This window comes from Ahaetulla prasina, chromosome 1 (genome assembly GCF_028640845.1).
Source record: "Ahaetulla prasina isolate Xishuangbanna chromosome 1, ASM2864084v1, whole genome shotgun sequence".
Lineage (NCBI taxonomy): Eukaryota > Metazoa > Chordata > Lepidosauria > Squamata > Colubridae > Ahaetulla > Ahaetulla prasina.
In genome coordinates this window covers 221015134-221159312 of record NC_080539.1, presented here as the reverse complement: position 1 = coordinate 221159312, position 144179 = coordinate 221015134, and the positions used below count along the sequence as shown (strand labels likewise).

The following is a 144179-nucleotide window of genomic DNA, read 5'->3' as shown; positions in this document are numbered from 1 at the left end:
CAATCCACTCTGACACTTAAAGAGTTGAAAGGAATGGGGGAGGCCTATAGATCTATCTCGTCCTCAGGGGACCCCCTGCACCAGACAAAGGCTGGATCATGTCCTAATTGGTTGCAAGAGATGTCAGTAGGAATTTCAGCCACACCACATAACTGTTCTAATTTCTTTGGGCTGAAGATAATATTGCCCGCTGACAGATACTCAGCCAAAAGAGACAGATTTCTATTTTCAACTTCAAATGAAATAGAATTTATTTTAATGGCATATTCAGTTTACTTCATCACTGCAAGAAAGCTGAAGGCGCCATTTTTATTGTTGATAGACATCCTTCTACCTCTCCATCATTTAACAACCCGCCTGGTTTCCATACTGAGTCATTTTGGTGTAGTGGTTAAGCAGCTAATCGAAGACTGGGAAATCTCTCTCGGGCATGATAAATCAACAGGCGACTTGAATCAGCCCATCTACAAGAGTTCTTGTTGTGGGAATAAAACCATGGCAAGTGTGCATGGGATCCTAGAGAGTAAATGGGATACAAACCTAAAGATTAATGAAATGAGTCAATGGAAGGGTATCTTTAATTAAGACCTGGGAAGCCAGGGAATCTATAGGCAGCTTGGAACAGGGGTGGGTTCTATTTACCTTTACTACTGGTTCGCAATGGGAGCATGCATGCACGCTTGCTTTGCTCATATGTGCGCACACACTTCTGCACATTCACAGATTGTCCATTATGATGCCCAGGCGGGTGGGCGGAACCTCCCACCGCTTTTACTTTCGGTTCGCAAGAACCGTACAGAACCAGGAGCAACCCACCGTTGGCTTGGAAGATTATTATTGTCAGGTCTGGAACCCTAAAGTCTAGTATGGTTTCTCTAGAAGAGGTTTTTCTGGAACCTTGACAATTATATTATGAACGAGAAGGTTTTCCCAACAACCATCTTGCCATGGAAACATTTACCCCCAAAGATCTGTAAAGCTCCCTCCCTCAAGATTTTTAGAAAATTTTAAAGACAATTTATTTTACCAAGCCTTCAACCTTAGCTAAGTTTTATTGGCATTCATCTTGTGAAAGGATTAACTCATTACTACCCTTGGTTTGTTTGTTTTTTACAATTTTGATTTTCATGAATTTTATAATTGCTTTTATAGTTTTAATATGGAACTCACCAGAGACTTTTGAGAGGGGTGGGCTATAAAAACTGTAAAATAATTAAATACATCATAAAACTTCCTCACTTCCCTCCCCCAGATAATTAAATGCAGCGTTATAAGGATGCACTGTATAGGTAATCTTCGAGTTACGACACTTCACTTAATGACCATTTGAAGTTATACAATAGCCCCCCTAAGTATAGTCATAGCCCCCCTAAGACAGTCCCAAAATTATGAATTTTGCAGCACCATGGCAGTTATTCACCCTTATGAATGACCGCAGAGGCACTGCAACATTCACCCTGCCCGTGCTCCCCACAATTGTTTTCCCCCACCGATACTGCCATGCCAGACTCACTTACCATGTGAAGATCTGTCGACTCTCTGCCACGGTTTCTTTGAAAAATCACACTGCCTCAAAGCGTCTCATCGGAAGGTTCTGGGCACTGTGATCTCGCGGGACTTGAGGCCACGAGAACATGGCCCCCAGAAGTTTTCAGTCTCCATGCAAAATGTTTGCAAGCCGACAGGATATTTTGAGGTGGCACAATTTCACTGCCTCAAAGCATCCTGTCGGCTTGCAAATGTTTTGTACGGAGACTAGAAGTTTCTGGGAGCTGTAATCTTGTGTGGCAGAGAAGCTGGAGAGGAGACAGCTTGCTAGATCTTCGCAAGGTAAGTGACCCAATGCCACAGGAATGGGGGGGGGGGCTGGAAGCAATTGTATTTCACTGGGTCAGGAGAGTCCTTGGGTGGTCTGTAGCAGGTGGCCTGTTTCATCACTAAGCCACCCCATGGCCTTCCCCACCCTGAGATATCTCATGTGCACTTAATGACCTGTGCATTTGATTAGCGAATGCGTGAACGAAACAGGAATGATCACATTCATTTGACATGATTCACTCCAATGAATCCTCAAGTTATGAATGTAATTGGCATGCTCCATTACATTTGCAACTCGAGGACTACCTGTCGAACAGAACAATAAGGATGAAAAGAAATTCAAAGGTACTTGCATTGAGAATGATATTCACTCCATATTTGCTAAAAAAAAACAACCTTGATTTTCAAAACTCTCTGCAACAGGTACAGAGAGTAAGGTAATCCTCAACTTACAACAGTTCATTTAGTGACCGTTCAAAGTTATAACAACACTGAAAAATGTGACCTATAACCATTTTTTATACTTACAACTGTTGGTGCAGCCTCATGATTACATGATCAAAACACAAATGCTTTGCAAATGATTCATATTTATGACAGTGTCCCCAGGATTATGTGATTGCCTTTTGCGACTTTCTGACAAGGAAAGTTAATGGGGAAGCCAGCTTCACGTAACAACTATTTTATTAACTTAACAACCACAGTGATTATCTTAACAAGTGTGGCAAGAAAGGTCGTAAAATGGGGCAAAATTGACCAAATACCTGTCTCACTTAGCATCATAAAGGTTGGGCTCAATTATGGTCATACGTTGAGGACTACCTGTACTGATTTTTAAGAGAGGAAAATGCCACCTGTTGATATGAAATTCGGGCAGCCACTCTCTGTGAAATGCTGCAGACTCCCAAAGCCATTTCTATTTGGTTTCTAAGCTACCAATTCCTGCGTTCGTCATTTCTGCCTCCAGCTTACTATACTGATATTTTTATATATCTAGTATGTGTATTTACCCCACCTCTTCAAATTTCTATTGTTTTCCTTTAGCTCTATTTTAATGCTGGGAAATTAATACAATAATTTGGCTACTGCAAACATTGCATCCTGTACAACAATAGCAGATGTTGTATTTTAGCTGCTTATCTCTTTCCCATTTATCATGTATGGGCTACATCTGTGGTTCAGTTCATTCTCTCTTTCTATGGTAAATTGTAGCTGAGGAATGAAACATGATGCTTCAAAGAGTGTCCCACTTCCACTTCACCTGATGCAGGACGACAGTGGCCTAAGAAACTCTTTGCTTCTCTCTCTCTCTCTCCCTCCCCCCTCCCTCCCCACCTCACACACACACACACACCTGAGGATTATTTGTCACACTGTCTGTTTTATCCAGAGGTGGTATTCAGTAGGTTCTGACCAGTTCTGGAGAACCGGTAGTGGAAATTTTCAGTAGTTCAGAGAACCGGTAAATAGCACCTCTGACTGGCCCCGCCCCCATTTATTCTCTGCCTCCCGAGTCCCAGCTGATCAGGAGGGAATGGAGATTTTACAGTATCCTTCCCCTGGTACGGCCACCAAACTATAGTGGTAGTAAAAATTTTGAATCCCACCACTGGTTTCATCCTTTAAAGTTCTTGCTTGAAAACAGAATCTACCTGCTTTGTTGCTGCATATGTCTCAAACAGCCAATATTATTGACTGAGAATATTACTTTTTTAGAATGCAAATGTGTAATTCTTTGTATTCAAGAATAAATCTTCCATCATATTTAAAGAAAGATGGATACGTTGCACTCTTTAAATGAGAAAAAAAACCATTTTATTCTCTGTATCAGACCCATACCATGCTATCATTCTGAAAGTGCCTAAGATAATTTTGTTTCAGTCAAACTTTGGCCCTTCATAGGACTGTGGGCAACCATTCAGCTTTTCATGAATTGTTATATTACATTCAAGTTTCTTTTGAATTTTGTGGTGCACTGCTCAGGATCTACATTATGGTTTGCTAGGCCAATTTTTATTTAATTCCCATCATAAACAAAATAATGGCTTAATAAAATATGAATCCAGCTAATTGACTGCTAAACAAAATTCATACCTATCTCCAATATTAGGACTCCAATATTTAAGGAGGGAAAAGCAAGCATTGACAAATCTTATTAATCCTAGAATAGCATTTTGTCTCAAGTTAACATGTAGTTAACACAATGGCATTTTGTCTCAAGTTAACAAGTTCATTATGGTGAAACATCACTTTCAATTGGGACCTGAAGAGCTAGAAAATATGTTAATTTGTATTTTAATCTTTGATTTTGAAATTGAATAAAAATATTGGAAGGTAGAAAAAAAGAAAAATAGAATCATGTTGGCAAGCATTCGGAAATTAATTTCCTATACTTAAGAATTTGTCTAAGCCAATTTCAATAATCATTAGCCAGGGTAACTTAAGAAAAAGAGAACTTAACAAATGCTACATGATCATGGCCTGTGTTATATAAAGAGGCTAATTACTGCTCTTCATTCGTTTCAGAAAAACAGGTCAAAGAGAATAGGAGATCTGTTTTCCTTTTTATTTTTATAGCATCACATGGCTCGCTTTGTCATTGCTGTCTTCTCCTTTTCGGCTCTTTTATCTGATCTACATGATTTTAGACTTTCAGATCTTCAGAGTGAATTTACTGAAACGGTTTGCTTGTTTTAACTTGTTTTCAATTTTGCATTCCTGGTTTCACCCTACTTATTGATATTTCAAACAACAAATGCCCACCTCATAGTAGGATTGTACTAATATGGTAAACTCGAAGTGCCCCAAACCTAAGTTGAAATGCCCCAAAGTATTCAGATGTAGCCTCTTGCTACATCTGAAAAACAACATTCAAGGCCAGCGCCATTGCCAAAGTACACAGCCCAGAAATAGGCCTATTGTCAAAGTCTGCAGCTCTGCTGTATTGCTACTCAATTACTACTCTATCTTATTTGAGCATGGAGAAATCAAGCAGATTTTAGACATTCTTTCTTCCAAGGATTCTTCCTTTCAACTACTTCTGTGAAAGGAGAAAGAGAAAGGTGCTCTCTATTTTCTTTACCCATGCCCAGAAACGCAAACCTAATCGCGTAAAACCCATAAGAATTCCGAGAAAACAGTGCACTTGTACCGTCCACTTAAGTGGGGAAATTGCAGTGACAAATTCCATTTCAAATGCCACGCAGAGATAAACAGAAAATGCAACAGTCATACATGCAAAAAAAGCAAGAGAAGAATCAGAAGAGTCAGTCCACGTTAGCTGCATATTATTGGCTTAAACTGAATTGGGAGTTTCAAAGAAAAGGCACCAGTCATACCAGAACAGGAAGTCTGAAGAAGAGACCAATGTGCTTTCTTGATGTTAGAATGATTACGTTAAATTCTCAGCTGTTTAAATGGAAGTGTTATCAGTGAAAGCCTGCCTCTCTGTGAAGGTTGTTGCTGTGTTTAAACTCTTCCCTTTTTAAAATGACAGTCCATTAAGACAATTCCCAGAATTCCTCACAAGTCTTAAAGTGGCCAAGGTTGGGGACCCCTGCATTAGGAAATGGCAGAGTAATTAAACCCATTTTCCCAATAGTCCTGTTCTTGTATGATGGAAACCATTTCCAGTTCTAACTGGACAGATCATTGAGCAAAAGGACTTTGGTTGAGCTTTTCTGGCACATCACCTAGTCTCTACTGTATTTAGGGGGCATTTTTAGCTTAATAAGATGGTCTTTCCATCCAGTCATCCCTGAGCCGGCCCAAAACATTCCCTCTAGTGCAGAGGTGTCAAACTCAATATCATTGAGGGCCGCATCAGGGTTGTGTTTGACCTTGGGGGTGGAGGTGGGTGTGGCCAGGGTGGGCATGGCCAGCTTAATGTAACTCATGTCGGGGGCACTTGTGGTGGCCTGAGCGCTCTGCCAGCGAAAATGGGCTCCCAAGCTCCATTTCTGGTGGCAGCGGCAGTGGTGGGTTTCAAAATTTTTTACTACTGGTTCTGTGGGTGTGGCATGGCTTGGTGGGCATGACAGGGGATGGATACTGTAAAATCTCCATTCCTACCCCACTCCAGGGGAAGGTTACTGCAAAATCCCCATTTCCTCCCGATCAGCTAGGACTCGGGAGGCAGAGAATAGATGGGGGCGGGGCCAGTCAGAGGTGGTATTTACCGGTTCTCCAAACTATTCAAAATTTCCGCTACTGGTTCTCCAGAATTGGTCAGAACCTGCTGAAACCCATCTCTGCGCAGCGGCCTCCTGCAACGTTCTGGCAGCAAAAAACGGAGTTCAGGAGGGTCGCATGCTGCCCTTCCAAGCTCCATTTTTGCTGCCCGAGGCACCACAGGTCAGTCCGCTGTTGTCAGGGCAGCCCTGCAGGCCAGATCCGAACACCCCACAGGCCGGGCCTTGAGTTTGACACCTCTGTTGTAGGGCATTTGTTGCCTTCACTGCCAATCCCTATTCAGTCTTTATTGCATATATTATGAGACATTGTCAAATGACGTTAACAAGTGGCATAACAGGTAGTGATGGGTTTTCTTCACCTTTACTTCTACCTTCTTTCCACACATCACCAACCAATGGGAGAAACTTCCACCACAGCAGGAATGTGGTAAATCTCAGCTGAAGATTTTATTTATCTTCCTGAACTCCTTTTCCTTTTCCATGCCCATTTGGGTACTTCCAAAATTAAAATGAAATGAAATAAAGAAACAAAGGAAGACGCTGGGGAAGACACAGCCCAGATGGGAGGGAATTGTGTACAATTGGGGACATGTTTTTTGAGCACCAGGATGTACAAGCAAACCCGTTTCCCCTTTCAGTAACCAGCCTCTCTCTGGCAGCCAGATGAGTCACAGTTACAGATACTGTGGGACTGAATAACATTGGCAATCAGTGATACAGGAAAAATGAAGTGAAATAATTATATGATTATCTTTTCCTATATTCCGTGGCCATAGGGTGGAACAGTGGACACCAGCCTTATAGTGGTCCTTATCAAATTTGGTGCAAATAAAGAGAATTGGGGGCACTTGCATACAGTGATCTTCCATTAGAAGCAGATGAACCCACCATGTACAACAGTCAATTTATCCCCAAAAACCTAGTTTAGCCTCTAAGTCTGTAGGGATTCTCAGTCATCCAGGTCATGGTTATCTTAAAGGTGCTTTTTTTCAGGAGGCAACTTTTTTTCTTTTGAAGATGTTTCGCTTCTCATCCAAGAAGCTTCTTCAACTCTGATAGGACAGTGGGGAATGGAAGGATTTATATTCCTTGCAGACAGCTGGTCATTTGTATCATTTCAGAGGGTCGTTGAAGCACTTGGACGTTGAAGCACCTCCTAGTGCTGAAGAAGCTTCTTGGATGAGAAGTGAAATGCCTTCCAAAAGAAAAAAAGTCCAGTTACCTCCTGAAAAAGGGACGGACTAATTTAGTCTCACATAATGAATTATGAAAGATTAACCTTCTGTACAAATTGGCTATAAGTCTCAGTGCTTGTATTTTCTAGAACAGAAAAAGTCTGGTTGCAATTTACCCTCCAAGTTGGCTGAACTTTGCAAACCTGAACCTTTGGCCAACTCATCACTAGCAACTTGTATCTTAGAGTTTATGGCACAGTACTTGAATGTCATTCAGGTGCTTGAAATTTGCATACCGAGCAAATAGATCAATAGATGATGCTGTTAATATGGCTCTGCACTACATCCTACAACATCTTGAATCTCCAAAGACCTATGTAAGGGTCCTTTTTGTAGACTTTAGTTCAGCATTCAATACCATCATTCCAGACACTCTTCTAACTAAGCTAAACCAGCTACAGGTACCTGAACAGACTTGTAAGTGGATCACAAGCTTCCTAACAAACAGGAAGCAGCAGGTGAAGCTAAAAAGGATCACATCAGATACCTGCACAATTAGCACGGGGCCCCCCCAAGGCTGTGTGCTCTCCCCACTTCTCTTTTCTCTGTATACCAATGACTGCATCTCCAACGATCCATCTGTTAAACTACTGAAGTTCGCAGATGACACAACAGTGATCGGTCTCATTTGAGACAATGAAGAATCTGCATATAGACGAGAGGTTGAATGACTAACCTCGTGGTGCGACCGAAACAATCTGGAACTAAACACACTCAAAACAGTAGAAATGGTGGTAGATTTTAGGAAAAACCCTTCCATGCTTCCACCTCTCACAATACTAGACAGAAGGTATTCAAATTTCTAGGTTCTATCGTATCACAAGATTTAAAATGGACAGCTAACATCAAAAACATCATCAAAAAAGAGCAACAAAGAATGTTCTTTCTGCACCAACTCAGAAAGCTCAAACTGCCCAAGGAGCTGCTGATCCAGTTCTACAGAGGAATTATTGAGTCTGTCATTTGCACCTCTATAACTGTCTGGTTTGGTTCTGCAACCCAACAAGAAAGACACAGACTTCAGAGGATAATTAGAACTGCAGAAAAAATAATTGCTACCAACCTGCCTTCCATTGAGCACGAATCAAGAAGAGGGCCGTGAAAGAATTTACAGATCCCTCACATCCTGGACATAAACTGTTTCAACTCCTACCCTCAAAACGATGCTATAGAGCACTGCACACCAGAACAACTAGACACAAGAGCAGTTTTCCCCCGAATGCCATTATTCTGCTAAACAAATAATTCCCTCAACACTGTCAAACTATTTACTAAATCTGCACTACTACTAATCTTCTCATTGTTCCCATCACCAATCTCTTTCCACTTATGATTGTATGACTGTAACTTTGTTGCTGGTAATCCTTATGATTTATATTGATATGGTTTGTTCCTGATTGCTTATTTGTACCTATGATTATCATTAAGTGTTGTATTATTAAGTGTTAAATTGTACCCTATGACCATCATTTGTGTTGTAAATGTTGTATCTTGATGAAGGTATCTTTTCCTTTATGTACATCGAGAGCATATGCACCAAGACAAATTCCTCGTGTGCCCAATCACACTTGGCCAATAAAAAATTCTCTTCTCTTCTCTTCTCTTCTCTTCTCTTCTCTTCTCTTCTCTTCTCTTCTCTTCTCTTCTCTTCTCATCTCTTCTTTTCTCTTCTATTCTATTCGAGAAGCATTTTGAAGGAGAACTGAACCTTTTCTTTTCTTTCTTTTCATTTTTTATATCCAGTAGAGGGCAATATAGGCCTTTTTCCCCCACATCCATTAAGCGCTTGACAGACTTAAAGTACACAGAGCATTTGAAGCAAAACATAATATTTAAGAAATCATTGGGAATTGCTTTAGAATACATGTCTCAGTACCATAAAGCCTTTGAGACTTGTGGATTAGGGAAACATAGAAATATTGTAACAAATAAAATTATCCCAGAGATGCTTTTTCTAAAAGGCAACTGGACTTTTTTTTTCTTTCAAAATGTTTCTCTTCTCATCCAAGAAGCCTCTTCACAGATAATGTGTTATTTCTTCTTCTGTTGTTGTTCTATTATCTTAAGGTTCAGTTATTTCACCTATGAAAAGAATAAATATTTACTAAAAGCAGAGAGCAAAGGGATTGTTCTGGAATATTTGTGAAGAGTGATCCCAACACAAATTCCCTATCTAATCTACCTGGTCTTCAACATATTCCAGTCATAATTATTATAAAACTGTTTTGAAAAAAAATATATTCAAAGACAAAACTTTAAGCTTGGTATTGGGGGCTCCAAATGCTACTGAAGTGTAACTCCTAGTAGCTCCAGATATTATGGCAATGATGAGTGCAGAGTGCAGAGAAGAGCAACAGCGAAGAGTGCAGAGAAGAGCAACAAAGATGATTAGGGGACTGGAGGCTAAAACATATGATGAACGGTTGCAGGAACTCGATATGTCTAGTTTAATAAAAAGAAGGACTAGGGGAGACATGATAGCAGTGTTCCAATATCTTAGGGGTTGCCACAAAGAAGAGGGAGTCAAACTATTCTCCAAAGCACCTGAGGGTAGAACAAGAAGCAATGGGTGGAAACTGATCAAAGAAAGAAGCAACTTAGAACTAAGGAGAAATTTCCTGACAGTTAGAACAATTAATAAGTGGAACGACTTGCCTGCAGAAGTTGTGAATGCTCCAACACTGGAAATTTTTAAGAAAATGTTGGATAACCATCTGTCTGAGATGATGTAGGGTTTCCTGCCTGGGCAGGAGGTTGGACTAGAAGGCCTCCAAGGTCCCTTCCAACTCTGTTGTTATGTTATGTTATGAAAGCTGCCAGTTGCAAATCAGGAACAGCTGGAAGCTTAACCCCAGCATGCTGGATTGTGCATGATTGATTTCTACCCCAACTGCGAACAGACTTTTTGCTCTTCTTTACCTGTGCAGACCGCCTGCTTATCTGGCCCGATCTGCTCTTAGAATCATGGAAAGTTGTTGCCAATGGATAAGAAGAACTGGTGTGGCTGATAGATTTCAAAGAGATGACACTGTAAAAATTTCTCCTGGGGTTTATAAACTTGGAACTGAAACTTGTTTTTTCTAGTCTCATCACCCAATTTATTGAGATGCAAAACTAATAAGAGAGCAATAGATAAGTTGGTTTTCCCTAACCTGATGGCCCTTCAGAGCTTTGGGATCAAGAATTCCTCTTGTGCTGGACTAGTTGGGATTTGGGGAGTTACGGTTGTAATTAAATTGAACTTGCGTGGTTGAATGTCTAATTAATCATTATTCTGTGAACAAATAATCCCGTTTTGTCTTTTTTTGGATAAGGACCGTGAAGATTAGGTATGGAATTTTATAAGCATTTTATAAAAATAATTTTCAAATATTAGGACAAGATATAATAATGATGAAGGAAATTCCTCCTAAAATGTTAAGAAAGAGAAAAGAATTTGCTTTTTTAGTGGTTGAGCTTAAGAAACATCAGATATATTTTAGATGGGAGGTTTCAGCTGGCTTAACAGTGAATTATAAAGTATTTTCTTAATACAGTTTTTAAAGGTAGAGATTTCTATACCAATGTATTAAAGATTGGAAATCCTTTATTGCTAGATGTTAAGTTGATTGGTGAGCTGATGGTGGAAAATGTGTAAGATAGAAGATAAGGGGAGGGAGAATGTTTAATTCTAATAAATTTGATTATGGTTAATCTTTACAAATGATTTATTTTGGATATAAATGTGTAATTTTAGGGGTATTATTTGATATATGTGTGGTATAAACAAATGGGAAGATGGAATATTGTTTAATTTTGGAGGATATACAGTAAAATTTATGAATTTGGATTAAATATTATATTTGAGAGATTGTTTATGGATGTAATGTTATTTGGTTAAACAGAACTTAATTGTTATAATTGATATATTTTGGATATAAGTTGTAGGTGTAATTTCAATAATGTTATTTAACATATGTAAGCTAAATTGAAGATTCTAATTATTACAATTGACATATTGTGGATACAATATAGGTTTAATATTAATATTAACAATGCTATTTGATGTATGTAAGTGATACCAAAGATATGAGAAGATAGAATATTGTTTATTTTTGGAGATTGGACAGTAAAATTTAAGAATTTAAGTTGGAAACATGAATTATTTTTGAGAGACTATTTAAGGAAGAAAGATATTATAGAAGAACTTTTGATGAATATTGGAAGAGGGAACGTTGTTTTGGCATTGATCGATGAAGATTGGATATTCAAAACAATGTACTTTATCGAAGAACTGGAAATATCAATTTAATCGGAAGATTCTGAAGACTTTAGGAGGGGAATGTACTGAAATATAATGGACTGGAAGAAGAATGTACTTTCTTGTTTCAGGAAGGGGAGTTAAGGTTTTAGAGAAAGGAGTGACTATGGATTATGACTTATGTTGTATTTTAATTTATGGTTGTTAATTTTATACCCTGTATTCGGTTCTGGGAAGTCTCGGGGGGGAGGGGAGGGAGGGGAAGGGGGGGATATGGGGGGGGGAAATTTCTTGTAAAACTTTTTAATAATAATAAAAAAAAAGAGTTCTCCACTCCTCTGATTACAACAAAATACCTTATGTCACCAGACTTGAAATCTTGGGTTTAGAAAATTTAGAACTCTGCCGCCTTCAACATGACCTGAGTTTAACTCATAGAATCATCTGTTACAATGTTCTTCCTGTTGAAGACTACTTCGGCTTCAATCGCAACACTACACGAGCACACAATAGATTTAAGCTTAATGTTAACCGCTCCAATCTTGATTGCAGAAAATATGACTTCAGTAACAGAGTTGTTAATGCCTGGAATGCACTACCTGACTCTGTGGTCTCTTCCCCAAATCCCCAAAGCTTTAACCCAAAACTATCTACTATTGACCTCACCCCATTCCTAAGAGGTCTGTAAGGGGCATGCATAAGAGCACCAACGTGCCTACTGTTCCTATCCTAATGTTCCCTTTGATTGTATACAATTTCGTATAGTTATTACATACTTATGGTTATATATATGCTTATATATCGTATAGTTATTTCATGCTTATGCTTATATATAATGTTGTGACAAATAAAATAAATAAATAAAAATAAATAGCAGCCTTCTTTCTTTGTGATATCCAGGCCCCACATTCACAAGTTCTAACAGCTACTCAGATTATTACCCACACAAGGTTTTCTTCAAATGGATCAGGATTAAAATGGAACTGAACGTGCTATTAAAAATCTATTGCACAATCCCATGATGAAAATCATTAAAAAGCATTAAAAAGAAAAGAAAAAAGAAATGGTTCCCAAGTGGATTGCCACAATAAAAGTTATGTGTTGTGCCCACAGCAAAGATCTTCTTAGCCAGTATACATCTCCATTTATTAAAATGAGTCCCACTTAAGTGTTTAATTTTGGCTAAATAGTCAATATCGATCAATAGTCATTAAAAGGCAACAAACGGCAAGGCAATTAAGACAATGGTTTCGAAAATGTGTTGGCAGAACAAGAAACCAAATGTTTCATTCTGTCTTTCTTTCAGGTGTTGATAGAATGCAGTGATAGGGAGAAGGGTGTTATCTAAAAATAGACAGCCATTAAAAAAACTGGCATGGGGTCACTAATACCAACCAGCTTTGTCTCTCTTTTTGTCAACAGAAAGGAAATATTTCCAGATCCCAGGGTCCCTACCAACTCTGTGATTCTGTTCTCAATAAGGATCAATAAACTGAGCTTTAATTCAGAGAATAGAGAAGCTATCTGGTGTACTGGTTAAGGCATCAGGCTACAAACTGGGAGACCATGAGTTCTAGTTCTGCCTTGAGCATAAAGCTAGCTTGGTGATCTTGGGTCAATCACTTTCTGTCAGCTCTAGGAAGGAGGCAATGGCAAAGCACTTTTGAAAACCTTCCCAAGAAAATTGAAGTGAGATGTCCAGGCAGTTTCCAAGAATTGAGTACAATTGAATGGAAGAAGAAAAAAAATCCAGACAATATGAGTTTTGGACGGTACTCTACTGTTCTAGAAGTGATGCACTCCTCCCAGAATCATTGATCCATCGTTGCATGGAGGTACACCAGTGGCCTCATTATTTAGAAATGCTTTTACTCAGCTTGTTGGTAAACCTCTTTGTACAGGCAGATAGCTGAGCTCATGTTATGTACAAGCTGGTAGCCTCCTGTTTGGATCACTGCTGATTCTTGCATTACAGAAGCTGCCTCTGATAGCTGGCATTAAAGAAGCAAACAAACAAATAAATGCCATACGACATCCTTTTAAAACTGAGATTTTATTTTGCTTTATTTTTATTTTTTTTGGCCTAGTGGCAAGTATTATAATACGACTTTTTTCTGCAACAGTAGCCAGACATTTTCTGGCCTTGTGATCAGAAGCCAGTGGTGGAGCCACTGGCAATAGATAATGGTTTCAGCATTTGCATCAGTAAGCACATTTCACGATCCCTTTGAACTATTCTACCATTCATTCAGTCTAGGAAATTGCTGCAGCTGTTTCAGTGAATTTATTTCAGTGAACACTGAATTTATTTGCAAAACTTTTTATAATACATCAAAAGGCACCTATGGCCTCTTATATTCAGCGCATCCTTTTTTTCTTTCTTTTTTTTTGGCAAAAGTCTTCATGAAAACAGATTTCTCCCCTCTCCAATTTTCCTCTATAAACACGATATCTCTTTTTATTTTAAGCTGCAAAATAAATGCTTTGAAGAACTTGTTATATGACAAGTTTCAGCCTCAGGTCAATTTAGCACAAAGCTTTCAGCCTCTGAAAGAAAAAAAGAACAGAATAGAAATGGTTCCCAAGTGGATTGCCACAATAAAAGTTATGTGTTGTGCCCACAGCAAAGATCTTCTTAGCCAGTATATATCTCCATTTATTAAAATGAGTCCACTTAAGTGTTTAATTTTGGCTAAATAGTCAATATCAATCAATAGTCATTAAAAGGCAAGCAAACGGCAAGGCAATTAAGACAATGGTTTCGAAAATGTGTTGGCAGAACAAGAAACCAAATGTTTCATTCTGTCTTTCTTTCAGGTGTTGATATAATGCAGAGATAGGGAGAAGGGTGTTATCTAAAAATAGACAACCATTAAAAAAACTGACATGGGGTCACTAATACCAACCAGCTTTGTCTCTCTTTTTGTCAACGACAGGAAATGTTTCCAGATCCCAGGGTCCCTACCAACTCTGTGATTCTGTTCTCAATAAGGATCAATAAACTGAGCTTTAATTCAGAGAATAGAGAAGCTATCTGGTGTACTGGTTAAGGCATCAGGCTACAGACTGGGAGACCATGAGTTCTAGTTCTGCCTTGAGCATAAAGCCAGCTTGGTGATCTTGGGTCAATCACTTTCTGTCAGCTCTAGGAAGGAGGCAATGGCAAAGCACTTTTGAAAACCTTCCCAAGAAAACTGAAGGGAGATGTCCAGGCAGTTTCCAAGAATTGAGTACAATTGAATGGAAGAAGAAAAAAAATCCAGACAATATGAGTTTTGGACAGTACTCTACTGTTCTAGAAGTGATGCACTCCTCCCAGAATCATTGATCCACCGTTGCATGGAGGTACACCAGTGGCCTCATTATTTAGAAATGCTTTTATTCAGCTTGTTGGTAAACCTCTTTGTACAGGCAGATAGCTGAGCTCATGTTATGTACAAGCTGGTAGCCTCCTGTTTGGATCACTGCTGATTCTTGCATTACAGAAGCTGCCTCTGATAGCTGGCATTAAAGAAGCAAACAAACAAATAAATGCCATACGACATCCTTTTAAAACTGAGATTTTATTTTGCTTTATTTTTATTTTTTTTGGCCTAGTGGCAAGTATTATAATACGACTTTTTTCTGCAACAGTAGCCAGACATTTTCTGGCCTTGTGATCAGAAGCCAGTGGTGGAGCCACTGGCAATAGATAATGGTTTCAGCATTTGCATCAGTAAGCACATTTCACGATCCCTTTGAACTATTCTACCATTCATTCAGTCTAGGAAATTGCTGCAGCTGTTTCAGTGAATTTATTTCAGTGAACACTGAATTTATTTGCAAAACTTTTTATAATACATCAAAAGGCACCTATGGCCTCTTATATTCAGCGCATCCTTTTTTTCTTTCTTTTTTTTTGGCAAAAGTCTTCATGAAAACAGATTTCTCCCCTCTCCAATTTTCCTCTATAAACACGATATCTCTTTTTTTATTTTAAGCTGCAAAATAAATGCTTTGAAGAACTTGTTATATGACAAGTTTCAGCCTCAGGTCAATTTAGCACAAAGCTTTCAGCCTCTGAAAGAAAAAAAGAACAGAATATTCTCGGTGAAAATGGGAATTAAATCTCATCACCCAATCGACTGAGTCATAGTGCTAATAAGACATAGATAAAGGCAGCCTTCCTTAACCTGGTGTCCTTCACAGCTTTCGGGCTTCATTTTAGCTGCCATTTTTAGCTAAGGATATTATTGATCAGTTGTATAACCATTAAATGGGAACAAAAGAGCCACAGTGTCTATGGAGATTCTCAGTCATACAAGTCATGGTTGTCCCAAAGGTGCTTTTTCAAGAGGCAACTGGACTTTCTGGTTTTTCTGTAAAGTCGTTTTGCTTCTCACCCAAGAAGCTTCTTCAGAGCTGGAGAAGCTTTTTGGATGAGAAGCGAAACGTCTTCAGAGAAAAACCAGAAAATCAAGTTGCCTCTTGAAAAAGCACCTTTGGGCCAAAAGGGCCACAGTTTTCTGTGCCTCTTTGTTGCTATCTAGTGATAATTTGGATTTCCGCAGCCTACCTAGCTTTAGTGCTTTCCCACTCTTCGTTGACCAACTCATAGAGATGAATCTAAGGGGCTCCCTCACAGCTGGGCAGATATGCTGCTTACAACTGAGCAGGGAGAAGAAACCAGCAGCTGGGTGGGAGGTATATTACTCTACAGCCAAGTGAGACACACAGTTGTTAATAAAGCAATCCTAACCTCAGAACATGCCTGATTGGATGGTGGACTACAGAGACAGCCTTGAAACAAAAAAAAACAGGTGACACCATTATAAAAACATCATCTCTGAAAAGGAGAAAGGAGTGAAAAAGAAGGTGAAAGTTAACCCACCTTCATTCTTTTAGTATAGAGTGGAAGGTGCTGGCTTGGAAGGACCAGGAGATGATGAATTCTAGTCTGCTCTGAAGTATGAAAGGCACTGGGCGACTCTGGGCCTCTCTCTCTCTCTCTCTCTCTCTCTCTCAGCCTAACCTACCTCACAGGGTTGTTGCAGGGAAATTTGGAGGAAGAAGGGATATTAGGTATGTTGTCCATTATGAGTTACTACTATAAGTAGTAAAGATGGGATTTTCAAAATCTAAACAATAAATAAAATAAATAAAAGGGAAACTGTCAGATTTCAAGGTTCTATTATTAACCTTATCCCCCCAGAAATTAGACTGCCCCCCCACTCTCTTTCATAAAGCCCTGAAGACATGATATTGTCAGTGGCCCTGGGGAACTCAGAGTGGGATGGATCCCATTAAATGATTGATTTGAGTGTGCGTTGTCACCGAGGGAGGTTGTGTGGTTATTATTTTATTATTATTTTATTACTTTTTATTATTTTTATTTTTTCTACATTGTGTTTTTATTATCTATAAGCCGCCTAGAGTTTCTGTGAGCGAGTAGGCAGCTATATAAATTATCTAAAATAAAATAAATAAGATTTATAAAGTGAATCTGTTGGATAAAGATTAAAATATTTTTCCGGTAGCTGTTAATGAGATTTCTTTTAGACCAGGATTGTATGATGAGATCGTAAAGATTTGTTTATAAGTGGGGAGAGATTTCTTCTGCTTTATTTCTTAGAGAAAGTGAGGATTATAACATTAAATTTTTTAATTTTTTTAAAAAAAATTAAATTTAAACATTAAATTTTTTATTAAGATTAACTTTTATCTATTAATACCGTATTTCTGGTAGCTCTTAATAAATGTTTGCTAATTAGGATCAAAGGATATGTTTTTCACAGTTTAATTATTGATAAGGGATGAGAATTATTGATATGGGAAGAAGAGGGTTGTTGTTTTAGTTGACTAGGAAACACTAGGAAAGGAAAAGGATCCCTATGGATTTTGCTCCACTTAGTCGTAGCCAACTCTAGGAGCCAATGCTCATCTCTGTTTCAAGGGCCATTGAGCCAGAGTTTTTCAAAGACATTTCCATGGTCATGTGGCCACCATTTTTTTTTCTTTACATTTATACCCCGCCCTTCTCCGAAGACTCAGGGCGGCTTACAGTGTATAAGGCAATAGTCTCATTCTATTTGTATATTTTTTACAAAGTCAACTTATTGCCCCCCCAACAATCTGGGTCCTCATTTTACCTACCTTATAAAGGATGGAATTTTGTCACAGAAAGCTGAAGTACTTGACAAGGTATTAAATTATCGAGATTGTTTGTACTTTTCTGGCGGGAAGGGGAAATCATCTTTCTGTTCTTTTATTTTTTCCTTACTTTTTATAATTTTATTACTTTTTATTATTTTATTATTATTTTTAAAAAATTAAATTTAAACATTAAATTTTTATTATTTTTAAAAAAGAATTAGCTGAGCCTGAGGAGGGAAAGATGGAAAAATAAGTATTTTGAAGGCCTCTAATAGCACCTTGTTGAAAAAATACCTCAAAAAGGGCCTCTTAATAAAAACATTTCAAGAAATCTATTGATTTCTTTTCCCCATTGGGGTGCTTTTCTGTCTCAACCAAGTTCATGCCTCTCAGAGGAAAGCAGGCTTTTAATACAATTCTTGACAGTGTTCTGGAACTGCATCGCTGTCTCACTTCACAGTGAAAATTAACTTGTGCCACAAAACTGTGGGATACATTTTTTAAAACAATAGGTTAGAAATATTGTACATGTTCCTAATAATTCAACCTAGCCAGTATCTATGTGGTCAGCCTTTGGTGCTACGTTTCTGGAGGCAACACCCAGCAGTATCCTAATTTGGAAGTTACCAATGCGTGGATAACTCTGCTGAAATCATCTCTGTTATGAAACCTCAAGATATCCTTCTTCACATGGAAAATGTTACATCAATCAATAAAATAAAGCATGCTGAGTTTTGAACGCTAATAGACTCTTGATTCCATTCCAATTCTTGATTTGCCAGATTTCTTCCCCCTCCGGGCAAATAATACTTCTAGCTTCTATTCTAAACTAACTCAGAAGCATTTGGGGAATAGTGGGGAGATATCAAAGGGAGAAAAAAAACCCGGTGGATGAAAGCAATGTCACACCACATGACACACATTTTGCCTTTGTTATACATGTGTTGTGATTTTGCATGCTGTACAAAAGGGATGTAGCCTGCAGCACAACAATGCAATGCTGTTCTTGCCATTTTGACCAAGTGCTGGGTCTTCTGGGTACTTGCTTCAAGCTCTTACTCTGTTCTTCTAGGACCAGGTTCTGCCTAAGTCCAATATAACCCTGACTTGTTAAATGGTTAGTTATAGTTCCAAAGTGCTTCCTACTGGTGCTTAGAAACCAATACAGAGCAAAGTAAATGTTGTAGGAGAATATTGTACTGTAAGATATCTATAAGGATGGCAACTCTAAGAGAAGCATTGATGATGAGATGATACTCACAAAGAAGACTACGACATCAAGCATCTTTAAAATACATTCTTCCCAAAAATACCCAGTAGACGTAGTCCTCGACTTACGACCACAACTGAGCCCAAAAATTAAGTTGCTAAGTGAGAAATTGATAATGTGAGTTTTGCCCCATTTTTACGACTTTTCTTGCCACATTTGTTACGGTGCATCGCTGCAGTTGTTAAGTTTGTAATATGGTTGTTAAGTGAATCTGGCTTCCCCATTGACTTCGCTTGTTGGAAGGTCACAAAAGAGGATTCCGTGACCTAGGGACACTGCAACCGTCATAAATGTGAGTCAGTTGTCAAGCATCCAAACGTAAACCACGCAACCGTGGAGATGCTGCAACGGTTGTAAGTGTGAAAAATGATCATAAGTCACTTTTTTCAGTGCTGTTGTAACTTCCAATGGTAACTAAATGAACTGTTGTAAGTTGAGGACTACCTGTACCATCTTCACAGACAAATATATCTGAGTGAATATTCTGTCTGGATATATTCACACATTATGCTTTTCTCTCTCCCTTCCACTCAGGTCAGTCATTGTATATGGCAGCTGAGGAATTCCATCACTCATGTTAAACCTGATGTTCTAAGCATGAGATAATTGTGAGTTCAAAAATGTATAGGCAACCATTCCTAATTAAGGTGATGTTAGAAAATGAGTTATGATTGCACATGTTCCTGACATTACAATCAGATAAATTATTGCTAACTGAAATTCATCATGCTACCTCTCAGCTTTGCTAAAAATATTCTCTTTATTACTTCTATTGTGAACAGTTTTAAATTGCTGTCTGATGAGAAGGAAACTAAGAGATAAAGAGACAGCTTAACAGGAAGTTCGAGTTTTTATCAAGCGTGTATCAATATCTGCAAAGGCTTGCCATAATCTTGTTTTTACCACCCGCCCACCTAGCTTCAATACTCCAAACTAAACAGTGGCATGTCTTCAGATAAACTCTGATATGGATATCTATCAAGTGACACCGAAACATCATACAGAAAAGTCATTTCAGCCCATGATAGATGGGTGAATGAATCATCTTGCCCAGGCCCCTCCGTGTTGTGCCTTGAGGAAACTCTTCAATTCTGCAAATGAGTCTTCTTCCCAGGCATCACAAGCAACAGACAATTCATGAACTTGACTAGCAGTACTCAGAAATTTGAAATCCTGTGTCAGCCAATTGTCTAGTTGCTCAGATGGAGGCCTTTGCCTGAGGCCAAGAGTTTAGCTTGATTGATTCCGTAAAGCTGATGCCATTTCAACAGACTGCTTTTTTGATCACTTCCTAAAGCACTTGCTGAGACTTGCTGGTAACCCACACACAATTTTTTTCATCTCAGATTACAGCAAGCACATTGCCTACACCAGTGATGTCAAACTCAAGGCCCAGGGGCTGGATCCGGCCCAGGGAGTGCTTAGATCTGGCCCACAGGGTCGCCCTGGAAACAGCAAAGGACCAGCCCGTGGTGCCTCTGCCAGCTTAAATAGGCTGCTGAGCTCTGTTTTCGGCTGTCATGGCTTCCTGAAACCCTCTGCTAGAGAAAATGGAGCTTGGGAACTTATTTAAGCTGGCAGAGCACTCGGGCCACCACAAGTGCCCCTGACATGAGTGACGTCATGCTGGCCACGCCCACCCTGGCCACACCCACTCTGCCTCCCAAAGGTCAAACACAACTGTGATGTGGCCCTCAATGAAATTGAATTTGAATTTGACACCCCTGGCCTACACTAACAATGCAAAACCATGACCAACAATCAAGAAAGAATTGCAGTATCCTATCATTGTCAGATGGAAGCAGACTGTCAAGGGACTTGTTGTGAACTAAAAGCTGTTGTGGTTCAACATCCAAATAAGGAAGGGAAGACATGATGCTTAAAACTTTCTAATCAGCAGCCACAGATTTTGCCCAGGAACTTTTAAAATGCTCAAAAAGACTTGAGGGTAGAAAAATGGAACTTTGATGTTATATATGTTGATGGCAACATGATTACTTTATGCACAAAAATGGAAGGGCACTTTGATTCCCACAATAGAGGAATGGTTGTAATAGTTGATGGAGTTAGCCGAGATGGCTAAATTGACTGCTTTGATTAAAGAAACAAAAAAAACACAATTACTTTTTTTTCTACTTGGAAACCACTTCTGGACTTTATGCTTGTGGTGGGAAAAAAATGAAACTTTGGTTTTGGATTTTAGAGATAGGTTTGTTGTTATAGAAATGGCTAGTTTATATTATTATGTAAAAGTAAAAAGGGTGTCAGAAGTCAACGTCTTTTTTTTTCCTTATTTCCTTTTCCCTACACTTTTCTCTTCCCTTCTCCCTCCCCTCTTTTCCTACTATTTTCTTTTGTATTTTTGTATTTTATATTACAAACTAATAAAAAATAAAACAAAATGCTCTAGCACAGATCTTCTTGCATTTTTAGCAATCTTTATGCATCTGTCTGCTTCTTTGTGACATCCACCAGTGGAAATTCTGAGTTTCTCTTTTGCACTGTTTCCCACCCACATCTTTGTTTCTATCCTAGAATGATCCTCTCTTTTTTTTTCTTAGCACACAGATTCTCTGCTTGTCTCTCGTTGTTTCTAGGATCATCACACTTCAAAAGACTACAAAGGGCTTCAGACTCATATGATTCAGGTCTCCACTTCTAAGAACATCTCCATTTCAACTGGGGCATTGATGAGATAATCAAAGCTGTACTAAACTGAAGCATGCCTTCGAAGTACTGTACATCTCCACTGAACAGGTTTTAATTTTTGGTCATACGTTGCCTCTACATTCATCTGATCTCTACATCTCTACATCACCAAGACAAATTCCTTGTGTGTCCAATCACACTTGGCCAAGAAGTCTATTTTTTTTTAAAATTTGCATTTATATCCCGCCCTTCTCCGAAGACTCAGGGCGGCTTACACTATGTTAGCAATAGTCTTCATCCTATTTGTATATTTATATACAAAGTCAACTTATTGCCCCCCTACAATCTGGGTCCTCATTTTACCTACCTTATAAAGGATGGAAGGCTGAATCAACCTTGGGCCTGGTGGGACTTGAACCTGCAGTAATTGCAAGCAGCTGTGTTAATAACAGACTGTCTTAGCAGTCTGAGCCACAGAGGCCCCTATTCTATTCTATTTCTTCTCCCTGTTCCACCCCCCAAAAAATCTTAAACAGAGAGAAAATATTATGTTAAATGTGAAAGCACTAATCCTGTTCCTGGATCAACAAGGGTGGAATGGCCAGAGTAATATAACTAGTCCACTCCAGTTCAATCCAGTTGTTCTAAGACAGGGGTGTCAAACTCAAGGCTTGGGGGCCTGATCTGGCCCATGGTATGCTTAGATCTGGCATGTGAGGCCGCCTGGAAACAACGAAGGACTGGCCCGTGGTGCCTCTGCCAGTGAAAATGGAGCTTGGGAGGGCTGCATGCGGCCCTCGCAAGCTCCGTTTCACTGGCGGAGGATTGCAGGATGCCATCCCAGCTGAAAATGGAGGTTGCGATGGCCACGTGTGGTTCCCCTGAGCTCCGTTTTCACTGGCAAGGGGTTGTGAGAGGCCACTGCAGCAGAAAATGGAGCTCAGGAGCCCATTTTCTCTGGCAGAGTGCTCGGGCCACCATAGGCGCTCCCCGACACGAGTAATGTCATGCTGGCCGTGCCCACCTTGGCCACGCCCACCCCAGCCTCCCAAGGTCAAACGCAGCCCTGATGTGGCCCTCAGTGAAATTGAGTTTGACACCTCTGTTCTAAGAAACCAAATCAAAAGAGTATGTCATATTTTATTTGCTAAAAGAGACAATGCATACATTTTATACAGTTGGCATGACAATGGAAATCTCAGCTGGTAGACAGGTGCCTAGCTACTTGCAGACTTATATCCATTATATTCTCTATAATGAGTAAAATCTATGACACTTGCCTCAGTAAGTTACATGTTTCTCTTAACCTTCTCTTATCACAGAAAAGACGGCATAATCCAACCATTTAGCAATATCCCAATAAAGAACAATACAAAGGGATGGTGGAAATGTTTTCAGAAATCTAAGGAGTCCCGAATGGAGGAGTCCACAAGGTATTTGTGAGCATGGTTAGGTTGACAGGCAAAAGTTGTATTTTAATTACTGTACCACTCAGCTGGCATTTCATTTTAAGTAATACAATCAGCTTGAAGATTCAGATTGGTAGAATATCTGTGCTGGATCTGCCTTGCCAAGCTCTGGACAGATGCCAGGTTTATGAAATGCTCCTTGGGGAAATACATATGTCAATTAATCTCAGGGATTTTAACATTGGCTGCCTACTGCCATAACCATCACATTTATCCATGCTGGGATGTGTCTATTGCAGTAGTAGGTTGCTACCGGTTCTCCCCAGTTCGCAAGAACCGGTAGTAAACATTTTGAGTAGTTTGGAGAACCGGTAGTAAAAATTCTGCCTGGCCTCTATTGCTGCCTCCTGACTCCCAGCAGATCAGCTAGAAGGAAAAAATCAAGACTCACTTGTCGAAGAAGAGAAAGAAAAAAAAGACACCGTCCCTTTAAATTGATCGGCTGCTTCTCAGCCAGGAGATCGCTTGGCAAAGAAGAAGGGGGGTGGGAAACGCTGTCGTTTTAAATTGACAGAGCGGCTAGAAGCTCCGTTCTGAGTCAGCTGAACAACAAATTGAATAAGAGGAGGAATTCTTATATGGTTCAATGTTTTTTGAAGTTTTGGGGTTTGTGCAACATGGGCTTTGTGTTTCTAAAAAGGTTTTGGCAATTTCCATTGTGAAGAATCCTGTCTTGAATTAGTTTTCTGCCTGCTTATAAATGGAGCCGAACTTCCAGTAGCTGTTTTCTGCTTACAAAGTTTCCTTTATGCAGCTGGCAGGAATGTGGAATTCCAGGCAGGTTCCTTGCTAGCAGCTTGATTATTCCTTAAATATCTGGGATATTTTATTTGGGAAATGAAGAGGGGGCAGTTTGATTCCTTCCCAGAACAGATTAGTGGGGTGGGGAGGAAATGGGATTTTGAAGTAACCTTCCCCTGGAATGGGGAGGGAATGGGGATTTTAGGCTTGCTGTCAAACATCAGCCATAATACTAAGGATTGTTTTGAACAATATGCAGGTTGTATTACATGAATGGCTATTTTACATGAATGGCTATTTTATATGTGAAATTATGACTGAAATATATAGGTTCACACTGTCAGGAAGTTTGTCCTTAGTTTTAGGTTGCTTCTCTCTTTGTTGAGTTTCCATCCATTGTTTCTTGTTTTGCCTTCTGGTGCTTTGGAAAATACTTCCCCCCCTTCTTTCTAGCAGCCCCTTAAAAGACTGTTGCCTATCACATTCTTGAGCAAAGCATGTGAGCCATTTCCTCCTTTCAGTGGTCCATGAAAGCGCATCTATAGCAGAGGTCTCTAACTTTGGCCACTTTAAGACTTTAAGACAGCAAAGCTGGCTGAGGAATTCTGGGAGTTGAAGTGGCCAAGTTTGGAGACCCCTGATTTATAGTATGTAGATAATAAAGTTGCAAAAAAGTGAACAACATTTTTGCAGAACTATAGATACGTTGAGGCTGGGTATGACAAGGAATGGCTGGGAGGGGAGGGGCCAGGCGAGGTACCCCTTGACATGAGAGACATTGAGTTGGCCACGCCTACCCAGTCATATGGCCATCAAGCCACACCCACTGTCACATGACCATCAAGCCACACCCACAAAATAAGCCATGCCCACAGAACCAGTAGCAAAAAAAATTAGAACCCACCCCTGGTCTATTGGGGTATGTGGGTCCATTAACCATAACAAGAAAGAAAGAAAGGAAGGAAGGAAGGAAGGAAGGAAGGAAGGAAGGAAGGAAGGAAAGAAAGAAAGAAAGAAAGAAAGAAAGAAAGAAAGAGGGAGGGAGGGAGGGAGGGAGGGAGGGAGGGGCTTTTGTGACTAGTTTATAGGGACAGACTTGAGAGACTGTATGGATCATTAAAAAAAAATATAATTGACACAATAGAGTGAATCCTGCCGCCATACATTTTTCATAATGTTGTATCTATCCTTATATTCCTTTCTTCCAAAGAGGCAAATTTCATGATTAGTCTCTCTGTGTGATTTCTTTATGTTGGGGGTTGAAGTCTTCTGGACGGTTATGTGAACATTCCCAAGAGTTTGTCCATACTGAACAACAATTAATTGTTCAGATGACCCCCTTATAACAGAAAGGAAATGTATTTACAGCAAAGACTAGTTAAAGCTATCTAGCTCACCACATCCCTAACAGGAGAGACTAAAAATATCTGGGTCAACCTAGAAATCTCCTAGGTAAGGTTCAAGCAAAACAATAGATGAAAAATGGTCACAGAGTCAACCCATAATTCATTCACTCTACACCCTTCTTCCCCTGAAGCTCAGGAGCTCATAAGGCACAGAAGAGTCAGTGCCATTGGATCTATACCTCCAACATTATTGAGAAAGATTTTAAAAAATGTAGATACAATTCCATTCTGCAAATTCTACTGTGCTTCTGAAAAGCCTAAAAGGATAATGAATTATATTGTATGTAGTGGGGTTACGTGTGACCTGGCAGTTTCCCAGCCAAACATTTTGGTCCTTTCTCACTTTGGGAGAGTTTAAGACGCAGAATGGGTGCCATGAGGATTATTTAAGATGCTCATTTCACCCCTTAACATTTTCAAATCTCTCAAACTTCTCAGAGCTGTGATGTTCAGCCAGCCCAAATTGCTATGTAACCCTTGGCGCAGTCCAGCATCATGTACTTCTCCATTAAAAAATTGTACAAGGCAAATACACACCTCAGGTTCCATTTTTATTAATTGGTATGTGTCCTTTACTTTCCATTATATCAGTAAAAATACAATTAAATACTAAGAAGCTCAACTTCTAAATATAAACTGTCTTTGTTAAATATTTATATTTCCCAGTGAATGATTTGACATATCTTATGTGATACACAGAAGTCTGTTTACGGATGACATACAGCTTTATATTTCAGTTACTGAATACTGTTTCCAGCAGTAACACAAAGGATATGAAAAGGATTACTTTCCGGTACTTGTTTAATTTTTAATTATTATTATTTTTAGTAAAAAAGCTTTAAGTAAATGCACATGCTAAAAACTAGGTCATCTTGTTGTTGCACAAACAATGTGATAATATATTAAATGAAATAGGAAGGGTTTTTTTTGCAAGGATTAACAGGTACAGAAATGTTCATAGACCAAGATCCAGGATTGATTTCATGGAGACTTTGTAACACAATTTATTTTCATTTGTTTTTGATGTGGATATAATTGGTTATACATTAATGAGATAATCATGCTAAGTGATTGTTTGTATCTAAGAAGTAAAGCATCTGGTTTCTTTATTAGTTCCCAGTCCATTCCTTGAAGCAAGTCGAAGTGCCATTCTGCATTTGGAAGATTAACTGTTTTAATCTGGTCTGACCATTGTTTTTGTTTTTTTTGAGATCATCACCAGACCCCTTCTCTGAAATTCCTGTGTGCAGTCTGGCTTCTGGTCCGTGGTCGTACTTCATCATCGGTGTGGGTTTGAGTCTGCTTTCCGCGTGGATGTGTGGTGGTGACATGCCGTGTGGCACTCGTGAGTATGGGTCTTGCGTCATTCTTCACGTTAGGGACTCGTTTGTCAATAAGGGCGGGTTTCCAAATGGCTGGTAGTTGGGAGGTATCATCTCGTTTATTCATGCTGTGTGGGCATTTTTCTATCTCAATGGCTTCTCTGATTATTCTGTTGTTAAAGTGTTCAATTTTGGCGATAGTTCTGGTATTTTTAAAGTCAATTTTATGTCCTGTGGCCTTAAGGTGTTGGACCAGGGAAGAAGTTGGTTCCTCTTTTCTGACTGAGTTCTTATGTTCTTCAATGCGTGCACTTATTCTTCTGTTGGTTTGTCCGATGTATGTGGTGCTGCAGGCAGTGCATGGGATTTCATATACTCCTTGATTTTCTAACTCAATTTTCTCTTTGGGGTTTTTTAGGATGGTGGATATTTTTCGGTTTGTGCAGAATGCTGTCTTGATGTTGTGTTTGTGGAGGATCTTGCTGATTCTGTCTGTGGTGCCTTTTATATACGGGAGGAGGGCTTTGCCATTTTCTTGTTCTCTGTCTTGGATTTTAGTGGGGGTTAGGATTAGGGTTAGGGTTAGGATTAGGGTTAGGGTTAGGGTTAGGGTTAGCCCGAATAACCAAAGACAGACAGACAGACACACACACACACACACACACACACACATGTATATATATCACTTCATCATGCTTTACAACAGTTTTCAGTGTCAGCATATTACCCCCAATAATCATGGTCCTCATTTTATCAATCTCAGATGGATGGAAGGCTGAGTCAACCTTGAGCTGGTCAGGATTGAACTGCTGGTAGTCAGCAGAATTATCCTGCAATACTACATTCTAACCACTGCCCCCAACCCAGATCTTAAAAAGCTCTAAGAAAGATTTTACAATTCCATATTGCTTAAGCATCAGACTGAACTCCAATCCAAAATTCCCTACATAAGTCTATCCCAAACCTACCATACACACAATTCTTGTATTCTCCCACTAGCAGTAATTAATCGGCCATTTTTCTGATTCTTGTAACTTTCCCTGATCTACTTTAATTATTCTGATCACGTTTGTCTATTGTTTCAGAGTTTGGTTCAGGGGTGAAAATCTACTTACCTTCCTTATTAGTTTGGAAGTGCATCCGCAGTGCAGTTCCCAGGAAGTGATGATACCCGGGTGGGTGGGTGGAGCTTTGCTTCGCCATCACTACCAGTTCACCGAACTACTGGCCACAATTGCTACCGGATGATACGATCCGGTCCGAACCAGGAGCATTTTATCCCTGGTTTGGTTGTTCTTGGCTCAACTTCTTATTTTATTGTTAGGGTCACGTTGGGGACAATAATTTATCCTGGAGAAAGTCTACATGGTTGCTAATAGCCAATGCTGACTTAATGTCACATAAGGAAAAAACAGTATTTGAAAGCGGGGATATGATTTTTTGTAATAAATAGCTAACCAATTTATGTAAATAGTGTAGGGAAAATGTTGCCCTTTTATGATAAAATAGAAGTCTTTTAGTTCTTGGAAATTTTTCTCCATCCTTTAAATCCCACTTTGTTTTATAAGCTATCTACTAAATGTGATTTAGTTGACAGACAGAGAAGACAGGATTCGTAGATTATATCATCCAAGAAGCTCATTTACTCTGTCTCCCAAGATTGTTAAGTCAATGTTGAGTCTGTACACATTACTATTTAAAGATGGACTGAGAGGACGATCCTTACACAAATCCTATCCTCAGTGGCTATAGGTTTACCTCCGTCCCAAATAAGGTTTACTCACATTCCCTCGAATCCAAGGATATGGCTGGGGAGAATTGGTACATTCTGGATCTTGTTGATTAGGCAGTGCCATCTTGCAGGATCTAGTAAACTAAGGCTGAATCAGAAACTGATTCAGCCTTAGAATAACAGTTATGAGTTGGACATAGGTGTGTTTCAAGCATGAAACATTTCAGATTTGAAGCACTTTGCCCACAAGATACATTTATCTGTTTGCCATAGCAACTGCCTCATACCTAACAGTTTCCAGAATACCATTTCTGCTGCATTGTTTTCATTTGCTAGGCACAGATTATGTTAGTGAAGCCACAATATGTACATACAAGAAAAGGATGCGTATGTACCCCAAATGATTCCAGCTAAAATATGCATGAGTATTAAGTCTACTCTAAATAGAAGACTGTCTGCGAAATATCATTGAATAATGTACACAACCAAGATATTTTTAATATTTCATTATGAAGGGTCAAATTTAATTCATAATATTAGCTCATTTTGATGTGCTTTTTGTAACTGCAATATTCATTCATATATTTCTCTTTTGAAGCAAGCAAAAGTCTGCCTAGTTTATTCTAGACTAAAAGGTAAAGGTAAAGGTTCCCCTCGCATATATGTGCTAGTCATTCCCTATTCTAGAGTTCATCTCCATTTCAAAGCCAAAGAGCCAGCGCTCTCCGAAGACGTCTCCGTGGTCATGTGGCCGGCATGAGTAAACGCCAAAGGCGCACGGAACGCTGTTACCTTCCCACCAAAGGTGGTCCCTATTTTTCTACTTGCATTGTTTATGTGCTTTCAAACTCCCAGGTTGGCAGAAGCTGTAACAAGTAATGGGACCTCATCCCATTACGAAGCACTAGGGATTCGAACCACTAAACTGCCGACCTTTTGATCGACAAGCTCAGTGTCTTAGCCACTGAGCCACCACGTCCCATTTATTCTAGACTGCAGGTTGGCAAAAGACAAGTTATTAATAATAAATCCCAAACTAAGCTGCTATTAAAAAAGACACCTGAAATCGTGAGCAATTTTGTCAAATTTGGAAGTCATTTCAACAAGCTTGTATCCCACCTCATTTTTTTTACCCTAGAACAATGAAGTCTTAAACCAGAGTGAGGAGATCTTGTGTGGGAACAGAGACGTTTTTCTTTGTGTTGTCACCAAATGAAAAGATGACAGCATCCATCATCACTAAAGTTGGATAATCTTGCAAGATTTCAAGCAAATGGGGTGGGAGCTCTTTAGGGCACTTGTTAGCATACTCTGAAGACAGCATTTCTCTGGAACAGTAAAATATTAAATTGTGCGGAAAAAATCAAAGTAAGAAGGCAATGAGAAAAAAATCTCTACTGCATATATATTGTATATCCGATATTCTTTCAATAGGATCTGTGTGCTATTCTGTTTCCCACATTGTTTCTGTCGTGTCCCACTCCTCCGCTGACGGCCAGGTCAGGGAAATCCGAATCAGGCGTGCCTCTGCAGTTCTGCCAAAGTCCTAGCAAAGTTCTCAAGGCAGGCAGGAGACCAGAAAGTGATTTCAGCAAGATAAGGTAGACTTTGCCTGACTCAGAGAATGCCAGAAAGCAGATCCTTTATATAGGCCATGGGGTGTGGCTCCATGACTCAGCACTTATTCCGGCCTGCCCCTCCCTTCCTTCTGTTGACGCCGCTTATCAATTCTCCTGAAGCGAGAGTCACTCCAGTCTGCAGCTGTTGGTAATTGACCTTCCTCAGGCTCACATGCTGTGGGGGGGAGGGGTCTAGTTGCTCCATTTGCCTGGGCATGGAGCCAGGGCTGGGGGCTGGAGGCGCTTCTTCTTCCTCAGCCTGTCTGGGCATGGAGCCAGGGCTGGGGCCGGGAGGCATGCTAAGACATTCCTCAGCATTTGGAAGCAGATAAGAAGGCCCCGGCTGCGGGGAAAGCGGACGAGGCACAACAGTTTCTCTATTTTGCACTTTCACTCTGTAGCTATCTTAACCTTCTTAAATAGAATATAATAATAAATATTTTAATGTGTTTTTAAAAGACATTAAATACTTCCAGTCAAGACTTGTGTAAGCATTTTGACATGTTTTTATTATTGTTGTTTTTTACAAAATGCTAAAGGGGAATCTGTAGCAGAGATGGTATTCAGCAGGTACTAACCAGTTCTAGAGAACCAGTAGTGGAAATTTTGAGTAGTTCGGAGAACCGGTAAATACCACCTCTGACTGGCCCCGCCCCCATCTATTCTCTGCCTCCCAAGTCGCAGCTGATCAGGAGGAAGTGGGAATTTTGCAGTAACCTTCCCCTGGAGTGGGGTGGGATTGGAGCTATTACAGTATCCTTCCCCTGCCACGCCCACCAAGCCATGCCACGCCCACCAAGCCACGCCCACAAAACCGGTAGTAAAAGAAATTGAATCCCACCACTGAATTCTGTAGAGGAGCACCAAGATGGAAAGGACTCAGGCAGAGATAACAAAACATAAGCGGAGAAACAAAGTGTGAGAAAGAAAGAAACTTAAAATTGCCTTGATTTTCTTTGATATAAAGGGGAGAAAAGGAAAAATGCGGCCCAGCCATCAAGGTTCTATTAATACCGGGAGTCCTCATTTAGCAACTGTCTCAATTAGTGATCCTATACAGTTACAAGAGTGAAAAAAAATAACTTTATCATCAATCCTCATATTTATGGCTTTCACAGGTTTGTAAAGCAAATGAAAACTGAAGCAAGGTAATACGAAAAGGGACACTTTCACGAAGCAACTGCTTCACATAATGATCACGTTGGCAATCCCAATCATGGTCATTAAATGAATACTGCCTGTGTAGCTTATATCAATACAGTACAGCTTTTGTATTTCTTGTGATCCCTTTTTCCTAACCTGCCTCTTTGAAGGGCTGACAGGATCTTTGGTAACTTTTTCATATACTGCTCAGAGATGTATATGTATATTAGCATTAGCATTTAGACTGATATACCACTTCACCCAGGGATGGACTGCTGGGAGTTCGCAGGGGTTCGGGAGAACCCCTAGCTAAAATTCTATGCAGTTCGGAAAACCCCCAAATCCCACTCCTGGCTGGCCCCACCCACCCCACCCCACCCCTCCCACCCCATCTTGCCCCTCCCAGGAGTCCCCATGCAGCCCATTTTGGATGCAGGTAAGTGTGTCATCTGGTTAAAGGACAGAGACTCGAGACCAGACCAGTGACAACAGCTCTTTTATTTAGTGTGAGACTTCAGCAAAAACACAGGCAGGATGCTCTCCTTTTATATACACCTGGATCAGTTGACAACCAATAGGATTCAAATGTTTTTCCACTGAAATTCCCTTCCAATGGGAACATACACAACACTCTTCACCCCCCAGAATGCACTTTGCCTTGGCCTTGCATGTTTTAACATACGCAATCGTGTAGATAACTAGGGTGTTCCCTGTGTCTACTTGACCTGCGCAGTTCAGTTTTGGCGGGGGAAGCATGCTGGTTGGAGGTGCTTTCCACACTTCCCAGCTCTTCCATTGGGGCCCTATTTTATGGACTATTGGAGGTTATTTCTTCAAACCCTTGTGGATTATTTGCTGCTGGGTCGGTGGTAGATTCTAGTGGACCGGAGCAGCGCTGGACACCGAAGACCTCAGGTAAGTCAACCGGTCCTGTCGTGTTTGAGTTAGCTGTTGGAACAATTGGATTGTAGTTAGGGCTAGAGTTTTGGACTGTTCGCTTACGGAGTTGATCGATATGCCTCCGTTTAATTTTCCCATTCCCTATGTCGATTTTATATGATTTGGGACCGGTTTTTTCTACTATTTGCCCGGCTAGCCATGTTGCGCCTTCCAAGTAATTTCATGCAAAAATTGGGTCACCTATTTCAAACTCCCTAGTTTCCTCTCGTCCCCCTGGTAATTATCGGGGGAGTAATTCGGATTAAGGCGATCCAAGGTACAATGAAGCTTGCATCCCATGAGGAGTTCAGCCTGGCTTAGGCCCATGGCCGGGCAAGGCGTGCCATGCTGAGCGGTTAAGAAAATGTCAATTCGTTCTTGCCAGTCCCCTGGACCCAAACATGCTAAAGCTTCCTTTGTGGATCGTACAAATCTTTCAGTTAAACCATTCGTCGTTGGTTTGTAGGGCGCCGAGAGTGCATGGCGGATTCCCAAACCGGCCAGGTAGCTCTCAAATTGTAGTGAGGTAAATTGGGGACCATTGTCGAACACTAGTGTGTCGGGAAGGCCATGTGTGGAGAATAGCTTCCTGAGGACTCGGACCACTGCCTCAGTATTTGTTGATTTCATTAGGGACACCTCTAACCATTTTGAATATGCATCAACGATAATTAAGAAGTTTTGGCCATGAAAGGGGCCAGCAAAATCGATGTGGATTCGGGACCATGGGTTTCGAGGCCATTCCCATTCCTTAACAGGGGTGGAGGGGAGTGCTGGTCTAGACTCTTGACATGATGGGCATTGTGCAATCCAATTTTCTATGTCCTTATCTATTTGTGGCCACCAAACGTAACTTCTGGTGAGACCTTTCATGAGAACTATCCCAGGATGGCTCTCATGCAACATTTCCAAGACCCTGGTTCTTAATGCTACAGGTACTACAACCCTGTCCCCCCACAACAAACAACCCCCTTGTGTGGCCAACTCGTTATGCTTATTGCTGAAATCCTTGAACTCATCTGCCAATCTGCCCGTGGACCACCCTCTGAGGACCCAACCCATAACCGTTTTTATTTGAAAATCGCGGCGCGATGCTTTTGCTAGTGCTGTTGAAGTCAATGGACCCGTCACTATAGAGTCAATGAGCAGAGCTGGCGACCCCGGGGTTGGGTCATCTACCAGCGTTGGAAGTGGATATCTGCTTAGAGCATTGGCATGGGCTAAGTCTTTGCCAGGGCGGTGGACCAGTTTGTAGTCGTAGGCTGCCAAGAACAATGCCCATCTTGTCAGTCTAGGTGATAGTGCGATGGGAGTGGGTCGGTCCCCAGCCAACAATCCTGGTAGGTACAATAATGGTAGGTAACGAGTTTGAATCATCTCCCAAAAAGGTATTTGTGAAACTTCTTTACCCCAGAGACTGCAGCCAGGGCTTCCTTGTCCAGTCAGCTATAGTTCCTTTCTGGGCGGGACAGGGTTCGGGAGAAGTAAGCAATGGGTGCCTCGGACCCATTCGGCAACCAATGGCTAAGGACAGCCCCCACTCCAAAAGGGGAAGCATCACAAACTAGGACCAAAGGTAGGGTTTGATTATACTGGATTAGGAGACTGTTCTCTGTCAGGAGTCCCTTGACTTTAGAAAATGCGTCTGCTTCCTTCTTGCCCCAGACTCAGGGAGTTTCGTTAGCCAACAGTCTGTGAAGGGGTTCAACCACTGTGGCTTTTTGCTTTAAGAAAACAGTGTAGAAATTCAGGAGACCAAGAAAGGCTTGCAGCTCTGTCTTATCCCTAGGAGTGGGTGCCTCCTTTATTGCTTTGACTTTAGACTCAGTGAGGTGAATGCCTGCCTGGTCGATTCTGTAACCCAGGAATTTGACTGATGGCACCCCTAATTGGCATTTTTCTCGTTTTAGTTGAAGTCCTGTGTTTCTGAATTTAGTCAGGACTTCTCGAAGTCTAGACGTTAGTTGGTGATGGTTTTCAGCAGATACTAAGACGTCATCAAAGTAAGGCACCACCCCAGGGATCCCTTGTGAAAGTCTCTCCATAAAGTTTTGAAACAACCTGGGTGCCACACTAACCACGAATTGCAAACGGGTGCATTTAAAGGCTCCCCTATAGGTCACTATCGTTTGGGCTTCTGCTGTGGCATCGTCGACGGGTAATTGCTGGTAAGCTTAGGCTAGATCAAGTTTTGCGAAAACTTTTCCCGCCCCCAAAAAGTGCAACAAATGTTGCACTACTGGCACTAGATAGGAACTCTTTTGCAGGGCTTTATTTAGGGTTGCCTTGTAGTCCGCGCAGATGTGGACAGACCCATCGGATTTGATGGGAGTTACTATGGGGGTTTCCCATCGAGCATGGTCAATGGGGATGAGGATTCCCTGCTGAACTAACTTGTCCAGTTCCTTATTTATTTTGGGTTTAAGGGCGAAGGGAATCCTCCTTGCTTTTAGTCTAACGGGTGCTATCCCAGGGTCTAGGTTGAAAGAAATAGAGGTCCCCACGTACTTGCCCAAGGTTCCGGTGAAAACGTCCTGAAATTCATGAAGTAGGTCATCCTTCATGTGTTGGCAGTCTGCTTGAATTTCTAGCACTCCGTAAAGACCGATTCCTAGGGGACGGATCCAATCCCAACCCATGAGGCTTGAGAGGTCACCTCGTACGATGGTGACTGGCAGCTTCTTTTTGTGTTGCCCGTAAACAACGTTTACGGTGACAATGCCATCCACGGGGACTCGGTTCCCCTGGAAGCCGCAGGTATTGCGGTTGTAATTGATTCCTCTTGATGTGTGGCAGCAATTCGTGGACCATGGACCAGGACACTATGGTGATGGGTGAGCCGGTGTCGATCTCCATCTTGATCCTCTGTCCGTCCATGGTGATCATGGTGTACATTTTTTCTTCGGGTCTTGTGCCGGCGCTGCCGATGGTGACTTGGTTTGAATTTGTGCTCTTTTTGTGGTGGCCATTTTGCTCGTGCTTGCGCGGTAATGTCTGCTGCCTAGCTGGCCGCCATTCCCCTCGCTCTCTTTGGTAGGAAGGTTGAATCAGCAGCATAGTCCTGCATACCTGGGCCAAATGGCCTCTCTTTCCACGGTGGTGACACGCTGTATCTCGGAAATGACAGTTGTTCCTTTGATGGCCTCCTTCGCAGCTGGAACAGGTGAGTCCGCTCTTTCGGGGGGAACAATCTGTTCGGCAAACAGCTGCTGCCTCATCTTCTTCTCCCCCCTCTCTTCGTTTGACATGGTATCTGGTGGCTCAATTTGGGCGGATTCAAAATGAACCGGGGCAGTCCGTGTGGCTGCCAGAGTCTTGCTTGCCCCCGGTTGTTGCATGTTTGCGGCAGTTAGGTTGGAGAGTTCATACCCCTTAGCTTCATCAATCGCAATTTGCAACAATAGATTGTGCTTTGCTAGGAGTAGTTGTCTCAGCTGGACACCCCTGACGCCACAAAGGAACTGCTCTAGTAGGGCTTCGTCTAGGGAGTCCCTGTAGTCAGCCATGGTGGCTGCATGGCAGAGCGCGGCAATGAAGTTGGTGATTGATTCTCCCTATAGTTGGAACCGCTGGCGGAATTTGTAGCGCTTGGCGTATTTCGATGGGGCTGGCACGTAGTGGGCACGAAGTGTGTCCTTCAGGACATTCCAATCGACTTGCTGGAGCGGTCTGGGAGACGTTAGAGCAGTCGCCATTCTGAAGACCCTTGGACTGCAATTGTGAAGAAAAAGCACCCTTTTCCAATTGTCGGGCAGTAGATGATTGTCGTTTGCCCCTAAGAAACAGTCGAATCTGGACATGAACATGTCCCAGGATTCTTCTGATGGATCGAAAGGTCTCAAATGGTTGGCAGATTTAGGCATCTTGGCAGCTATTCAGGAGGGTTGGTTCTCTTTGTCTCAGGTCTGTACAGCCGGCCCAGGGGATCTGGTCAGTGGTTCACCTTCGTTGCCAATGTTAGATTGGGTAAAGGACGGAGTCTTGAGACCAGACCAGTGACAACAGCTCTTTTATTTAGTGTGAGACTTCAGCAAAAACACAGGCAGGATGCTCTCCTTTTATACACACCTGGATCAGTTGACAACCAATAGGATTCAAATGTTTTCCTGCTGAAATTCCCCTCCAATGGGAACATATACAACACAGGGCATGTGTGGAGGCTCGGGAAGGGCAAAAAACAGACCTACTGGAAGTTCGGGAAGGGCCCAGAGCCTGGGGAGCCCATTTTCGCCCTTCCGGAGGCTTGAGGAAAGCCTCCGGAGCCCAGGGAGGGCAAAAATGCTCCCCCACCTTGGTGTAGGAGGCAAACTAGGCCATGCCCACCATGACCATGACCATCCAGCAACTGGGCAGAGAAGTCCTTGCTAAAATTTTTGAAGCCCACCCCTGGCTTCACAGTGCTTTACAGCCCTCTCTAAGCAGTTTACAGAGTCAGCATATTTCCCCCAACAGTCTGGCTCCTCATTTTACTAACCTCAGAAGGATGGAAAGCTGAGTCAACCTTGAGCCTGGTGAGATTTGAACTACCAAATTGCAGGCAGTCAGCAGGTGGCAGAAATAGCCTGCAGTACTGTACTCTAACCACTGTGCCAATGCTATTCACGGATTTACAAAAATATTCACTGTTAAAATCTCACCGTTGTCTGCATAAAGAACCCTTATAAAATCTGATTTTGAGTTATCTTTTATTTTGTTGCAAGGAAGAAGCAAGGCTGAATGCATTGTGATTGTGCATAAGAGCACAATCGTGCCTACCGTTCCTGTCCTATTGTTTCCTTTCGTGATATCCAATTAATATAGTTATTACATACTCATACTCATATAAAAGCTTATATATTGTATAATTATTTCATGCTTATGCTTATATATACTGTGTGACAAAATAAATAAATAAAAGAAAGAAATAAAGAAATTCCAGAAGCCATTTGTTCCATACAGAACTATAAGACCCGCCTCTTCATCCATCCTGTTTCTTTCCACAGGAAATCTGTGAATGAATGAAAGAGTCGTTCTGCAATGAATTGCTGCAAAATGCTTTCTGATTGGTCCTTAGGAGCCTTCCGGAGGAGGAAGCATTTTTAGTCCTGCTAAATGCAGCCAAACTTTCCTCACATAATTTAATAGCTTTTATAGAGAAAGGCTAGAAAGAGGAAACAGAGTCACAGCTGATGCGATCTTTCTTTGTGGAGGAGCACCTTTTGACCTTTAAACCATTTAGTTGCAGTGTTCGTAACTTTCACTATCTCTATGGTGCTGCACAGTGATCAGTGAGCTTAAGAGCAGTATCATCATAAGTGTATATTAATTCTGTGGGCAGTTTCATTTTTTTATACTCACCAGACAAAGAATTTGATTTTTGTCATGAGGCTGACATTGTCAACATCGCTCTAACATATATGACGGCAGCACATTAGAATGGATGGATGGATGATAGAGATAGTGATGAAAACGATAGTGATGATAGAGATTTGAATTTTCGGTTGTTCGAGTTGACACGATCTGATTGTTGTCATGTGGATGGCATATAAAAGCAGTGCAATACCTGGAAATGCAGATGTTCAGGCAGGGAAGAGTGGATGAAAGCAATTATTCCAGCAGCAATAAAATCAAATTTAGATAATTTTATTGTAGCAGCTTTCCACAAGGTGGCAGAATTTGGCTGCATATGTAACCATGAAGGCTAATTTTCACAAATACAGTTCTTCTGGGCATCTGTAAACACAGGGCACAATCATTTTCATCATTTAGATCAGTTCCAACTGTCATCTTACATACGAGTCAATTCCATGAGCGCAATTAAGTTGTGTGAATGTGGTTTACACGAACAATTTTACCAGCCTTTGGTGCAAGCCAAAGCAGCCTTACCCTCACGGTCAAAGGTCTAATTCAAAGCAACAGAGAGAAAGAGAATATTATGAAACTTCTGTCTTTCTATTTTAGATTAATTTCTTCAACGAAATTAATAGGTAGTCATGGAGGAAGGCAAGCCTACTGAAATGTTTCTACCTCAAATAATAGCGCTTGTAAAGCTGTGCAATGTGAAGGTTGCATATGACCTTCATCATACTTTCTGTGACACTGTGCTGCCTGAAGGAAAGAGCTCACAAGGATCCTGCACAACACGCCTCCTACCCCCACAAAACAGTAGTGGGTTTCAGTTTCGTTTGCTACTGGTTCGCTCACGGGCGTGCGGTGCTTCTGCGCATGCGCAGAGATGTCTGGGTGGGTAGGCGGAGCCTCCTGCCGCTGCCCCTACCAGTTTGCCAGATCTGGGGCGAACCAGTAGCAACCCACCACTGCCACAAACCCTATGGTTCCATGACTGTTGATTAACCCAGATTGTATTCAGCTACAGATGCATATTTAACACATACTGTAAAAACCACTCTACAAAATCAAGAACGTTTGCAGGTGAAAAAAAAGCCAGTTTTCTTCTGAAATTTCAATACAGATTTAGTTATTCTGATAGGTCTTTCCTGTAACTTCCTGCACTTATACTCAAGAATATTCGCACCTTTCCTTTGACAGTTTCCTGTTAAAGTTCTGACTTCTATCTTTGTTCTTGCTGCATTGTAGGGAGCAGTGGTGAAATCCAAATTTTTTTACTACCGGTTCTGTGAGTGTGGCTTGGTGGCTGTGGCAGGGGAAGGATACTGCAAAATCCCCATTTCCTTCCCACTCCTGGGGGAAGGATATTGCAAAATCCCCATTCCCTCCCCACTCTGGGGCCAGCCACAGGTGGTATTTGCTGGTTCTCCGAACTCCTCAAAATTTCCGCTACCGGTTCTGCAGAACCTGTCAGAACCTGCTGGATTTCACCCCTGGTAGGGAGACAACATCATCCACTGACTTCTAACATTGGCTGAGCCTTGCCTTGATGATTGGCATCCAACCATCTTATTCACTGCTTTCAGAAAAAGGCTTCTTGGCTGCCTTCTGTCTCCCTGCAGCCCCAGTTCCTCAAAGGTCATCAGGACTGTGAATCAGATACAGACCACAAGAACCCTTGACTCCACGGCTGCTGCTGTAACTAGTAGAGTTGTAGTTACCCATTCTGCTTTTCAGAAATAACAGCACAGAATGCTTTGAAGAACAGCACAGAGTCCTCTCTTGAGAGAGGTACATTATCTGAAAATTCTTGGGCATAACCATCTCTACCACTGATCATGCCCATTGCCTTACTCCTCTTTTCCTTCCCCAGCCTCTTTTCACGTTCTGCCTTTTTTAAGTTGTTAAACCTAATAAGGTTTCTGAAGGTTTTCTTTCCTGCTGAAGAATTTGAATCGTCATTACCATCCATCATCCATCATCATCATCATCTGAAATCAAATCTTGCAAATGTACAATGTTACATTGCTGTCTCGTCTTTGAAAAATGGAAGCTTTTCCCTTTTCTCAGTTATGCTGCCCACCCCCCCCCCGCCCAGTGAGGTCACATGATGGATGCAGAATGTCAGCATCCAATGCCAGCTAAACAAAGTGTTCTATTGCAGCTGTCTGTCTCCATGGCAGGGACGTACAGGTGGTGATGCCCCATCACCATGACAACTTAAATTCCACAGGGAAGTCTCTTGGAGGATGACATCTAGCTGCTGAAACTAGGGGTGGGAAGGATCATTTGTACTCTATGGCAATCCAAAAAACCCAGTTCCAGGTGTAGAGGGAATAGGGAATGGCCTTGAAAGGCAGGAGGAAGAGTTTCTACCAATCATAACAATCAGAAGAGCAGGAAGAAAATAGTTTATGTCTCAGTCAGGACCCACTTAGTTCACATAGGTAAAGGGAGAGAGAGGGGAAGCACATTCGGACTTGCAAGATTCTGTCCCAATAACTATACCAATAAAAGAAGTTTTAGACCACTTGGTTTCTTAGTCTTGTCCAGTTTATAGGTTGACACTAGGACAAGATGCAAACAAAGCAAGGAGCAAATAGCAGTTTATTGATAGTTTGGCTGCTTCAACTCCGAGAAAGGACAGTTGAAGCTTTTGTGATTCCAAGACAGTCACAAAAAAGTACTTCATCACATACTAACAGGCACGATGGCTCAGTGGCTTAATGCCACTGGAGATGGTTTCTGCTCCAGCGGTTTGAGTCCCGGTGCAGCGTGTCAGGATGAGCTCCTGTCACTCATCTCAGCTTCTGTCCACCCAACAGTTTGAAAGCATGTTTTGTGTGAGTAGATAAAATAGATACCGCTTCAGTGGTGCTCTGTGCAGAAAATCAGATTCCTGCCCTCTGAACCTTCCCAGTTGTGGTGCCCATTTGCTAGGCAGTTCCGGGAAGGGAGGGGGGTGGATAACACTGCAGGAAGAGCCACTTGTCTTTCTTTCTGGTGCAAAGCCAGCTTGCTCTCTTGTAGGACACCATGGGAAGCACTTGAGCATTTCCTACAGGGGAGCACATACCTTGGCAGCCAAGCTACTACTGTGCAATTGCATTGTAGTCTCCTAACTAACGTAAAAACACCATACCCTAATAAATAATAATGACATACCAAGAAAATCCCCAAAGTTGAAACAACAGAATCCCATGTGTGGAGGTAGATACAACATACAGTAGCTATGCCTGCAGAAAAATTCAATGTAAAACTAGTGAGCTACTAGTACTAGCTCCAAGATGAATTAGTCAGCTGATGGCATTTTGAATTTGTTTTCAAGTATTTTTTTTCCAACTTCTAAGCATTTACCTTTCTAGTACCAAGAAATTCTGTTTTCTTGATCCTTAGGAAAGAACTCTCTAGAGCAGGGGTGTCAAACTCAATTTCATTGAGGGCCTCATTAGGGTTGTGTTTGACCTTGGGGGGCAGGGTGTGTATGGTCAGCTCAACGTCATTCGTGTTGGGGGCACCCAAGTGGTCTGCCAGCAAAAATGGAGTCCCGAGCTCCGTTTTTGCCTGTGACGGCCTCCTGCAACTCTCTGCCAGCGAAAATCGAACTCAGGAGGGCCGCCCGTGGCCCTCACAAGCTCCGTTTTTGCTTCAGAGACACCGCAGGCTGGTCCTTCTCTGTTTCCAGGGCAACCCTGCAGGCCAGATCTAAGTACTCCTCACGCCGGATCTGGTCCCCAGGCCTTGGGCTTGACAGCCCTGATCTAGAGAGCTATTATGAGTTCGTTCATACTAAACTATAATCTCCTTTTAGCATGATTTACTAAATAAATTACAGTTAGCTGGAATCACATGCTAAACCCGTGATGACGAACCTATGGCATACGTTCCAGAGGTGGCACACAGTGCCCCCTCTGTGGGCATGCAAGCCGTCACCCCAACTGGGTGCATGCGTACCTCCCACCAGCCAGCTGGTCTTTGGGTCTCTGCCATGCATGCATGGGGGGTGGGGCATGCTTGGGGCCCAGGGGGTATGCATGGGGGCCAGGCATGCATGTGGAGGAGGCTGCATGCATGCACAAGGGCACATGCAGGGGCCACATGAGCATACGCGGGGGCAGGGCACCTGCGGGGGGCCGTCCTCACATTGCATTTTGGGGGTTTGGGTGCTCACCCCACTTTGGGCACTCAGTCCAGAAAAGGTTAGCCATCACTGTGCTAAACCACTGACCATGATTTTCTAGTCACAAACACTAGAGTCATGTAGCAACCCACTGTATGGTTTACTGTTGCATAAACCATGCTGGAGTTTTACTGAAGTTTTTTTCAGTGCTTCCCAGGGCCAAGCTAGCTTTTTTGTTCTGATTGTTGTTTCTTGGCCTTATGGCTATCTGGAATAACTCAGTTTCTTTGTTCTGCATCCACATATACGTTTCCCCACACAGGAAAAAGCATAGATTTGAAGGGAGAGTATTCCAATTAAGGCAGTCTGGTTTAAATCAGTGTTTTTCAACCTTGGCAGTTTGAAGATGTGTGGACTTCAACTCCCAGAATTCCCCAGCTGTAAATTATTCATGACACCTTCCTACTTACTTATTTAACCTGCTTCCTGTGGTTGAGATGGATATAAAGGCCTTTTCTCCAGGGAGATGGTAATGCATTTCAGTTCACTGCAGTATCTTTATTCCCTCTATGATGCTGACTGCAGCGTATTTTTACCAAGAAGGTCAAAATGCTTCAATTTATGTGAATAAAGATAAATCAGTAGGTCAGCACCATACATTGAATATTGGTTTTGGGTTCTGAGGATTATTTCAGAATAAATCAGCATGGCTTCATTCAAATCCTCATTTGAAATGCAACAGCAAGTGGCAAATAATGATTTTCAGTAAGATCCAGAATAAACAAATGAGCGGTAATGAATTAACTCAACTGGAAGTCAATTGTAGAATTTCTGTCGGTGGATGCTTGCATTTTGTGGTTTTGAATATTGAGAAGGAAAGGGAACTTGACTTTAGAACAGTGAAAAATATCTTGGTAATTTTCTGGTTGGGCTGCTTAAAATTAAATCATAGCATAAGAGAATAATATTTGACATTTATCTCTTTCATCATTACATTTGCTATTGCTCCCAGAGGCAACAGTAGCATAATGGGCTTCATTCATTTCTCCATTCAAATTGCAGTTGTAAAAGAAATGGAAGACTCTGGAGGTGGAGTTAAAAGAGGGATCAGCCTAGAATCCTTATGAGTCACAATGGAACTAAGTTCAACCTACCTTGAATTCTGCTGATCTTTATCTAACCCCAAGCGGGGGTTAACCATTAGTTGAGAAGATCCTGGTAATCACAAATGACTAGAGCCGTGGTGGTGCAGTAGTTAGAACTGTGATGGCAAACCTATGGCACGTGTGCATGTGGGGAGGACACGTGTGCATGCGGGGGGGAGGTGCATTGCATTTTGGGGGTTTGGGCGCACACTTTGGGTACTCAGTCAGGAAAAGGTTAGCCATCACTGGGTTAGTGTAATACTGCAGGTTACTTCTGCTGATCACCAGCTGCCAGCAATTTGGCAGATCGAATCCCACCAGGCTCAAGGTGGACTCAGCCTTCCCTCCTTCCGAGGTGGGTAAAATGGGGACCCAGATTGTTGGGGGCAACATGCTGACTCTGTAAACCGCTTAGAAAGGGCTGTAAACTGTGAAGCGGTATATAAGTCTAAGTGCTATTGGTATTAGCAGGAAATCAGTTTAATTGGACCTTTACTTGTGGCCCTGATCTTTCACCAGCAGTTAATAAAGGCATATAAATTAAAGCTTAACACAATTTCATAAACATAAATCAAAGCTAAAACCAGCAAATCTCCTTACCCCCAACCTCAAAATGGCCGCTGCTTACACCACAAGTTTTATTGGAAGAGCTTCGTTTTCAGCATCTTCCAAAATGACACTCCAAGGAGAGCCATACTGAACTCAACCAAGACACTACTCCAAAAAGCAGGTGCTATACAGAAAAGCAGCGCTTCTGTATCTCAGCTTTTCCCACTTCATGGAAGTGAACTACCACTAACAACTTCTCCGGGAACGAACAAATCCAGTGGGTCAATTCGAGTTGGAAAATAGACTCCTAAAGACATCTGGGCTCAAAGCCATGTAGGGCTTTATTAATCAGAACTTGAACTTTGACTGCATCTAGACGCCAATGCAGGACCTGTAGCACAGGGATTAATGTGCATTCATGACAGGTGTCCACCAGCTAGCAGATTACTGCTTTGGAAACTAATAGCAGTTTCTGCAATGATCTTCAAAAGAAACCTCCTGTAGAATGGATTGCATTAATCCATATGGGTGGTAAGGAGAACATATTACTTGGTTGATTCCTCCTGATTATCTTTGAGGAGTACAACCATGAGTACTACTCTAGTTTTATGGTAAGATTACATGAACAGCTTCTTGCAACACTTCTTCCTTTTTTCTTTTACTTGTCCAGAAAAGTAGGGAGGGTCCCTTTTGAAACATTTCCCATGCCTCGCCCTTCTGCGGGATGAAAAATCTTTTTCTCATGAGAGTTGTTCAGTCTGTGGCTCTTCCTGTTGTGTCCCAAGGTCACTCCCACTTACCATCTGTTCCTGTAAAGCTGTAATGGGTATATCAATCAGAATTGTGCAAAAGACTTCCCCCCCTTCCTGGTCATGGCTTTTCACTTATCAGCATGAATCTAAAAGGACCCCAAAGTTGTAGTCCTGCTCCTTCAGAGGAAATGTTTTCCCTTCTAGGTACAAGACAGGCAGTCCTTGACTTAAGAGCACAATTCAGCCCAAATTTTCTGTAGCTCAGTGAGACAGTTGTTACGTTTTGTCCCATTTTACGAACTTTTTTGTCACAGCTGTTACTAACATGGTTGCTAAGTGTATCTGTGCTTCCCCAATGACTTAGCTTGTCAGAAAGCTTCAAAAGGTGATAAAAACTGCAAGCTCTGTTGGGCCTCTGGTGGTTCAACGGACTAAGACAGTCTGTTATTAACACAGCTGCTTGCAATTACTGCAAGTTCTAGTCCCACCAGGCCCAAGGTTGACTCAGCCTTCCATCCTTTATAAGGTAGGTAAAATGAGGACCCAGATTGTTGGGGGCAATAAAAGTTGACTTTGTATATAATATACAAATGGATGAAGACTATTGCTTAACATAGTGTAAGCCGCCCTGAGTCTTCGGAGAAGGGCGGGATATAAATGCAAATTAAAAAAAAAAACCCGTCATAAATATGAGTCAGTGGCCAAGTGTCTGACTTTTGGTAATGTGGCCATGGGGATGCTGCAACAGCCATAAATGTGAAAAACACTTATTTGGCTTGTTATCTAATGAAATAAATGGGAACAACACATATTTTTTTTCCCACTGCAGCATTTTAGAAGAGTATAGTGTGCCTCTTTTGTTTGCTCCAGCAACAAAAGAAAGAACTAAAATGATCAAAGGAATGAAGGGAAATTTGCCGATTGAGGGTGGCAGTCAGCTCGACTGGAACTTTCAAATCAGTGGTTTTGATGTCATTCATGCAACACTGACAAGAACGTTGTAATTTATCATCACTGATATGGCAGCGTTATAAATCACTAGCATATAAGCTCTCTTCGCTTGAGCACAATTTCTTCATTCCGAGGCATCAATGTGGAATGTGTCATTAAACCAAGAAATAAACAAATGGTCATTAATTATTATTATTTTTTAGTACTGTGGAGAGGTCAATTGAAAGATACAATGAAAATAAAATAAAACACGGAAACAAAAAGAGCACCGATGTAGTTTATGTACATCAATACTGCTTTTTATTTTTACATTATTTATATATGCTAATCGCACTGTCAACAGGTTAAACAGCTTGCATTGTTCCATATATAGCCTTGGTCTACACCATTGAGTAGCCACCTCAAATTTCAAAAAGCTAAAAAGAAAAGAAAAGTGATCAATAACTGCGAACTATATAATTCAGTGATAGGAAGAACTGTTTTCATTCAGCACTTCCTATAGGAAATAAAGGTAACTGGTAGAAGGATCACAGCACACTGGTAGCAATGGCAATATTCACAGGCTTCAGCATCTTCCAAATTATCTATAATGGCACAGAATGCAAGGTTTTACCAATAGTTTGCAAGCTAGGCCTGCTAGGCTCATGTTTGCAGAAATAACGTTGTGTCCAGAACAACTGTAGGGTCAAATATATACAATCAGGTCTTCACAACTTATACCTGTAGCAGTGTTATTTTTTTTAAAAAATGTAGGCATATACTATACTGAGAGCAGCTGATTACGCAGTACTTTAAGACAAAATAGAATCCTTTTTTTTTTTGTCCATTCTTTCAGGGCATTTTAGTTCACTATTTCTCTCCTCTGAACATTTTGACTGTTACCTTGAATCAACAGGCACGTCCGACACAGAACATTTGTGTATTCCTTGTTCCTATCTGCTGCAATGTATTAGGAATTAACCTGTGACCTAAGTGATTGTTCAGTGCAAAGATAATCCTATCTTAGCAAAGGGACTCGGTTGAGACAAATCCCTAAGACTAAGATACTACTTGTATGTGTGTGTGTGTGCAACGTGCGCGCGTGCACACAGGCACAAGCACAAGTATGTGCATGTGCACTCTTTCTGATTTGGTAACCAGCGTAAAAAATAATGCATCTTGGAATTGGTATAACTAGCAGGGATAAGAGGTTGCCTCTTAACAGAAAGTATAAAATTGCTCCTAGCTGAAACAGCAAAACAGAGAAAACCTGTGCTGGATGAAGCCACAAGGGTTCCACGCACAATCTAGGAGCGCACAGCATCTCTTCGAGCAAATTGCTCCCCCCCCCCATCTGAAGGTTATAGAGAATTAGAGAGTGGAACACCTGCTCCTGGTTCCCCCATCCCTTCCCTCCCACAACAGAAACCCCATTTACAAAAATAGTCACATATAAACACCCTGCGGATTGGTTTTCTTTTTTTAAAAAAAAAAGATAAATTCACCTATACTGTGTTTGTGTTTGCGTGTGTGCACATGCGAAAATATGGCGAATGCGGCTGATGAAGAACACACAGTGAGAACACTTACTGAATTAAGTGTCTTGTAACTTGCTGGATGTGTGATAGCTTTCATCCCTTTTCTCTTTTTCAGCAAGAGCAACTGGAGGCTGCCGCTCCGTTTTCCAGAGTTAAGGTCCGGTGACTAGGGAGTCACTGTCTTGTTATAGGCACTAACCTTGAAAGAGAGCGTACATATAGAGACATATCTGTGTATGTCTATATCTATACATAGATATACATGTAATATATTTATAAATGCTGACAGTTTAGCATAACTCTCCAGTGGAGCTTTGCTGACAAATACATCCCCTTCAAAGGCTGTAAACAAGTTGAAGAACAAATAATACAAATGATCATTTTTCACTTTTTGCTAATCTTTGTATCTTTCCCTTTAAGGTCTTTGTCCGTTTTGCCCTTTTCGTATTTCTCTTTGTTTGGCTTAGTAACGCTATCATAGGAAGGGGGAGAAGTAGTTGAGGAGCTCTCATCGGTTTTCTCTGGACTGGAATTCCCGTTAAACCTATCAGAGGTCACATCTTTGATTGGTAGGACGTCGCCATCTCTGCATTTTTCTTTATTATACATAGAAGTTACTCTTTTAACTTTCTGTTTTAGGAGGAAACGCCTAAAAGTCCGCTGGATGATGGTAGCGGACACCTCTTCCTGCTTTCGCTTTAATGTGGTGGTAATTGGTTCATATGAAACTTTGGATGGATTGGCTGCCATGAAGCGGTCTTCCATTTGCACTCTGAGCAAATCCATTTCTTCGCTTTCTCCCAAGACACGCTTTGTAAAGGCAAACAAGATGTCAAGGCAGTGAATTCTATCGCCACTCACCATGGGCAGATCCATCGAAATTAGCTGAACATGGTTTGGTTTGGCAATCAGAAGAGGAGGATCCAACGAAGCAGCAAAATCAGAAAGTTTACTATATTCTATAAATTGGGATGCATCTGGATCGAACTTTTCCCAGACTTCATAGAACATCTCAAAGTCATCCTCACTTAAAGGTTCAGCACTTTCTTCGGTAGCGACGCTGAAGTTCTCCAAAATGACAGCAATGTACATATTGACTACAACTAAAAATGAGATGATAATGTAGCTGACAAAGAAGAAAATCCCAACTGAAGGATTGCCACAGTCTCCCTTGACTGAGCTACCCGGATGGTCTATCTCAGGGTCACAATCTGGAGGCCCACTGTTTAGGATTGGTGCTAGCAAGCCATCCCAGCCAGCAGAGGTGGTGATCTGAAAGAGGCAGAGCATGCTGTTGCCAAAAGTTTCAAAATTGAACAAGTCATCAATACCAACTTCTCTTTTCACATAGGCAAAGTTGGACATTCCAAATATGGCGTAGATGAACATGACCAGGAAAAGGAGGAGACCGATGTTGAACAAGGCAGGGAGAGACATCATCAAGGCAAAAAGCAGAGTGCGGATCCCTTTTGCACCCTTGATTAAACGCAGGATTCGACCTATTCGGGCAAGTCGGATCACTCTGAACAGGGTAGGTGATACAAAATATTTCTCAATAATCTCTGCGAGGAACATTCCTGCAAAAGAAAAAATATTTAAAAGCGACATTTTTACAGCGCCCATTATTTCTCATTACTTTATAAAGCAGAAGCTGGGCATTAAGCATACAAAATTACAATAGTTTTAAATGATTCCTAAATGTAAACTGCTATATTAGTCCAAAGGGAACATATTGATTAGATGCTGGTATGTTGAAAAAAATTAGCAAGCAATAAACTTAACAGTTAAGAAAAATAAAGACTGTTACTCTTTATTATCTTAGGCAAATTCTAAAACAATCAATTTGCAAACATAAGAAAATGTGTAAAAATTATTTGGCTGAGTCAGGGAATTGCATAGCCAGAGTCCAAATGGAGTCAGAGATTGATTGATTGATTGATTGATTTTGTCACACAGTATATATAAGTATAAGCATGAAATAACCATACGAATTGGATACAATCAAAGGGAACATTAGGACAGGAACACTGGTGCTCTTATGCACGCCCCTTACAGACCTCTTAGGAATGGGGGGAGGTCAACAGTAGATAGTCTTTGGTTAAAGCTTTGGGGATTTTGGGAAGAGACCACAGAGTCAGGTAGTGCATTCCAGGCATTAACAACTCTGTTACTGAAGTCATATTTTCTGCAATCAAGATTGGGGCGGTTAACATTAAGCTTAAATCTATTGTGTGATAAGCTGACATGAACTTGCAGTTTTATATAATTTTACATTTATATTTACAGTAAACAAGATAGTCAGGCACCTCACTACATCATGAGGTAAATCATCAGGTAAATCACAGTACAGCACATTAAGCACACAGAAGAAAAAAGCGGGTAAAAGGGAAACTCTCCCAGCAACCAATCATAATATAGGTTGCCTCATGCAGGAGCCACCCCCCCCTCCATTCTCCAACCAATCAATGACAACTGTGTGTTCTGGCCCATTATACACTTTACTGTTCCAGCTCCTAAATTAAATATCTTAACAGGCTCACTAGTCTGTAATTTAATTTTTTTATACTAGAAAACTTTGAATGCTGTATGAACAATATCTGTTGAGGTTAGATAAAGACAGAAACAAACCTTTGATTCTTAGATTTATTTCATACGTGGAAATACCTTCATATTTTCCCCTATTCTTTGGGACAGAATTTACAAAGTTTTCTTGGCAGTATTACAGAACCACTGTATTATTTTTTCAGAGGTTCTATTATTATTATTTAATTTAGCCTAGAACCCTGGGATTTCCTTTCAAATAAAATCAATCCTTATTTTTTGAGGTCAGCCAAGGCTAGTTAGTTACTATCATCTGCTGAGGATGTAGTTGTACCTGACAAAACTTATAGCATCAATCACAAAATACACCACAGTGCTCCCTATCCTCTCAGATGACCTTTGTCTTTCTTCTAGAGGAACATACTTTCAAACAAGGCACTGGCTGTAGTCACCACCATTACTGAGATTTTAGCAAGGCCTATTCCTTGCATTAGGAGGGACGCGGTGGCTCAGTGGCTAAGACGCTGAGCATGTCAACCGAAAGCTTGGCAGTTCAGCGGTTCAAATCCCTAGGGCCACATAACAGGGTGAGCTCCCATTACTTGTCCCAGCTTCTGCCAACCTAGCAGCTTCAAAGCATGTAAAAGATGCAAGTAGAAAAAATAGGGACCAATCTTTGGTGGGAAGGTAATAGCGTTCCATGCACCTTTGGCGTTTAGTCATGCCAGCCACATGACCACGGAGATGTCTTCAGACAGCGCTGGCTCTTCGGCTTTGAAATGGATATGAGCACCACCCCCTAGAGTCAGGAACGACTAGCACATATGTTCAAGGGGAACCTTTTCCTTTACCTATTCCTTGCATTAGAAGTAAAGATCATGCTTCTTTTGCCTTGCAACATGCTATCTCCAATTTTTAAAAAAACAAAAAAACCCAAAGGATCTTTTAACAAATCAAGAGCATCAAAAGACAGGACGATACGTAAGGAGATGCTTGAGAGCAAACTAGAACTTCAATACTTGAAATAATTTTTGTCCTAGGTATTTCAGACCTTCTTTCTCATCTGACAGTAATACTGTCCACTAACACACAAAGAGAGAGTCCGTTTGGTGTAGTAGTTAAGACACCAAGACAGAACCTAGGAGACGATTAGTTCTAGTTCCATCTTAGGCACAAAACCAACTGGGTGACCTTGGGCCAGTCATTTGCTTTCAGACCCAGGAAATTAGCAAGGCCAAACCACTTCTAAAATCTTGTCAAAAAAGTCTACAGGGACTTGTCCAGGAATCCAAACTGACTCAAAGGCACCCAAAAAATCCCCAACAACAATAAATGAAGGTTTTAACCCTTATTTGTCTCTTGCATGCTCTTCACATCCCTTTTAACTCGTTATTATAAAATTGCAATTGCATGTAGCATGAGCTGACTCAATATAATGACAAATCACAGATTTTCCTTTTACCTGTCCTCTGATTTACTTAATGCTCTTTAAAGACATGCTATTTAACTGGGTTGCAAGATCTACCTATCAGGTGTTCTACAAATTATGGTTGACCCTAGGCCGGGGGTCAGCAATCTGCGGCTCCAGAGCCGCATGCAGCTCTTTGGGCCCTCTCCTGTGGCTCCGTCAGGTGATCTCACCACTGACTGGCCCCACCCCTCAACCTCCCCTCCCAGTCACTCCTCGCCTGGCCTGAGAAGGTAAGGGCGACTGCGGGGGATGGAGAAGCGGCCAGGGCAGAGTCAGAGAGATACAGAGAGAGGGTGAGAGAGACATAGAGAGAGGGGGGGAGAGACGGAGAGAGACGAGGGAGGAAGGGAGGGAGAGAGAGAGAGAGATATGTCAAAAGGGTTTTGTCTTTTGTGGTTCACAATGTTTTTTAACAACTGGTTCGCTGCCCTAAAGACCAACTGGATAGGCATGGCTAAGGGGGATGTCATGTGATTGGTGGAAGTGAGTGATGTCGAGCTGGCCACGCCCACCCAGGTTTGTGGCTCCCGGTATTTTCTTTTCTGTGGGAAACCGGTCCAAATGGCTTGTTGAGTGTTTAAGGTTGCAGACCCCTGCCCTAGGCCCAATATAAATTGAGAATTGAAGCATATGAGAAGGGAAAGGAGAATTCTCAACTTTTATACTTGTTTATTAAACTATATTAAGAGCTTTGTTGGATCAGGATGATGACCTATGCAATATAATATTCTATGATATACAATGTCCAACAAAATGCATCAAGTAATAACTTTCCACTATTGTTTGCCAGAAGCTGCCAATTTAAGATAAACTGTCTGTGATTCAGGTGATAGCATATAGCTGCTAGCAACCCTGTCCTCCATGAATTTATCATGATTGCACTTAAATCCAGCAAAAGTCTGTATTTGAAGTCTGGCATTTTTCTATGTGTTTCAATATATCATTTTGATCATGCTTACATTTAATTCTATTTGCCAATTACTATAAACTATTATTTGAATTATACATAAAACAATCCTATTACTGAACCAGCAATCTAAAAAATTAGTACATGATTTTAGTGAATCAGATTACAAACCTATTACTGAATTAGAAATCTAATGCAATTTAGTAAATAAGTTTAGCCATTATGTATTTTTGGAAACAAATGGTTCTTACCTACAATGGAGAGAATGACAACGACAAAATCAAAAATATTCCAGCCAATGGTAAAATAATAATGACGAAGTGAAATCAGTTTGAGTATACATTCTCCAGTGAAAAGAATTATGAATACCAAGTTAATCCTGGATAAAATAATTTCCATTTCTTTACTCTGGTCATCGGTTTCAACCATCATGGTGACCATATTAAGGCAAATAAGAATCATGATACTGATGTCAAAGGCTTGTTTGGTTACAAAGTCAAAGACTAATCCTTGAAATTTATTCTGTAAAAACAAAAACAAAAAATATTAATATTGAGAAAATATTTTTCTTTAGTATTGGATTATTTTTCCTTTATCATTTGTTTAACTAATGTTCATGCCTTCTTCTTTTGTGAAGGGACGACTACACTAAGTGGGAGAAATCAAAAGAAAAAAATCAAATCTTGAACCAAAATCGTAAATCTGATAACACAAGCTACAATTTCAGCTATTTTATTGTCCACAGATCATTATGGGAAGTGCAGTTGATATTATTTTGAACAAGATGTTAACAGTTAGAAAGCGTGATTTGACAATAGAAAATGTATAAAATAGAAATCCTTACTCCTGGTCTTGGTATCGGCTTTTGTGGTTTTTTGGAACCCAGCTTTTTCATTGCATTATAATATTTTTTCTGTTCCTCTGTCATAAAAATATCTTGTCCTCCAAAGTAAAGAAATAAACCAAATCTAGTTACACAACATGTTTGCAGACTGATTTATGTAATGATGGAGTAACACATTTTAATCCATTGATAATAATACTACATTATAACGATTTCACATTACTCCAATATCATATCAAATCCACTGGCCTGAGTCTATTTCTATAAATAAAAAGAACTGGGTTTGAAGTTTAAGGCCTGGAAGAGTCATAAGAATTAGTTTCTGTATAATACCATATACACCGAATAATATTTTTTTAAATCTGACCTTGCCCTTCAAAATATGCACGGTAGGTTCACAAGATAAGATTTCTTTTTTGGCTATGAGATCAAAGAATATATAGCAATTCTTGCTGGTTTATATTTGGTTGTAGCAATAGCAATAGCACTTAGATTTATATACCACTTCACAATGCTTTACAGACCTCTCTAAGCAAGCATATTGCCCCCAACAATTTGGGTCCTCATTTTACCAACCTCGGAAGGATGAAAGGCTTCCAACCTTGAACCAGTGAGAATCGAACTGCTGAACTGCTGGCTGTCAGCAGTCAGCAGAAGTAGCCTGCAGTACTGCATTCTAACCGCTGTGCTACCACAGCTCTTAGTAGAAAGAGGAAGAACAATTAACGGTTTCTCTTTTCTCTAGTTTTGCTGCTGGATCATTTTAATAGAACGGGTGCAATGTTTTCATTGCTTTTTTTTCTGAAGTGTAGTTTTCTTAGCTGTCCATACTTATCTGGAATATTTATAAATATAGAATATTATAGAATAAATTTAAGAAGTTAAAGCAGGATTGGCTAAACCCTTCCTGAAAGACCAGGCTTATAACCTAGTCTTTCTCCACATCTGTCTTTGTATCGTCTGGTGCCAAGAAGCACATTTGCAGAATTATGCCTGCTGTGTGTGAAACAATCTTTGAACAGTGTCCCAAAGCAATTAATGTTAAATACAGCTAGTTTATTGTCAAACTGTGCAAAATTCCAGGAATATATTATGTTTATGCTAAAAGAACTGCATTAGTTTTGGCTAGCCTATGGGCAGAATTCAATACATAAGAGTTTAATTTTTAATACTCTGGATGGTTAGGTCCTAATGATCTGTTAGGAAAATTTCTTGTTATGAACGTAGATCTGCAGGAGATGCCTTTTATGGATACCCTTATTTAAAACTTTCCTCCTCCCTGCCTCCGTTGTGTGGGTGGAATAGGGTCTTCTCATGCATCACTTCCTAGTTATCGAATACCTACTCTTAGGAGTTGTCTCCAGCCCCTCTTCTCCATCTGCCTTTAGAAAGGGAATTAGAATTCACTTCCTTTTAGTGCTTTCTGTGTTTCAACCATTTATATGTCTAGTTTACTATGCTTTGATTTGTTGATCCCTTTTTTACTTTTGGTTTTATGCTGTTACCCATCCTGAATAATAACTATGCTTATTAAATAACTACATCTACTCTCCCCCTATGAAATTAATATTCCAAATACAAACAGGCAATTTTTGTAAAGGTCATCAAGACTAGATCACATGCTGCACTGAATTATAAAGTTCTGTCCCCTCCCATCACTCATGAAACTACAATTTTGAACAAACTACACTTTCTCAACTTGAGCTGTGTGTTGGAATCATGCTTGGGACACCTCCACACACCCCAGTGAAAATATAGTAACATAATTTAGAAGAAATGAGTTTTATCTACTCTTAGTCCCTTGATTTTTTTCCTGTTTTGTCAACCAGTACATAAAAACATTTTATTTCTTTACCTTTATATTGGTTCCCGTGCTGAAAGTGAAGATGTGTTTGGGGAGGAGGATTATAGGTAAAAAAGAAATAAACTAATAATGGTAACTGTAGCTGGCAAAAACCTACTGGAAACTCAGGACGACAAGATAGTAGTATTTTAATTGTAGATTTTACTTCTAGAACATAGAGCAAATACTTTAAATACTTATCTTCTTTTTTTGCTGATTGAAATTATCTATAATGACACCAATGAAGAGGTTTAAGGTAAAAAATGATCCAAAGATGATGAAGATAACAAAATAAAGATACATATATAGGTTATCCTCATAATAGGGTTGTTCTTCTACCTACAAGACATAAAACAATCCAGTATCTTAGTACAATCACTTAAGGTAGGCAGTAATCAAATTATTTTGTAACACAACAATTCAGTGTAAATTAGGAATCTATTCCTGTTTCTATCCATCCTGTGAAAGTAGACTTTGATCAAGCAGAAATTCTCCCATACTCAATGTACTCAGGATACAAGGGACTTGCCATATTTCCACATAGTCCTACTCTTCCCCCTACAATCTATAGCATCCTATCCTTGGTAGTTTTGGAGGCCCTCCTAATTCTTCCCAAATTTCCAAAGCTGATGGGGCCAAAGTAGGAAGAAGGGAAACCAGCAGAGATCATTTCCCATTTCATTCCATTGTAGAAATGTTCTACTGAAAATTTCCACAAATGGGAGAAACTTTTTCATCTGTAGGAAGACAAATCTGGATCCAAGCTACTAAATGCAAATGTCTTTCAATTCATCATTCCTGAGAAACTTTTTTTTAAATCAATTACAGGAACTTAGAAATACTTTTAAGTATTTTTATTAATTTAAAATATAATTTTTTAGCAAAGGAAAAACTATGGCTTATAAAATACAACATACACAGTTATGAAGCAGAAACATTTCTCTGTGTTTAATAGAATATGAAATGCTACTTACATCCCGTGAATCAACAGCTGCATACATAATATCCATCCATCCTTTAAAAGTAGCCTAAACAGAATCAGAATGAGTAAAAGTTCAGGGAAAGAGTGAAAGAGATACAGATGTGCAACAGATTTAAAATCCTACTTTAAAAAGTTCTGTTGAAATCAGTGGGATGTAACTTGGTCGTGAGGAAATATTAGGAATGAGCATGATTCAAAATGTGAATGTTTCCGCTGTTTTATTCAGGTCAGTGCAAAGGTGTGCAAAGGTGTGGGGAACTAGGATTAAAGCCAAGATATTGGCAGCTATAAGGAGAAGAAAAGCACTGTAAAATTGATGAAGAGGCAAGGTTGGCAGAATACCAACACTGCATGGGAACACTGGCAGAAGTAGCTGCTTGTGGGCACTTCTGTGGAATATATGTATATTCTGTGGAATATACACTGGGACATTGGCAGTGGTTGAAGGGAAAGCGGGCACATTGGAGGCAGCTGACAGGACAGAGTGAAAGAAAGTGTTAGGAAGATGATGGAAGGGCCAATGAATATCTTGCATGGGGAAACAGCTAATGGAAGGAGGGCAGAAACGGGTGAAGCCTTTGTCCTCTTCATCAACCCCAGGTTTCATTTTGAAGCCTGGAACAACCAAAATGTTCAGGTTTTTTGGAACCACAGTTCATCTGGAATGATTCAACAGATTCATCAGGATGTTGTTTGTTCCAGAAATAAAACATTTTTCCTACTTCTATGCACACCTTGCAGTGTGCAAGTTTGTCAAATGTAAGCTGCAACAATCCAGATTGGATTTGAGGGGCAGCAAAGAGTTAGGGGTTTCTGGGTTTCTATGCTGCTATCTAGTGGCCCTATGAATTTTTGCAGCTCACCTGGAATTCTGAAGTCTAAATCCAATAATCCAAAGCATTAAAAGTAGTGACTTTATTTTTGCCACATAAATGCAGGAAATATTGATGTAAACATTTAATAGAGGAATGTCTAAGGAGATTCTCAGTCATCCAGGTCATGGTTGTCCCAAAGGTGCTTTTTTAAGAGGCAATAAACTTTCTGGTTTTTCTTTGAAGACCTTTCGCTTCTCATCCAAGAAGCTTCTTCAGCTCTAATTGGATGGTGGGGAATGGAAGGATTTATACTTATTTAATAGAGGAGCTGAGTCAGTACTTCACAGCCTAGATTTGCATCTTGATAAGTTACAGAAGAAGATGTGAGCTGATACAATAATACTGGACTGGAACTAATGCAAAGAAAAATTAAAAATGTCCTCCAAGGTGCATTTACTTCCTGAGCTTAGCTAACAATAAGAATAGGTGAACTTGTACTAGTGCACTCTACTGATGGGTTTATTATTTTTTACTGAATATATATATATATATTATGTAGTGATGGAATTACTGGATCAGGACACGAGAAATCAAGTCTCTCTCAGCCACAGAGTTCTTAGTGGATAACTTTGAGTCAAATATTCTCTTCGCCCAACCTATCTAAAAAGCGATTGTAGTTGTGAGAATAAAATTAATAACACTCTTCACTACCACAGAAACAGCTATCAAGGTAGCTGTAGTAATATTCTGGGTACGTTTTGGAGATGAGAAGTGTGGATGGATCACCAAATAAATGGTAATTATGCTGTGTATCTGATCTCAATCTCTTCTTAGTAATAAATTAATCTTGTGCAAACAAGAATAATGATTGGACATTTCCAATCCTATTGTATTAACTCCATTTTTTCTTAAGTTTTTGCCTGTAGAAAAAGAATATTGTCACTACACAGCAGCCCAGGATCACTTTATCAGTGGAGTTTTCTAATAATGGTAGAAAAGATATATGGATCCCACCATCATGATCCACGGGAATTTTATCATTGTTGCATTTCCTGTGGGAGTCACTAAAGATACTTGCAATATTGACACAGAACTGTATCATTTCAAAAAAATGGCTTACCATATATCACTCTACTCCTTTTGATTCTAACCTGGCCTTTAACTTCTACAAGCAAACCTCCCAGGAAGGGAATTTCACTAGATTGACAACCTATATAATACTTCTCCTTTCTTATAATAAGCCTTATATCCAATGGAGTGGCATCTAGAGAACATCATCATCAAACAGTGCGGTCATGCTTAAATAAGGATTTTTTTTTTTACTTATAGAAATTCCAGAAATTGAACATGGAAGAACATGGAACAATGGTGTGAACATGGAACAACAAAGTAGTAGTGCAACGGCTTCACTACTACTTTTATTTATTTCTATTTATTAAATTTACTATATATAGTCACCCATCTCATCAAAGGCAACTCTTTTGAGCTTGATTCAAGCAAGTATAACTGGAACTTATGTGGAGCTTTACGAGTGAAAGTAATGAACTTAGATGATTGCCATGGCAGTTGGGTAGAAAGAAAATTACTTACAACTTGAAGCAGAGCAAGATAACCAGCCCCAACGTTATCAAAGTTAACTTTCACGTTTTTCCATCGGGCTTGCTGATTGTTGTGTATTAGCTCATCACATTCAGTTTTATTGTTGACATCACTGATGTTGAACATTTCACCCGTTGTGGTATTAACGCAATGGTAGAACTTGCCAGCAAAGAGATTCACACCCATAATACTAAAGATCAGCCAAAATATGAGACAAACCAGAAGCACATTCATAATGGAGGGAATTGCTCCAACAAGGGCATTAACAACCACCTAGGGTACATATTAAAGAGGGGGGAAAAAGGGAGGGGGGAGGGGAAGAAGGCCTAGATTATTATTTTTTGCAAGTGAAGCTGTTTATATGCAGAGACTGTATGGAAAATAATATACATGTCAAAGTAGGAAAGCTAAAGTTTACCCTCCCACCAAAAGGCAAAACAGAAACTAAACGCTACAGAAATTAAAAACAAAAATGAAAACCTGGTAAGATGGAATCACAACATTTGCGTGCACTGAGGAGAAAAAAAAAGAAAGAAAAAGGTTACATACCAAGAACATAACTGGTAAAAAGTACGTATATGTTTGACCAGTAATGGCTGGAACAAGAACATAAATATGCAAAATATATGAAGCCACAGACTTCAAGAAATAAATAAACAGGCAAGAAAAGATAACAATCAATATAGCTCAAACTAACAATTTAGGGAGAGATGAACAACCATTTGTTTAAATGCAGCCCATCTTGGGGTCTTCTGTTCAAAAGCAGGCAGCAACTGTGATCAGGAAGGTCCTTGCCCAGGTCCATCTGGTGCACAGTTGCATCTTTTCCTGGATCAGAGAGCCCTTGAAACAGTCACCTTATAGCTTAACTAGTACAATGTGTTCTGGTCTCTTAAAAACCACTTGGAACCTTCACTTGCTCCACTTTGCTTCTGGGTGTGATTGACCTACAAAGGCATATATGGCAGAGGGCCTGGTTATTTGAGGGGCCACCTGTCTATTATGTGTCTGACTGGCTGATATCAGCTGACTTGGTTTGCATGCTCTGGGTTCCTTTAATCAAATTGTGTTATCTATGGAGACCAGGAAGTGTACCTTCTCTGTTGCAGTACCTGCTCTCTGGAATTAGGTTTCCTGAGATCTGGGTAACTTCCACCATTGGGTGGAAGTTCTGGAGGGACTTAAAGATTTGGCTGATCTACTAGTCCTTAGGCTAGGGTGGAATCCCTCAACAGATATTTCTTTTAGATTTCAATATTTCTTAGTTTGGATAATTCAAAATTTTAATTTTCTGTGTATACAACATTTTGAGAGTTTAAAAAAAATACATGTTTGTGATTCAAAATACATGTATTGTAGCTATCTATACTGATGTTCACATACATGTACATCTATCCCTAACACCTGAAGAATGTCCTAATACTTGAAACACAACATAATGTTAATCATGGAAGCACTAAAATGGCTTAAACAATTTATGGGGGATATCTCAAAGAAGGTGGTAGAAAGTTTTTTTTTAAAGAAAATATTTTGGAAGTGTTTATGACCATGGCATGAAATAGTAGTTAAAAAGGACAACATTTCTGCTCTGATACATCACTGCTTATATTGCAGAAACAGATTTATTTCATGAAAATATTAATTTCAGGTTCGTTTCTTAACATCTCACCCTCATTCCTTCAAAACGTGACAGGGCTCTTAAAGGCCTCAATGCTCTTAGTGTTCGAAGTGATTTAATGGCCCCTAATTCAGAATAGCCTAGTGCATTGGCTATTAAACTGACCAATGAAACCTGGAACAAAAGAAAAAAAAGAGAAGAAAGTAAGTTCAGATATTCATGGAACATATTTTGAGTGAGATTCTACAGGCCCCAACTGGGCTTTTATGTTGCCTGGAATGGATGGGCCTAGGACACAAAACTGAAATGAAATTCCCATAGACTATGTTCCATCAAACCAGACTCTTAAGTATTTCTTATTGTGCCTGATAACTCCCCCTTTCGAACACTTAAATGCTTGCCTTCAGAACAGATAAGTGTACGTAAAGTGTACCTCCAAGCCAAGTTCCTAGCATCAACTCTGACCATAGAGCATTGAGAGCGATCATTTTGGTTCACATGAATTTTTCTTCAGTACTGAAGCCAAATAAAAATAACATGCTTTTTTTTTTTTTGCATGTAAAGACGTGTTTTACTCTTGAACCTTCCCTTCCCCTAAGTTAGTTCCATGTATAGTTCTAATTGGTACAGACAATCAGAGGTATATTAATATTATTTCCTGATACTTCTATTACAGCTGCTGAGAATCTGATTCCTTTATCTTCAGTAAGATTGTAAGATTCAGTGAAACCACTGCTGAATGTTCTGTTCAGGTCACATTCAGTAACAATGGTTGTTTCCTGGAAAACCGCTTTAAGAATCTGAGTCGGAGTCAGAGTCTGAAGGACTTCTGTGAGAAAAAATAAAATAATTAAGGTACTTATTGCTTTACATAGGCATCTGTTTTTTTCTTCTTGCTTACTAAAAAGACATCATAAAAGTAAACGTTTGGAACAGGTTTTTGTCATAAGATCAGGAAGGGTTGAAACTTTTGTTCTTTCCTTTTAGTCTTGATCAGGACCACTTTTCTCCTACATCTGCAAGCTAAACTGCCATTTTTTATTAATCGAAATTGGCTCAAATAAAGAGTGGCCAATGAACTATTGCTTACCACCAAATAATTTCTACATGTTATTGCAACTGCATACATTACAATTATGTTTTTATTGTTCCTTTTGATTTTTTTTCCACACTGCTAAAGGAGGGTCTCTAATATTAGAGGAAGAGAAAGCCTAACGCAGCCGTTCTTAACTTGTCACACACACACACACACACACACACACACACACACACACATCCCATCATCTCATAACTGGTATAATCCATGTGGAAAATAACCTTGAGGAAGAGGAAGAGCTGTAGCCTAGGCATTCTTCAGATAAGAGAAATCTGAGCTCAAACCAGAAATGTATGTTGAGAATGCTTGACCCTTCCAAGTTCTCTGGAGCATAAAGGCAGAGAAAGGGAAAGCTCCTACAAAAATCTGTTTTTGTATCCTTATAATAAAAGTAGTACTCATCATTTTGGTGTCCTGCTCTGGACTACCTCAAAGGGTTGACACATCTAGTTATACCTACTTGAACAAAATAGCACTAACACATGTGCTATAGGTACTTTCTTTGGCCTTAATTTTTTTTTTTTGCAACTTCACATTTCCCCCCCCTTTCCCCCCCCACTTTTCCCCCCCACATACTTCAAGACTAGGATTCTATTATTGCATTTACTCAGAAACACCATTTTTGGAGAGGTTAAACTATTTTCCTCCATTTTTAATTCTTAAATGATACTCTTTTTCTAGTAAGGAGGAAAGATGAAATAGTTGCACAGTGTTTTTTTGACCAAAAATGCTAGCACAAGAACGCCTTGCTATAGAATGTGGAAATATTTACAAAGAGATATTTGAAGGTCCTGGCATTATCTCCTTCACCCATCCAATTTCATGCATGAAGTAAATTTCTCTAATTCCTATATCAACAGGAGTTAGGAAGGAAAACTAATACAGAATAACAAAGTTGTAAGGGACCTTGGAAGTCTTCTAGTCCAACCTATTCCTCAATCTATACCATACCCCCTAAACCAATCTGGACAAATAGTTGACCACTCTCTTCTTGGCAACCTCCAGTGATGGAGCACTCACAACTTGGGTATGAGACAAGTTGTTCCATTTATTAATTATTCTCCTGTTAGGAAATTTCTCCTTAATTCTAGGTTGATCCTCTCTTTGATAATCTTCATTTATTTTAGGTTACATTAGCCCTTTCAAACTAGGTAGACTATATTTCACTTTCAAGAACAAATATAAAAATATAATAAAAAGAAATTACTTTTTCTGTATATATGGTACACTAGTACACTTTATATATGAGTATATATATATATGTATGTGTTTCTTTGCCCACATATACACACCTTTTACCAATTTTTAATCTAGTCAATTCATTCTTAAAATAAATTCCAAAAGAAGGCATAAAGAACTTTTAAACAGAAAGGCAGGAATGTCCAATTTCCTCATGTTTCCTTCAAAACTGTGGATTTCTTCTTGGATAATATAAATATAATTTATTGCCTTGAGTTCACTTTTCTTTTGCCACAGAATGAGATAGAAAACAAGAAAGTAGCATTGGGGGAAAAGATATGAAACTGAGAGCAAATTTTAAATTAAATTAAATGGATAACCATTTGTCTGAAATGGTTTAGGGTTTCCTGCCTGGGCAGGGGGTTGGCCTAGAATACCTCCAAGGTCCCTTCCAACTCTGTTGTCATTGTTGTTGTTGTTGTTGTTATTATTATTATTATTATTTACTGTTATTACTAATTTAATGTTAGTTAACCAACACAAGCAAAATGGGAAGTAGGGAGGAAAGTAGATGGTATTTATCTTCCAAACTACTAAGACTATTTCAGTGTGACAACTAAGTTTATCTTTTAAAATTCAAGATTTAGACTCTTCTTTGAAGTTATGACTGTTTTTCAAATCAAGCACATACTTTGGGCAGGTTGAGAAAAAAAAACTGGGACACTAGCAGAACTCTTAGGGTAACACTTCTCAGAATGACAAAAGCTTAGTATTATGACTTAATTCAACAGACCCAGTTAATTATTTCTTCAGTCAACCTTACAAGCTAAAAGGGATTCCGCAAACTGAGACATCTGCTATTTTTTTTTATTCTGATAGCATTCATGTTATTCCTTACTTCTTTTTTTGGGGGGGTGTAAGTCTATTTGATGTTCCTGTGTTTTAAAATTTTTCTATGGCTATCACTGGTTGGAAGCAGTTTGGGTCTCCCTGAGTCTTTCAAATAGTTAATATAATTAGCATTGCCTGTCAATTAATTCAGCGATGTATCAACATCCCATCTTGACAGCATGTGTAAACAAGACATCAGAGAATATTATCTCAAACAACTTATCACTTTCATTGTGGTAAGGCAGAATCAAGCACATCTATTATTTCTCACACATTAGGCTTATGGCATTCTGAAAGCACAAGAAGACCCGGTAGCTCTATTCTAGAACAAGGTGTAACCAAGATCACCATTATTGATTTATGCAGAATGGCTTACTAGATGCTCGACGCCTCCACTTTTTTATTGCACTCCCTGGCAGGAAATAAAAATAGGAGTTTTCTCAAGGCAATGCACTAAATATAACAGTAAATGGTTCAGCTTCATGCTACATATTTTTAACCAGGTGTTTAATGGTTTATGGTGTATTTAATGTTATGGGTTTTGATTATAAGAAAAAAGGAATAATAGGAAAAGAAAAGAGCTTTGGGGGAAATCATAGAGTAAGAGATAATTCTGTTAATTGTATTTATATTTGCTCCAAAGGTATTCAAATGTCTTTCCTTTCCTTTCCTTTCCTTTCCTTTCCTTTCCTTTCCTTTCCTTTCCTTTCCTTTCCTTTCCTTTCCTTCCCTTCCCTTCCCTTCCCTTCCCTTCCATCTTTTCTCTTTATTAGTTTGTGTTGGTTTTTATGTGCTTCATACGCATAAAAACAATTTTTATTAAAAACAATTTCTAGGCTTACTTTTATGGATATAATTTTGGCTCAGCCTTTAAAATCTTTTTAAATTGTTGCAGTGATTTTTATATAGAGGTAGTTCTTGATGATTGAGCCCAAAATTTCTCGACAACTGAGCCCAAACTTTCTGCTGCTAACTGCAACATTTGTTAAGAGAATTTGCCCCATTTTATGACCTTTCTTGCCATAGTTGTTAAGTGAATCACTGCAGTTGTTAAATTAGTTGTACTGTTGTTAAGTGAATGTGGCTTCTCCATTGACTTTGCTTGTCAGAAGTTGCAAAAAGGGATCACATGACCCCAGGACACAGAAACCATCAGAAATATGAGTCAGTTGCCAAGTGTCTAATTTTGATAACATGACCATTGGGTCATAAGTGTGAAAACTGATCATAAGTCACTTTTTTCAGTGCCACTGTAATTTAAATGAACTGCTGTAAGTCGAGGACTATCTTTACACAGTAACATCTATATAATTATTTTAATTTTTTACAATTATGTATTTTTGCAAGATTTTATTGTGTGGGCTGAAAGAGGGCTGAAAGAAGGAATTGGCATGTCACAAGTTGCACAGATCTGTCATATGAAATTATATGATAAGCGACAAAGAATACAAGGCTGTCTAATGCTTCACATTTAAAGTACTTGAGCAGTCAATATTAAAAAGAAAAACACAGAAAGAGATGCAGTACAAAAGCCAAGGGATGTAATTGTTCTCTAATAGAGCATTTGGATTCATGTATGAACTTTTAGTCATAGTTTCTTAAATAAGCTATAGTAGTCTCATTCACACTTAATACTGAGCCAGAAATATGACTATAAATCAAAACAAAAATTAAACAACCACATTATGCAACAGTGTTCATGTAGATCCAGATAGATATTCACTGTCCAGATCATTCTTCTTCAGCGTGGTCAGAGGTGGGTTTCAGCAGGTTCTGACCAGTTCTGGAGAACTGGTAGTGGAAATTTTGAGTAGTTCGGAGAACCGGTAATAAAAATTCTGACTGGCCCCACCCCATCTATTCTCTGCCTCCCACGTCTCAGCTGATTGGGGAGGGAATGGAGATTTTACAGTATTCTTCCCCTGCCACGCCCACAGAACTGGTAGTAAAAAAATTTGAAACCCACCACTGAGCGTGGTACCTTTCAACTGCTGAAGTTGAATATCATTTAAAGGGGCATCATGTTGAAGAGGACATCTAGACAAGTTAGAATGCTATAATATTTTAAAATGCACCAATATAGATGTGCATATATGAATTAAAAGAGAAAATTATGATCAACTTGTTGCTCCAAAAATTTGCTTTATGCTAATCAGAATGCCAACAGTATTTCCTGAATAGCCTTTTATTAATGAAACACCAGTGTTCTATTTCAGTTCTTTTTAGCTTATCAGGGGGTTCTTAACAGAAAGATGGTAGATAATATAGCTACAAAGCAAACTATGATTTTTCAATACTTACATCAACAATTAAAAAATCCAGCCAACACCAGGCATTTGTGAAATAAATCTGGAAGCCATAGGCCACCCATTTCAAAAGCATTTCTAGAATGAAAATGTACGTGAAGACCTTGTCTGAATATTCCAGCATTGTCTTGATAGTCTTACGCTGTTCAATATATATGTCTTCAAAGGCCTGGAAAGAGATGTGTTGCTTTCATTATTCACCAATCATATTTTAAAATAGAGGAAAAAGGCAAAAAAATCATTTTCCAATAACACATTAAAAAAATAGCAAGCTACAAAATGTTTATTTTTCTAATCTTCTCTTTCACTTTCTTTTTTAACATAAAAATCTCAATTGTCTTTCCATGGCTTTATTAATTAACTAAAGCTTTCAGATCTGAAAATACAATCTATGCAACCTCACTAAAAAAAATCTTGTCAGGTTCTTTCTAAAAACATTGATACCATTAACATTTTGAGAAGATTTTCTTTTTTTTTTTTCTCACCAGAGCACCACTGCTGAGGAGAATCATAAATACAATGAATGTTTCAAACCAGTTATGTTCAACAATGCTGTAGCAGGTTTTCCTAAAATTCCACCAGATTTTTCCTTTGCCATCTTCTATACTCACTTGACAACATGGGAATTTTTGGATGCAGCCTGTTATAACAATAGTAAAAATGTTACTGACAGATACTTTCTTGTTTTATTTTTTATTTTTTAAAAAAACCTGTCTTTTCTCCAAAGAGTATAACTTTTATACACGGTATTTAATCTTCTAATATCCCTCTGAAGTTAGCATAATCTGAATAGGTGTATCAGCAATTCCGGAACTATTAAGTAAATGATGGAATTCATTCTTCCTCAGAGGGAAGAAAAGCCAGACTTTTTTTTTTTTTTTTTTCCTCACCAGAGCACCACTGCTGAGGAGAATCATAAATACAATGAATGTTTCAAACCAGTTATGTTCAACAATGCTGTAGCAGGTTTTCCTAAAATTCCACCAGATTTTTCCTTTGCCATCTTCTATACTCACTTGACAACATGGGAATTTTTGGATGCAGCCTGTTATAACAATAGTAAAAATGTTACTGACAGATACTTTCTTGTTTTATTTTTTATTTTTTAAAAAAACCTGTCTTTTCTCCAAAGAGTATAACTTTTATACACGGTATTTAATCTTCTAATATCCCTCTGAAGTTAGCATAATCTGAATAGGTGTATCAGCAATTCTGGAACTATTAAGTAAATGATGGAATTCATTCTTCCTCAGAGGGAAGAAAAGCCAGACTTGGCACAGTTCTGTTTAGCTAAGGAAAATACCTGGACTTTTGTCCTATGGATAAAATGCATCCAGCAGGATGTATAAATTTTCCGATCCTGGAGTTATTCCTATGTTAGCCAGGATTTAAAGAAATCATGTCCTTTCAAAAGACTGGAAGACTTTTTCATTCCAGACTTTTAAAGCCAAAATCTCATCTGTTAAAATATTATTTAAGACTTATTTTAACGTTGTGGTATACAGGTAGTCCTCAATTGATAACCACAATTGAGCCCAAAATTTATGTTACTAAGCGAGACATTTATTAAGTGGGTTTGGCCTCATTTGACAACTCGTCTTGCCATCGTTGCTAAGTGAATTACTAAAGTTGTGAAGTTGGCAACACGGTTGTTAAGTGAACCTGACTTCCCCCGTCGACTTTGCTCATCAGAAGGTTGCACATGTCCCGGGTACACTGCCACTGCCATAAATATGAGTCGGTTGCCAAACAACCCAATTTTGATTACATGACCCTGGGGATGCTGCAACAGTCTTAAGTGTGAAAAATGATCATAAGTCACTTTTTTCAGTGTAACTTTGAATGGTCACTAAACTGTAGTAAGTCAAGTACTACCTGTAGTATCTAGTACTCACACACTCCTGTACAATGGACCACTGAATTTAAAAGTTTAAAAAGAGGAGAGATAAATTACTGACACAGGATACAGTGAGAAAAGCATTTAAGGAAAGGAGGATGCTCAAATTAATATCCCACCCTGAGTCTCTGAGGTTCTGGAAACAAAGAGGAAACCTTCCCATAGCTGCTTCTTCTGATTCCCCAGTGATTTATTTTCATTAGAGGGCAAACTGTGTGCATTATGCATCCCTTAATGGCTTTAAGTATAATGATGATTGGCAATACTGAAATAAAACTATTCTGTCCCACCCAATCAGTTTCCTACCATGGAAGATGGATGGGGCATCATTTTTTTCTTTCAGTAATATCTTACTGAGGCTTTTGGATTTCAATTTTTCACAAAGTGGTCCAAAAATGTTTTTGGAAGCAAAAGATGACATTCCAGGGAGAGATTTGAGAAAATACACCCAGACTTTTTTTAAAAAAAATACTGCATATGCCCAGATTTTGGAGTATATATGACCCACTAATTTATTTTTGTTTTCTTCTTTCAAGAAAGTGTTTATTCTCCTGAAAAGAGGGTTTGGTGGAATGGGGGAGGAGGAAGCTATATTTGGGGAGTTACTTCACTTTTCTTTCGTACAATTTCTCTCCTACGTTTCTCTTCTAAGTTACTTTCAGATTCATGGAGAATAGTTCCTTTTTTCCCCTGTGGAGGAAGAAACATCTGAATGGATTTAAAGAGATGAGCAAATGGGCATGAAAAGAATTAGGCAAAAGCTGACTTTTTCGGTGCTTGATAACAATTTCCAAATATATATATAATATATATATCCTGGGAAAGCCAGGCCCAGAAATACCCTGTTACCTTCCGTGAAACAGGCTTCAGGCTCAAGAGCCTCTTCGGGTTCAATCTCTGCCTGCTCCCCCTCTCCTGGCAGGGCAATATCCACAGTACTGCCTTCAGATGAGCTGGTGGCATTTATTTTCTGGAAATAAAACCCCACAGAAAAGTTTGCATTTTTTCCTCCCCCTGTAAATTTATCATTGCTCAAAGACCATACTGACGGAGGTCTCTACTCAATTTTACACTAATTGTCCAAAGCAGTAAATAATTTAACATGAATATAGTGTTAAATCTGCTCCTGCATTTATGTTTACTCACCAGAAACAGTGCTGACAAACTTCTCTAGCTGGCCATTCATATTTCATAAATAATATCACTATATTGTAAAATACATATATATATGCAACAATATCAATTATTTCCCTCCTAATGAAAGCATAGCTACCTTCATGACTGCTGAATGCTATAGAAGAAAATGACAGAATGATAGAAAATTGTATATTGTCCAATTGTTCCTTGCTAATTTCACAGAACCCCCTCCCCCAGCAAATTAGCAAACTAAGTTCCTGACATCATTAATATATTAATACCCACATATTATCAAATTATAGGCTGCTGAGCTACAGTCTGAAAATCTAGCATAAATATAATCCTTAAACCTTGTTGCCAAGATAGAAGAGTTCAGCTGGATGGGGTGGGGAGGGGAATCTAACAACAGCATATCTTTATAGTCATTTTAGCACATGGACTTTGTTTATGCAACTGCAGGTGTGAAGTGCCCTGTGGAACGCAGCACTTTAAGAAATATCTAGGCCACAATCTTTTTCAACTTATGGAAATGCTGAATTACCTGGAGTTCTGGAAAAGACTGGAGCAATAATAAGAGAAATGCTGAAGATACAGATTGGAAGAACAAGACAAATTCTGAGCAGGAAGGCAGCAATTAAAAATTGAAATCTACAATTTTATGCCTGGATCTGTATATTATTTAAGAACCAGGAATAATAGAACTCAATTCCCTCATGTTTTATTTGGAAGTTAATATCTGTTGCTTCAATCCTCCTTTTACTGAATAAAGACTAGTTCTTATTTACAGTATATATCCCTATGACTTAATCCTTTTTCCCCTGTGGAGGAAGAAACATCTGAATGGATTTAAAGAGATGAGCAAATGGGCATGAAAAGAATTAGGCAAAAGCTGACTTTTTCGGTGCTTGATAACAATTTCCAAATATATATATAATATATATATCCTGGGAAAGCCAGGCCCAGAAATACCCTGTTACCTTCCGTGAAACAGGCTTCAGGCTCAAGAGCCTCTTCGGGTTCAATCTCTGCCTGCTCCCCCTCTCCTGGCAGGGCAATATCCACAGTACTGCCTTCAGATGAGCTGGTGGCATTTATTTTCTGGAAATAAAACCCCACAGAAAAGTTTGCATTTTTTCCTCCCCCTGTAAATTTATCATTGCTCAAAGACCATACTGACAGAGGTCTCTACTCAATTTTACACTAATTGTCCAAAGCAGTAAATAATTTAACATGAATATAGTGTTAAATCTGCTCCTGCATTTATGTTTACTCACCAGAAACAGTGCTGACAAACTTCTCTAGCTGGCCATTCATATTTCATAAATAATATCACTATATTGTAAAATACATATATATATGCAACAATATCAATTATTTCCCTCCTAATGAAAGCATAGCTACCTTCATGACTGCTGAATGCTATAGAAGAAAATGACAGAATGATAGAAAATTGCATATTGTCCAATTGTTCCTTGCTAATTTCACAGAACCCCCTCCCCCAGCAAATTAGCAAACTAAGTTCCTGACATCATTAATATATTAATACCCACATATTATCAAATTATAGGCTGCTGAGCTACAGTCTGAAAATCTAGCATAAATATAATCCTTAAACCTTGTTGCCAAGATAGAAGAGTTCAGCTGGATGGGGTGGGGAGGGGAATCTAACAACAGCATATCTTTATACGTCATTTTAGCACATGGACTTTGTTTATGCAACTGCAGGTGTGAAGTGCCCTGTGGAACGCAGCACTTTTAGAAATATCTAGGCCACAATCTTTTTCAATTTATGGAAATGCTGAATTACCTGGAGTTCTGGAAAAGACTGGAGCAATAATAAGAGAAATGCTGAAGATACAGATTGGAAGAACAAGACAAATTCTGAGCAGGAAGGCAGCAATTAAAAATTGAAATCTACAATTTTATGCCTGGATCTGTATATTATTTAAGAACCAGGAATAATAGAACTCAATTCCCTCATGTTTTATTTGGAAGTTAATATCTGTTGCTTCAATCCTCCTTTTACTGAATAAAGACTAGTTCTTATTTACAGTATATATCCCTATGACTTAATCCTTTTTTTTTCTCACCCCTCCTCCCCCTTTGGCAAATTGGAAAACCTGTGGATTTGAGTTCTCACACACTGTTTGAGAACAATTAGTACTTTGTTCTTATATTCACCCCAGAACTGGGAGATGGAGGTGTGCAAAGAAAATGGGGCTATATGATGTTTCCAAATGTTTCCAAACTAAAGTCACACCACATTCTTGGGTTTGGGGAGTTTTAGTGAAAGGATTAATACAGACATGCTACATGAAGGAGGCAAAATTTTTGCGAGCTAAGGACTATATTTGATCTTTGGCTGATATGCCATGGAGATATATTCCAAAGAGTAATGCATGGGGTGAGGATAAAAATTAAGTTTGATTCAATATATTACTTATATTTTCCAGATATGTATTTAAGAATTGTTCTTGTTGCTTTAAGATTGTCATTTGGTCACAAATTTCAGATTGCATCTGTGGACCAGAGAAAAGCCTTGGAAAGTCAACGTATTCACCTCTGATTAACGAGACTTTTAATGCACCATTATATTCTAGCAAATCTGTTTTCCACCTAACTATGATAAGGTAGTGCAAGCATGCTCACAGACTTTCTGGCTAAAGTGTTTTAAAGAATCCTTGCTGCTTCTTGAGCTTGGTTGTTTGCTTGGAGATGTTTCATTATCCAACTAGATACCATCATCAAGGTGAATAGGTTTGGAATTTGCTTTCCATTTATATACAGTACATTGCCCTGCCAGTTTTGGAAGGGTTGTAGTTTGCTCCCTGGGAGTTCCTTGTTAAGGGACTTTCTGCTTTATTGTTTACCTGGATAAATCCATGTTTATCTTGGTGTTGGCTGCTAAAGAGAATGTGGTCTTTGTTTCTATAGCTTTTTTGATTGTCTCTTTTGAATGGTGTGTAAATATGCTTTATTTCTATGTGTCTATTGATGGCTAAAGTCAACATCCAGATAAGCAAGAATCTTTCTGATGTTTATATTTTATGTTTTGTAGAAATGGATATATTTTTCTGCCATAATTTCTGGGAAATTTTAGGATTATTAATTTTTTATGTTATGGGAGCATTTGATCCACCAGCATGTGCAGCCACAGCTATGTGGAAGAGGTACTCAACATTTTTTTTCATGCTCTTTCCCCAACTGCATTGTACTCAATATTTTAATAGTAACACAATATTGTTGTATTTTCTGAACAATAACATATATCCTGTTCATTTCTTAATACCCTATATTTCTTTAGTGATCCACTTTTTAAATGTTAATTCCTTTCTATCAATACACTTTTCAGCTGATACTTTTGAAGACTTTTTCAAAAGACCATGAAGAAGATACTGGTAGTATGTATGTCCTAGAGCTGGATATGCCTCCAAATAATAAATGCATATGCTATACGCCTGATAGTTAAAATCTACAAACACTTCAATTCAGTTTTGCAGTTGAGATGTACCAGAAGAGAAGTACATTTAATCATTTAAATAAGTTGCAGTGAGACTCATACTTTTGCATTTTACTCTCTTTACCTTCTACGTTTGCAATCAGGATATCTGTTTTTGTTTTTAAACAAACCCCCATTTCCATTGACATCTATATTGATAAAAAATTGCTTTTAAACTTGTGGTTAGTGAAGACAAGTCAAGATCGAAGTATGCTTTCTAATTATACCCGATTCTGGAACCTGAGACAAAATAGATCATGTTTCCCTAAATTAGTGTTGTGGAATGTAGTCAGGAGTCACAGGAAAGAGCAGCTTTCCCAGAGGACAAAAAGACCAGAGAACTTGGAATGTCCAATAGGTAGGAAGAGAGCGAGGTTGGATTCTCCCTAGTAATTCAGAGAGTAGATCCTTATTTATTGCAGATGATTGCTTTAGTCTGGCAAGATTCTGTTTGTAGGCTAACAATAATAAAGGAACAACTCAGAAGTAACTTCATATATTGTTTTTTGTTCTTTGGGCCTAAGAACTAGGCTGGTACAAGGAACTGATCTTGGCTCAAAGTGTGCGTTTTTGCTTCTAGTTACCTTTTAAAGTTTAGGAAATCAAGGAAGATAGCTGAAGAGGGTCTTGAGTTGCAGCAACTTATTTATGACACGGGGAGCAATAATTCACAATACATGTGAACTGGTCTTTTTCATTTTCTCCAGTGGGATATAACACCAGCAATACCAGACCTATTATAATATACCTCATTATTCTCACCTACAATGCAATTCCTAGTATGTCTTAGAAGTTAAGATCCTGAAAATGGAACTATATCTTTATAAAACAAAAAGGGAAAAAAATTATAGCTTCTAACTCACAGGAAATACCTGAATCCAAAGGCCCACATTAAACATACATAGAGTAATTGGAATTCAGGGAGGGAGGGAGGGAGGGAGGGAGGGAAGGAAGGAAGGAAGGAGAGAGAGAGAGAGAGAGAAAGAGAAAAGAAGGAAGGAAGGAAGGAAGGGGTTGTCTCTTATTATAAGATACTCAAATTCTTCTGCATAAAATATTAAACGTTTAAGAAAAGTTATCCAACTATTCTCAATAACAGACAACTCTGCATGTATAAGAAACATCTTAATTATCTGCAAGAGTATACTGGAAGGCATTTGTTTAATAGGCAGCATTCCCAAGACTTGGATCAGCAAAACAACATGCTGGATTAGAGCAGAAGCCTGTGCAATATTAGTGAAACTGTGCCAAGACAGAGAGAATCCAACTTCACTTTTTAAAAAAAAGATGCTTTACGAACATTACATAACACGGGTGCAGTCTAAATCGGCATAGATAGCAATGGGACATCCATTTTGAAGATCTCTTTTTGGATTTTAGAGAAACACTTTTTTGCCCATATCTGTTTGCCCATGTAAGGCCAATTCACACAAGCTTTGCCCCACAGCATGTTAAAAGAGCCCATTTCTATTATTAAAGCATTCACTTTGGACCCAGTCTTGCTCTCACTTTATTTTTGCTTTATGTTACTTCAATGGGAGCAGGAGCAGGTTATTTTACAAATGTTAAAGCTTTACAAACCACTTCATGAGTCAAATGACATTCAAATAAACAAAGGGATTCAGCCATTATAAATTATGAGGAATAAGTCATCTCGTACCATTTGAGTATTCTAAATTGCTTTATGACTTGACAAACCTGCAGGAAACAGTTACCCTTGTTCTTCGCATTTCAGCCACGTCTCTGACAATTTTTAAGATTTTGAATTGATTTCTTAGCAAGACAAAGTTTCTCACTTTTTATTAAATATTGTTTCCTGCCTCTGAAGCAAGTCAAGCACTTAATTACTAGCCTGCATATAATATGTATATAACAAGGCTACAAAAAAAGCAACCCTAGCCACTGAATCTATTGAAAATTGAGACTAGCACTTTCAGTGAAAACAAGAGTTAATAACTTTCTTGAGTTTGCCTGTTCTGTTCAAATCTAGACATTACAAAAGCAATTTTCTTGCTCTGTTCTAAAGCATCTCTTAAAACTCACTATATAACCATTATGTGTTTTGTCTCTCTTAATGGTACACAGAGGGAAACTTTCAAAGGAAGGACCAGTTGTAAACTGGGAAATATAGCCAGAGAATGAAAAAGCACCATGGAAAATCTTGTAACAGATGAAATTGGTCTAGCTCAAAATGTGAAGAGCAGAGTATACACAATAGTCTCAGACTGGTAGAAGCTTGTCATATTCAGGGGTATTTTGATAGTATGAGCTGTTTATTACTGAATCACGTAAGTAGGTTTTAAAGTAAATTCCGAATAATTTAAGTTCTCCTTTTAGACCAGTAAATTATTTGTCAATAGTTGTGAATGTTTGTACTTATGCAATAGCTCATAACTACTGCTTTCTTAAAATAACTTTTATTTCTTTAATGTTAAAAACATGGTATTCAGAAAAACAACTAGGATAGAAACATCTGTTTCCCTAGCAATGGACACTGCCAAACTGAACTGAACAATATATTATAATCTTTTTTTAGCAATAAAAAATATCTTAGGCGAAACAGTAAATGTCACTCAGCCACTACCTGTATTGCTTCTTTAGCAGAAGAAAAGAAATATAATTGGAATTTTTAAATTATAAAATATTGCACTGCTTGCTACTTATTGCACTCTACCAACAAATCAATGCTAAGGTTAATTCATAAATTCATATCTTTGTTCTAAGCAACAGTTTCATAAAACAGTGAAACATTTTTTTAATTTTCTGTGTAAAATGCGCACCAGTTGATATCATACATGAAAATCCAAAATACTCAGACAAATACTGCAAAAAAAAAATATTAGAAGTAGGAAGGCTTGCTGTATGAAAATACCTTGAAATTAGAAAAAATGAGTAAGCAAACAGAATACAATAAAAGTAGTAATTTGAAATTGTCTCTCCAAAGTCCACCTGTGTTAATTGTATAAATAATTACACAACACATTTATAAGGGCTGAATCAAAAAGGGGTTGTTTTCATTAATTTAAAAACGATGCATGCTCTGTTTTTTTTCCCCCTTGACCTTTGAAGGAGTTAACATTCTCATCAATTTAATTTACTTTGCAACACCTCTAAATCATGCAGTAGCTGTTCAAAAGAGTTGATACTAAAACGTAATCTAGAGAAATCGTTAGCGGGATCGAAATGTATGTAAAGGTTGCCAATCTTGCCTGACCATGCTGTGATGGGTGAGTCATGAGACTCAGCGGAGAGTAGCTGTATGTCTGAACTATCTTGCAATGAATAAGGAAGGAAACACAGCTCAATATAGCATGCAGGCCAGTCAATATCCAGAAACTGATTATGTATAGCTTGCTTAGATAACCTGTTAGGAGGTGTGATAGGTTAAATCTACCTGGTTAAAAAGCAACAGAGCTGCGTTCTTGATTGCTCCAGCTTGATTTTACCCCTGTGAGAAGTAAGAAGGGCAGGCAATGAAGTTCATGACACAGTACCTCACAACTTTTGCTCTGGCTTTGAAGCGTTTTCAGAAAAGTTAAACAGAAAAGGAGGAGGGGAACCTAAAGGTGTAATCATAGAGCTAAGAAAAAGAGAGATTGAATGTTCGTGGCCCTAATTACATTTTAAATCAGCTTTCTCCAAACTGGTGGCTTACAGACATTCTAGATTACAAGTTCCATCATCTCCAAAAGACTTGCTGGGTTTTGCTGTAGCCCAACTGTTCTGTAGACAACTGGGTTGGCAAAGGCATCAATATTATTGGAATAAAATAAAGCATGATGAACCAGTAATACTTTATCACTGGGGTTATGTCACATAACTGCTTTTATTTGTTTGTTTGTTTGTTTGTCTGCTAATGATGAGATGCTCCCAATTCATTAATAATCCTTCAGCAATGAGGAAACCTTCCTCAACCGTATGCTTCCTCCACTCTAAAGTAGGACAGTGGTCTTTGGCTTGGCCTCATCCACTCTGAAGAAAAAGAACTCGGCTCACCACCAGAACCAGGAACTGCTGGGGACCATTCATTGGGAAGGACCCGTTGTGGCCACAGTCAACAAACCAGACTGTCTTCTCCTGATTGAATCTGGAGGATTCAAAAGAATTTCCTTTGCTCCTTCTTTGTTCTACAGTTCTAGTAGGGCATCAATAATGGTGGTGCCAGGAAAAGGTTGTGTAACAGGGAAATTACTGAAATGTAATCTAAATAATTCTTCAAAGTAGAATCTAAATAGCAAGTGATTATTCAGAACAAAACTGAACTATATCCAGGGGTGGGACTTGAATAACATAACAAGTGGTTTTCTGGCTGGGTAGGCGTGGCCGGTTGGTCATGTGACTGGGTGGGTGATGTCACTCATCACACCCAGACCCGCCTCCCAGTCACTCACCTCAAAGACAGAGGTAGGATTCAGCCAGTTGAGGCTAATCCCACCACTGGCTGGACCTGTTTTTCGGCCTATTTTTGGCCATATTTTTGGCTGTTTTCAGACTATTTTGGGGGTGATTTTCAGGCTGTTTTTGGGGCCATTTTGAGGCCATTTCCAGGATGGTTTCGGGGGCATTTTTTGGCCAGAAAATAGGCAAAAATGCCCCCCCAAAACACCAGTTGGGGCTAATCCCACCACTGGCTGGCCCTGTTTTTTGGTCTATTTTTTGGTTGTTTTCAGTCTGGCTTTTGGGCCATTTTCAGTCTGGTTTTGGGGCCATTTTCAGGCCGTTTTTGGCCCGAAAATAGCCAAAAATGCCCCCCCCAAAATGCCAGGAAAACAGCCCGGAAAACAGGCTGAAAAATGAGCAGGGGCGAGGCCAGCCAGTGGTGGGATTTGCCAGTTCACCGAACTGCACAGAATCTTAACTACTGGTTTGCCCAAACCGGTTTGAACCGGCATCAGCCCACTTCTGACTATATCTATCTCTAGAACTAAATTATTCCACTGCCACAAAAAACAGACACATCTTCAGAAATGTCTTTTCTTTCCTTTCTTCACATCTCTCTTACCAGGGGATATTCTAATGGGCTACCACGGAAATTATTTTAAATTTTATAAGAAATTGTTCAAAAATTAAGTTTATTCCTTCACTTCGGTTTCTATAATGAAGCTTCCCTTAGTGTTTTACTACTCTTCATAATTAGCAGAACCACTAAATTAATACATGAACCAGAGAAAAATATAACAAGAATGTATTTTCTTTGAGGAAAAAGTATAGGACCTTTTAGAAGGGAAACATGTAAAATCCCTTAAAACTCTTGTCATTCCCAGTTTGGAACTTTAACAGAAATGTAAGACAATGACAATCTTCAAGATGAAAATATTTCTTTAACTATAAGCAAATAAAAAGAGGATTGAACACTTTTCTCTTTCCTTGCAAATCCATAAATTCTTTCTTTCATCCAGTTCAGTGAAAAAGCTGGCCTTGCACAGTGTTTACTGTATGTGCTAAAATAAGGCCTCAAGTTACGAACACAATTGAGGCCAAAATTTCTGTTGTTAAGTGACACATTTGTTAAGTGAGTTTTGCCCCATTGTATGATCTTGCTTGCTATGGTTGCTAAGTGAATCGCTGCAGTTGATAAGTTAGTAATCCGATTGTTTCCCCATTGACTTTGCTTGACAGAAGGTTGCAAAAGGGGATCACGTGACCTTTGGGACACAGCAACGGTCATAAATATGAACCAGTTGCAAATTGTTTGAATTTTGGTCACATGATCATGGGGCTATTGGAAAGGTCGTAACTGTGAAAAACAGTCATAAATCACCTTTTTCAGTCCCTTTGTAATTTTGAACAGTCACTAAATGAACTGTTGTAAATCGAAGATTAACTGTACTTACTTCTAAGAAAACATGCTTGGAATTTGGCTTATTAGCCCTCACTTTCAAAGAAATGGATTGTTAGTAACCAAATGTTTATACTTTATTGTCATTTTATTTTTACTGGGTACTCCTTGTTTCTTGTATTCCTCACACTCATGCTACTGACTGCATTGTTCTGCAGAGATGTTCACTCAATTCTTCCCTGCTCTTCTGGCTTCTACTTTACTCTCTAAAATAGTTCGTATGATTTAGGAAAAATCACAATAATTCTTACCGAGGTTAGAAAAATGTAGAAAATTACCCTCTGAGCCGCCCCCCCCCACAAAAAAATTCCAGAAATATTCAAATACAAGTCTGATCCAAACATATATACTGTTCTTTCCTCATTGCATTGGCTGGGAAGTGAAACCTGAAAGTTTGAGGTATTTAGATCTGAAGCATTTCTTCCAAACGATTTTTATTTATTTATTTATTTATTATTCATATTTATATACCGCCCTATCTCCCGAAGGACTCAATTTTTGAAACATGCATATAGGCCTGGAATATATATGGAACCTTTTCGAGTAAATAATGAAACTAAGTCAACAGTTTCCTCAAATCCCAAATATTGCTTGGTTTTTTCTCAACCATTTTTGCAGGAGGGTAAAATACACAAGAAAATGGAGGGTAAATTGAAAAAATGCTAAAGAATCTGAATTCTTGATTTCTTGAATCTTTGATAATACAGTTTTAACTAAAACTAAAAATATTAAGAATGAATGAAAACGGCTAATGTGCTTTTACTCTCTCCCCCCATCCCCAATAATACATATCTTCTTTTCTAGCATGGCTGAGGGTTCTCCAGAATAACACCCCAGGACCGTGATGGCGAACCTGTGGCACGTATGCCACAGGTGGCACGCATAGCCATATCAGTGAGCACGTGAACTCAGCTCAGGTCCCACCAGAAGTTGGCAAGCAGGCCGTTTCTGGCATCCGGAGGACCTCCGGGGGGGGGAGGCCATTTTCGCCCTCCCCAGATTCCTAGAGAGGCCCTGGAGGCTGGGGACAGCAAAAAACGGGCCTTCCTGGAAGTTAGCAAACAGGCCATTTTTGACCTCCGGGGAGATGGGGAAGGCCGTTTTCACACACACACACACACACACACACACACCAGACACGTCTGGAGCCAGGTGAGAGAGAAAAACGAGCCTACTGGGCCATCACATGCCAGGAGCGGGGGAAGTGGGGGAGGGGTTGCACGCGCGCATGCGCGGGGGTGAGACACATAGAATTATGGGTGTGGTCACACACGTACGCGCGACCCTCCTGCCCCCCCTCCTGGCACGCGATGGCAAAAAGGTTAGCCATCACTGCCCTAGGAAGGAACATTATACTATAATGTAATCTCTACATAAGGAGACAAGCAGAAGTGTATTGGAAAATCTAAGGTGAAGGGGAATGCAGTCTTTCAAATGGATATACAAATCCTGGCTCATCGAAGAAAGGAAAGAACAGCTCAGGCCTCATTGCTAAACATCTAAAAATCAGAGCAGCCAAATGGCATGCACCATAGAGAGATGGCCTATTAATGAACGCTAAGATAAAAGGAAGACTAGTTCAAAAAGAACCTAGTTAATCTCTTAGGCCATAGCTGTAGGTTATCTCTACTGCTAAGTAAAATAAGGGAGACCTTGTTGTGTTTGTGAAAAAAAATCAGCAAAAAAAATTCCAAACCTGTGGTCAAGAATATCTCTCACAATAGTTCTCTTTCCATAACTCTGCTCAATCAGAGTAGCCAGCAAGCTATCATGGTTGCTTTAATACAGGGGTCCAAACTCACAGCCCATGAGCCCAATGCGTCATGTGCCGGCCATGCCCACCCGTTTTAGCAAAGGAAGAAAAGTTGTGATACATGACAACGTGACGATGCGAGTTTGACATCCCTGCTTTAATACAAATTACAGGGGTGGCTTAATGGCCTAGATACAATCTAATCTCTTCTTATTCATCTAATTGTTTGTTTTTGTGCCTTCAAATCAGTTTTGACTCCTTAAGACTGCCTAGATAAGTCCATGCAGCTTTCATGCCAACGTTTTCAGAAATGGTTTGTCCTTGCTGTCTTTCTAGGTCTGAGAGAGAACGACTGGCTCAGAGTCATTCAAATAGATTGTACTCAAGATGAGACTAGAATGCACTATCTCCCAGTTCCTGGCCTATAATCACTACACCAATCTGGTTCCATATTACACAGAACAAAACAAACACCAGCATTATAAATTAAATACCAATTTATAACAACAAATGAATTCATCATTATTTTTTAAAAAATGATTAGGTTTTATTTAAAAAGACAACTAGGTTAACCTTTTAAATTATGTCAAAAATAAGAATAATTCAACATAACACAATTAAAATATTTTTGTGTCACTATTTTTCTGCTTAATATTTTATATATATATATATATATATATATATTTGTTTTCTGAGGTTTTCACGGGTGTTTGTATATAGGTCTTTGGTTGTTCGGGTTTTCTCCCGTGTAAAATTGGAAGTGTCTTGGCGACGTTTCGACGAAGTCTCATTCGTCATCTTCAGGCTTCAGCTTCGTGCTTCTGGGAGCAATGTGTGATCGCAGCTGTTTCTTCCTTTTAACTGCTAGTGGGGGTTTGAACTGATTGGGTGGGAGCTTGGCTGTGCTCTGATTGGATGGGGTTTTTTCTGTGCTCTGATTGGCTGGGGGGTGTCCTGTGTTGGTGGGGGCTTGGTTGTGCTCAGTCTAGTCTGTGCTGCAGGGGATTTGAGCTGGTGAGCTGCATAGCTGTTGTTTGGCTTTGTGGTCGTGCTACATCTTCATAGTGGGTGTCAGTCTGCTGCATGAATGGATTGGAGGGGTTTGAAATGGCTAATGTTGCAGCTGCGGTCTGGCTTCTGGTCCTTGGTCGTGCTTTATGATCAGTGTGGGTTTGGGTCTGCTTTCTGGGTGGATGTGCGGTGGTGACATCCTGTGTGGACCTTGTGAGTGTGGGTCTGGTGTCATTCCTCGTGTTAGGGACTCGTTTGTCAATAAGGGCGGGTTTCCAAATGGCTGGTAGGCGGGAGGTGTCATCTCGTTTGTTCATGCTGTGTGGGCGTTTTTCTATCTCAATGGCTTCTCTGATTATTCTGTTGTTAAAGTGCTCAGTTTTGGCGATAGTTCTGGTCTTTTTAAAGTCAATATCATGTCCTGTGACTTTAAAGTGTTGGACCAGGGAAGAAGTTGGTTCCTCTTTTTTGAATGAGTTCTTGTGTTCTTCAATGCGTGCATCAACAGAAGAATAAGTGCACGCATTGAAGAACACAAGAACTCAGTCAGAAAAGAGGAACCAACTTCTTCCCTGGTCCAACACTTTAAAGTCACAGGACATGATATTGACTTTAAAAAGACCAGAACTATCTCAATGGCTTCTCTGATTATTCTGTTGTTAAAGTGCTCAGTTTTGGCGATAGTTCTGGTCTCCTTGCTTTCTGCTATAAATTATAATATTTTATATATATAAAATATAATATAATATATATATATATATATATATATATATATATATATATATATATATATATATATATATATATATATATATAAATATATATATAATATTATATTATATTATATTATATTATATTATATTATATTATATTATATTATATTATATTATATTATATTATATTATATTATAAATATAAGAAGGCCTACCTCTTTGCTTCCTTCCAGGTCAGATTCACTGCTAAATTCTTCTGTGTTTACATTTTCAAAATCTGATTCTCCAATTGCAATTGGTACAGTTACAGTAAGGCCTGGATTGTTTATAAATGACATATAATCATTTTCATCAACAATATATTTTTCCACACTGCTGCCTGTTCCTAAACCACTGGTCGTTCCATTTCCATCTCTCAGATAATTAACATCCTTAGTTATTTCAATCATGGTATGGTTGGAAATGTAGACATCTTTCTTGTGGTTTAGTTCTTCAAGGACTTTGATATCATCTATAGCTTTCTGCTTTCTAACTGTGCTTTTTTGGACAATTTCTCCCAATTTTTTTTTAATGTAATCTATTCCCTTCTGAATCCTTGCCACAGCAATCTGGAGATTGTTCGTCTCATTATCATCATCAGTAGCAGCAAGATTGTCTGAACTGAAGGAGCTCAGGAGCAAGGCTAGAAACAGGTTTAATACCTAAAAGACAAAGAAGGAAAGCATCAGAAGCAGATAAGTTTTTTTAATATATAAAAGTAAGATTTATAGCAAGAAAAAATGACAACCATGGAAAAGGAACCTTGCTTATGAAAGGGGTTCAAATATTCTTCCCTAGTCTTCTATACTGTATTCATCAGCAAGAATGAACAGTGGTCTGAGAGGTCCATCAGTCCATCAGTACATTATATTGTATTATATTATATTATATATAAATATTATATTATATTATATATTATATTATATTATATATCAGTCCATCAGTACATTATATTCAGAAAAACAGAGGTGAGATACAGAATAACATGAGCCACGTCAATTCCAGATCTCCATTGTCTGCTCTGTTTAAATGTATTCATCAGCACCATCCCAAAGGACCGCTCTTACCTTCATTGTTAGCAGAAATCAGAGATGGAGTGAACTGTGTCATTTATCCTAATTCTTAGAAACACTTCAAAACTTCATAAAAGAAATAAATGAAACATACACACCGATTTTCGGTGTGTTAAAAAATAGAACACCAGAAGCAAAAGTTCTGGTCTCCTTGCTTTCTGCTATAAATTATAATATTTTTAATAAGAACATTAAATTCATATGCTGTCCAATTCCCAATCACTTTGGGTGGTTTATACATAGAACAGGGTTTTGTTGTGTTAGTTTTAACCTGGAAAACATTAAAAATATGACACCTCTTAATCAGTACATTCCATTCTGAGGCCCTCTCATTACCTCAGTCTGCAGTACACCAGACTAGGCATTCCTATTCTATATTGATTTGTCTATTCTTTTATTAATACTATTAATATAATACTATAAGAGATCCAGTTGGTCCTTATGCAACCAGGTTTGAACTAATCAAACAAAGCAGTTTCATTCTTACCTATGTTTTTTTCCCCAATTTCTCTAAATATGTAAAATCTTATATAGGCCAGTCATTTTTTTTAAACAAAGTTTTCAAGCAACCAGAAAAAAAGGAACTGCTGTCATATAGTAAAGAGTTCCCTTTTGATCGTTTAGCTCTTTCTGGCTCTTAATGAGACAAGTTGTTTTCATACTGTGTGATGGCTTGCTTCTTTTGCTATATGGAATACTTTTTAGGAGATCATTCAAACAAAACTCCTGTGGTCAGTCAGCCAGCATATTTGAAAGCTAAATCAAGCAAATGTGAAAAAAGTGTGAGCTACAGGTAGTCCTCGACTTACAACAGTTCATTTAGTGACCGTTCGAAGCTACAATAGTGCTGAAAGAACTTACGACCCTTGCAGCATCTCCATGGTCACATGATCAAAATTCGGATGCTTGGCAACTGACTCATATGTATGACAGTTGCAGTATCCTGATATTATGTGATCACCTTTTGCAAACTTCTGACAAGCAAAGTCAATGGGGAAGTTCGATTCACTTAATAACCTTGTTAATAAATTAACAAATGCAGTAATTCACTTAACAACTGTGGCAAGAAAGGTTGTAAAATGGGGCAAAACTCACTTAACAAATGTCTCATTAGCAACAGAAATTTTGGGCTCAATTGTGGTCGAGGACTACCTGTACTTATATGAAGTATTCACAAAGTTAAATATGTACATAATTAAAGTCAACTGATAAATGGAGGATGAAAGCCTATGTTCCTGCCTTATGTTCATCCTTAATTTTAAAATAGTTAACAAATTAATAGACTCTTCAACTAGGCTACTGCTTAGGAAGCTTTCATAAGTAATGAATATTGCACTATACTATAGGTCAGGGGTCTGCAACCTTGGCAACTTTAAGACTTGTGGACTTCAACTCCCAGAATTCCTGGCTGAGGGATTCTGGGAGTTGAAGTCCACAAGTCTTACAGTTGCTAAGGTTGGAGACCCCTACTGTAGGTAATAGCAGAAATGGTCCAGTGGTGAAATCCTCCTCGGATCACCACTGGTTCGCTGCCCGCCCATGCATGCTGCATGCCAAACATGCACATTGCATGTGCACATGCACAGTGCCCATCAAAAGCATGCTGCAAACACATATGAAGCACACACCAAAAACACTCTGTGCACACATGCGCAGCACATGCGCAGTGCGTGCCAAACGCGTGCTTCCCACAGAAAAAGACTTTACTAGGTAAGTAGAACAGTGAGGTGGGGGTACAGCTGTGATTTCCTACTTTCTAGCGAATATAAATCACGTGGCAACAGCTGATCGTCGGAAATACCGGTTCAGACGAACCAGTAGCTTCTTCTTTTTTACCATCAGTTTACCCGAACAGGTAGTTTTTATCACTACCAGTTCACCTGAACTAGAGCAAACCGGTAGCATTTCACCCCTGAAGTATTCCCAATAAATACTGCAATGTATGAATATATTGCGGATTTCAGAAATTTGGATTGTTGCGTTCCCTTCCTAACTCAATCATTTAACTCTTGCTGGTGTGTGTGTGTGTGTGTGTGTGTGTGTGCATGCTGACACAATTTAAAGTTTACCATCATAAAATATTTCTTCTAAACTGCTGCCTACATGTTTTGCTCTGATGCAGGACAACGGTGTATTTAGTAAAGTCAGACTGCATTGGGTCAATACTTTTTTTAATTTTGGAAGAACAACTTGAAGAGAGCACTGAAATGTGAGCACCCAGTTCTGATTCTCTTCCTTCCATGTTTTTGCATACCGCAGAGAAAAGTCCACTTTCTCCCAGGGGCTAATTTATGCTTTCAATAATCAATTATGCTAAATGCATTCACATCGAGAGGTTTTGTGTAAATCCTAAGAAGAAATTAAACCAATCTTTAGCCTAGTGACTTTTCTATTGATAACACACAGTTACTGTATTGGACATAAAAAAGCAGAGCACTCACCACTAAATTTCCAATCACCATGACCAACATGAAAACAATAAGGCACATGGTTTGACCTGCCACCTCCATACAGTCCCACATGGTTTCTATCCATTCTCCGCAAAGAACTCGGAACACGATCAAGAAAGAGTGGAAAAAATCATTCATGTGCCAGCGAGGGAGTTCACAGTCTTCTGCGATCTTGCACACACATTCTTTGTAGCTTTTACCAAAGAGCTGCATACCAACCACAGCAAAAATGAAGACAATGATGGCCAGGACCAAAGTCAGATTTCCCAAAGCACCAACAGAGTTGCCAATAATTTTGATCAGCATATTTAACGTTGGCCAGGATTTTGCTAATTTGAAAACACGAAGCTGAAAAGCAGTGGTAAAGAAATACAATTATTAATATTCAAAATTATTTGGTGGTATCTTTTACACCGGCGGCCCCCAACCCTTGGGACACCAGGGACCGGTTCCGTGGAGAGAGGTTTTTTTGGCAGACCAGAGGGGGCATGGTTTTGCATGCTGTTGCATCCCGCGAATGGGGCTTCATTTGTTTGCGTGGCCCAGTTGCTGGGATGCCGCGGACCAGTGCTAGTCCATGGACTGGGGGTTGGGTACTCCTGTTTTACATCACAATTTAGAAAAAGAAATATTAGAGGAAGAAAGAACCATGCTGCTTTGTAAAGTCCTCACTCCCAAAGTGAGAGAACTATTTAAGCCCAATATTTTTAAAGTGTCACCCAAGATTCAAAACAGTATTTAGTTTATTAAACAGTTTATTAAAACACACAATAAAGAAAACACAGGCAAACATTTAGAGAAAAAGGAATAGGATTAAAGTACAAGTATGAACCAAGAAACAATAACTGGAATAATTCTGAAATGGAGACTGAAGATCAGGAAAAGGACTTAGGTAAGGAATTGAACACGTCTTTGAACTCATTTAAAATAAAACAAAATGCACTATTTTCTCTCTTATTATGTCATCTAGAAATCACCATACATTCAATTCCTTGTTGCATCTTAGGAAATGATGCTCCATAATTCTGGAATTGGCTTAAATTCCTTCTTTATTCCCAAACAGCCATGCTACTGTTCCTGGGGAAAATTCAAAACAACAAAAACCTCCAGCAAAATCTTCCTTCGCTACAGTACAGTACTCAATGGGAGATATTCACATTACTAATGGTAATCAATCCATTGGCCAAACGTAGGTATACTCCGGTGCTCTTACTACTAGAAGTGCCTGTTTCCTACTTAAATACATTTGATGACATACAGTATAAGCTAAAGGTCAGTAAGACCTTTCTTGAAATCTGAGAGCAATATTTAGAAACATATTTTAATTTACACTTAAACAGTGAACATAGTTCTCACGTTATGTCTTATTTTTAAGGCTTTGTGTGTGGCATTTGCACAGTAGTATAAACTGTACTCAAATAAGTTTATGGAGATATTGATCAGTTGATCTCAGCCATTGTTTCTAAAGTTCATAAATTGAGAATTTTGTTCAGTTTCTTATTTTTTCAAGATACAGAAATTAAAATTATACTTTTCAAAAACATTTGCGTTCTTCTAACATTGTTTTGAGCTACTCTGAACATTATCTAAGTTCTAAAACTGTAATATTAATAATTGTGAACTATGAAAACACCCTTTGTTTGAATAATGGCTGTTTCAGATTTCCCTTTTTATTATTAATGGTTGTAAGGCCACTTTTTGATGTTTTAAGGGACATTATAAGTTTTTTTCAGTCCCTGGAATATGGTATAGTGCATGGTTTCCAGGACTATACTGTACCCAGCCTAGATTAGAAATTCATTTAGCATCCTTAAATTCAGTTGATCAAGTTCATTGTAAGCTTTACAAACTAATTTTTAAAACAATAGTATAAAGAAAAACATTCAAGAGTTTTACAGGTCATCATGACTATACTGATATTGTTTGTGAATATAAAGGCATGGAATTAGGTAAAAACAGTATTATATTTTTTGATGTATTTACCAGTCTGAAGGATCTTAGAACAGACAATCCTTCCACATTTGCAAGACCCAACTCCATCAAACTCAGGCTGACTATGATGCCATCAAAAATATTCCAGCCTTCTTGGAAATAATAATAAGGATCCATGGCAATTATTTTGAGGATCATCTCTGCAGTGAAGATCCCAGTGAAAACCTATATGCAAACATTAGTTTAAGTATGATTTGTGATGTCTTGAAATTAAAACAAGTACTTAATATAGCAAATATTTCTTATAAAAAAGAATCACTTTTTTATATTGAAGCAGAACATTAGTACATTTAGATCAGTATTCAGAGTTGTGGCCTTGTATGGAAATATATTAAATACCATATTAGTTCTTTGGTTCTCTACCACTGAGTTAAAATTCCTCCCCATAGAAAATGCAGATACATCTTGCAATAGAGCAGGGGTCTCCAACCTTGGTCCCTTTAAGACTTGTGGACTTCAACTCCCAGAGTTCCTCGGCCAGCTTTGCTGGCTGAGGGACTCTGGGAGTTGAAGTTCACAAGTCTTAAAGGGACCAAGGTTGGAGACCCCTGATCTAGTCCAACCCCCTGCTCACGCAGGAAACCTGTGTCAATAACTATAGTCAATAACTCATTCCAACCAGTGCACTGCCAACCTTCCTCATTTATCAGCTGGGAGACTCAAATCCAGAAAGCCCCCATTGGCACTTTCACAACAGCTGCCCAACTACTTTAACATAGATTCCCAATGGGAAGCCAAATGGATCGCTGAACATCCAGACATAGGATTATAAATGACTCCATGGAAAAAGGGCCAGGCTTTGAACTACCGCACCAGGAATTGGCAATCCTGAATAAGAATTTCACCTCAAATGGTGTGTGGCAGGCAGGGGTGAAATCCAGCAGGTTCTGACAAGTTCTGGAGAACCAGTAGCGGAAATTTTGAGCAGTTTGGAGAACCAGCAAATACCACGTCTGGCTGGCCCCAGAATGGGGTGGGAATGGGGATTTTGCAGTATCCTTCCCCTGCCACATCTACCAAGACACACCCACCAAGCCACACCATGCCTACTAAGCCACGCCCACAGAACCGATAGTAAAAAAAATTGGATTTCACCACTGCCTTAAATATATTTCTAATGGCATACTTTACTGTATTCTGCTTTCCTAAAATGATCTAACTGAAGCCCTCACCAAAATGTATGCTGAGGTATGGATAAGGACTTGGGGGCAGAGCAGTGATTTAGGGCTGTCTTTAAAACTGAGAGAGGCAGGGCTTAGAGACAAGTTTTTTCTTTGTCATTCAGGATTCTTATTGCTTTATATATATTTTTTCCTGATATGATAAGCCTACGCAGGTTTTTCTTACTTTCTGTTTTCTTTTCTGCAGTGAAAATAATCAAGAACAAGAACTGTTCAGCAGGAAATCCTATTTGGCTGCTGAATTTGAACGGCACAGTTTGAAAGAATAGGCCTTGCTGGCAGTTGATTCTATAGGAGAAAACTATAGAATAGACATCCCTCCCTCCCTCCCTCTCTCTCTCTCTATCTATCTAGTGCAGGGGTGTCCAAACTACGGCCCGCGGGCCAACTGCAGCCTGCAGCAAATTCTGAAAGTATAATTGAATATGGCCCTTTTCGGCCGCCTCCCGGTACTTGCCCGGTGGTTCGCTGCGAGGCTCGCGGCTCCTCCCCATGGGCGGGGAATAATGAAGGGAGGGGGCGGAGGAGGAGGCGAGCGGGAAAGAGGCTGCTGGCCGTGCCTGACCCCAGCAGTTGTACCCTTGCCTTCCTCGGGCCGCCTGGCGAGGCTCCTCGCACCTCCCCATGTCGGACACGCGTGGCGGCAGTGACAGCCATCGAGAAACAGGTGAGGAGGCGGCGAGCGGGAAAGAGGTTGCTGGCCGTGCCCGACCCCAGCAGTTCTACCCTCGCCTTCCTCGGACCGCCTGGCGAGGCTCCTCGCGCCTCCACCCCTTGGGCAGGGAATAACGAAGGGAGGGGGCGGAGGAAGCGGCAGCGAGCAGGATAGAGGCTGCTGGCTGTGCCCGACCCCAGCAGTTCTACCCTCGCCTTCCTCGGGCCACCTGGCGAGGCTCCTCGCACCTCCACCCCTTGGGCAGGGAATAATGAAGGGAGTTTCAAGTTCATACCAAATACAAAACAAAAGCCAAGATCAGGGGTGTCCAAACTTGGTCTCTTTAAGACTTGTGGACTTCAATTCCCAGAGTTCCTCAGCCACACCCCAAAATAAGCCATGCCCACAGAACTGGTACGAAAAAAAATTAGCCCCCCCCTCCCCCCCACCCCGTTCAATGGTGTGGCCCGAGCCTTTGCTTATTTTTCTGTATTTGGCCCTCATCAAAAAAACTTTGGACACCCCTGATCTAGTGTAATATAGCAGAAAGCTATAAAATAGATCTCTCTCTCGCTCTCTCTAAAATCTATCTATCTATCTATCTATCTATCTATCTATCTATCTATCTATCTATCTAGTGTATAGATATATACACTATAGCAGAAAGCTATAGGATAGACCTCTGTGTTCTACAGCATAATCCAGGAAAGAGCAACACCATGTTCTCCAGGTCATCAAGATGATTGTGGAAAAAAACTATGCCTTTCATTAACTATATACTATAAATTTGCAGTCTTTATAGATCACAAATATGGATCTATAAATAGCATTAAGCTTTATGTCTTCTACTTGGCTTCATCTTCATCTTAATGTCATGTAATTTTGCCATGAATATATTATTTCTATCTGTAGAAGTTAATACTTTGGTAGACATATTCAAATCTCTGGCTTAAATTAATTAAATTTAAAAGAGTGACATTTGCTAATAAAAAACATATTGTGAGTTTCAAGAGTGAATAAAACAATAGCGCAATTGTTATTTCTGACTACTATTTTCTCTCCAATATTAAAGGAGCAAAATTACGTTGAGCAATTTTTAAAAGTACTTTCAGAAATATGAGTCTCTCAAATAAGTTTAAGAAGTTAAGTGGGTCTGAGATTACAATATGGTTCGGAAAATTTCTAGTATTAGAATTTTACAAGTGAACAAAGATGGGACCACTAAATCAGCTTATAGAATTGTGTATAGGATAAACCTTAATATTTCTTAAAATGATCTCTATTAAGAAGCTTAGCTATATTTAAGATTGCATAATGTTGTCAAACAACATTACTAATCACACTGAATGTAATAGTGGACTTCATGTAAAGGGAATCATCTACTTAAGAGCTTTGTGTAGTCATTTCCCACTGGTCTTCCTTAGAAAGGAAAACTGCCAATGAAATTTCATTACACTGACAACTTCAGGACAATTTCAAGCAATAATCTTGCCCCTTGATGAGTAGGACACTCTTTAGGTTAAGACTGTTCTGCACTGCTTCTTCAGCATCCCCTGGCATACTGCTACTCATGCATTACAGAGACTCCTCGAATTAAAACCATAATGGGAACTGCCCATTATGAGTGTGAGCTGTAACAGTCATAAAAGACAATTTTATGATTTTTTTGTGGCTATCATTTTGCAATGATTCGCTATCGATGCAGTTTTCAGTAAAATGTGGTCATGTGACCGTGGGACGTTGCAGATGGCCTTGAATGCAGCTGTGTTGGTCAATTACTCAAAGTCTGGTCACATGACCTGGGGGAGGGGAGACTATCAGAACTTTGGATCTGGATCCTCTTTTTCAGATAGGTCGTAATTTTGAACAATTGCTAAGCGATGGATTGTAAATTGAGGACTATCTGTAATGCATATCCTGTAATGCACCTAGGACAGGGGTGTCAAACTCAAGGTCCAGGGGCCGGATCCAGCCCACGAAGTGCTTAGATCTGGCTTGCAGGGCTGCCCTGGAAACAGTGAAGGACTGGCCGAGTGTCTCTGCCATCGAAAAGGGAGCTCGGGAGCCCGTTTTTGCTGGCAGAATGCTCGGGCCTGCACAAGCACCCCCAACATGAGTGACATTGAGCTGGCCATGCCCACCCTGGCCACCCCCCCACCCCCCACCCCAAGGTCAAGCACACCCCTAATGCGGCCCTCCATGAAATTTGACACCTCTGACCTAGGATATGCAAAACTCACACCCCCTTCCTCGCAATCATTGGATAACATCCTGCATTTTTATGAGGTATAATTTAAATTTGAAATAATGTTTTCAAAATGTAATGAAGAACATCATAAAAAGATGACCATGGTTTCAAAACTGGAGAAATAAATATTAATAATATGTTGATTGCACTACTTGAATAGCTGAAAATATATACCATCTGTAACATGCAGCAATAAAAGTCAAGGAGCACAGTGGAAAAAAATGGGAAAAAAATTAAATAATAAAGAAAACCAAACTAATGACAGAATGGAAGTAATCAGCCTTAGATCTGACAATGAAGACATCAATTCAAAGGTGGATAGCTTCTGTTTTTTAGGTTTTTAGGTTTAACCACCCAAAGGAACAAGCAATCAAGAAATATGCTACAGACCAGCTTATGGAAAGCAGTCACGAAGGCCTCTGAGAAAAATATTCAGATTACATGATGGGTCTTGTGGGCCACACAGGATGCACTTTGTAATAGCAACAACATGGACTTTGAAGTATTGTTTTACTTGCTAACCAGAGGTGGGTTTCAGCAGGTTCTGACCAGTTCTGGAGAAGCGATAGTGGAAATTTCGAGTAGTTTGGAGAACCGGTAGTAAAAATTCTGACTGGCCCCGCCCCCATCTATTCTCTGGCTCCCAAGTCCTAGCTGATTGGGAGGAAATGCAGATTTTGCAGTAACCTTCCCCTGCCACGCCCACCAAGCCATACCCACAGAACCAGTAGTAAAAAAATTTGAAACCCACCACTGTTGCTAACTAACATAATTATTTTGTATTTTAATTTAATGTATTTTTCTCTCTTTTTAGATGATGTTAGTAGTTTGATTGATAACTTCTAACATTCCTAAACTTCAAGATAAAAACCTTTCTTTGTTCCCCAGTTCAGGATAGGATGGAGGTCTGGAGTTTGTCTTCTGAGAAGAGAAAACGAATTAGCACTAACTGATACCTGGTTTGTCTCTCTGTGAACTCTGAACAACTTTAAGACTTTTTTCCCCTCATTAACATCTTAAGTTTTACATCTCTGCTTTTGTCAGACCTCGTTTAAATGGGCATGTGCCCATGTCACATGCAATATATTTTAACTCCGTATAACTGCAAAGGAGGAGTTACTTTTGTCCTGTCCAATCAATTTTTCTCTTGTCATTTCCTGTGATGTATTAAAGGTCTCGAGGTTCCCTTTTTGAATGAGAGGAATCCTTTTTAGTCAGAACATTCTAAATAAATTGTAATAAAATAATATTCGTGTCTCGGTCTGTTTCATTGGAAAATATGCATGACGAGGCCTGAGAAACTATATTTGGCTAACAGTCTATACCTACAAAGATCAGAACAGTAGACCAGGCAGACCAAACAGAAAACATGACCAGATAAACTAATTATACTTAATTGTAGAGCTAATAGAATTTTGCAGGTCCGAAAGTCGAATTCTCCTGCTTCCATCTTTACAGATCAAGTACTTACAGATCAAGAACTTTTGAGCCTCTTCCTCCACCTACTATGTAGTTGTGGGCTACACTGTGCCTTATCTGACCGTTTGCTAGGCAGCAGCATTTCTTCACCTCATCTCCGAAGGTCTTTCCCACATATTATTTTTTATTTAGTGACAGCTTTTATATAAGTGCCCATCTCTCTCTAAAAGTGACTCTTCTATTACACAGGTAACACATAGGTATTCTCTGTGACATTCTATGGACCTGAAAGTTGGAGTTTGAAGGAGGATAGGGAGCAGATCAATGCTTTGGAACTTTGGTGTTGGAGAAGACTCCTGAGAAGGGCAAATAAATAAATACATGGATCAAACAAATCAACTCAATAGTTCCACCTCATGGTATAAATGATCAGACTGCAATTAGCTTAATTTGCACACATTATATGAGGAACCTTGATGGTGCAGTAATTAAAGTGCAGTATTACAGGCAAACTCTGATCACAAGCTGGAGTTGGATCCTGACAAAGGTCAAATCGACTCAGCCTTCCACCCAGGGCAGGAGTGAAATCTACTTGTCTTCCTTAGCAGTTTGGAAGTGCATGGGCCATGCGTCATGCCTCGCTCGCGCACATGCGTGTGTCGCAACCGCAGAAGGTAAAAAACACATTACTTCCTGGTTAAAACCAGGAAGTAATGACACCCAGGTGGATGGGCGGAGCTTTGCTCCACCATCGCTACCAGATCACCGAACCACCAGCCACAATTGCTACCGGATCGCACAATCCAATCCAAATCGGGAGCATTTCACCCCTGACCCAGGGGTGAAATTTACTTATCTTCGCTACCGATTCGCAAAGGGTCAAAAACGGGATGTGATGACATCCAGGCATGTGGACAGAGCCTCCCACCACCAGCACTACCGGTTCGCCCAAGCCGGATAGAACCGGCTCAATTTCACTACTGCTTCCACACTTCTGAGGTTGGTAAAAGGAAGACCCAGATCGTTGGGAACAAATGTGCAAATAATACTTATATTGTAAACTGCCCTAAGGGTGCTGTAAAGTGCTCTGGGGCAGTATATAAGCCTAAATGCTAACAATATTGCTATGAAAGCTAGAGAAAGGTCTAATGCTGGGAAATGTGGAAGCAAAGAAAAGAAGAGGAGAAGCAGCAAGATGGATGGGCTCAATTATAGTGAGTGGAGATGAGTACATTGTAGGAAGACCTGAAAGACCATGCTAGGGACAGGTCGTCATGGAGAAAAATCTATCTATGTGGTTGCTAAGAGTCAACACTGACGTGATGGCACATACTCAATTAAATCAATCAAAAAAAATATGAAGAGCTTGTTTTTCAGATCCAATTTAAGAGAAAGCCACTGTATTTCCCCCCTCATACAATAGCTTCTTTTCTCCATGAATTTCATGAATATAGCAAGAAAAATTTTCCTTTTCACAAATGAAACCAGCAGTTCTGAAACAGGACCAAAACAGTTGTACGGCTATAATATAAATAAATGCTTAGCAGAAAAATTAATAAGCTTAATATCCAATTAATTAACTTTGGATGCCGTGACATTTTTCTGGCTCTTTAAGTTTGTTTAAAATTAAGTGGTTACCTCAATGTTTTACTGATGGGTTTTTTGTTTGTTTTTTGCATTGGCTTTGTATCTTAAGCTTAATAATTTAAAATCCTGGCAAATTGTACTGCACACTGTCTTAACAATTCCTACATAAAGATGTTGGAACAAACATATGAGATACAGATATTTTAAATCCTGCTTGTCAAATACATACCAGGTTTCCCACTGAAAGTACTTGGTAGAAATCAGAAGTCATTGGATAATGTTCCATGGCCATAAACAGTGTATTCAAAACTATGCAAATAGTAATGGCAAGATCGACAAATGGATCCATCACTATCAGTTTCACGATGTGCTTTACTTTTAACCAAGGGCTCCAGCAATCCCAGATCAAGAAAACATTTGCAAATCTATACCAGCAAGGTGGACACTTCTGCCGAGATTCTTCAAGTTCTGGAAATTGATAAAAGATATGTATTAGCTTTTTCAATTTAGTGTATTCCGTGTTCTGCAGTATTCTGGTAAACTACTTGTAAAATTAAGAATGCATGGTAAATATATGTTTATTTCTACTGCTTACTAATTTATTTACACAGCTGATAGAAGCATCTAGCAAAATAAGAGCTTGTTATGTAGCTCAGGGTGGAACTGTGGAGTCTTTGGTGCTGTCTGAACTTGGTTGTTTGGTTGCAGACATTTCATGCTATACAGTAAGGCAGGGGTGTCAAACTGGCGGCCCAGAGGCCAGATGTGTCACGTGCAGGCCACGCCCACCCCAGCTCCGCAAAGGCAAAAAATGTTGCAATACGTCACGATACCTCACATGACGCGATCAAGTTTGACACTCGTGCAGTAAGGTAATGAAATGCCTGCAAGCAAACAACCAAGCTCAGAGAACAACAAGGATTCACGGAAACATGTATTCTTATAACTAAATATGCTTTCATACAGTCTTCAGAATTAATGCTGACACAGGACATTTTAACTGAAACAGGTAAGACTCTTACTACCAGTTACTCCTACCTTTTGTCTTAGCTGCAATTAAGTCCTATTCACCATAAGAATTTGCTGCAGTTAAACCAGTAAACATTAGAGGAGAATGTAAGGAAGACTTTAATTTTTCAGTGGAAAGTAGAAAAATCAGCACACTTAGATCACGGACTGCCCTTCACTGGTTTATCTGACCTACTCATTTGAGTTAATTGGTTAAATTTACACATATCTTGTTATTTACAATTCTGCGTAGCTAAGAACGATAACAAAATGCAGCAATAAAATTACTACAATCAAAGAGTTGCAAATATATTACTTTTAAGTTCAGAGTCCTAGAGCATTTTAAATTGTTGCATTAATATGCTATTTTTTAAATAATGACTTGACTCTATGTACAGTAGCTGACCTTTAAGTATTTAGGCTGATCTTTGCATGAATTCTAGCTAAAGGTTTTTAAGTGTCTTTCTCTGATAATCTGAAGCATTAGCATTTTGACCCGGTCTTCATTCACTACTGAATGAGGTTTTCCCACCGTACTGTGGCACAGAATATTGGAAGCCAGCAACTTTTATCCCTACATGCCTAAATTCCACCTTCTCCTTCCCACTTCATGGATGGGACACAAAAAGAAAAAAAAATACTGGAATCGTGGAACTATTAAAATATCCATGCCTAAGATTTCAGCAGTAAAACTGCTTCCATTTGAGAGAATGAAATCAGAGTGATATACTTTACATTAAAACAATAACTACCACCATACCTTCCATAGTATTTGTAAGGATACTGGCTATACTCATGGCTCTCTGCCTTGCTGCAGATTCTTCCATCAGTTCCATAGAAATTTGATAAGAGCTTAATCTTCTTTTTCTTATTTCTGTTTCAGTTGTTGTACCCTGAAAATAAAATTATGAGTGAGAGACAGATTGAGTGTTGGTCTGTTCTTGGTACTTAGGTAACCTTAGGGGCCAGTTACTGCTATTAGACCTATCATTTATTATGTGATGATGGAAGTAAGATGTTTCCTCACAGTTGATTTTAATATTTTTTTACTGTGTTGCACATAATGGTTTCAGACTAATCTTTCAGTTTAAAGCTTTTGGGTAAATCTCGTCACTATAATCTGAAAACAAGTCACAAAAGAATTAAACTTTTATGATAGTATGTTGCAGGTTTTAGTGAAAGAGCATATAAAAGTTACTCTGAGGCTGTCAAATATATGTCATCACACCTAGTATCAAGGTGTGCAAGGATAGGAAAGAGAAAAAAATCAGATGAAGTGACTGCACAAGCAGAGCTCCAGCTCACCCAAGATTAATTTCTTATTAATTCTCCATCCCTCCATCCCTTTTTCTTTGAAATTTCCCAACTCTCAAAGAGGATTTTTATTGATTAGGGGTCTGATTGACTCCTATCAATCAGATACACCCTCAGGCAACGTAGACCCAAGTATCTTAAGATGAAAGGATGGACAGTCCAGAAATATCATAGCAAATAAGTATTTCAGAGAAAGTCAAATACAACAAATGTAGTTTAATCACCTCTGGTAAAAATTGTCCAGTAGGTGAAGGGAGTGCAGGAGGTCCTCCCATTAAGGAAACAACACCATTGCAGTCCACTGTGCTGTGCATCTTCCCGTTTGCAGGAAGCACCGGTACCATCTTTGATGACAGGCTCATTTGGCTGGTAGTACTGTTGCGACGTTCACTTGTTTGTCTGTTTGGAACAAAGAGAGAATCTCTCCTGCTCTCATTGTCTTCAAGAGTACTATGTTCATCATCAGCAAAGTCATTCTCTGACCCAATATCTTTCACTCTCCCTCGGAAGCTGAAAATACTTGTTCTGCTGCTGCGCCGTGGTGAGAACAGGGAGCCGCGAAAGCTCAGCAAAGACTGTAAGGGAGGAAAAACAAAACACAAACGAAACCCGTTATTGTTGGATGGGACATGGTGGATCAGTAGTTAAGATGCTGAGCTTGTTGATCGAAAGGTCGGCAGTTCAGCGGTTTGAATCCCTAGTGCCGCATAACGGGGTGAGCTCCCGTTACTTGTTCCAGCTTCTGCCAACCTAGCAGTTCGAAAGTACATAAAAAATGCAGGTAGAAAAATAGGGACCACCTTTGGTGGGAAAGTAACAGTGTTTTGTGTGCCTTTGATGTTTAGTCATGCTGGCCACATGACCATGGAGACATCCCTCCAAGACAGAGTGGCTGTGGATGCCGGCATCCCGGTACAGTCAGCTGAGTCCACGGCTGACTGTTGGAGGCGAGTCATTGGCCCCGATGGAGAGGGTGCGCAACTTGGGCGTCCTCCTGGATGAACGGCTGTCTCTGGAAGATCATTTGACGGCCGTCTCCAGGAGAGCGTTCTACCAGGTTCGCCTGGTGCGCCAGTTGCGCCCCTTTCTAGACCGGGATGCCCTATGCACGGTCACTCACGCCCTCGTGACGTCTCGCCTGGATTACTGCAACGCTCTCTACATGGGGCTCCCCTTGAAGGGCATCCGGAGGCTGCAGTTAGTCCAGAATGCGGCTGCGTGGGTGATAGAGGAGCCCTCGTGGCTCCCGTATGACACCTATCCTGCGCAGACTGCACTGGCTACCTGTGGCCTTCCGGGTGCGCTTCAAGGTCTTGGTAACCACCTTTAAAGCGCTCCATGGCATAGGGCCGGGTTATTTACGGGACCGCCTACTGCTACCGAATACCTCTCACCGACCCGTGCGCTCTCACAGAGAGGGACTCCTCAGGGTGCCGTCAGCGAGGCAGTGTCGTCTGGCAACGCCCAGGGGAAGGGCCTTCTCTGTGGGGGCTCCCACCCTCTGGAACGAACTACCCCCAGGACTTCGTCAACTTCCGGACCTCCGAACCTTCCGTCGCGAGCTTAAAACACACTTATTCATCTGCGCAGGACTGGATTAGATTGTAAATTTATTGGTTTTAAATGGGTTTTATTTTTTATATTGTTTTTAAACATTCGGCCTTTTAGAATAAGTTTTTTAATTGTTATTTTAATCTGTATTTATGTGTTTTTATTTGCCTGTGAACCGCCCTGAGTCCTTCGGGAGATAGGGCGGTATATAAATACGATTAATAAATAAATAAATAAATAAATAAATAAATAAATAAATAAATAAATCTTCAGACAGTGCTGGCTCTTCGGCTTTGAAACGGAGATGAGCATCGCCTCCTAGGGTCGGGAACGACTAGCACATATGTGCGAGGGGAATCTTTGCCTTTAGCTTCCCTGACAGTTATCTTTCAGGAAAGCAAAGAGGTTATAAATCAGGGATTTCCAATCAGGGATGCTCGCACCCGCTGGGGGTGTGAGACGATAGTTCAGGGGTGCAAAAACTTTCAAATTATAGTATGTGTAATTATATTCATATAATTATTTATTTTTTAAAGGGGTGCATTCTAGGGGCATGGGGTATAGAAAAGGTTGGAACTCCTGTTATGAATTAAGAAATAAATGACATTATTCTGCGATCGCATCTTTGATATGCATTCTTACAAATTAAGATATCTAGCTGTGATCTGTTCTACAAGACAACATGAGAAGAACAATGGGTCATATATTCTTCCATTGAATGGAACACTTCAAATATAAGGAAATGGTTCCAACGACAAAAAAGACACATCGACCAGCCAGCTGTTGCATACAGTTACGGGGGCAACTCAATGGCTAGATCTATTTAACTAAACTACTGCAATTAATCCACCATTTATTAATCATGCTGCTTCATCAACTGATGCTTTCAGCAGCCACAGGAGACTGAAATGGTGATTTTGACATTGAGAGCAGGAAAAAAAATCAATTTTTGCTGCTTATCCTTTTATTTAATTGCACTACAAGAAATCCTTACTGGAAACTTTTGCTCCTTCCCTGCATATTTCATTAGTAGCATTCATGAATTAATAAAGTCATCATCAATGTCAGATGAAACCACATACACACAAACAATTCATATATTATTGTTCCTATATTTTAATTTCTTTTCAGTAGTTTAGATTCACAACGATCACTGCATTTGCAGTTTATAAACATTTACAAAACTCTTGGTTCAATTTGAATTTAAGATAATAAACTAACAATTTTATTTAGACTCATCAATATTAATACTCGTATTAAACTTTAAGTGCTCTTTCAAGGAAAAGATAGATATAATTGCCCAAGTTACAAGAAAAAGTATCTTTTTCAGGCAAATTTTTAATCAGACAATCATCTCTTAGACTTTAGAGAATTTATTGCAATGCCCAAATACACTTAATACCAAGTATTCATCAATATGATCTCTATTTATTGTTTTAATGTTTTGTACTATATTAATTTAATGTCCATAAGCTGTGTAGAGTCATCTTGGGTGAGATGGGAGAGCATACAAGTTTGATAAATCAATAATAAATAAATGGGGAGGAAACAGTCTATTGGCCCTCTTTGCAGGCAGTGTTTATTTAAATTCTGCAAACCAAGCACTTGAAAACCTAAATTCCCACCCTTCTCATCTCACCAGACCAATTCCTGCTTTACTTTAGGTAGGCAATACTGCTGTTCTACTGGTTCTATGGGCGGGACTTAGTGGGTATGGTGGGGCTTGGTGGGCGTGGCAGAGGAAGGATACTGCAAAATCCGCATTCCCTCCCCACTCCTGGGGGAAGGATATTGCAAAATCCCCATTCCCACTCACTTTGGGGCCATTTGCCGGTTCTCTGAACTACTCAAAATTTCCGCTACCGGTTCTCCAGAACCTGTCAGAACCTGCTGGATTTCACCCCTAATTACAGCTCTTTACAATGATAAAGACTTAACATAAATTGCACAAAAACTAAAGGTTTTTAAAAAATCTTTTTTAAAAAAAGGATCAAACACAAATGGCAATTTGGAGTCCACACTGTAGGGCAAGTTAGAAACTACAGGTATTTCATGGCACACAAGGTCATGAGAAGCCCAAATCCCACAAAGGCCATGATCTGATACTCTTTAAAATTTTATTTTTGAAATTCAAATGGGAGGCAGGTTTATACCCATGGCTTCTGGGAGTTTCAGAAAGTAAATATTGCAAATCTTTTATTTGCAGGTCCTTGCCTATAAAAATTTCTATACTTCGGGAAAATACAACCTAACTTTCTTATTTCCCTAGAAGCCCTGTTTGGCAAGATAAACTCATATATTTGGCTAAAGCTATAATACTGGCCAGAAAGTTATCCCATCCCAACTTTATACAATCAACATCATTCCAGGTAGATAAACTCTCTCTTGAAACAAAACTATCCATGTATCTATGGAATATCTAAAGACCAAGGAAATAAAACAGAGCCCTTTGAATACTGATAAATAACATTATTTTAGCAGAACAACCCAAGCATTATTATTTTCTTTGTTTATTTTGTTTATAACTTTATTATTATCTTTGGTCTGGCATCTTTCCTTTCCTTTCTAAGACCTCTCCTGAAAAGGCTACCATGTATTTTTATCAAGTGCTCCACATTTTGAATGAGTATGCACTTATCTGTTCTGGTCTGGTTGAGTCAGTGGCACTTACTTGATCATAGTGTTCCTTTTATAAGGATTGATAACAATACTTCTTTGAACAAACTGTAGGTAGATCCGGCACATGGTAATGCACTCTTTTATCTGATTCAAATCTAGCCATCGCTTATAAGGTAGAAAAATCTGTTTCTTGGAACAGAGCTATTAATAAACAAATGACATAATAGGTGATATAAAGGTTGAGCCATATGTTTAAATCCAATCCTGTTGCTGTACTTTAAATTTTAGGGCCAATTTGGTATTGCGGTTAAGGCATCAAGCTAGAAACTGGGACACCATGAGTTCTAGTCTTCCCTTAGACACAAAGCCAAATTGGGTGATTTTGGGCTAGTCACATCCTCTCAGCCCTAGAAAGCAGGCAAGGGTAAACCACTTTTGAAAAACCTTGCCAAGAAAATTGCAGGAACTAGTCTAAGAAAGTCACCAGGAATCAAAAACTGACTTCAAGGGACCAAATAAATAAATAATGTTTTTTATATGTTTACATTCATAATACATTTTGTTCTTACATTTGTAATTATTTCTCTTCTGCTAATCCAAGATCGACTTCAGTCCAAGACTGAAATAAAGTAATTTTCTAACCAAGATTTGCCCACTGAATTTTTACCGGCAATGTACCTCCCCCACCTCTTTTTTAAAAGACTATAAAGTGGAACTGTGGTGGTGCAGTGATTAGAATGCAGTATTGCAGGCTAACTCACTGCCAGCAGTTCGATTCTGACCGACTCAAGGTTGACTCAACCTTCCATCCTTCCGAGGACAGTAAAATAAAGACTGTCTTCGGGGACAATATGCTGAAATTTGTAAACTGCTCAGAGAGTGTTGTAAAGCACTATGAAGCGGTATATAAATCTAACTGCTATTGCTATTCCTATGGACAAACAACTTGTATATTGTTGCTAAGATAATAGCATAGATGGGTTCATGAAATTACTTGATTCAAGGGGGACTTCACTGATGGTTAATTAGATTAATTTTTGTGAGGCTTTTAGTCTGGAGTCAATTCTGTACCCTTGCTATAAATTTTAATTGTTTCTTCTTTTTACAGTATACTGTGGAGGCCAAGGAAGAAGCCTTCTGTAGAATATAGGAATCCCTAAACTCAGGTGTTCCCTAAGCAGGACATAGAGTTAGCTAATTTTTCTACAACTGCAACCAGACAATCCTTGTGATCTCCTGGCTTAAAACACATCACTATGAGAAGGCCTCATAGTGTATTTAGTTATATGCTAAATAAAGTCAATAAGCAGTATACTGTCCATTTTTTATTGATTATAGGTAGTTTTAGGGTCCTTCTGAGCCAAAGAGAAAAAAATAAAGATTTCCCCATCAGTTGTGTCTAACTGGTGCTCATCTCCGTTTCTTAGCCGAGGGAGCCAGCGTTGTCTAAAGACAATTTCTGCGGTCATGTGGTCAGAATGACTATACACCAAAAGCACACGGAATGCTGTTACCCTCCCACCAAAGTGGTATCTATTTATCTACTCACATTTGCATGCTTTCAAACTATCTACTCACAACTACATGCTTTCAAACTGCTCGGTGGGCAGAAGCTGGGGCAAGTAACAGGAGCTCACCCTGTTGCGTGGAGCTTGGGTCTCGAACCCAGGCTCTCAGCTGACAAGTTCAGTGTCTTTAACTGCTGAGCCATCCCGCCCCTCTTTCTGAGCCAAAGAATGAGAAAGAAAGAAAGAAAAAAAGATGGCATCAAATGCAGCGAAAGAAAAAGGTGCATCAATATCTCTGTCTCTATCTCAGTATCACCTCCATCTCTACCATCTCTTTTCCTCTGTGTCTCTATCATCTCTTTCTCTGTTTCTTTACTGAATAAATACATTTTCAATACAAGCCTCCCTCCTTATAGTGGGATACAAGTATATTAATAAAGAAAAAGTAAAGAAAACTTTTGTGCTTCTAAATTTTACCCACAAGAACAAATGGTTTAAGTTGTAACTGAAGTTACTTCTGTTGTTCATGATAGCTATTGGCTGCATATTATCCCCTATTCATAACTCTATAGTTGCCTTGGAATCTGGAAAGAAAAGAAACATTCCCTGTAATAGACTCTTGTCACTAACAGAATAATTTGTGACTCCACAATATGGTTACCAAATTGGCAAGGTTCACATATATGAAAAAAACATTAAAAAACACACACTCAGGGCTAAGAATTTTAAAAAGATGATACCCATTGTGATCCAAAATCAGCAGACTTGTTATCTTACCCTATAAAAGTCAATGGAAACCATAGCAAACAACTCCAGCATTTATATGCATAGCCTGCCCTGGGCCCCGATATTTAAAAAACAAACAAACAAATCACTTATTTTCCTAAAAATGTATCAAGTTCTTGTAAAAGGAAATTCCATCAATGTGGGACTGATGAACCATGTTCTGATTTTCGGAGCTGAAATATATTTTAGAATCTACTCCATAGTTTAGATCAGGGGTCTCCAACCTTGGCAAGTCTAAGCCTGGAGGACTTCAACTCCCAGAATTCCCCTTGAAGTGTTCCAAGCTTAAACTTGCCAAGATTGGAGATCCCTGGTTTAGATAAACACTGTAGCATACCTGGTGAGTTGAGGTTCTCTTTTCATAGGACAAGCGACCTCCCCGTCTGATGCTGTCTTCCGATTCAGATTTAGGAAACCTCTCCACTTCTTCCTTATCTTCTGCTTCCGAGAGCTCTTTCTGCTTCCTTTTTTTCCTTTTGTTCCTTCTGTCTTTAGCACTCTTTGAGCTTAATTTAGATGCCTCTGAAGAACTTTCCAAGAGCTCCCCCAATCCACCCACGCCGCTGAAATCTCTTGATGCAACTGATGCTGCTGCCACAGCTGCTGTTGTCTGTTGTGTTACAGTATCAGGTAATTGGCATTACTTGGATTACAACATTCATCATCCTTGTAGAGAATTCCATTATTATTCCAAGGATATACAGTCAAAAAGCAATTAAATTAAATACTAACGTCAATTATGGATGTGTCTTCTTTGGAATGAAATAGAAAGGGAATACCCAAATGAAGGCAAATACATGTATCACAGGATAATATTGCAGGATCCAATCTGGGTCAGTCACCGGAACCAGAGGTTTTGTCTTCCGAGCTTTCGGAGTCATGCTGAAGTCCATTTTCATAGAATGTCTCCCTACAGAACGTATACATAGACAGTACACATTCTTTCTATGAGAGAAGTTCCTTGAGGATGGGCTCCAGCACAAGTCCGAAAGCTTAGAAGACTAAACCTCTGTTCTTGGTGACCAACCCAGATTGGATCCTGCAAAAGTAATATAGTTTTCTGCAAAGATGGGAGTATAGCACCCTAATGTTTTTAATAAGGGTGCTATTAAGGAAGTGGATTTTTAAAAAATTAGGACCTCTTTACTCCAGGATCTACATTTTGATTAAGAATTTAGAAAAGAAGGACTAGGGGTAACATGATAGTAGTGTTCCAATATCTCACGGGCTGCCACAAAGAAGAGGGAGTCTAGCTATTCTCCAGAGCACTTGAGGGCAGGACAAGAAGCAATGGGTGGAAACTAATCAAGGGCCTCTGTGACTCAGACTGGTAAGACAGTCTGTTATTAACAGCAGCTGCTTGCAATTACTGCAGGTTCAAGCCCCACCAGGCCCAAGGTTGACTCAGCCTTCCATCCTTTATAAGGTAGGTAAAATGAGGACTCAGATTGTTGGGGGCAATAAAAGTTAACTTTGCTTGACATAGTGTAAGCCGCTCTGAGTCTTCGGAGAAGGGCGGGATATAAATGCAAATAAAAATAAATAAATAAATAAATAAATAAATAAATAAATAAATAAATAAATAAATAAATAGCTAGCAAGCAATGGATGGAAACTAATCAAGGAGAGAAGCAACCTAGAACTAAGAAGAAATGTCCTGATAGTTAGAACAATTAACCAGTGGAACAACTTGCCTCCAGAGGTTGTGAATGCTCCAACACTGGAAGTTTTTAAGAAAATGTTGGATAACCATTTGTCTGAAGTGGTGTAGGGTTTCCTGCCTGGGCAGGGGGTTGGACTAGAAGGCCTCCACGGTCCCTTCCAACTCTGTTATTCTATTTCTATTTCTAAGAAGCCAAAACTTGACTGGCAGAGCATCTGCTTTGTGTGACCCTGAGTTCAACCCTTTGCCTTTCTAAAAAGGCAGAAAAGTCTCTGTGCTCGAGACCCTGGAGAGCTTGCTGTCAATAATGCTGAGCTAGATGGACTAATAGCTCTCTCTGCATAAATTAGCTTGTTCAGAGAGGCTGCTAACCCACAATCACCTCTAGAAACATCTGCTTAGTTTTTTTTAAAAAAAATACAGCAGACAATCCCACCAGCTGTTCAAGAATCAGTTGATGTCAAAGTTTGTAACTCTACTGCTTCTGCTGTGTTTTGAAAGCTTCACTGATGTCAAGGTAAACTAGTTTCACCTACTGCATTATTTTTACATTTTCTTGAATGCCAACACTGCGCTTATATCAATGCTTCTCAAATAGTGGGGTGCGCCCCCCAGGGGGGGCGCGAGGCTCCGTAAAGGGGGGCGCGTTTGACCTCGGCAAACAGTGTCATAACAAGCTAAGCCCCGTGTTTATGTCTATTTACAGTCGTGCGGGGGACGCGAAAAATGTTTTCTTCTTCCTAGGGGAGCATGACAGAAAATAATTGAGAAGCACTGGCTTATATCAACTGTTTACTGCATCTCTAACAGCAGAAGGTGAGAATAGACAATGTATACATGAATATGAACTTCAGTCATGTCGGGGATCTCAATCATATATGCAAATTATATCAGTAAAAAGCCCACTGTTACCTTCCCTTAGCTATAGAGAGTACACAGAATATAATTCTGCCCCTATTCCCTACAAGAGCCATGTTCAACTAGGTCATTAAGGACTTCAGACAAGGTAGAAGATGAAACTGTGTATTTGTTGTATTAACCTCCTGCCCAGTCCAGGACAAACTGTCTCCAACCTCCACACATTCAGTTGGGAGGTGAGAAGAAAAGTACTCCCTTCTGCATGAATACAAGTAGATTTCCAATTTATGGCTTGAAATGTAAAATTTGTTACTACCGGTTCTGTGGGCGTGGCTTGGGGGGGTAATATGACTGGGTGGGCATGGCCAACATTTTTTTTAACTTTTAAAAGCATTTTTTTCTACAACCTCTTTGGCTGAAGAGGTTGTAGAAAAAATGCTTTTAAAAGGCTCTAACGATCCCAGCTGAGCCACGCGATCATCATAGAGTTTTTTTTTTTTACTTTTAAAAGCATTTTTTCAGCTGAAGAAAAAATGCTTTTAAAAGTTAAAAAAAAAACCTCTGATGATTGTGTGACTCAGCTGGGCATGGGCGAGAGGGCAGGGATTTTTGCTACTGGTTCTCTGAACCACCCGCCACCATCGCTACCAGATCGGGCAATCCGGTCCGAACCAGGAGTATTTCACCTCTGGCTTGGAAGTCTGGTGGCAGATTACACGGAGAGCTGAACTTGCAATCAGACATATATGAATTCAGTATTCCTTTCATGATCTTGGTTGAACGTGTGAAGCTAGAAAAATTAAGGATGGAGTAAGTAGAACATGAAAACGTGGGAGAAGTCCAAAGAAGTAATCCCACTTTTTACATTGTTCAAAATTATCATGCAAATGCCTAAATAGAACTACTGATTGGCCACAAAATAGGACTTTAAAAAAAATGCTTGTGCTCCTAACCAAACAATTTAATTGTTAGAATAGACTGCCTTGGGCATTACTTGGATAATCTTACAAAATCAATTCAGCAAGAATAAGAGGCACTGTTCCAGTCTCCACTGGGAAGCCATAAAGAGGGCCCCCGATGGTTGGAGGTATAGATTCAACAATGGACCAAGTTGACCCTCCCCTTGCATTCCCACACTGTCATTATCAATTTATTTTGTTTTTTATTTTATTTACTTAGAAAATTTATATTGCCCCCTATTCGCACATGGCGACTCAAAGCAGCTTACATACATATTAAACATTACATATTAAAAAATAAAATTAATAGAAGAAAATAATCAAATAATCAAATAATATAATAGCCCCACCCCCACCCGAGCAACAACACATCACACAAGCCATGGGATGGGCTCCATCCCTCTCTGAGTTGATACCGCGTCCCATTTTTCTCCTGTTTCAGGCAAGTATTGTTTAGCATGTTCCTATAGCGCACAATGACAATGGCATGAGAATGCAGAGATGAGGTATTATGTCACTGGGATGGACCTACACTCCTATATGGATGGCAACAACACTCCTTGTTGCTAATTACAGGATATTTTGATTTAAGCTGCTCAGAAGCTCTGGAAAGGAAAAGGCCTGGTATAAACAACTCGTATGACAAAGGAAGAAGGAGCATATGAAATCAGTGTGGCTCCATCTCTTTCAGGCTGTGGTAACTAGCAACATGATATGCATCCTATATTTTATGCATTATTTTATTTTATTTTATTTTATTTATTTATCAAATACGTATTCAATAATATATATAAGTATAAGCATTAATTGAATACATAAAATGAATACAATTAAAGGGAACATTAGGACGGGGACAGTAGGCACGTTGGTGCACTTATGCACGCCCCTTACTGACCTCTTAGGAATGGGGTGAGGTCAACAGTAGCCAGTCTAAGGTTAAAATTTTGGGGGTTTTGGGATGAAACCACAGAGTGAGATAGTGCATTCCAGGCATTGACCACTCTGTTGCTGAAGTCATATTTTCTGCAATCAAGTTTGGTGCAGTTTCAGTGGTGGGATTCAAGTAGTTTAACAACCAGTTCTCTGCCCTAATGATTTCTTCCAACAACCAGTTTGCCAAACTGCTCAGAAAGTTAACAACCGGTTCTCCCGAAGTAGTGCGAACTGGTTGAATCCCACCACTGTGTGGTTTACCTTATGTTTGTATCTATTGTGTGCTCATGTATTGTTAACTATTGGAACACACTTGAATAAAAATCTGGGAAGATGCATTTAATATATCCCCCACATTTTAGCAATTTCAAAACAACATCTTCTAAAAGCATCTTCTACCTGAGCCTCTTCTTGCTGTTTTTTCAGCTGTTCCAGCATCTGCTGGAACTCTGCCTCTTTCTGCTCAGCTTCTTCCATGGTGGCTTGATTCTGCTCTTCATAAGCCATGGCAACAACAGCCAGGATCAAGTTGATCAGGTAGAAAGAACCCAAGAAAATCACCAGGACAAAAAAGATCATGTATGTTTTGCCTGCAGCACGTAGAGTCTGGGAAATTGGATGGAAGAAAGAAAGACAAACAAATACAACAAGAACTCATCCACCGGATTTTTTAAAAAATCAGTTTAGTTATTAAAAATCACTGGTATTTTATGATTGCAATCATAAAACTACAATGACATACCAAATAGGCATAATAAGTAGCAATTCTCTGTTACTAATGTTAGCTACATTAAAATAAATCAGCAGCAAGACCGGTGCTTTTGTTCCAATGTCATACATATTAATCTTGCCTCACCAGTTGGTAAAGGTTTTCCCAGAAGTCCTGAGTCATCAGCCGAAAGAGTGATAAGAAGGCCCAGCTGAAGGTGTCAAAGCTTGTGTAGCCGTAGTTGGGGTTTCTACCAGCTTTTATACACACATATCCTTCTGGGCATTGGCTATGAAAAGGAATTGCATTGAGTATTATTGTTATTTGCACTTTAAAAATATTTTCAAAATGACATTTTAATTCTAACCTGAACCATTTATTTTCCATTATGTTGCGGATTATGACTGAATGTACAAAACTGGGCTCAGGTGCACTTTACATCTCACTGAGATCAATGAACATTTTAGTCCTATATAACTAATCCTCCATTCATGCTGAGATACTAAGAGAGTTGTTTGCCAGAAGATGCCACGATGCACAGATCCCACAGACTCTTGAGGATGGGCTCCAGCATAAGTCCAAAAACTCGGAAGACTAAACCTCTGGTCCCAGTGACAGACCCTGATTGGATCATGCAACATTATCCTGGGACACATATATTTGTCTTCATGCGACAGACCCTACCCTCGATCTGGATTGCTTTGATTTCCCTTCTCTCCTCTTCCTTATTAGATCTTGTAAGAAACCACTTGAATTTCAACTTCCAGAGTTTTTAGCTAGTTAACTTTTGATGGAAGATGGAGGATCAACAGCTCATTAGTTTCAAAGACAGCTGTCTTAATGTATCTATTACAAAAAGAGATTCTGCATTATATATGTTTTGTAAAGCATACAATGGCACCTGATCTAGTGGTCAATGCAGTGGTGAAATCCAATTTTTTTTTTTTTTTGCTACTGGTTCTGTGGATGTGGCTTGGTAGGCGTGGCAGGGGAAGGATACTGCAAAATCTCCATTCCCACCCCTCTCGGGGACCAGCCAGAGGTGGTATTTGCTGGTTCTCTGAACTATTCAAAATTTCCGCTACCGGTTCTCCAGAACCTGTCAAAACCCGCTGGATTTCATCCCTGGGTCAATGTCTCTAATATTGGACCAGGGCATTTGCTTGATCTGAAAAATACATTAGTTCTTAATCTCAAAGCTATCTGAAATTAGTCTTTACTTGGTGATAAAAAGATTATAGCCAAAAGAATAATAAGTATAGTTAGCCTTTACAGAACTAGAATTCCTGGTCATTTTTTCTTCTTCAGAAGTAGCTACATATTTAGCAATAGCAATAGCACTTAGACTTATATATACCACTTCATACTGCTCTACAGCTCTCTCTAAGCAGTTTACAGAGTCAGCATGTTGCCCCCAACAATCTGGGTCCTCATTTTACTGACCTCGGAAGGATGGAAGGCTGAGTCAATCTTGAGCCTGGTGAGATTCAGACTGTCAAACTGCAGTCAGCTGGCAGTCAGCCTGCAGTACTGCATTCTAACTACTGTGCCGCCATCACTCTTTAGAGTAAACCATGAGATATTCATAAAAAGTAACAAAGCTAAATACTCATATTTGTTGGCAACCTCTGCCTACTTTAGCACTTTATCATGCTACTGTATTTTTACATTAATTCTTGATAAAGCATGTTATTGTATAGCAAGGGCATTGCACAATATTAAATAATAGGTGGAAATAAATTAGGTGGAAATAAATTCAATAAGTGATTGCTTGCTTTGCTTGCTTATTATTGATATCACCCCATATAAATTACTTTTGTCATTCTAAATTTATCACACATCACGTATATCTCTAAAATGACATTTGCAAACATAGGGGGTTTTTTTTAATCGTATTTGGCAGGGGCAAAAACTTGTAAAAACATTTTTTGAATAGGCAGAAGTTTCCCAGCCAAAATCAAAAGTTTCAGCTAATTAACAAAAGTAAAAAATCAGAATTCAAACATATATACTTCAGAAATAAGGCTCCACATATGCTTGATTCAGAGAAACTAGATGTAAATGAATATTACAGTTCAAGAAAGTCCCCAATTTCCCCAAATGCCTAGCTTCTTTTAGAGTAGTTTTCTGTACAAGGTCCTGCAATTTGTTTGGAAAGGCAAAAGAAGAACATGGGAAAATGAACAAAATTGCCAGGAATAATTTGATGAAATTTAGGATAATAGAGAATAATGCCAGACAATGATGCATTTTTTTATCCCAAACATAATGTTGCAAGAGATGATATTCCCCATCACCACTACACACTGAATCAACTAAGTATTGGTTGAATTCCTTGGCATGCAAAAAATATCTTGGCAATTATTTAAGAAAGAAAGATACATACGTATTTCTTGTCTTTCTACAGTTTTATTTTAAAAAAACTCTTGCTCAGTTTGTTTTTTTAATACGAGAATGATATAAAGGGGAACCTTTAGTTTTTCTGCTGCTATTTTAAACAACTCTGGCAGACCAACTGCTTGATAAATAATTTGGCAATCTTTCTAGAGATATTTTGATAGCCTCACAATTTTTTTTGAATTTTAAAAACATTTCAAAAGTTAATCCATTGATTATCAAAGTGCTTAACAAACATTTTGGTTTAAATAATTTTGGATTATTTAAATCAAACATTTGGAATATTTAAGTCAAACATTTTTGTTAAATAATAGATAGGAGTGGGCACATATTTGGATAAATCCATTACCAGTGCAGAACTAGGAGAGTGCTAATTTCTGCTAGCATTATCTTGTTAGGTAATTACATTACATTAGGATGATCATTCTAATATGCACAATCATCTCTTACAGGACTTCCTACTTCACACAGAGTAGCTCCTACAGATCCTGGATCATGTGAAGTTAAATGTTTTCTAACTCATTACAATAGTATGGAATATAGTGGGATATTAAATATTCTTACCCAGCATCTGAGCTATTACCACAAAGAAGTGCATCTCGCTGTCCTTCCAAAACATAAAAATGACCTGATTGAGAAAAGAAAAAAAAACCAATTACAGTACTATTTTTGTTTGCTGATATTAAATATAGATCCATAAACATCAGAAGTACGCAATCAAAATGCTACAATTAATTATAAATGTGTGATGAAGAGAACTCTCTTTTATGGAAGTTATGGACTATTGCTCAAAATGCTATTACTTTTTTTCTATCATTTTTATTATTGTTTTACTGAATTATTTTGTAAGGCTCATGGAGCTTTGTTTGAATTAAGCAGCAGATAAATTAGAACAAATAAAATGTATCAAGGTGAAACTTTATTTTATTTTAAAAGTAAACAAGGGGTTTCTCTTTCATACATTTAGATGGTCATTGTTAGAAACACTCTAGTAATTGATTCAAATATATAAATTTGTATCATCGTATGTATAAAGAAAACTTAAATTACAGTGCCATGCCCAATTTTTAGGAGTTAGCCCAACTGAATTCAGTAGAGATCTTGGCATCCTGAGTATATGAGAAGGGTGAATACCAAAGGTGCTTTATTCCAAAAAGGCAGCTGAACTTGGGTTTTTTTCTTTGAAAACATTTTACTTCTTATCTAAAAAGCTTCTTCAGTTCTAAGTGACTGGAGGAAAATGGAAGGATTTATATTCTTTGCAGCTCATCTGTTTGTTAGTTCTCTGAGAACTAAATGAACCCTGTGGTCATTTGAGGGTTTATCATTTATCATTTTGGGGTAAATCAGAGTGCAAATGGTGGTGGAGCCTTCTTGGGACTGCTGGAAGGACTACTGTGTAAACTGTTGTGGCTCCCGACCCCTAACCTGGCCCCATGCCAGAAAGTGTCTTGGAGCCGGGCCTGCTGCCAGAAAGTGACTTGAACAGTGAGGGGGAAGGGCCATCAGGACCTACCTTGGAAGCACCGGCCTCCCTGGATCAGCTCCAGGAGACAGAAGCAGGCCTGGTGAAAGAGATAACGAGGCCTCCTTCCCCTGACTCTTCCCCCCCCCCCCCGCCACGCCTGCAGACCCAGCTGACAGCAATCAGGCTTGGCTCAATCCCAGGTTTCATAGGCAGGAGAGACGAGAACAACAGAAGCAGGGGAGGGGCAGGCCTAGGAAGTGCTGAGTCATGGAGCCACACCCCACAGGATATAAAAGGCAGCAACAGCTGGTGTGTCTCTTTGTATCAGGCAAATCCACGGATTGACTAGAGCTGAAGGTTGTGACTCACCAGCGTCTTGGCAGCTAACGAGGGCTCTTGGCAGATGCTGGCTCTTTTGCTGCCAGAGCTGATAACAGCCGGATAATTAAGCCATCGTTCGGATGGAGGTGAGGAGGACATAACATAAACAGAAGAGAGGTGGTATTGTATTCCTCCACCTCTATTGAGAGAGGGCTGTTCAATCTTTTTTTTATATATATATAAAAAAATTTATTTCCATTTTCCAGTATCATATTTATGTACAATCTGTTATCCATCATTAACATTAATTTTTATTTATTGCTGATTCGGGCCTGCCCGACTGCCACTTCCTTTCTTCACAACCTCCCTCTACCCTCTACTACTTTCCCCTCCTTCATCTCCTTCACTTTACTACTTCCTCTCCTCCTTCTTCACTCCTCCCTTCTTCCACCCTCTCTAACCTTCTTATTCCCCTCCTCCTTCTCAACTCTTTCCTACCTACTTTCTTCCCTCCTTCTACTCCACTCTCCCTTTGTTTCTGAAATGGCAGTCGGGCAGCCCCAATATCATTTCAAATTTTAATTTCATATATTCAATCATTACTGTACATTAATAACCAATCCATGTATCATTTTCCCCCTCCCCCCTCCCCTCTCCTCCCCCCTTCCCCCCACCCCCCCGGACTTCCCAGAGCAAATACTGGGTATTATGACCAACAATCACAAGCTAAAGTATACAAAATATACATAAACTCCCACCCCTCTCTAAAACTTTAAATCCCCTCACAATAAAAATAAAGAGATAAGAAAGAATAAGAAAAAAGAAAAGGAGCAATACCAATACAATCTTCCCATCACATATTGCTTCTTCTTACAGTCCATTTTTAAAATTAATCCATCTTCTCAAATTCAAATTTTTTCCACTTGTATATTCCTTCAAATTTCATAAGTCCATTTCTTAAATTACAGTCCATCTTCTCGAGCTCCAATTTTCATCACTTATATATTTCTTCAATTGTCATAACATTTAATGTCTAATCTTCCAATATTATTCCATCAGTCAAATATCATTACGAATAAAGTTTCTCAGATACAATATTTCCAACTTAACTTCATAACTTTTACTGTCTATAAACGTATCAATTAAAACGAATAATCATTTAAGTTACATCCACAATATAACAGTAAACAATTAACATCATTACCCACAACATTATCTAAATTCATAAATTTTACTTTCCATCCTTCACAATTAAATAGTATCATCCCATAGGTTTATATCTTACAAATAACAAATAACAAAACCTATAATTTATATCCTAAACAAATCAATTCTAAAAATTAACCATAATCATCATAGTCACATCTTAAACATTCCTCCCCTCTCCTATTCTATTTCCCATCATCTCCAAACCAGTTAACTTAGCATCTAACAACAAAGGATTCCCACTCTTTAAAACATTAATATAGAAATGTCTTGCTTTCATAACTGAATTAAGAAAATACTTTCTACCTCTAAAATTCACTGACAAACCCATTGGAACTTCCCATCTAAAATATATCTGATGTTTCTTAAACTCATCCACTAAAAAAGAAAATTCTCTTCTCTTTCTTAACATTTTAGGAGGAATTTCCTTCATCATTTTTATATCTTGTCCCAATATTTGAAATTTATTTTTATAAAAGGCTTGCAAAATTTCATACCTAACCTTTTTAGTTGTAAAATAAATAACCACATCCCTCGGTAATTTATTTTGTCTTGCCCACCAAGAATTAAAACGATAAATTCTTTCAATATTAATCTCAAAATCTTCTGGTTCCACACCCTTTATCTGAGCAAAAGCTTGCGTAAAAATCTCTTTTAAATTTTCCTTCCTACTTTCCCTCAATCCCCTCACCCTTATAGCATATTCCATTAATCTATATTGTAATATTACTCTTTCTTCATCTGCCCTATCTACCTTTGCCTGTATACCTTCCATCTTATTATCTAAGTTCCAATTGTTTTGATTCTTTTGAATTTCCTCTATTTTCCTTTGCAATTCTAAATTAACTTTATTAACTTCTGCCAAACTATCCTCCATCTGAATACAAGACCATAATATTTGCGAAATTGCATCCTTTACCATTTTCATTTCCCTTTTGCTCTTCCACCATTTCCTTAAAATCCAACATCTCTTTCTCTATTTCATCAAATTTTTGATCTATTTCTGAAAAACGAGTCTCCAGAAACTCCTGTAAAAAATTTCTTAATTCCTCTTTGATTTCTTCTTTTAATTTTCGTATCTGACTGAAGAAATTTCAAAGTTTTTAGTGGCTTTTGGTACTATTTGCTTAAAAGCCATTTTTTAAAATATATAACCTACCCAGTAACAGAGGACAAAAAGGGGTTAAAAGGGAAAGATTCAAAAAACTTTTCTTCTAAATCGACTATAATCCCAAAGAAGAAGAAAAAATATAAATCATAAAATTCTCATTTCTTCCATTTAGTCAGTATCTTCTTGTATATCTCCTAATTCCACACTAGCTGTTAATAAGCATTTCCTTAACTTTCATTTCCAATACACAAATCGCCATTTGCTTGCATTCCACAAAACACCATTTGCTTTTCTCTCTCCTATCTTCGCAACAAATGTATCCTCTATTAGAGGCTTGCAGTCTTCTTACAGACAAATGCTAGAACTCCAGTTTCTGCTCTGTCTGTCACAAATCAATTTCTGCCGCGGAGATTGGACACTACGTTTTTTTCTTGTCAAAAGGCAGATGCCCTCGGAGTCTGGAGCTTCTTTCAGGCTTTGGAAGGAGCACTCCCCTCAAGCCCTAGAAACTTTTCTGGGGCTTCTCTGGGTGGCTCAACTTCAGCCTGAATGCTCATCTGTCCCTCTTTGCCCAAGGGAGAGATTTACAAGCTGCCGGACAGCTAAATTACGCTGTCCTGGCAGCTCTACAGGGGTTAGCAGTCTAAAAAAGACTGCCATCAACGAAGCGGAGCCAAACCGGAAGTCAGGGCTGTTCAATCTTAATGTAGATGGCCTCTTTAATCTGTTTTTCAAACCAGTGTTCCTCTCTATCCAGAATGTGGACTTCGCTGTCTATAAAAGAGTGGCCTTTGTCTTTCAAATACAAATGGACTATTAAATCTTGTCCTGATGGATTTGTTCTCCTATGTTCTCCTATGTTGTAGTTTGTTCTATTTGCGAAGTGGTTGTTTTGTTTCCTCAACGTACAGGTCTGTACATGTCTCACTGCATTGCACTGCATATACCACATTGCTCAGTTTGTATCTTAGTATTTTGTCCTTGGGATGGACAAGCTTAATGTATTCCAGGGTTTAAAGCGAACACATATGTTGTGTTGGTTGAAAATCTTCCTGAGTTTTCAAATATTCCTGCAATGTATGAAATGACAACGTTGCTCCATTTGTTGTTTTCTTTTTTTTTATGAAGGAGCTGTTGTTGGATCTTTTCGAGGAGAATTTTCAACCAAGTGGGTTCAATGACTTTCAGAGAGCTGACATATGACCCTCGTTGTGCTAATGATTAGATGACTGCAAAAAATATAAATCCTTCCATTCCCCTCCAGACAGTTAGAACTGCAGAAGCTTCTTGGATGAAAAGTGAAATGTTTTCATAGAAAAACAACAACAAGAAAGTCGAGTTGCCTTTTGGAAAAAGCACTTCTAGGACAACCATGACCTGAATGATTAAGAATCTCCGTAGACAAGAACAGTGAATGATTCTTCCAATGACAATTGATGCCCTTTAATTGTAAACACACACAAAATGAACATTTAGCCTTATTAGTGGGAGGGAATTCAGTGAAATACACATCTGGATAAATAGAGGCCTATACCAATTACCATTATATTACCATTATTACCATTATACAATTTATTATTTTATTAACTCCATAAGAATTAAGCATGTTGAACCCCAGGGTGGGAGCAAAGGAGGGAGCAAATAATATGGGTCATGACACCATGATACAATTTCACCATTATCACTTCATTATGATTTTTATTCAACAGAACATTAAGAGTTTTTAAAATACAAGTTTTATTTGCGTGAAATTATGTCAAATGATGTCAGTATGCTAAGGTCAATGGAAAAGAAAGGAGATGATTTTTAACAATTAGTTAAAAATCAATTAGTAGAAGAATCCCTGCTGAACACAGCCAATAATATACATAGTTGTATTTTTTTCCTCTATATACCAATCATGTTAAAGTATCCTTACTTTCATCCTCAATGTACTCCTCCCAGTTAAAAGTGGTCACTGTCATATTTACAAAGGTATCATTGTCTCCCTCTGTGCTATTGAAGTGGGAAGTGATATTTCCTTCGAAAGTAGAATTGTCCAATGGCCACAGCAAGCATTTATGCCTCAGGTTCCCCATGAAAAGTTGGAGCCCTATTAGTGCAAATACACTCAGACAAAACACGGTCAGGATCATGACATCTGAGAGCTTCTTCACAGATTGAATGAGGGCCCCTACAATCGTCTTCAGGCCTGCAGGCAGAAAGGGACCAAAAAATGCTGATAAGAGTGTGTCAAAAGTTCTTCCATTCTATTTTAAGTCGCCATGCAGCCACAGCCATGTCCCATTTGTGAAACAGTGAAGCTTTATGAACAGCGTTAGCACTTATGAAAATGCATGAAGAAAAAGCTTCTATAACAGGAGCCTCCAACCTTGGCAACTTTAACACTTGTGGACTTCAACTCCCAGAATTCCTCCACCAGCTTTGCTGGCTAAGGAACTCTGGGAATTGAAGTCCACAAGTCTTAAAGTTGCTAAGGTTGGAGACCTCTGTTCTATAAGGTATACAAAATGAGATGTACTGCTTCCCTTTTTTGTTTAAAAATGGCATATTCATTTAAGGCAATCCATTTTTTAAAATTATTTTCCAAAAAAGTGAAAGCAGAGAGATGAGATCCTAGGCAATGACTATCTTGACATTTAATTAATAGTCTCTTCTAGGCCTTTTGGGTAAGATCAGGCATAATATATTCAACATGTATACGTCTCTATTTATCATTTATTTTTATTTTAAAAATTATCCCACACTTTTTTTTTGAAGTTTCTTCAGTTCATTCATATGTCTTGACATACTAGGATAGAAATTCCTGGAATTTCTGGGCCAGCATGCTGGCTAAAAATTCTGGGAACTGAATATCCAATGTGTGTCAAAATCTTATTTCAACCATTAATTTTGAAAAACTTCTGTAACATCTTAATTCAAATCTAAACATGAAGTGGGATCCTGCCCTTTTGTATTCTCTCAGGAATAAAATCTCACCATATTTTTTGGGCAGTCTTCTAAATGTGTTTAAGATGACACATTGAAACAATATATTGAAAAAATATGGCTATACAAGAGCCATAGTATTAATTACAGCTTCCCATTGTGCAAGGAAAAAAATCATCTATAAATGCAGCAGCATCAACATAAAGCAAACCCAGAACCAAAATAAAACATGTAAGCTGTGCATTTTGTAGGTGTCACATGCAATTGTTTTTAAAACTCAAAGGCTGACTTTGCAAATCAAAATAAATGTTACATTTGAAAAGGCAAAGATCTTCCGATTCCTGCCTTTTAGTAACCTTAGCAGCGATCAGCAAGACTTATCTACAAAAAAGTGGGTGACTTCCATGAAACTAAGAAGTCAGCCTCTGGTTTTAACCTAGCTCTCACCTGGAATGACTGATATTGTTTTCAATGCCCGGAGAACTCTGAATGTTCTCAACGCTGAGACATTGCCCAGGTCCACAAATTCTGTCACATATCTGTAATAGGGGAGTTCACACACAAACACAATGACAACACACAAAAAACAGCTGGAAATACCAGGATCCTGGCCCTTTGTCAAGCCACTCACTTCTTACCTGGGATTACAGAAATAGTTTTCAAAGCTCTCAATACTCTGAAAGTTCGAAGAGCTGAAACATTGCCTAGGTTTACAAATTCTGTTACATACCTGTAGAATTAAACCACAGTTATTCAGAGTTGAGGCAGAGCTTAGGCTAATTACTTGGTGTTTTTTTTCATGAAGGCCATTTAGATAATTTGTCCTTTTGCAGTATATGTCCATCAGTAAAATTCTCCTACTTAATGCCCTTTAGCCTTTAGCCATATGGGCACTGAAGTCCTAACTCATCCTATTAAATATTTAAATAGGACTTGGAATTAGCATTTCTAAAATAGAAAGAAACGATTACAATATTATGTAAGCAGTTGCATTTTTACTGAAATGCAAACTTCACTATTGGCAGAATGTTCTTTATTCCAGGAAATCTATGCCTCCTAATGAGATACACTTTTGCGCCAATTTCAAGTCCATTATAAAGTTTTTAAAATAAGAATAGTACAGTACTTACGCCATCAAAATGACACTGAAGTCAAGCCAGTTCCAGGGATCTCGAAGAAAAGTAAATCCTTCTAAACAAAAGCCCCTTGCAAGGATTTTTATAAGAGATTCAAAGGTATAAATTCCAGTGAATGTGTACCTGGAAGCATGCAGGTGAAATTTGAAGAATTTTGAATTCCATACACTCCTTCATTTGCCCACAGATTTCATACTTAACAACAAATAAAAATTTAGAAATAATAATTTCCCCCAAATGCTCAATAGTATAACTCCCTAGTGAGATCAGATGAAGGTAACACACACTATTAATACATTTTTGTATTTTATTTTGACCTAACAACAATAATTTAAGACACATTGGATGAATGTGTCCATGATCCATTGAGATCACAGCTAAAGTTGTGTTAACAAATACATACATCAGCCCCTCGATATGTATTCTAGTAGAAAATTGAATATGCAAATACATTATAAGTTTCACTTCTTGTTTCTAGCAAAAAAAAAAAAGCAAACATATTTCACATATCATAAAATCTTGCTACTCCTATATAAATAGGTCATTCTCCGAATGTCCATTTTTATGAGCAACACCCATACCGGAAAGCTGGTGCCTGGGGAGAGGGAGAACCTCAGATTTGCATAAATAATTTATTTATGAAATATATGTGCAGGCCACCGCAATCAAAAACAACTCTCAGCGACTCACATAAAAAGCACACTATAAAACAATCCTACATAAAAATTAAAAATACAATACTGCAAAAATAGAAACAGGATAAAAGATCCAACAAGAATCAAATTAGGGGAAGGTTCTCTGAAAAAAGCTCTCTTTACAAACTTGTGAAAAATCAACCCAGAGGGAGGAAAAAATCAACCCTGAGAGAGTCAGCCTGACTTTCACGTGGGCAGAAAAGCAACGGCTTCAGCCCCGGAATTTTCCAGAAGCATGGCATTCGGTACAGATTTGGTTTTGTTTGTGTTTCAGGGGTGGAAGGAAATAATGAATTTTAAAATTTAAAATAGTGACTGTTTGATGGTGGCACTACAGAAAGGGGGCTGAAATGAAGGATCTAAAAAAAAAGGTATACTGTAACAAGTTGGCCAAAGTTCTGAAGAAAGTATGGGTCATTTTGTAGACCTTGGCTATAAGATCCATTGTTACTAATTTGTGGGGTTTTTTTCCCCACTCTGACTCTACAACCTCCTTTCCTCTTCTCTCCTTAAGCTGTTTTTGAATATACGCACCAATGCATACATTCTGCTGAATAGGCAGGGATTGTGAGCACAAAAAGAGAAGCATGATTACTCAGCTTTCAAAAGTGATGGGCCATGATGAGCATCAAGGCATCATTTGAACAGCCCGAAGTAGTAGTATAAATGATGTGGGCCGAACAAAAATGAATGGTTAACTACTACAAAGGGGAAGATGTCGAAAGGAAAGGAAGAGCAAGAAAAAAGAAATGCAGAGGCGGTCAAGCTGTAAGGGAAGGAGGTTATCACTGCCACGACATCAGCAACTTTAATCATAAAAGGTGCAGGTTTGTGGAAGCTAATGCTGGTCTGAGGATCTAACTAGGATTGATGCCATTCATGGAATTAACAAGACACTATGTGGACTCTTAAAAATAATTTGCAATCCCAATTCCTATGGAAATAGCCTTTTTTAAAAAAAAAAGCTGATTTGTTGGATAGGCACCTGGGACAGTAAATCTATTTGCTGTATTATTATTTTTTACTCCAAAGTAAGAGCAAATGTGTATATAGGGATGCACTGCAACCGTAGTTGGAATTAAAGTGTTAAAGTCTGGCATCCATTCCCTGATTCTTGTTCTGCCTTGTAGACCCTTAGTATGGTTTCTAATTGTCTGAAGGTCATCCTATCTATGAGTGTCCTCAATTTATTCAGTACCTAGATCAGGGCTTTCAAACTCCCAGTCCGCGGTCCGAATGTGTCATGCACTGGCCACGCCCATGCCTGTTTTAGCAAAGGGGGTGGGGAAGTTCCAATACGTCCCGTGACGCCACCATGACGACATGAATTTGACATCACTGACCTAGATGCACGGTTTTTGAGGAAACCCATTCTGAGTTTCATCGAAGGATATAACTCCAAAGTCACACGTTTATCCCTTTATTTATAACCTAATCATAATTAAATATAATTATATCGAAATATAAATATAAAATTAGACTTAAAAAGTCTAAGTGCTATTGCTATAACTTCATTTACAAATCGATTTAGAGTATAGGAGCAGAAGGGAACACAGTTCATCTACTGAGGCTGCTCATTAAAAACTCCAATTGAAAATACATAAAAACAAAGATAGCTTATATAGGTTTTAAAAGAGTTTGACTTACTCTACATTCTTTGTCCATTCTGGAGGATTACTCATGGTCATAAATACACAGTTGGTCAAAATAGTGCACATAATAAGCATGCTGAATAATGTAAAACCCAAGTTAAGGAATATTGGCCCTTTTATTATTTGCTATATCGCCGAACAAACTTAATGACAGAGCCATCCTTATTTTCCCTGAAACAAAGTGAATCCCACAAAGACTACAGCAAAAATAGACAAAAACATGGCACATTTAAAGATCATGCTTTGTATTAAGAGGGCTATCATAAGCAGATCATGGGGTTACATATCAGCCAATAATAGCAAGGAGTCGCTATATGCCAGCACAATGTGCTACCCATAACTGAGTGTTTTCCTTGTACTGGAGAACTTGATTATATGACCCAGCCATATATTTGTTGCACTGATATGTCAATATTTTATTCACCAAGCATTAATGTCTCTACTACATTCTAAACGATGTCAATTCAGCATCAAATTGCCGAGGCCACAATGTCACTGAGTTATATTTTTTCTAATTATAACTTCAGCACTTTATTTAACTTTCTGAATAAAAGCTATTCCCATAACTAATTATTCTTTACACAGCCAAAATAATAGGCAACCATTAACAAGAAGAATCCAAATACTGATTTCTTTTTTCCTCATTCCCCTTAAAACATTCATCCTTCTTCATCTCCTCATCCCACCCCAACTTCCCTTTTGTGACCACGTTATGCTCCTTATGCCACCTGGTGCAGATGATATATTTCATGTCTCCTGAGATACATAATTATTCGAACAGTATTATTTCCTTTTAATGACATGAACAAACATAGAATGCATTAGTACAATGAAGGCGGAGGGGGGGGATACTAAAGTACTATTAAGCATTTAGATTTGTAATCTAAATATCCTGAGAGAGAAAATATTTGACCAGGAACTTTAACCCAGTTTATTCCAAACCACTGTTCAAAAATGCCTTTATCATCAAAAGACGTTTCTTTCTGACCGTAGGGGTAAAGATAGTAATTATTTTTCAAAATAATATTGGAAAAACAATTCAACTTTCATTTGTGACATTCAGCTGGAAAAGGATATGAATGTACCAAAATTTTAATAGCAATTTTTCTGAGAGGATTGAAAGGGGTTAAAATGTACAAGGCAGATGTGGCACTGAATCGGAAAATTGCCTTCCCTCTATTCAACACAATGAAGGTCTGTAGAAAAAAAAACCACAAAGAACAGCTCGATTAGAATATTCTTATGAAGAATACGTAAATGGTGTGCTTCCTAAATCTTGATATTGTATTGACCTTTGAAGAAAATGTAGCACTTTAATATTCAGCACCCAGATTCAAATAAGGTAAATTAAAGGTGTTGGGTTTTTGTTGTCCTTGTTATCACAATACCTACAATTACTATCACTGCTAACTTTATTGTCCATTTGAGTGTCACATTTTGTTACATTGAAAAACAAATCAATTGTTTATAGGATAATATAAATTTTTTAACACATAAATAAAAATGATCAGAATCAAATAAAGTCCATAATTTTTTTATCAAGACAATAGTACCACACTTTAATGAATTCAGAAGCATAGGTAAATATTCTCGTATTCAGTAAATAATCTCTTACTGTGTATGAGCAAGAAAATCTATGAACTGGAACAGGCTTGCCCAATGCATCATTGTACAGATGCTGACTAGAAATTCTGGTCATTGCAGATTTGGAGAGCACCAGATTGGAGAAGTTTGACCTGAAACATGGTGCAACGTACAAGGAAAACTGTGTGATTTGTAACTCGCAACTGCAAACTTGTAAAGTAACACATAATTGTATCTCTGTAAGAAAAATAGGCTATGGTGATATAATAATGTCCATTCAAATGTCATATCCCACCAATTTCCAGAGGCTGACTCAGAATGGCTATCGTTGTGGGAGGAGGCTGAGTCACTGGGATCTCTGCATAGTAGTAGAGACTCTACAGCTGAGAATTAACGTACTCTTCCAGCTAAGGAATATCTGCCAGGAACCATGGGTAATATTATATCCAAGTATTAACTTTAAAGGGCACTCCATCTTGGACCAAACAGCCAAATGTCTACTGTATTATGGTGCACTTCATGCCTACAATGGACTGCTCCTCTCCTAGCTAGAGGAAAAGAAACTATGATGAACTTGTGATGAGCAACCTTCACCTGCTTCAGGAACTTATTGAAACTACACTTATTCTGACTAGTTCCATCCTTCAAAATAACTTGCTTTCTTCCTGACTTGCTTGTTGCAGCAACTTTATCATAGAACCTTCTCGTCACATTGTTCCACAACTCCCACACTACCATCAGTTAAGGTATAGAAACCAGTTTAGCTATTATGAACAAAACAGATCTAGTTCAGGGCAAGCTGCTTGTATATAAACAGAAAGCACACCCACTTAGAATAATAAAACTGATGAGTTTTATTATACTGAGAGTCTGTATTCTTAGCTAGCCCTATAGTTATTGCCACCGCCTTTTGTTTTTAAAAAAGAAAGGATTTTATTATTGCAAAAGGTACTATGCAAAAGTAGGAGATCAAGAACAGATAAGCAAGATGATATAGTGTAATTAAATATAATTATATAATAATTATATAAATAATAATTATAAAAATAAATCTATATGTATTACCGGTAGTCCTCAAATTACAACCACAATTGAACCCAAAGCTTATGTTGCTAAGTGTGTTAAGTGAGTTTTGCCCCATCTTACAACTTCTCTTGCCAGATTTGTTAAGTGAATCACTGCAGTTGTTAAATTAGTAACATGGTTGTTAAGTGAATCTGGTTTCCCCATTGATTTTGCTCATCAGAAGGTCACAAAAGGGAATCACAGGACCCTGGGACATTGCAACTGTCATAAATGTGAGTCAGTTGACAAGCATCCGAATGTAAAACACATGATGATGGGGATGCTGCAATGGTCATAAGTGTGAAAAATGGTCATAAGTCACTTTTTTCAGTGCTGTTGTAACTTCAAACTGTCACTAACTGAACTGTTGTAAGTCAAGGACTACCTGCATATAAAAAGTGTTCTATAGCAGAGATGGCTAACCTTTTTGCCATCGCATGCCGGGGGGGTGGGAGAGCTGTGTGCCCACACCCATAATTCTATGCACTCCGCCCCCGCGCATGACCCCCCGTTTCCCCCCCCTCTCCTGGCACGTGATGGTCCGATAGGCCCATTTTTCTCTCTCACCTGGCTCCAGAGCCTTTCTAGGAGTCTGGGGAGGGCAAAAACAGCCTTCCCCACCCCACCCCAGAGGCCGAAAATGGCCCATTTGCCAACTTCCAGTCCCACCGGAAGTCGGCTAACAGGCCATTTCTGATCTCTGGAAGGCCTTCAGAGAGTGGGGAAGGCTGTTTTCGCCCCTCACCCCCAGACGAGAGAGAGGCTCTGGAGGCTGGGAACAGCAAAAAATGAGGCTTTCCCACCACCACCCCCCGAGGCTCTCCGGAGGCAGGAAACAGCCTGTTTCCCTACTTCTGGTGGGCCCAGAAGGCCAGAAAATCAGCTGGCCGGCATGTGCATGTGTGCCAGAGCTGAGCTCGCATGCCCACTGATATGGCTACATGGGCCACCTGTGGCACGTATGCCATAGGTTTGCCATTTTAGTTCTATAGTGTACTACTTTCTTTCATCCCCCACAAAACCATTAATTTTTACTTAGATATTTGTATTTTGTGTTCTGTTCCCTCCCAACCACAACCAAAGAGACACGCGAGCTGATTATCTTTGCCAGCAATTTACTTCAGATAACAATTTACTTCAGATAACAGTTCTGGCAATGAACCTGCGATTGCCTGCCACATTCTCCTCAGACCAGCGTAATTGCAGTTCAGGAATAAACAGAAGCCAAAGTCTGAATCACAAAATAGCACAGCCAAAGCTCCCAAAAGTCTGTTTTTGTCCATCACGGAGCCCAAAGGCAGCTCCACCCACTTTTATACCCTGTGGGGTGTGGCTCCGTGACTCAGCACTCCCTGGGCCGGCCCCTTCCTTCCTTTTGCTGCGCATGCTTCACTCAGCATCGCTGCCTTGCATCTAGCCACAATTGATTCTCCTCAGCTGGCTCTTGGAGCTCTGCCAGGGAGGAGGAGGAGGGGTCAGGGGAAAAAGGCCGTGTCAGCTCCTCCTCCTCCACCTGGTCTGCCTCTGGGACCTGGAGCAGAGCCAGAGAGGAAAGTCCCGCAGAGGGAAGCCCTGTCGGCTCTTCCCCCTCACTCTCTGAGTCACTCTCAGCCAGGAGGCCCAGCTCGGGGGCTGCAGCAGATACAGCACTTTGCTTTACATTTTTATAGTTGTTGTTTATATTTATTTAACTCATATTTATAGTGATTTTTAATCGATCTTTTTTTTTTGCAGCCCTAGGGCCAGTTCTGCATGAATATAAAACAGGAAGCCCATGAACCGTACCCATAAAGCCATGCTGCAAATGTTTTTCACATTTTTCCTGAGTGTAAACTGAGAAAGATAAGCTTAAATGAGTACACAACGAGAACATCAAGGGTTCATAAAATCTTTGCAAAATCCAGAAAATATTATTAAAAATCCAGCCAATATTAATTAAAACTCACTTTTTTATTGCTATAGTAAGGGTCCAGGTCCTCCAATGGTTCGGACACCATTCCAGAAGGAATATCGCCATATATAAAGGGAAGTGTTTTTCCTGCTTCCAAGTCACTATTTGGCTTTGGCCCACTCTCATCATCGTTATCCGTATGTTCTTGTTTGGGCCTTTTTGCTTTCTCTTCTGTGCACCGTTTTTCAATAGCTGCAAGAGATTCTCTAGTAAAAAAGCGGAAACTGTCAGGTCCTGGTGGTACCAGCAGTGTCTGTGCCATTTTTTCATCCTGCACATTGAAATTACTTTTAGCCTATTGCATAAGAATGACCTGAAAAAAAAAAGGTGAAATAAAAAATGATTGGAAAAATAGACAGTGTTAATATAACACACATATGTAATACATATAAATATTTAAACACAGATACCTGCACACCAGGGGTGAAATGCTCCCGGTTCGGACCGGATCGCCCAATCCAGTAGTGATGGCAGTGGGTGGTTCGGAGAACTGGTAGCAAAAATCCCTGCCCTCCCACATGCCCAGCTGAGCTGCGCGATCATCAGAGGCTTTTTTTTTTTACTTTTAAAAGCATTTTTTCTTCGGCTGAAAAAATGCTTTTAAAAGTAAAAAAAAAGTCTCTGATGATCACGCAGCTCAGCTGGGATCGTCAGAGCCTTTTAAAAGCATTTTTTCTACAACCTCTTCGGCCGAAGAGGTTGTAAAAAATGCTTTTAAATGGCTCTGATGATCCCAGCTGAGTTGCCTGATCGTCAGAGCCTTTTAAAAGCATTTTTACTGCTGAAAAAATGCTTTTAAAAGAAAAAAAAGTTGGCCACGCCCATCCAGTCACATTAGCCCCTCCCCACCAAGCCACGCCCACAGAACCAGTAGTAACAAATTTTACATTTCACAACTGCTGCACACACATATACACACAATCGCTTTTGGATTTCTCATCCCAGTACCACTATTAAATGAAACCTGCCTCTGCTTAGCTTCTGAGCCAAGACAAGATCAGCTATGGCTGATTACCTGCTGAGGCACATAAATGGATGGATGGACAAGATCAAATTCCATTCTAGAGCCTTCTAGAGTACTCCAGAGTTACTTGTATCAATGTACAAGTCCCACAGGGTTGTCAAAAGCCAAGCAGTGTCTGAAATCTCTGAGTGTATATCATGTTAGCTGCTATTTAACTTTCTGAAAAGATTGCAAAGCGTAAGAAGTCATGACTTCATGAAACAATCCTCCAGCCCTGAACATTTCCCCATTCTAAGTGCTGATGGCTTGAGTCTTATTGACAGATGACAGGGCAATATAGACATTATGACTAGGTATTAGCCCTTGCTCTTTCTTCTTCTAGCCACCCTGATGGAGTATTTTGGAAAGAGCATGGCCAGAAGAAATCAAATACCCTGAATGTGTGATGAGGATGTGGGGGGAACCATAATAGTGGGAAGAACCAATTAGCTGAAAGGCAATTTGAGATTTAAACCAGCTCAAGGTATCAACCATTCTAGTAGGGAAAGGGAGCAAGAAGTCCAACAAGTGCTAAAAGGTTTATGTGGATATGAGAATGGGGAAGTTTGGAACAATTGCCAAGACAAAAATGAAACATTTAGAGGGGAAAAAAAATACGTTCTACCTTTTTGATTTCTGAAACTGTGCCACAGAATTTCATGTAAATTTTTAGGGTGGAATATGCAGCAGCCCTGAACTACAAAATCTTTCTTTCTTCCAGAGGCAAAATGAATTCATGGAGTCCCATCCTTTAACAGCGGCTGAAACAGAACACTTTCCCAGTCAGTGGATTTTTTTTTTTTAAATTGCTTTTCAATTAATAACAAAAAAAAAAAAAAAGAGGAAGAAAAAGAGCAAAACACATAATAATGATGGAGGTACATATACTTCAAAGAGAAGAGGCAAAAAGATATCACATAAAAAGGTATAGGTGTGGGTTGTTTTCCTTTTAGCTTGCTCTTTGATCCTTAGTTATGGGGCCATTATTTTGAGCAGCATTTGATTCAGAGGAAAATTAACGATTATTCATTTTTCTAATCTTTTAAAGAACTACTATCAGTTATGTTTCACCTATCTTTTTTGGCTGAAGATTTAAAAACTGAATAATGTAATGCAGTAATTTATTGAAAGCTGGTGTATGGAAGGGAAGGGATTCCTACTATACATGGAAAGATGGGGAAGAAAGAAATCCTTAGCAAATTTCGACATTTTGATAAGGAACCTCAAACAGCAGTTTTGAAAAATCTGACATAAATAATGATTTGCGGTCAAATAATTATTTGAAATCAGCATGTAAACTTTGAACCTTCCAAACTTTTATTGTTCCTGTTAATATTCACCTCCTTTCTTTCTCGCTCCATGTTCCAACATTTTTTACAGCTTTCATAGTCTGATTTTCTTTTATTCCTGCCTTATTTTATAGAATTTCCTGTCTGCTTGTTCTTCCCTAAGTGCTGGGCAATTCAAATAATTTTCTCCCAGCATTAAAACAAAATGTCAGCTACAAGATTTTACCTCCTTCAGAGACTTTCAGATTTACCGTCACCATTCTGTGAAGTGCCTCTTGCTATAAATAGTGTGGTAATTTTATAGCATATTAGAACAGGCAGGTACAATACTTTAAAGAACATCTATTCTCATAAATCAATATTCAGAGATTCATTATATTTAAGCCGAAGAAAACTTTCAGATAAAGAAAAATCACATTTAACAATACTACAGCCCCAGTATTCCATTTAAATAACTGTACTCATCTTTATACGAAAACTCCAACATTTAATCTAGCTATAGATGTGATTTCACTTCTTTTCAGCCTTGTTTTCATTGTTTGTCCTGTTCTTGAATGAAAAGTGTATATATTTAGACTGTTCTACTTTGGGAGGAGAGAATTTTATTTGTACATGAAAAGCATGATTATTAATCTATTGGAACTATAGGCTTCTATTATAACAAGACAAAGCAAGCTCTGTCTAGAAAGGGGCTGACGAAAAATAATTCCTGTAATTCAAGTTCTAGCAACTTGAATTTATGTATTTATGTCCTGCCTTTGTTGTTTTAGAAATAATTCAAGACAGCGAACATATCCAACACCCCCCCTATTTTCCCCATAACAACAGCCCTGTGAGGTGGGTTAGGTTGAGAGTGACTGACCAAGATCACCCAGGGTGCTTTCATAATAGCTAAGGTGGGACTAGGACTCTCTTAACATTTTACAAAAATAAAAGTTGGCTACTTTGCTTTCTGCAAGTTCCTTTCCCTCAAATTCCTTAAAGTCGTTAGGAAGAATTTCCCTTGAAATAATTTCTTCTGAAAGTATTCTCCAGCACTACTGTCTTGGAGTTACAGAAGCTGATGCTGAACACAACTTGAAGGTACTAAATTTAGAAAAGCTATATTAATGGTATTAACCTATGCCTTCCATTGAGTGTGGTTGAGAATCATTCCACAGATAGACTTAAAATGCAGCTGAATCTCCATTTGAACTTGCCATTGTTTACACTGAGAAATGAAATGGCTTTCATCATTCTTGGATGAAGAAATAGCACAGATAGAAAAAGCTTTAATAAAAGCTTTCTCTTTTTTTTCTTCCTTTTCTTTTCTCGAAAAAGAAGGTGGAAAAATAGCTTGATGTTTGTATAAATCTCTGATTGTAGTTCGATCTTAAATTATATATTAATGTTGTTTGGGATTGGGAAAACAGAACCACTGGATTTTTTTTTCCTGTTAGGGTGCACTAAGCTAAGATTTTGAAGCCCATATTTCTTCATATACTAGCTTGACTTTGAATGCAAGCTATGTGCACTTACTTAAAAAGCAATATTGCCAATTAATAGAATGGCAAGAATGACATCCATTTGAACTCCTTCAATCACCTTAGATAAGCAACGTGCAATTTCTTTTTTCCTGCCTGAACTAAAAAGAAGCTACAATAATTTGTGCCTATGATCCAGATCTGCACTGCAGAAGATGAAATCAATTTATTTATATTTAAAGTCATGTTGAGAATGGCATGAGGAAAAGAATCAGGAACACCAGTGTTAACCTGACCCAGAGAAAATCTATAACAATAAAAGCAATTAGAGAGCCAGTTTGATGGAGTAGTTAAGTTACCAGGCTAGAAGCTGGAAGGCAATGAATTTTGTCTGTAAAATTCTATTCCTACTTTAGGCCCAAAAAAACCATCTAAAGGACCTTGAGCCCATCTACATAACTCTTTCTTAACTATACAAAGAAAGCTATGGCAAACTATTTATACAAATCTTGTCAAGAGAACTGCAGTGATTTATCCATAGTCATCACTGACCTGAAAGGACTAAATAAATAAAGCAAGAAATTACAAAAAAATCCAAGATGAGTATTTTTATTTTCCATTGGACTCATAAGGCACTCCATTCTACAGCAAAGGTATCAATCAATATCATATATCTATGGGCCTGAAGTCTGAGTTCCCCGTAATTCTTCAAGCCCCTGTTTTTTTAAAGAATTTGAATAAATCTGAGACATACATGAGAAACATTTTAACATTCTCCTCTTATAATTGCTACCAACCTGCCTTCCATTGAGGACCTGTATACTGCATGAATCAAGAAGAGGGCCGTGAAAATATTTACAGATCCCTCACATCCAGGACATAAACTGTTTCAACTCCTACCCTCAAAACGACGCTATAGAGCACTGCACAACAGAACAACTAGACACAAGAACAGTTTTTTCCCAAAGGCCATCACTCTGCTAAACAAATAATTCCCTCAACACTGTCAAACTATTTACTAAATCTGCACTACTATTAATCTTCTCATTGTTCCCATCACCAATCTCTTTCCACTTATGATTGTATGACTGTAACTTTGTTGCTGGCAATCCTTATGATTTATATTGATATATTGACCATCAATTGTGTTGTAAATGTTGTACCTTGATGAACATATCTTTTCTTTTATGTACACTGAGAGCATATGCACCAAGACAAATTCCTTGTGTTTCCAATCACACTTGGCCAATAAAAATTCTATTCTATTCTATTCTATTCTATTCTGATCCTCCCTGTCTAGATATCCTTTGCTGCTATTTTCAACATTAATACTTTGTCTTTTGGCATCAGTATGGATGTATTTTTAACATTTAGTCGAAATATTAATCTGCACAGCCAGGTAAGTCAGTTTCTCATACAATGTTTTGATTATTTATATATAGAACTTTTATCTTGGTCTTTAGGCAAATAAATGCTCTCAGCAGGGCTTTGAAAATCATAGCATAATGATGAAATAAATTAGTAAGCAGGACCCCTATATATCTGAACAATTATTTTAGCACCTAATTTAAACAAATGAATTTGTATCTAATTCATACAAATCAGATGCTAATAATAAGAATAAAATGGAAATCTGTTAATAAAATGGAGATCTTCTAAAGAAAAGCCACATAACAGCAATTCAGGATCACTGCTGATCGGAAGAAAGCCTATCAATAATAATGCCTTTGATGTGTTAACAGTCTCAATACTGAAAGTTTTGAGCACCTCTGGTGTACATGGGATGGGTCCCCTGAACACCATTCCTGTGAGACCTATTGCATAATGGCTGTTCCTTAGCTGTGGGGATGCTATTTATTATGCTTTTATCTTCATGTTGTTAATGTTTACTTGTTAAACTTATTACTGTTTAGTAGATCTGTCAGCTGCCTAGTCAGATATAACTGAAGCAGCACTTAAGCAGTAGTGGGTTGCTACTGGTTCTCCCCAGTTCGCAAGAACCGGTAGTAAACATTTTGAGTAGTTCGGAGAACCGGTAGTAAAAATTCTGCCTGGCCCCGCCCCCAATCTATTGCTGCCTCCCGACTCCCAGCTGATCGGCTAGAAGGATCAAGACTCACTTGTCGAAGAAGAGGAAAAAAAAAACAAGACACCGTCCCTTTAAATTGAGAAGCCAAGAAGCCTCCCAACTGATTGGCTCGCTTCTCAGCCAGGAGATCGCTTGGCAAAGAAGAAGGGGGGGGGGGAAACGCTGTCGTTTTAAATTGACAGAGCTCGAAGCTCCTTTCTGGGTCAGCTGAACAACAAATTGGATAAGTGAAGGAATTCTTATACGGTTCAAAGTTTTTGAAGTTTTGGGGTTTGTGCAACATGGGGCTTTGTGTTTCTAAAAAGGTTTGGGCGATTTCCATTGTGAAGTATCCTGTCTTGAATGAGTTTTCTGCCTGCTTGTAAATGGAGCCGAACTTCCGGCTTCCACTTTATATTATCTGTAAGCACCGGTAGCAGTTTTCTGCTTACAAAGTTTCCTTTATGCAGCTGGCAGGAATGCGGAATTCCAGGCAGGTTCCTTGCTAGCAGCTTGATTATTCCTTAATTATCTGGGATATTTTATTTGGGAAATGAAGAGGGGAGAGTTTGATTCCTTCCCAAAACAGATTAGTGGGGTGGGGAGGAAATGGGAATTTTGAAGTAACCTTCCCCTGGAGTGCGGAGGGAATTGGGATTTTAGGCTTGCTGTCAAACATCAGCCATAATACTAATGATTGTTTTGAACAATATGCAAGTTGTATTACATGAATGGCTATTTTATATGTGAAATTATGACTGAAACCTATATAGGTTCACACTGTCAGGAAGTTTGTCCTTAGTTTTAGGTTGTTCTCTCTTTGTTGAGTTTCCATCCATTGCTTCTTGTTTTGCCTTTTGGTGCTTTGGAAAATACTTCCCCGCCCCTTCTTTCTAGCAGCCCCTTAAAAGACTGTTGCCTATCACACTCTTGGGCAAAGCATGTGAGCCATTTCTTCCTTTCAGTAGTCCATGAAAGTGCATCTATAGCAGAGGTCTCTAACCTTGGCCACTTTAAGACTTTAAGACAGCAAAGCTGGCTGAGGAATTCTGGGAGTTGAAGTCCATAAGTCTTAAAGTGGCCAAGTTTGGAGACCCCTGATCTATAGTATGTAGATAATAAGGTTGCAAAAAGGTAACAACATTTTTGCAGAATTATAGATACATTGAGGCTGGGTGTGACAAGGAATGGCTGGGAGGGGAGGGGCCAGGCTCTCATGCCCCTTGACATGAGAGACATTGAGTTGGCCATGCCTACCCAGTCATATGACCATCAAGCCAAACCCAGTCACATGACCATCAAGCCACGCCCACAGAACCGATAATAAAAAAAATTAGAACCTACCCCTGCACTTAAGCCTAGTAAACACATACACACACACACAATATGAATTAGATAAATATAATATAAACATAGATATCATGGTTTTGAAGAAAAGAGGGGAACTCAATTCATGATCTCTCCGTGTGGACATTTGGTTATTTCTATCTCTTAGCCTACGTGCTAATGACTATTACATACTAATGTAATAAAATCAATATCAATAATATTTCTAGTAATAGCTGCAAACAGAGAAAAAAGCAAGAAATGTGCAAAATCCAGCAATGTTAACCAGACCACAGTGTTTGAAAGGGCTACTTCAAGCCACAATCACATTTGATTTGCAGTTGTGGATTGACCCTATAGTAGGATTGTGCTCGAGTTTAAACAACTACAACTACCAGAGATTTATAATTTTTTTATCAAGCAACTAATAGATTATACAGGAATATAACTGCAAAATCCAACTGTTTAACTGGATATCTTAATGTTTTTATTATGCTTTTAATGTATTTTCCAATATTTTTACTAAACAGAATGGTATTCTGGCAAAAGTTACCTTACATTGTTTGCTCCCATCTCTCTGTATTCTCAAGTAGTTTGAGAATATGCCTGAATTCATCTTTGCCAATTGAGACTGAAGGGTCTAGGATGTAAAAAGTTTCTTTTATCAATTTTAGTTGTTTTTGGGTAAGAATTACCTATTTTTCATGTTGATGTTGTTGTTTTTTACTTTGCTCTTTGGCCAAAAGGTCAAAACAGTCCCTTCACAAAATGGCTTCACCCTCAAATGCATAAAAAGCTTGCCTGTATCATATAACCTGCCAGGAATTATTTCCTCTAAGAATATTTTATTTATTACATGTCAACTACAAAATTAATGTCTGTTACTTCCTATTCCCACCCTATTTTTGTAAAATATACCCTACTACAATATTGCAGCATCTTGTCCAGACCTTGCAATAATTTTGGTGTCAAGTTATCTTTTCCATTTGCCAAACATGTGTCCTTTTTTGCTATCTTCAGTGGCTCTTTAGCTCGTATATGTATATGTATATGTATATGTATATGTTTTTTGTTTTTTTTGTTTTTTGCATTTATATCCCGCCCTTCTCCGAAGACTCAGGGCGGCTTACACTATGTCAAGCAATAGTCTTCATCCATTTGTATACTATATACAAAGTCAACTTATTGCCCCCCAACAATCTGGGTCCTCATTTTACTTACCTTATAAAGGATGGAAGGCTGAGTCCACCTTGGGCCTGGTGGGACTTGAACCTGCAATATTGCAAGCAGTTGCTGTTAATAATAGGCTGCATTAGCCTGTTGCGCCACCAGAGGAACATATGTATCTACTGTATATGTGTGTGTGTGTGTGTGTGTGTGTGTATTAAAGTTTTGGTTCATACCGATTAAAGCAACCTAATCATTGTTACTTGATAGCATATTAATCACCAAGAAAATAGGGAGAAATGATATATTGTTCACAAAGCATTTATTTATTAAAAAAAAAACCTCCAGTAATGGAGCCCCCACAACTTCTGAAGGCAAGCAAAGTGAGTGGGGAAAGACAGATTATGTAGCAAAAGATAGAAAATTAGTCATGACTCATTTAATGACTGCATCACTTAGCAATGGAAGTTCTGGTCCCAACTTTATTTATCCAGTTCATTTCATGCTGTGAAATTAGTCAGTTTGTCCATTGACAAATATATTCAAAAGTTCCATTGGTAGCACCGGCTAATTTCAGTCACATCAAGAACTCTTCCATATATGGAGGTTGGTATTATTCCCACCTTGCCCCAGAGTTTCCATGCCATTCTCCTGCTGTAGCAATCTACAGAAAACTTCCATTTGGCAGTTTGAGATGCTAAAGTTCAACAGTGCTTTGGGCATTCTGGTTCTCTGCTGGCAGGAAAATAGGCCACTCTCCATCTTGTGACTACAAATGCAGTGCTTCTGGACCATCATGGCATCCATGCACCAGGAATCAAAGCTTTTCATGGGCAAACTGGCTTTTATTAAACGGGGAAGCAAGGATAAGGCAGGGGGCAAAGGCCATTGTACTGGCAAGCTCTCAACTGCAGGGCGTCCCTATTGTAAACTGGAGGAAATGCCATTCAACACAAGAGGGGACCCATTCACACAATGCCGGGGTCATAAAGTCATTTAAAAAATCCAATCCTATTACAATTGCTCACTTTTGTATCTATTAGTCAGCCCACTGAGTAAACCTGACCAGGAAATAAACTCCACAGGAAAGTCAGAACTACTTTTATTCATTTTTATTTATCGCTATAAGAGCAGTTATCTTGGAAATCTGATTGTTCAATACCTCCTCTTCCTTCTTATAGTTTAGTGAATTGGGGAAGTGTCTGCGTAAGCCACTTCTGAATGTTTTTTTCTGGACTTCAGAAAAAAATGTTTCAGTATGGTTTACCTAGATAACAGGGCCTGCTTATCTTCTTTCCAGATCATCTTCCTTACTCTCTAGTCTAAACCATGTACCAGGAAAACCTAAATATAGGCAATCTGAAAGGTTAAGGAGAAATCTTCATGATATAAACTTCTGCAACTCCAAGGATTTTTGGACCCTTTGCTACACTCAAGTGCAGATATTTGATTAACATAACATACATACTTTAAACCCTTGGTTTATTAGACTTTGGATCATAAACTTCAGATATAATAACTTTTTCATTCAGACCCACATTTAACAGACATTTAACTCAAATCGTTCAACTGAGAGTCTACAGAACACATTAAATTACGGTTTTACTGCAAATTATTACCATTAACCAGTTACATAATAGCATACAGTGTAAACTGATCCACATGATATAAAATTATATAAATAATATACATTTTAATTTAAAAGCATGTAAAAATAACTTATATGTGATTCTTAGGATATTAAAAACAGAATGAAATAATATTAAGAAGGAATAAAGTGTCAGCAATAGCATATTGATAAAGTATATTTATTTAGGTTCTAAGAACTAAATTAAAGGTTCAAAAATATTAGTATATTAACATTTTAACCTCCCAGGTTAAGAAGTAGAGATGTCAGTGAACTTCCATTAAAGGAAAAAATTGGGGGATATTAAATATAAATAGATAAAGGCCTCTCATCTATGCAGTTTCAAGCACCTCAGATTGTTGCTGAAATCTCTTTTCATATGCAAAGAAAAGTTGAAATATACTCCAAATAACAAATTACCTGTCTCTCAGCTTTCCTCTTCCTATTTCAAGTTAGACACCAGCAAACACATATGACTTTATAATATTCTGAAATATTGGATCTGTTTTCTGCCCTCATTACGATCAATCAACATTTGTTTAGAAAGAAAATAATTTGTGCAGATTACTGAAGCTCAGACGTTAACAATTACACTTACTCTATATGGAAAGGAGTCAGAGTTGATTACTTCATTCTTGTATTGGCTTACTGGAACCTAGGTGGGGCTTATTTCCACATGGGGTTTATTCAGATATAACTTTCCATAGAGCTCCAAACTTCATATCCTGCCATTTCTAGTAGCTAATGCTGAAGTAAATGACAGATTATATATTTATATAATAGCTGCAATGATTGAAGACTAGATTGACAGTTAAGGAAACAGGGCAGGGTGACACAGCAGCCAAAATAAAGGCAACTGCAATCATGGCACATAGAACATCATCAGAGTTGGAAGGGACCTTGGGGGTCTTTTAGTCCAACCCACTGCTCAAGCAGGAAGCCCTATAACATTTCAGAAAAGTAGCTGTCTAGTCTTTTCCTAAAGACCTCCAGTGATGAAGCACCCTGAAGGTGCAACTTCTGAAGGCAAGCTGTTCCACTGGTTGATTCTTCTCACTATCAGGAAATTTCTCCTTAGTTCTAGGTTGCTTCTCTCCTTGATTAGTTTCCATCCATTGGTTCTTGTCTTGCCTTCTGGTGCTTTGGAAAATAAGTTGATCCCCTCTTCTTTGTGGCAGCCCCTCAGATATTGGAACACCCCTAGTCATTCTTTTTATTAGACTAGACGTACCCAATTCCTACAACTGTCCTTCATGAGTTTCAGCCTCTAACCCCCTACTCATCTTTGTTGCTCTTCTCTGCACTCTTTTCAGAGTTCCAACATCTTTTTTATATCGTGGTGACCAAAACTGGATGCAATATTCCAAGTGTGATCTTAAAAAGGCCTTATAAAGAGGTACAATCCTAGGCAAGATTCATGCTTCAAAACTCAATTAAAGAAAATATTTCCACACATGGTAAGAGAGTTCTGCTGTGTTCCACTGTCCATCCCATTTTCTGAATCATTTTCCAAGAGTACCCAACCCTACTAGGTATCTACCATATTTGGGAATAAGTTCCATTAAACTCAAAAAGTTATTCCTAGAAGAGAATTAGGAAACCTTCACTAAGTAAAACACAAGGAGGGATTCTTATCATTTTATAGTATTTTGTATGGCTGAAAGTTTGCTTCTCCATTGACAGATTTGAGGTTACACCAGAATGCACATGTAAGAGAAAATATTGATTTCCCCCAACTTTGAAACAAGTGACCCTTTGGGCGGTGGGATGTTGCAATCTACTATCTATGCGGTAGGTGGGTGGATCAGGTCTATTGCTTTTTAATCTGTCATTTATGGATAAGAAGGGATAGTTTGGAAATGAATCAAGCGATTTCCTCATTTCTTGGAAAGTGTCACTACTTATGTCAATTCAACACAAGGCATACATCATCTTTAATCCTCTTGCCAAAGTCTGCTTCCAATTTTGCTTCTTCCCTAATTAAACTTTGCTGATTGGTGTTTTATTTGGAAATACAATTTTAATATTTTCAATATTTTTTAATTAATGTATTGCTAGACTTTCGAAAGGATTACATGACCTGAATGGCAAACGTAAGGAAGTAAAAATAAATGTTTCCTATTTTTCTATAAAACAAATAGCGTATTCAACTGAAACATAGTCTGAAACTATTGAACCTACTTTTAAATAAATTCTATTTCTTTTTCCTGGATTTCAGAATGGATGAAGATTTATGATAAAATTATGTTAGGCATTTAAGTGAACATTATACTATTCATATTCACATGGTCACAATATAAAGATAACTTGCTATTGGTAATATGCCCTTCTTTTCTGCCTTGGTCCCATGGTTTTCACTTCTAAAGGAATATTCCTGGCCTAATCAATCTCCCTCATGTTGTCCAGAGCTTACAGCTTACAATACTTCAGGGCCAGCAACCCTGAGATGCAACCCCAAAAGTGTTATTTAACAGCAATACAACATGCCAAACAATCTTCTTTATGCTATGTCTTTTTTACGTTGACTTTACGTGACCTCCAGCCCATGTAAAGCAACGTATGTTAGCTGCATTATGAAGCAGTGTTACAGCATATCATTGTTAGTTGTCCCCACGTTAAGGCAGTGTTTTCTTTCTCATCTTGGTATATTCAAATCCCTGGGCAATGTCCTCCTGGATCATTCTGTCTTGGGCAGTGAGAGAGTCTGGCTCTTTCAAATGGACACTCCTTCCATACTCACCAGGTACTTGTGAGCAAATCTGGTTTGGAGGCCTGACACTGAAAGAGAGATAGGCTGACTAAGACAGACAAGGGCTAGGCAGGACATTAGAAGCAGAACTCACAACTCAGTCCCACCAACTTACCTTCTGTTAGGGAAGATATTTTGAAACACGGGCTTCAATCTCTTTCAGAAGAATGCTAAACTTATGTTTAAAAGCTAACACTGGGGGGATTGTGTAAAACAGGGAGATGTTGTTGTTCCACAAAATTCTCTCTCCTTTTATTCTATAAAATTCATCTTATTACAAAATTCCTGATGCTTGTCAGATAACGCAGTAGTGGACCAAACCAGTGGATGACTCCATTCCAGTGTAGTGCACAACTTCCCTTTGCCTTATATCAGCTACCAAGCACATAGCAGGCAGATTGCATTACGGTTTTGTGGTTAGCCAGGATAAAAGAAGTTAAAAATCCAGAAATTCCACGTGGACTGAATATCACACAATGCTGTATTTGAACTATGGCTTGGAGAAAAATGCTAGGGCCATGCCTTGAATTGAGCATTTGGATATCTACTATATATAACTTCTACTAACGCAAATAACTTCATTAATTATCTGAGAATAAGAATCCTCACTCAGATTTAAAATAGGATAGACAGCAGGCACAGCTTAATTAATCCCCATTGCTGATCCGTATTACTTTTGGCATTGTCTTACTCTTGCCCTCAGCTAAAAAAAGGAATAGAAGAGATTTTTGCAAGCATAGACATTATAAAGATACATAGACAACAATCTTCAACCCTGTACTTCAGAGTAGAGGCATCAAAACTGACTTCAGTTTGAAGTAAGAAGAAATCAGATATTCATTTCCTGGGCTTACTTCCCTGTCAATGACTAATAACATCTCTGTAGCGTTACCCAGCCATTGTTGAAGCAATAAAAATCTTGTTTTCTTTAAAGCTTTTTTGGAAGTTAAGTTTGGTCGACTTCAGAAAATACTAATATCAGTAATAGGAGAAATAACCTGAAAGTATGTTCCAATGTACCTTTGATTCCAATAAGATTTAATCCTAGGATGACCAGATATGGCACACAAAACTTTGAATGACTCAATGGCAGAAAAGTGTTGAGGTTGTCTCTATATCTTTGCTACCATCTAATGGTGATTTCAGTTTTTGCTTTTAGTCCAATAGGCATTTAATTTTGGGAAGACTTAAGCATTTCTTTCAAAAGAGAAAGGTGAAGTACCATTGACTATTTGGTAGTATAACCTGATCTCGGCTGCAAATATTTATAAGATGACTGGAAGGCAGCAAAGAGCTAGAGTTTCTTATATCACTTTGGTTTTATCTATTGCTCATCCAGATTTTCAGGCCAATCTAGTTTCCTTAATCAACAAGCTAGAAAAAAATTAATTAAGAGAAAATTCAGGCTGTTGTTTCTCATTATCCATTGATATCTCTACCAAACAAAATATACTGAAATATTAGCCAAAGAAAGATACATATTTTATATTTTCATATGTCATAACAGTAATTAAGAAACATATTTTTAATGATTGAACACAATTAAGAAAACATTTATCCTTGAAATCTAACCCAGTCCTAACATATATTCATTCTTCATAGGCCTATCCTTTTTGGCAGCACCTACAAACTAAGTTATTATTCCAAAAACTTCTGTTGCCGACACAGGAAAGCAGTAACAATATAGAATTCATTCCAGAGAAAAACCATTATTTCTGTACTACAATCTTATTGAGAGATCTGAACATGATCTAAGTAATGGGGCAAACCACCAATGTAAATATATCCATAGGTTAATTTAATCTGAATTATAAAATATACAGACCAGTAGAATAATTCTGGAATAAAAGCTGTGCTGCTTAATTAACATGCACAGGGGCACAGATACAAGCAGGAACCACTATTGTCAAAGGAAACACATTAGTGGGAATTAACATATAGCATAATTAATTCCTTGTGATGGCTTCTGTTCCTAACAGGCCTCACTCTTGCCTCAGAAACTTATTAAAGGTTGAAAGTAGGGTTCCTTTCATCTTCACTACTCCAGCTATCACATTCCTCCCCTCACAAAATCTACTTCATGTTGAAAAAATAATATTTATAGATTTGGTGCATACTACTGCAAGGATCAAAAATCCAAGGAAAAGGGAGTCGTCTTCTGAAAGCAATCTTGTGAAAATAACATAGACTATTATATGCATTTCTTCCCTAGGGCACTTTGATTTGAGGGCTTTATAACTATACTAAAGCCTTTTTTTAAAAAAAAAATGTCAAGCACATTTTCTTTCTTTCCTTTCAGAAGCAACATGACCTCCTTTGGCAATATAAAACACCCCTGGTCTCGCTTTAGAATAGATAAAGTCATATTTTACCAATTGATCCAATCCGTAGGGGGAAGAAGTGGAAAAAATATGCAATATTTACAGTGTTAAAGCCATTATTGCAGCTTAATCTTGTGCATATTTACTCAGAGGTAAGTCCCAAAGCTTTCAATTGGACTCAAGTCACTGTGTAAAAGATTATAGCCTAAAACAGGTAGGAGGGGTAGAGGCAAGGGGGCAGAAAGATAGAAATAATATTTTCTTTTTTCAAAGCAGCACAAAACCACCCACCAGCACAGCATCACTTCAGCTGGATAATCCAACATGGCTTTAAATTTTCCCTGATCCTCTTTGGCTGCATCTGTACATCCCAGCCGGAGACTAAAACTGGGTGCTTCTCTTTTTTTCCCATAAAGATCTCAGGTTGCTAACATTCCCCCCCACCTCTTAGCCCGAGGAAATGGCTTGCCAACTTACCTGATGATAAGGGAAGGACGAAGCACAGCCCTAGCATCCATCTAAGCAGAAACATATAACACGTTTGCTTCCTATTGTAATGAGCCAGGTCTCCGGCCACAAGGTTCTCTCTCTCTCTCTCTCTTTCTAGCTGGGTGTCTATATATTCACTTAATTTCTGCCTTCTTGGAGGAAAAGAAAAACACAGAGACCTTTCCAGAATCCTTGTGGCTCCTGCCTCCGCTTCCTGTTCTCAGGCTCACTCTATGGTACCCAACATATATCAGAAAACAGCTCATTAGGAGGGGGAGAGGGAGGGAAAGGGGGAGAGGAGAGAGAAAAAAGACGGGGAGGGGGGGGAAACGCAGCACCTTACATGGCAGCTCCATCTACTGGTCAAGGGAAGGCATAAATGAGAAGCCCAGGGGTTTTTTTTTTCTTGAATCCACAGCTTGATATCTGTGCTCCTCCAGGCAAGGAAAGGAGAGGCGCACAGACATCACACACACACACACAAACACACACAAAGCGCCAAACTGACTGCATGGGCAAAGTGGCAAGTGATACTGCAGAACATCTGCAGAATATTTCTCTCCTTTGGGCAACATTCTGTGGCTGCCCAAACTCCTCAGCACAACGGTTCCTCTTCCCCCCACCCCCCCCACCCCATCCCCCAGACCAGGCTGTTGTTGTGCTTGACTCAGAAGATAGCCACTTCTTTCAAAGCTGCCTCACAGGTGTGATAACACTACCATTTCCTCTAGGGCCTCTCCCTGAATTTGTTCCATTAGTTGTGTGTGGGTTGTTGTTGTTTTTTTTCCCCATGCCATGTGATTGCTTTCCAAACAGGGTTTCGTATAGGAAATTCATTTTGGGCCACGTGATGATAACTGACAACTGTCCCATCTTCTCCTGCCACTTCTTTTTTGTTGGTTGGTTTGTTTTTCTTAAAAGAAAAATTCTGCTGGTGGAAAGAAAGATTCAGCCTGGCACCCAGTATTACTTGGGGGGGATTCATGAGCTCCAGAGGGCATGTAATTATATCCATTACCAGAGCTAGCAACACTTCTAAACAGGTTGTGAGTTCAAAATACAACATCCGGGGTAAATACTTAATATCTGTCTACTATTTGAATAAAGGAATCCACAAGGTGAACTGAAAATGGCTTGCAATAGGAAGTTGCAGTATAAAGCGTTAAAACAAGGCCGTTTAAAAATTTCCAATTGTTAACAAAATCAGTTACATAATAACAGAAGGCACGATGGAATAGCATTAAGCTAAATCTAGGAAAAATTATTTATTTATGTATTTATTCAATTTCTATAGCTGTCTATCTTAATCCAATTTGACTCTGGGCGGCAGAATGATAAATGTCTGCTGAAGTACAGCCTAAAAGGTTAGAATGAATTAGAAAGAAAGCCTTGGGAGAATATTGCACGTTGCTGATGAAAAAAGCTTCCCTCCAAGGCCAGCCTGCAACCTAGCTAAGACTAGGTGGGAGCAGGAGAGCAACATTGATGAAGTGACACTGGATGGAAGTCAGAAAGTAGTTAACAGCAGCTAAGTATTTATTTATTTATTTTTATCCTGCCTGTATTTTTTTTAAAATAAATAACTCAAGGTGGTAAACATACTCCTTGCTCCTCCTACTTTCCCCACAACAACCTTTGTGAAGTGGGTTGGGCTAAAAGAGAGTGACTGACTCAAGGTGACCTAGCCGGCTTTCATACCTGAGATGGGACTAGAACTCACAGTCCCCCGTTTCTAGCCTGGTGCCTTAACCACTAGCTCTCCAATGATAACGATGAAACATGCAAAATGATTTTTTTAACACACACACACACACACACACACACACACACACACTGCCCTTATGCACTTGTATACAATTTATCATCAAAAAAGGACAACAGAGAATGTTCTTTCTGCGCCAACTCAGAAAGCTCAAACTGCCCAAGGAGCTGCTGATCCAGTTCTACAGAGGAATTATGGAGTCTGTCATCTGCACCTCTATAACTGTCAGGTTTGGTTCTGCAACCCAACAAGAAAGACACAGACTTCAGAGGATAATTAGAACTGCAGAAAAAACAATTGCTACCAACCTGCCTTCCATTGAGGACCTGTATAATACACAAATCAAAAAGAGGGCCGTGAAAATATTTACAGATCCCTCACATCCTGGACATAAACTGTTTCAACTCCTACCCTCAAAACGACACTATAGAGCACTGTACACCAGAACAACTAGACACAAGAACAGTTTTTCCCCGAAGGCCATCTCTCTGCTAAACAAATAATTCCCTCAACACTGTCAAACTATTTACTAAATCTGCACTACTATTAATCTTCTTATCATTCCCATCACCCATCTCTTCCCACTTATGACTGTATGATTGTAACTTTGTTGCTGGTAATCCTTATGATTTATATTGATTGTTCCTGATTGCTTATTTGTACCCTATGATTATCATTAAGTGTTGTATCATTAAGTGTTAAATTTGTACCCTATGACCAGCATTAGTGTTGTAAATGTTGTACCTTGATGAAGGTATCTTTTCTTTTATGTACACTGAGAGCATATGCACCAAGACAAATTCCTTGTGTGTCCAATCACACTTGGCCAATAAAAAATTCTATTCTATTCTATTCTATTCTATTCTATTCTATTCTATTCTATTCTATTCTATTCTATTCACCATTAGGGAGTAATGGATTTTTATCTTGAAGGGTCAAAAGTTGTATTTGCCAATTAAGCAAAGCTTGCTTAAAATTATTTTTTCTGATTAATTACTAATTAATTACTTTTCTGATTAATTACTAATTAAATAAAAAGATATGTATTGCATAATACCTTGGGTGCAAGAGCTAATCTGCTGAGTTGCCCTTAGTTCAATTAATGTCAAGAATGGAAGTAAGAGGATTCAAAAAGGAAAAATCCTCTCTGTCTTTGGCAGATGAGGTACATCAATTGCAATTTTATCTCTTTATTCCAGTGTCTCTGAGAAGAAGTTAACTCACCAGATGTCTATGAAGATTTTCAATCATCCAGGTCATGGTACTCTCAAAGATGCTTTTTTTCTTCTTCAAAAGGCAGTTGAACTATGCCTTTTCCTTGAAGAACAAGACATTTCTCTTCTCATCCAAGAAGTTTCATCAGTTATGATGGTGAGGGAATGGAAGGATAGGTATCGACAGTTGTGATTGGATAGTGTGGGGGAGATGGAAGGATTGTATTTCTTTGCAGTCTTCTGGTTGTTAGCTCTCTCTCTCTCTCTGTGAGCCATTGAGGGTACTTGGAGGTTTATCTGCACCCTCAAATGGGCATGAAATCTTCTTGGAACTGCTGAAAGGAGATAGGTGGTACCCGTGTTGAGGACCGTTGGTTTGAAAGAGGGGTAAAAGAAGCCATCTCTGTTAAAATTGAACAGCCCTCTCTCAACAGAGGGGAAAGTTGAAATAGTATAGATAGCAAAGTCCACATTCTGGACAGAGAAGACGACTGGTTTGAAAGAGGGATCAAAGAGGCCATCTACATTAAGATTGAACAGCCTCATCTCTCAACAGAGGAGAAGGAATACGACACCACCTATCTCCAATCTACAACACACTCTTTTCAGCAGTTCCAAGAAGGTTCTGTTTGCACTCTGATTCAGGTGAACCTGAGAGCACAGATAAACCCCCAAGTGGCCTCAACAGCTCTCAGAGAGAGCGCTAACGACCAGATGACTGCAAAGAAATATGACCCTTCCATCTCCTCCATACTACCCTGCCAGAACTAATCCTTCCATTCCTCCCACCATCCAGTCAGAACTGATGAAGCTTCTTGGAGGGGAAGCCAAACATCTTTTTCCTCAAAGAAAAAAAAAAGTCCAGTTTCCTTTTTTAAAAAAAGAATAAAAAAAGCACCTTTGAGACAAACTCACCAGGAAATTGGAAATCTTTCTCTAAATGTGAGGACAGATCGTTTGCATGGGCTGCAAAATATCACTTCTGAAAAAATTCTGAATATTCATGAGGCAACATTGCAGTGAAAAATTCTAGGCCATGAGTGCCCAACTTTTGGCTTGTCTGGGCTGCACTGAGTAAAGAGAAATCATCTTGGGCCACATATAAAATATATAATATAGTTAATGTATATAAATAACAAATTTCCTTTAATTTTTTTTAGTGAACTTGTACTGTCGTATTACTAGTTATCTGGGGCCATATGCAGCCCACAAGCCATGGGTTAGACACCCCTGCTTAGAATGAAACTTTACTGGCATGTCAAACACCACAAATTCATAAACAAAAGAAAAACAATTCTCTATCTTCCTTCCATCTAGGTTGCCCAAAAAAGCAGCACATGGCAGCATGATGCTAGGTGGCCATTTTGAGTGGTAGTATGGCATCAGGGTTGAACTAAAAGCCTGGGTCTCTACTTCAGGCCCAG

At 39.0% G+C, this 144179-nt stretch overlaps 1 protein-coding gene across 1 annotated transcript; it reads right to left on the bottom strand.

Moving 5' to 3' along the window:
* Positions 1-46262: 46262 nt before the first annotated feature.
* On the bottom strand, positions 46263-124539 carry LOC131202485 (sodium channel protein type 3 subunit alpha-like). The gene is given in 27 exon segments (XM_058191521.1): positions 46263-47847; positions 51441-51711; positions 52034-52138; positions 54078-54215; positions 54851-54904; positions 57264-57545; positions 58942-59064; positions 64358-64531; positions 65253-65407; positions 68374-68494; positions 80427-80912; positions 83765-84121; positions 85757-85930; positions 93085-93323; positions 94624-94756; positions 95402-95752; positions 101979-102251; positions 106454-106660; positions 106911-107052; positions 109725-109788; positions 115185-115457; positions 116642-116824; positions 116827-116924; positions 117325-117453; positions 119673-119762; positions 120755-120873; positions 124273-124539. Coding segments are annotated over 27 exon segments (6201 nt in total). The 3' UTR covers positions 46263-46654.
* Positions 124540-144179: the final 19640 nt, after the last annotated feature.